Source organism: Thamnophis elegans, chromosome 6, assembly GCF_009769535.1.
Source record: "Thamnophis elegans isolate rThaEle1 chromosome 6, rThaEle1.pri, whole genome shotgun sequence".
Lineage (NCBI taxonomy): Eukaryota > Metazoa > Chordata > Lepidosauria > Squamata > Colubridae > Thamnophis > Thamnophis elegans.
In genome coordinates this window covers 52855420-52971840 of record NC_045546.1, presented here as the reverse complement: position 1 = coordinate 52971840, position 116421 = coordinate 52855420, and the positions used below count along the sequence as shown (strand labels likewise).

The window sequence follows — 116421 nt, the reverse complement described above, 5'->3', positions numbered from 1 at the left end:
CCAGGAAAGAGGCTATATATATATATATGGGTGATGGTGTTAACTTGGTTAGAACTGACTTGGATTTGATTACCTTTGTATCATTGTCATTTAGTACTGGTTATCACATAGTTTCTTAAATAGAGATAAAAGTTTTTCACCAAACAAACTGAATCTCTTTTTGTATGCAACATGAATGCCGGAACGTGATACAGGATCTGACCTTCTAAAGAACAGTCAGGGTTGAATTTTAGGACTGACAGGTTTGATCGCATTACAGTCCAAGGGACTCAAAGGAGTCTTCTCCAGCACTATAGTTCAAATGCCTCAATTCTTTGGCACTCAGACTTTCTTATGGTCCAACTTTCTCAGGCATACATTGCAACTTGGAAAACCATAGCCTTCACTATACACACTTTTGTTAGCAGGGTGATGTCTCTGCTTTTTAGTATGCCATTTTAAATTAACACTTTAATCACTTTCTTAAAGTAACTTTATCTAAGAAAACTTTCTTAGCAGAAAAAGAAAAGTAGTGTTGAAAGAAACATCCATCTGGTTCAGTTCCAAGTTGGGAGAAAGAGTTTTTACCTATAGAGTTGTGTGTGTGTGTGTGTGTGTGTATGTGTATGTGTGTGTATATATGTATGTATGTATACATACATACATACATACATACGTACGTACGTACGTAGTATTTGTGCTGATAAAGGGAGACTAGTATAGATCTATTTCAAGCTATTTAGCTCTCATCAGCTAGCCATACCCTTACTGGGATTTCCAGTAAGGGTATGGCTAGCTGATGAGAGCTAAATAGCTTGAAATAGATCTATACTAGTCTCCCTTTATTTATTTATCAGCACAAATACTACACAAATGTAACAAAGGCAACAGTAAAAATATTGGGTTTCTGTCGTGATGGTCTCTTGTGACAAGCCGATAGACAGAGAATGGAAGCAGTTAGCTTCCTCCCATAATTAGGGCATACCAGGGGTTGTGACACTAAATATATGCATGCATGCATACATACATACATATATACATACATGTTTTATTTTAAAATTATTTCCCCACTTCTAAAAAATTAACTTATTTTGTAATCCATACGATCATGAATCTAAATTTTTATTTCAATGCAATAAATGTATATGTTACCATAGAGGATGATTTATCCAAACTAATTTACCTTAAAAGTGGTTTAAATTAATAGACTTTTTATTAGTGTAGGGAAAACTAAGAGTTTCAAAGAAAGACTAAAGGTAAAGGTAAAGATTCCCATCGCACATATGTGCTAGTTGTTCCCAACTCTAGGGGGAACTCTAGACGTCTTTGGATAGCCAGTGCTATCCAAAGACGTCTCCGTGGTCATGTGACTGGCATGACTAAATGCCAAAGGTGCATGGAATGCTGTTACCTTCCCACCTAAATGGTCCCTATTTTTCTACTTGCATTTTATATGCTTTCGAACTGCTAGGTTGGCAGAAGCTGGGAGCTCACTCCGTTATGGGGCACTAGGGATTCGAATGGCCAAACTGCTGAGCTTTCGGATTGACAAGCTCAGCATCTTAGCCACTGAGTCACCGCGTCATGTTTTAAAAATATGAATCATAGCACAATTCAACAGCAAGTTCCCAGGAAGGAAGGAGCACATTCCAGGGAGGGGGCTGGACAAAAGGCAGCACAGTCCAGAGCTGGATAGTGGGAAGAGGAACAGATTTAGGATAGAAACTCCCTAGAAACTCTCAGTGTACTTCCAATTATCTTAGGGTAGTATGGGTTTATTCAGATAAAGAACTGAACTTTAGCTGGATTGCATATGTCATGACCCCGTTAGAGCCTGAGTTCGAGGAGGAGGATGAGAAAACTAGAGACGATGGAGGAACATCTGGAGGAGCAGGAGGAGGCAGTCCCAGGTTCCTCGGGCCTGGGAAGGGTCATCAGCCAGGGAGAGGTGGTACAGGAGGACCAGGCAATGGGGGAGGGCAGAGCAGGCAGCGGAACAGAGGAGCAATTACCTATCCCCCTGATCCCCAGAGAATGGAGAGGAGGCAGGAACAGTGCAGGGCAACCTGACAATTTGGGAGGAAGGTACACTGCCCCTCTTTACAAAGTTCACCTGGGGAATGAGATTTAAAGACATACTGCTAGAAGGTGCTTTTGTTAGAAACAAGCATTGCTTTTTCCAGTCATGTGCTTTTACCAACGTCTCGTTATTTTGCTGTGCTTGTCTTATTTGTTTGTTTGACGTGCTGGCCTGGCCTGGCTAGGTGTAAGGTCGCAGTGACACAGTTATATTCCTGGTGGTGCTGCAGTGCCAGTGAACTCTTCATGTGAGGAGGACTTCTTGGAACCAACTTCCCTGAACTGTGGCTGCTCTCAGAACTGTGCTTCTCCTCTAGACCAGGGGCAAAATCCTCCCGGTTTGGCCTGGTTCAGCCGAACTGGTGGGTATAATAGGCAGTAGTTTCTCGATCGAATGGTAAAAATCCCTGATGGCCTCATCTTCACCCAGTCATCTACTTGACCACTTCCGGCTCACTACTTGCGGCCGCTTCTGGCCACTCGGCACTTTGCTCCCGGCCGCTCGGCACTTTGCTCCCAGCCACACTGTGTTTCCCTTCTGGACACTTGGCGTTTCCAGCCCGCCCACCCCACCCTCCCTATATAAGTTCTCTTTGTCACGTGGCCTAGCTACTCATTTTGCAACATATGCTCACTGAGACAACTCATTCAGAAGCCTTGCCAATGGCCACTCACTCAAAGGGGTAAGCATTGCCAATTGCGGCCTAGTGTGCCCCCCCATCCCTGGGCTCATGTAGTTTGCCGGCCGCCAGGGATCGGCTACAGCCAAGCATGCTGCCCCCCCTCCCCCAGTCCCTGGGCTCACCTGCCTGGCCTGGCTAAGCTGCTAAGCTTGCTACCAACTTTCCCCCTAGCCTCCAGCTTGCTTACTTTCCCTCTTCAGACCGAATTCCGAGCCGCTGGTCGCAGAACGTCTACCTTGCTGTTCACTTGCTGCTGCTGAAATCCCTTGGCTGCAGCCTGCAATCCAACTCATCGGTTAGCAACTGAATCTGCCTGCTTTGTGCTTTCAATTGGGTAAAAGTATGAGTCGTTGTTTTTTTGACTTTTTTAAAAAAAGGTTACTTGGGGTTTTTTTAGGATTTTTTTTTTTTAGGAAATAGCCATTTAAAATTTATGAAGTTTTAACTGCTTTTATATTTTTAGATTTGTGCAGCTTTTTAAGATTTTGTGTGTTTCTGTTGTGTTTCACACTCACTACACAAACATACAAAATCACACCAAACTGTATGTGACATTTGGTGCTTGTGATAGTTGGTTCTGGAAGAAATCTTACTTCTTTCAACTACACTTCAAGCAAGCAATATGGACATCATAAAGGCTGAGAAACTGGTAAGAAGATCAATGAAAGCATTTGAACTGCTTACAAAGCGAAAGAATCCATACAAAAGAAAAGTTGACAAATTATTTCAGTAACCTTCAAAAACAAACTTTGCAGAAAATCATGGAAAATCATTTGTTGGAGAGAAAGGAGCTGATGTGACGACACGACGTGCTATCTCGGGGCTCCGAGAGCGCAGTTGATACTTTTGCCGCTGGACAGTCCATCTGGACCTAAACAATCCCGAAGAGATGGAGACAGGGAAGAGTATGTCTTGCTGATCTCAGGGACATAGCAAAGTCCCTGATTGATCCAAGAGAATCTCTTCTAGACGGCGACAAAAAGCACAGCCCAAGCTGCTGAAGTTGGGACAGCTCCAAAACAGGAGGAAAAGTGGAAAGAGAAAGTGTGTCCATCTGGTGAGGAAATTTTATTTTTATAAAAGAGTGCCCCAAAAAGATTGAAGTTAAATCAAATTGGTAAAGAAAAGGAAATAAGTGGCGGAATTAGCATAATTGGACAGTGTGTTATCTTTTTTATTTTATTTTTTTCTATAGATGGAATTTTGTTAATATTTTTTACTTTTTAAAGTGAAAGTTTTGGATTTTCTCCTTCTATTTTTTTTTTAATCTATGGATTAATTTTTTTCCTTTACTTCTACAATATTGGTTGGGATGGATTTTTTCTTTTTATTTGGTTTCATTTAAGAACTTTATTTTTTCTAAGCCTGAAACATAAAGAAGATTTAAAAGGTATATAAAGAGGGTAGTAACCTGAGAGGGAAAAGAAGTTACACTGCCACTTGGAGGTTGGAGGTTGAGACCTGGAAATATTGCTTTTTCTTTTTTCCCTTTGATCATTTTGACCTTGGTTTCAGCTTGTTTATAAAGAAGGGCATAGATAGTTTACGCAGGTGCCCTTTGAATGTTTGTTGCTATTTGGAAAGAAGTGAAAACAAAGATTTGTTTTTAAACCAGAGTGGCTGTGTTTATTAATTGGAAGGATGACATGAATTCAAAAAGAAACCATAACATTGCAACAGATTATGTCTGGAATTCAAAAATTATTAGAAACAACAGAGAGAATTGAGAAAAGATTGGAAAATATTGAAAATATAAACATTAATGTGGCAAAACCTGATGGAAAAATGGAAGATACTCAGCAAATAGAAGATATTCAGCAAATGGAAAAAGTGGAGGCTGGAGTCCAAAAACACAGGGGGAAAATGAACAAAAAGGCAAGATAACTGTGGATATTGACAGTGAACTATGTGTGATTGGAGATGGAAAGAGTGGAATAAGGAAAGGGAAGATAGATGGAAAGGTGTTTTACTACAGATTTCAAGTTATAGAAGAAGAAATCAACTTGGTGATTATGGATATGTCTATTGTGAGAAAAATAATAATATAGACCTTGGCTCTTTGATGAGGGCCTACTGACCTGTGCTTTCTGGTCAAGGCTTATAAAAATATTTGTAAGGGCTGAAGGGCCTGAAATGGATTTAATATTAATCTGTTTGTTTAAATTGTAAGCTGCAAATATGTTTCAATGTGTGATTTCTCTTCCCCGCACCTTTGGTACCTTGTTTTGTAGGATGCGGTGAACTGGGGTTGTGGGAAATAGGGAACTGAATGCATGCTGAATTAAAAATGTTGAAATGCTGAGGAAAAAAGGAAGGGGAACTGCCATAGGTGTTATGACAGGATTCAGCATCTTGTAAAACTCTAGAGTAAATTAACTGCCATTTGATGTTTGGTGTCTCCTTAATTAATTATAATATTACACTGTGATAGTACAGTATTGTACAAATGCTCAGAGTTGTTTGCTATGAGATCAGTGGCAAATAAATTAAACAAATAAACAGGACAATCCAATTGATGGGTACCCACCTGGGACAGAACTCATTGCTATTTACAAAAGTATAAAACAAGCCCGTATCCTTTCTCTATTAAGCAACCATTCAAACTTTCAAAGGTGCTGAACATGTGGTATTTAGAATTAGAGTTTGCAGCAATCCAACAAGCACACAAGTAAATAATTCAGCAGGATTCATTTACAGAAGAAACTTGTTTATATACAATAATATAAAACATGATGCATGTATACAATACCCATGCAGCTCTAGCAACCTGGTAACAAGTACAAGGACAAAATGAAGCCAGAACCAGAAATCACAGAAGCTAGAAGCACAAATGTATAAAGGAAGGACAAACCAACACACACACACACACACACACACACACACTCCGAGCCATCTCACATGGCTCGCAACAGATCCTGTTTCTTAGTCACCAAACAGTTCCCATTTGCTGACGTTGTTATGGCTATCCCAGCTCATAATTTCTTATACGCTGACTCTTAGGATTGGTTCTCAAAGTTCAGACCATTGCAGCATCCCAAGATCATATAACCATAATTTACAACCTTCTTTACAGCTTCTACAAGCAGTCAATAAGGAAGCCAGCACTTGGTCAGAAATGGCAACCACTTGATGGCCTTGCTTAATTATCCAGTGATTCACTTGATGCCAACTGGAAATGTAAGAATTTCTGTCACTAAGTAGTGTAGTCATATGACTTTGCAATTTACAATTATATCATTCAGTGATGGAAATTACAGTCCCAACTGCCATCATTAATTGGGGACTATCACTTTTACATTAACTTTTACATTCAACTTCCTAGGAGTGCTTTAGGTCTACCTTAAGAGGACAAATTAACAATGATGTGGCATATTTCAGCCTTTCTTTGCTGACGTATTCTGCTCATGTTCTTGATAAATTCTGACTTCAAACAGAGGATTTGGGACTTGTATATATGAATTGATAGAGCCAGTAAGTTTTTCATCATTTATGCAGTATTATTGCAACTCCCTCCCTACACATTTCTTCAATATTTTACAAGTTTTTCATAGACAACTTTTTACCCTGGCACAAACTCGGGTGTGACCCATTAGGATGATAATCAATACATATGTCATCCTTCCATATGGAAACTGTACAGGTGCTTAGATTCAGAGATTGAATCTGTATGTTATGTCCACTGTCTCAATGACATGCCCACGTACAGGGCTCTCCTGATTGGCAGAAGCGTTGTACAGCCAGAGCGGGAGAACACGGCTTGCTGATTGGCTGCCTGTTCGACAGCCGCTATATAAAGAGCTATCTAACGGGTTCTGTTCTCTTGTTGCCATTTTGCCATTGCTGCTTTGCCTTGAATTATTGTTAACTGTTATCCCAATAAAGGGATTGGTTGTTAGCAAATCTGTCTCGTCTCAGTCCTTGACCTGCCCGGTCTCCCTCCAGAACACTGGCGATGTGGGTGGGATCTTGGGCTGAAGTAATAGATCAGTGAAGTCACCGATAGAACTGAGGTACGTTCGAATGGAATGCAGCCTCCAGTCACTGATACCATAACTCATTGTGAGGCAATTTTTCCTTTAAAATCACTGTCCTTTTAAAGATGACTACGCTAACCACTTTTGCGGCTTTCAGTCCAGCAACGGAGACATGGGATGCCTACCTAAACAGTTTCAATTGTTTTTTAGAAGAGAACAATCTTACTGAGCTGTCCAGCAGCTGCAGGAGAGCCTGGTTTTTGAGCTCTTGCAGCCAGGAAATGTTCAGAATGGCTAGGGCTTTAAAAACTGCACCGCAGTCGGTCCACTCTGTTCAATGGGAGACTCTGTTAGGAAGATTGAATTCCATCTCGAATTGCTAGGTGCTATGCTTTCAGACAAAGAATCCAAAAAGAAGGGGTGTCAGTTAATGAATACATGGTTGCTTTAAGAGCAGCTGCTCTTTATTGCGAGTTTGGCAATTTAGAGGTCTCCCTTCTTGAGCAATTATTGCGGGATGAAGGATCTTTGGCTTCAGCGCCTACTGATAGCCTGAACTGAGCTGAATCTACAAATGGCACTAGACGAGGCTAGGGTATCAGAAATGTCTGATAAGTCTCAAGCCGAGATCCAGAGGTTCCTGGCGTCCTCCGCCCCTGCCAGCCAGTCGATCGCTGTGCACCACGACAATGAGGTGGACAGAGTTGACATGTACAAAGAGGAGACTGATGTGAGTTGGTTAAGAATGTCTGCAGACAGGAAGAAGTGGGGGGAACTTCCCTCAGAATTCCTGTGACGGCTGTGTCTGGCAGCCATACTAGGGCTTGCTGTAACTTTAGATCAGTTATCTGCCAATGATGTGGCAAAAAGGGACACCTGGCCAGGGTATGCAGGTCACATTTTCCCTCAAAAGAGCAATTTTTTGAGTGACCTAGGGTCAAGAGAACATCTATCTGTCCCTTTAAGCCGCACGAAGATTGTTTTGCAATCTCCTGAGAGCTACCGCAACCTGAAGTATCTATCAGTCAAGTGAACTCAGACAAGAAAATTTACCTCAGGGTACTCCTGAAAGGAGCACCCTGTAAGATGGAAGTGGACACCAGCTCCGTGCGTTCTATCATGTCCTGGAGCACCCTTAAATGTTTAATTCCAATCGTTTCAAAGAAACAACTATTTTCCTGTTCCATCAAACTTTGAGACTATCAAGGCAATTCCATTCCCTTTGTGGGAAGTGGTAATTTCAAGGTGCCCACCCCTCAATTTCAGGGTTGTTTGCCTCTCATCATTGTATAGGGCTGCCTGCCTACACTGCTTGTCCTGGACTGGTTCACCTCTCTGAGGCTTGCCATGGAAACTGTACATTTAGATTCAGAGATTGAATCTGTATAATACAATATATGCTATCAAAGTATCTGTTATATGCTCAGTGATAAATGAAATCCCCCAAAAGATTAACGGATTATCAAAATAATTGCAAGAGTTGAAACTTTGTTTTTCAAATTATTTATTTTTTAACTGTTTCTTTGTAGGTGTGTGGATGTTTCAAAAGGTTATGATTTAGAAATAATATATTCAGTATGAAAGACCAATCTAAATAAAGAATATAAGTGGTAGAAACAAACATTTAATGTTCAAGGTGTTTTGAAATAACATTGACTATGAAAATTACATTCAATATTAATTACAATTTTATACAGCACCTATTTACCATAATGCTCCACTCTCCTTTGCCAATCATTTTAAATATGTAATTACATCCCATTTCTTTTTGCCATAAATCATTGTCTAAGATACTCGGTTATCAGTCATTTTAAAACAATAGTATCAAATCAAAACTTAATCTATATCATGATTACTTGGAAAACATGCATTTCAATAATAGCAGTATTTCCAAAACCAGACAATATTGATTTCAATTTTTTGGGTGGAAAAAACCTCCTTTTAATTTTTACAAATAACTCAAAGCAGCAAATGTATCCAACACAACCTTTCTCATCCCATTTTCCCAACAACAACAACCCAGTGAGGTGGGCTGGGCTGAGTGTGAGTGACTGGCCCAAGGTCACCCAGGTGGCTTTCATGGCTAAGGCAGAATTATAATTCATGGTCTCCAGCTTTCTAGCCTGATGCTTTAATCACTAGACCAAACTGGTTCTCAATGTGCTATCAATCTCACATTGCTGTGCAGCTACAAGTTGTGCACAGTAAATCTACTGAAATATAATAGAGACCCAAGGATGCTAAATCCAACTGGTCAGGTATATTTTCAATTAATTGAAATACATTTTGTTAGACAGGATGTGGGAAAATGGGCCCTGAAGAAACAAAGGCAATATACTATTTGTGAGATTGAATGAAATTAAACAATGTAGCAGCAAATGACCTCCTGCAGTCATCAAGCATCATTATAGCAAAGGTGATCTACCTAAATAAACAATTAAGGGCAAATGAAATTGAAAGTTATAAAGTCATAAATATAGCCCCTGAGTTAAGTTCAAAGTGGGTGGAGGAGAAAACAGAAGAGAGGGGGGAAAAGTAGGTTTTGTGGTGGATATAATGGAAGAATAAGTTACAATGTATTTGGGATACTAAACTTCAAATTTAGAGAATTAAATTAGATTTGGGAATTATATGTATTGTAAAACAGCTAATATTAGCTGCGCTTCCTCAGAATAAACAAAGAGCAAGGGAACATGTGAGATTCTCCTGTGATACAACTGGCATTGGAAACAAAGACTTCTATTTTCCCTGAGAGCTAGCAACATTGTCAAAGATTTTGGAAAAGTTTAAATGTCCACGTGACAGGAAACACAAAGTATTATACAGCAGTATCTGTTATACAGTGGAATATATAACTTTGATCAAAAACATTTAGAAAGGCGTAAGTATACATTCATAATGATAAAGTAAGTTTAATTAAAGTATATTTGTTTAAGTTTACAAAATACATAAATAATTTTCAATATTAAAATAAGTACCTCTTTACATCATACATCAGGTGTTAAGTTCTAGACATTTAATGAAAAGCAAAACTAAATGAAAAAGGTGCTATTATCTGACATTTAACAAATTCAGCAAAGGTATTTAAATGTTTACCTAAATGGGAAACAGAAATATTCACATTATTTTTTGCCCAGCGTATATTATTTGAGAAATTCAAAGTGCTAATCATCACAGGTAGAGAAAGAACAGTAACATAAAAAAAAGTACAATTAAATACTAAAAGCATTTAAACAACAGAATAATAGTTTTTGAATATATACATTCTTTGCTTTGTTATCTATGTTTTTCTACTTGCGTGGCATCTTTGACCTTCTTCTTATCCTTGATTCAGCCTCATGTATTGCAAATCTTGTGCAAAAACCTACCTAGAACAAGAGCCATTCTTTTTCAAAAAGAATCTTTAACTACAAAATGATTTGCTTCCAGTCTTATATATGTAGTCCTCAACTTACAACAGCTTGCTTAGAGACTGTTCAAAGTTACGATACTGAAAAAAAGTGATTTATGACTGTTTTTCACACTTACAACCATTGCAACATCCCCATAGTCACGTGATCAAAATTCAGACACTTGGCAACCAACTCATATTTATGACGGTTGCAGTGTCGGGATCATGTTATTACCTTTTGCGATCCTGATGAGCAAAATCAATGGGGAAGCGAGATTCACTTAAGAACTATGTTACCCCCTTAACAACTTCATGATTCACTTAACAAGAGAGGCCAGAAAGGTCGCAAAATTAACTTAACAAATGTTTCAGCAACAGAAATTTTAGGCTTAATAGAGGTCACAAGTCAAGGACTGCCTCTATAATACTTTCAGCAAATGTACATTTTTTGCACAAGAATGTTTCAGCATAAAACTCTGAACAGGTTTGGAAATAGGTACTTAAAATGCAGCATAATAATCTATACATACTATACATATATACTTGTCTATAGGAACTGTACAGTTCTTAGATATACATTTTTTTATATTCTTATTGGCCTATTACAATTAAGTATCATTTTATCAAATGGTAAAAGGCAACAATGGCTTTAAATTAGTTAAAACTTCCAAGTAAAATTTCCCTCCAGTTTTAGAATGGTTATTCATAAAATTCATGGAAACATAAAGACAAATCTTAAAAATATTTACTGAAAAAGCATCTATCATTGAGTTTGGTGAAGCTTACTTGCAGAAAAATTGTTTTTGCTTACAGTCATAGGCCTAACACTGAATTGGAAAGGATTATGGCAATGTGGGGTTGAAATAGGATAGAGGGAATTTCATGGGATCCACAGGCTATGAGTCAACTACCTATAGAGAGTAAGGATGACCTTGCTGGAATTTACGCATAATCTGTTATCTAGCCAAAATGAGTTGAAGCATTATTAAGGCAAGAATAAGACAATGTTTTGAAGCACCTCAGGCAAACTAATTCACAAAACAATCTAACTGGCAAGATTCTGCCATTATAGCTAATCTCAATAAAAGTAGGAAGTTTTACTATTCTGTGGAATTGATTTTCTGGCAAGGTCCACTTAGGGCTGATCAATCTTGCAAATGTGTTTTCTGACTTTGGGGCCAGAAAAACATGAGTAATGTAACTGCAAATTTGTTTTAATAAGTTGCTATGCAGAACTTGGTTAGAGCAGAATTAAATTGACTTTAGAAGAATTTATCTTTTGAGAAATATAGACTGTTGTATTTCCTGATAGAAGGGGTTTTTTTACATTGAAAGTCAAATCTGCATTCATAAACAAGCATCTCAATTAAACTATTATTTTAATTGAAAAATAATGATTCTTCATTTTAACTTAAGCTAATTTGTTTTGGTAAAGCAAGGGAAAGTTGCATGTTACTTCAAGCATTTCACATTTTAGCAAAATGAAACCTGATGATTATAAGAACTGAACAGATATCTTACAATGATTCCATATTATCTATAAAATCATGCTCAACATATTCTTCCAACAGCTTCAAAATTCTTGTTCCACTGCTGGTGGGATAGGTGTTTTTAAAAGACTTGGAGTTGCATGTATTTAGTAATCTGCCACTTTGAGTTTTAAAAGCAGAGTTTAATGTATTAAAGAATGGAATTAATTGTGTGATATTTGATACAGAATGAATATCCAAAAGAGGAAAATCACAATTTTTTGTTGGCTCATCACTGATATTTTGTTCCTAAAAAAATAAATAAAAATGAATTGTTAATATGCATTTGCATGGAAGTATTTAATATCAATTAAATGTAAAGTATTTAATATACATACATACATATACACACTATTTCTGCTTGATCATAGACATTTTCAAGAGTCTATTTTATGTTATAGATAATATTTTTCCATATTTTGGAAATTCAAAACATTGTAGGATTACAAGAGAATTCACAAGAAGTATGTCTTTAGAAACATGTTCCACAATCACAGGAAAAACCAAGTAGTGGAATAAGAATGAAGTTGGATAAACCACAGTTTATGCTACACTCAATCTGAAATCACAAACAGATCTAATGTGTAAGCAATCTGTGTAGCCCACAACAACCTGAGATAGGTATGTAGAAATGTTAAATACATTTCCACAGTAATAGATATGCAAATTTTAGAAAACAACAGAATAAAATAAAAGTGTTTTCTTACTCTGTCTTGTTAAAATATTGTCCAAAGTAGCACAATCCATATTTTCTCCAATATAAACTGATGCTTCAAAATGCGCAAAATATATTTATTTTGCATTAAGTATGAATAACTTTGCTTATTTTATATGAATTGGACATGCACTATGTTAACTGTATCATGTACTAGTTAATTAACTTGAATTGGATCCCATAGAAGGATTACTAGACTTTGCCTTCCAATATATATACAAATGTTGCTGAGCAATGTTGCTGAATTGAAGAAGCTCTGTTCAATACATGAGAATATTGTTCAAACTGTCTTGGGTTCATTTGAGCAGCATAAATATTGATTTACAAATATTATTTGATAAGGAAACTATGGAGTTTCAGGATAAGAAAGACATTTAATAAAGATAGTACTTGCCCCATATTTTAGCTTCAATAAATCCATGATTCTAGCAACATGAGGCTTGCATTCCTGGTGACTTTCCATTACATCTGAAACCGTGCTGAAACTCTGCATGTCCACCTCTGGAACAAAGGCCCACCTATACCTAAAAACAGACATTATGTAAGATATGAAATCTAACACACTCTTTATTTTTTTATCATGTCCATTAACAGAAAAAATTATCCAATTCTAAAATGCTGGTTATCTCATTTGCTCCACAGCACAAAGTCTTTAAACCTAAATGCTGTTTAAATTTGCCTACATATGTTTGTTACTTTTGTCATTTTTGCCATTTTTGCCTTCATTTTCTTAAACCAGAAATTTTCTTCTAAAAACCTGAAGAGGAAAAAATACAACTTTATTGCTACATCTATTGCTACATTACATATTTGTTATTTTTAACCTTTTTATAACTATATTTGAGTTTAACTTATTTTTTTTTGCAATATAATCTGTATTTTTTATGCATTTAAATACATATTTAAGGTAACAGGTTTCACCAGATTCTGGAAGTGAGAGAAAATATTAGATTTAATAAACTAATGGAGTGGCATAGCTAGGCAGTAGAAAGAGAGATGCAATCAGATCATGTTGAGATCATCTCCAAATACTCTACTATTTTGCTAAGAATAAAAATATAACACTTACATTTGAAACAACTGCATCTTGTCAGATGGAAAAGAAAGTGCTGTGTCTAAGAATTTACAGGCAGATAAATACAAGGTTAATTCATTTTGGTGTATGTCTCCATGTAACCGAGCATTGCCATTTGATGATGCTTTCTGTCTGCTCATTTTTTTGTTGTTTCTGTGAGATTCATAAAAGGTAATATCAAAGACTGAAGAACAGACCTGGTGACTTTTTTAAAAAAATGTGAACACTTAACAATTAATTAAACCTTTTCATACAAGAGTACAAATACAAATGCACCTGGAATTTCAAAAAGAAGAAACTGCTGAGAGTTAATTTTATTGGAACTTAGCTAAAACAGCTAAGAAATTTCCATTTTAAAATTTACCATTTCTATTTTAAATGTAACAATCCTTTCTTTTCCAAACCAGCCACCAAAATGGGTATTATATTCCATGTAATTTCAAGAGGGCTAGAAACAGAATTGTTCTACTAGCCCTGACATTGCATGACAACAGCTTTTCAAAAATATTTCTTGCACTAATAAAGGAGAATATTTGTAGCTCAGGGTTGACATGAAGGATCCTTGATGCTCTCTGAGCTTGCTTGTTTTCTTGCAGATGTTTCATTATCCAACATCATCAGTGCTAGTAATGAGTGTGGTTTGCTGTCAGTTTCTGGGGTCTTGTCCTGTCAGTGTTGGTGGGGGTGATCTTAGAGATTCTTTGATTGGACTGTTTACTGTTGGCTGCTTGGCAGTTTCTTGATTGGGGTATTGTTACTTGATTGTTTTTGATGTTAACCTTGGAGTTAATCTATGATCAGAGGTGGATTGCTCCCGGTTTGGCCGAACTGGTAGTGGCAGTGGCGGAAGGCTCTGCCCACCCACCAGGATGCTTCTGCGCATGCGCATGAGCAAACCAGTAGTAAAACCTACCACTGCCTATGATGATCTGGGTGGTGATTTCTGGTGGAAAAGTGCTTGAATCTTTTTGTTCCTTTTTGGGCTGGGTGACTGTCTCTTTTGCATAGTCTATAGATATTGTTAATGAAGTCTAAAATCTTGATCCAGAAACTGAACATTAGACATTGTTTTTTTCTGTGGTATATTATTCCTCTGCATGGCCTGTATTTTACTACTGCTGAACTGTAGTTTAATACTAAAATAATAGAACTATTTCCAGTAACAATCCTCAACATACCATTAACTATCAGATTGCTCAACTTACTTATTTTTTGTTTTTCTTTGTTAAGTGTATTAGAAAAAAAAACTTACTTTGCTGGTTCATCTGTTAGATCTTCCTCTAACTGTATAAATGTTTGAATCTGTATAATCAGGGAAATGGAAGAGAAAAGAGAAAAATATATTAGTAAATATTTATTTCTTTAAAATATCACTCATTCTATTATTATTATTATTATTATTATTATTATTATTATTCTGCTATTAATTATTATTCTTACCAGTTCTGTCACCATGATTGGCCATAAAGAGGTTAGGTGTTGAGGGGAAATTCTCAATAAAAGTACCCTGAAAAAAAGGAACATCTGGGCACCTACTGAAGAAGTGTGTCCAACACGTAGGTTTTCAGTCAACCGCTCTTAGAAAAAAAATTACAACAGAGAAAGAAAGAAAGAGGGTAAATTAATAGTGTAATCTATTTTATATGCTGCTGACTTTCTTAACTCATTATGGCTTACTGAAATACAGAAAAAATATCCAGACTATTAAAAACTCAAGTATGAAAACTTAGTACTTATAAACAACAATACCAGTAAGTGTACTGAAATAGAAAAGTACTGAAATGTAAGTGGTTTGGTTACCATCATTCTGATTTATTAGTTAGTGTAGTGTTGGTGAACCTTTTCGGCTCTCTGTGACGAAACAGGAGCATGTGCACATGAGCGTATGCCAGAAACTGGAAGAGCATGCTGATGATCTTCCATTTTCTGGCATGTATGTGCACTGTGACCACCCGGTCTTCCAGTTTATGGTGGACATGCGTGCAGTTGACCAGTGTGCATATGTGCGCTGGAAATGAAAGATCATTTTCCCGATGTGCGCTGCTCTTCAGGTTTCCGGCGTTCCCAAGTGCGTGAAGACCAGCTGGCTGATGCGCTAAAACCCAGAGCAACAGGCGACAGCTCGTGTGCCTGGAGAGAAGGCTCTGTGTGCCACTTCCGGCACGCTTGCCATAGGTTCACCATCACAGATTTAGTGTATATATTTCCTTTCTCTTCAAACAAGCATTGAAACTTTTTAAAATCAAAACTCCCTCTGGCTAAGATAAAGACTGAATTGTCAACAAAACTGATGCTATAAGTGAGTTTAGAGACTCAAATTGATGCTGAGTTGTATAAGCAAAACTAGAGCACCAGGGGCATAGTAATCCAGAGGAAGCAAAGATTTCTTCAAAATGAGATGAGTATACAGAAGTTACACAGGTTTTGCCTTTACATGCCCATGTCTCCAAAAGTTGTGTGAGTTATGGTTTTGCTTCATGATGCCTGCTTTGTCATTCCCACCCACATTTTTGCCTACCTATACCTGTCAGACAAAGTTTATTTTTTGTATCTCAATGAAAGGCTCAGATGATGTCATGGGGTTGCCAAGTGATCCACAAACAAAAGTTCCAATATTTATTGAGTAATGGCCATGACTCTACAATTTAACTAATATAATGTTAAGTCATTAGTGAATTGAGTGTGGTTAGCCCATCCTACTGTAGAACTGCAAAGGTCAATCATCTCCCTTACTCTAATAGATAGAGTACTTACTCTCCTTTTTAATTATGGAGAATAATGAATATAGGTAGTCTTTGACTTACGACCACAATTGAGCCCAAAGTTTCTGTTGCTCAATGAAATATTTATTAAGTGAATTTTGGCCCATTTTACAATCTTTCTTGTCTCAGTTGTTAAGTGAATCACTGCAGTTGGTAAGTTAGTAACCCAGTTGTTAAGTGAATTGTGCTTCTCCATTGGCTTTGTGTTGGAATCCATAACCGTGTGCAGGGCAGTTACGGCTGCCTGAAAACACAGACACAGGGATGGATCGTACCAGGATATGCATAACATTCCTTTTAGCAATATGTATAGCATTCCTTTTAATTAACGTACAGAGCTGTACCAGACTACGAGCTAAGATACACTGGCGTCCACTGTTCCCTCTAAGGTGCGCGCTTGCACGGCCGCTCACATGGCTGCAATACCCCGCACAGTAGTTTCTAATTGCTGCGCAGAGGCACGTGAGGCACGTTAGGTATCTGGACACGAACTACAGAGCGATCGCAATCAAAACCTCCTCCAGCTAAACCTTTTCTACTGCAGTACATTGCCGCCCGACTTCAGGCTTCTCTAATCAGTGTAGGTTGAAAAGAAAAAAGGGAAAGGGGAGCTTAAAGATTTAAAACACTGGAGCAAATGCTTCAGAGGCAACAGTTTTCACGGGGAATTAGAACAGTCAGAGAGCCCTGCCTGGAGTTTTGCTTCCCCCCCCCCCCCTTCAGACCTGCTGCGAGATCGGCTAATTTACTATTGCCTAGGCTGGCTCTCCCCGGTTACATTTAGCAAAAATGTAGCTCTTTTGAGCTCTTTTTCTCCCTCCTCGCTTCTCGGGGCTCTACCAATGGGGGAGCAAAGCCCAGCGCCAGGCTTTGGGCTAACACAGGGGTCTGCAAAGTTGGCTGTTTTAAGACTGGTGGACTTCAACTCTCAAAATTCTGGAAGTTGAAGTCCACCAGTCTTAAAAGAGCCAGCTTTGCAGATCCCTTGGCTAACATGATTGATGCCCTTGGAGTTGGAAAGAGGCGAGAGAGCCTGGTCACATGAGTCATGACACGACATCAACTTTGTGACCACATTGCTGAGTAATAAAAATTCCAGTCCCACGTTGTAATGAAGGAGTACCTATATTTGATAACTCATTGGGATTTTCAAAGTCATTGAGAATATTTTTGCTTTTAATCTAATTAAACTTCCTATCTGTCAGTTTAAAATAGTGACTTCCATAGAGCAAACTAAAATCACTACTTTATAAACAAAAGGAAGGTGTTTTTTTCTCTTATTTGGTTATGGTAGAGCCATTTTAACAATCTATTTATATTTGCAAGTAGTATACAGTTTAGAAATTAGTTTTGCAGTAGTAGTAGGTTACTGAAACCCTCTGTACAGAGAGGAGCAAATTCCCACAAATTTTTAAACAATCAACAAGCATTGTTGAACATGCAGGCAATAAATCCTTGAGTTTACAAATTAATGATGGAAGAAAACTCTTAGATGTGAATCAGACTTTAATTATGGTGATTTTAATAATTTTACTCATTTAAAATAGCAAATTGCATATAATACATTCACAGAAGCATACAGTGTATAGACAACTTTTGCAATTGAATGTTAACTCATTAAAATGAAGTATATCAAGTGAAATTCATTAAAATGAAGTATATCAAACATTTACTATTTTAATATTAGTGGTATTAAGTGCCATTTATATATTCATTTCAAAGCCCTTTTTTATTTAATCCAAAATGAATTTGAAAAGATAATTGTAATAATTGATAAACCCTAACCCTATAGGTACATCATCAGTCAGTGCTGATGTCAAAACGTAAAGCTGGAGTAAATGTTGTTACGAAGAAAAAGTGCAGCTGGAAGTTTAAACTAGAATGGTTGGGACTCAGGCATGAAAATGTGCCGCTCAAACACTATACTTTTCCGCCCACACTGAAAAAAAATTAGAGGGAACATTGCTGGAGTCTGGAATGTATCAATTAGCAAGCACCTCAAACGGACACAGGAATGTGGGCCACGCGTGTATTCCTCATCTCTTCCCCCACCTTTCTCCCCACCACCTTTCCCCCCCCACCTTTCTCCTGAGGTTTCTGCCACACTGCAACATTATTATTGAACTTAGTTAATCATGTGTCTCTTGATGTAATTGTATACACCTTGTCTTTGTTTGCACCTAATAAAAGAGGACTGCGAGGTATTTTTGAAGCCCTCATCCCGAGAAAGCATTTGTCCGGTGTCTTTCTTCTCATTCGGCCAAGAGCATGAGCGGCCCATCGGAAGCCCAAAGCCGCAACTGGTGACCCCGATGTGATCGCTGATCGAGCTCGTCGCCTCATTCGTCTCATCTCTTGGCACCTCCGTGCTCACCGGCGAAGGAACGCCTCTTGCATACCAGGACCGGCCGTCGTGGACGGAGCATCCTCCCAGAATCGTGAGTATGGGGGCAGAATTCTCTAAGCCTCAGGTTGCGCACCTCCACGAATTTAGACAATTGACCAAGTCCTCAATATTAATTTTAAAAAACAATGGGAATATTCTCCCGATCCCTTCGAAAAAAGATCTTATTAACCTTCTCAAGTACATTTATCAAAATTATCCCACATATCCTGAGAAGGGCTCAATTTGAACAACCATTTGGGTAAAATTAGGGAAGTATTTTCATGAGCCCCCAAGGGCACCACCGAGAATACTTTCCACTTGGCGGATCGTCATGGAATGCTTACAAGTTCATGAAAAAGCCATGACGGGGGGACCGGACCCCCCCGCCATATTTGGAAACCTCTTCGCTAAATTCACCGCCTGAACCCAAGGCTTCCTCCTCTCTTGTGCGCATGTCCCTGTTGCCCACAGCCCCTGAAGCTCCTCAGCATTCAGAAATGCTACCGGCTTCTTCTGTGACGCCCTTTCGTGAGGGTGCCATAGCTGCAGCCTTAAGGGAAGGTTTTCAAGAAGGGGACATCCCTTTAGAAGACGCTTCTGCCTGTTTTCCGGTTGAGATGATCCCTGATCCGAACAATCCAGGGCAGATGATTCCAAATCATGTGCCGATTCCTTACAAGATTATCAAGGATCTTAAGTCTGCCGTCTCCTTGTATGGGATCACTTCTCCGTATGCACAAGGGATGTTTGCTACCACAGCTAATACTTTCACTATGACCTTAGAAGACTGGAAAATATTGTGTGGTATGATGTTGACCCCTTCCCAATATTCCATTTGGTTGTCTCAATATGCTCATGAAATTCAAAAAGCCATTCACAGGGGTTTACCTGCTCTTGTGACCGATGCCCATTTGTATGGCACAGGTGCCTTTCTCACAGCCCAACAGCAAGTTACTTCTCCGGTGGCTGCTTTTACTATAATTTCTCAAGCAGCCATGGTGGCCCTGAAAAAGGTGGATGATGTGTCGGCCGCCCCACTAAAATCTTTTTCTAAAATTATACAGGGCCCGAATCAGACATACTCTGACTTTGTCGACAACCTTCAAAAGGCATTGGTGCATCAAATTGAAAATGCTGATGCCCAAGATGAATTGCTCATGAAATTGGCTTATGAACATGCTAATTCAGATTGTCAACGGGTTCTGCCCTCTCTCGTGAGCAAACCCGGAGCCACCATTGCCGACTACCTGACGGCTTGCCGGGTGGTTGGCACCAACACCTATAACATGGAAACCTTGGCCATGGCCATTCAGGGAGCTTCCCGGAATAATCCTAAATCAGGCAACTGTTTTAACTGCGGGAAGCCTGGCCATTTTCGATCTCAGTGCCGAGCACCCGGGGGCGGGGCCACTGCCGCAAGCTCTCGCCCACCGTGGCCAAAAACAGTCTGTCCTCGTTGTAAAAGAGGATTTCATTGGGCAAATCAATGTCGCACAAACCCCATGCCCAAACCTGACTCAGTCGGGAAACTAATCCTGGGGCATTCAGCCAGCCCCACACAAAAGGCTGATGCTGCTATGTCTGCTTCTTATTTTCCTTCTTATTTCAATCTCTTGGCAAATGAATCTATTGATGCTCCAATGCCTGGCTCTTCTTATTTTCTTCCGGTGATCCCGGCTACTTCTATTTCATTACCCCCTACGATGCCTCTTTTAGTTTTTCCTCATCGTGATTTCATATCTCAAGGGGTTCTCGCTACTCCCTTTCTTACTAACTCTTCTGATTTCTCTTCTGTTGCTTTAATTTTTATTCCTAATGTTCCGATGCATGTTCCCAAGGGATCCCTGGTGGCCACGGCCATTCCGGTACCCCTTGAGATGGACCCAGATGATTACCATGGCGGCCATGAAGCCATGGCAATAGAACAAACAATGAAACATGCCTGCCCATCAGCTAAATATCAAATTAAGGGCCACTCCTTTCTTGGTATTTTAGATACTGGAGCGGACGTTTCGGTCATCCGTGAGGAGGAGTGGCCATCTGATTGGCCTACTGAAGCGTCTCCCGCAGTCCGCGGTGTAGGCGGCGTCCAAACGGCAAAAATCAGTAAGCATTGGCTACCAGTTGCTTCTTTTGATTCTTCTGTAGTAGCTCACATCAAACCTGTCATTTTGCCCCTCCATATGAATTTGTGGGACCGTGATCTCATGCACCAATTCAATGCCAAAACTAATCTTGCAGTAACTGCTTTCCACTTTGTTTGTCATGTTTTCTCCTATCTTGCTTTCTGATCCTTTGCGATTAACTTTGAAAACTGAAACCCCTGTCTGGGTCGATCATTGGCCATTGACCCAGGAGAAGCTTAAGGCTTTAACAGAACTAGTGCAGGAACAATTACAAAAAGGACACATTGAGCCGTCCCTGAGCCCGTATAACACCCTGGTGTTTGTTATAAAAAAGAAATCTGGTAAATGGCGTTTCTTGCATGATTTGCGGGTTGTTAATAAAATTCTCCAACCCATGGGGGCGCTGCAGTGTGGCCTCCCCAATCCAAACTTGATTCCCCAAGAGTGGGATCTCATGGTCATTGATTTAAAAGATGCCTTTTTTTCTATACCACTCCATGAGAATGATCGCCAATTGTTTGCATTTACCGTCCCAGAATTTAATAATTCCAAACCCGCTTCTCACTATCAATGGACGGTCCTGCCTCAGGGAATGCTCAATAGTCCCACCATGTGTCAATATTTTGTAGATAAAACCTTGCAGCCGTATCGGATGGCACACCCTCAATTTTAGTTTACCACTATATGGATGATATCTTGGTTGCAGCATGTGGACCCCCAGGTACAGTTTTAGCAACATTATCTTTTCTGACTAACCTTCTCCATAAAAATGGCCTGCATATAGCTCCAGAGAAGGTTCAAACAGTACAACCTTTTTTGTACCTGGGTCATAAGCTTTTGGCTTCTCATGCTGCGCCTGCACTGCCAAAATTGCACTTGCCACTCACTCCCACATTAGTTCAGTTGCAGCAATATTTGGGCTCTATTAACTGGGCACGCCCATATATGGGGCTCACAACCCCTCAACTGGCTCAGTTGTTTTCTGCATTAACAATGGAAAAAACCCTGCGGATATTATTAAATTAGATGAAACACATTAGCAAGTGTTAAAAGAAGTAAATGCGGCCCTCGCTCAAAATTGGGTGGATCGTCTTCAGGACAACACCCCCTTAGCTTTCATTATATGTAACACTCTTGGGCTCCCAACGGGGGCCGTGGTGCAAAAAACCTCAAAATTATTAATTATTGAATGGGTACACTTGTCTCACACCCCAAAATTCACTGTTTCTCAGAAACCTGCTCTTTTTGCAGCCCTAATTACAAAAGCCGGTGTCAGAACAAAGTTGTTGGCCGGAATTGAACCTTCCACGATTTTTGTCCCTTGTTCTTTATCGACTTGGGAGACTTTACTTGCTAGCTCAGAAAACCTTCAATTCGCACTCACCGACTGGCCAGGTGAGATTTCTTGCCATGCACCTCCTGACCCTAGATTGGCTCTTTTGAAAACTGTTCCTCTGCAATGGCACACTCCATATTCCCCTAGCCCGCTTCCTCAGGCTATGACTATTTTTGCCGACGGAAGCAAAACGTATGGAGCCTATGCCTGGTAGCAGGATGGCCGGTGGTATACCAAAATTACCCCCCCGCAGACTTCCGCTCAGCGTGCGGAGCTTGCTGCCCCCATTTTGGCTTTTTCTACCTTTCCAAATAAACCCTTCAACTTGATTTTGGATAGCCTCTATGTAACTCAGATTGTCAAATCAATCTATGAGGCCTATCTTTCTCCCTCATTGGAACCACAATTACTCTCGCTCTTTTTATCTTCTCAAAAGTTAATTTCTGCCCGCACCCATTTTTTTTCATGTTTCCCATATCTGAAGTCATCAGCCTTTCCCTGGGCCTCTCCAGGAAGGCAATGATGTGTCTGATGCCGCGGCAGCGGCTGCTACCAACTCTTCCCTTTTAACTTTGACAGCTCCCACCCCATGGGAGAGTCATTCCTATTTTCACCAAAACAAGAAAGCGCTCATGCAACAATTTGGCATTACTGCAAATGAGGCCTCTGCCATTGTTCAGCAGTGCCCTACCTGTAGCCAGCAGGCAAACTCTCTCCCTATGGGGGTAAACCCCGGGGGGACAGAGTGTTGCCAAATTTGGCAAATGGATGTTACCCAATATCCTCCATTTGCCCCTTGGAAATATTTACATGTTTCCATTGATACGTATTCGGGCTACATTATGGCATCCCCCCAAAGGGGCGAAGCCACCAAACACGTTATTAATCATTGTATTTGGACCTTTACATCGCTGGGATGCCCAAAAGAATTAAAAACAGACAATGGCCCCGCATACACTAGTATGGCATTTGCCACTTTTTGTAACCAATGGGGCATTGTACATAAATTTGGCATTCCTTATAACAGCCAGGCGTTGGCTGAGCGTGCCAACCAGACATTAAAACATGCCCTGGACAGATATATTGGCAATAGGGGAAAAACGCCCCCTGGTCTCCCAGCAGTGCAAAACACGATTGTCCGTCAGTCCCCAAACGAGGAAGAGCTTGTGGAGGTTGCTTCCTGGCCTGACCAGGAAAACAGGCCTGGACACCCTCCACCGTATGAGATTGCGGAAGCTGTTTCCTGCCCCAACCAGGAAAACGGGGTAGGACACCCTCCACCGTATTCGCCACCAGAAGGATGTCCCTTATTTCGAAGAAAGCCTCCAGGTTATCCCCTGTCGCTGTGGCAGGAGTTCATGAAACCCATAAGTTGTAGAACTTTCTCGTATCATTCTGTTATTTTTTCATTGTGTGGCATAGTTGTAGTATTGATTATATTTTTAGTACACTTTGAAGCTTCCCATCGTGCTTCTTACAAGATACAGGAACCATTACATGTACCTACTGGGTCTCTCACACATAGGATGAAAAGGTTAGCTCCTTCTCATGGTCTGCACACTCGGATGGCATACAACTTGTGGATGTGTTTGGCAGAACAGGCAAACGTATCAAACTTTTGCCTAAGCGAAGCTGTGGACATGAACATGTTATTGGGGAATTGTTTAATACCAGTTTGCACGCCTCCTTCCGTCATTTTAAATGACACCCAACTGGCCATGTTTAAGAAAGGAGAGGAAGTTAATTACGGCGACTCTCTGATGTGGGGCCCTATCACAAGGGTGCTCCCAGCTGATGCCATGTCTCTCACCACACCCTTTGAAGTCAGCGGACACAACGTTACATGTGCACACATTAAAAATTGTACTGCTTCTCTCACACAATCTTATATGCCTACGGGAATCTTTCCCGCCAACTGTTCCACTTACGAGAACATTTCCTATAATTGGGCTCACGTTCTGCTTCCTGCTGGATGGTTTTTCACATGTGGTCAAAAAACCTTTAATTATATACCTGCTAATCTGTCGGATACACGTTGCTGTCTGAGTCATCTTACTGCAGTTCTACCGACCAAGCAGGACCTCAGTCCACGGCCACGGAGGTCGTTGGTAGTCCTTGATGAATCATGTGACAGCTCGATTAATCTTTTTAATGAGGCTGAATATCTTTCCCTTGCTATATCTATAGTTGGCGTTCCGGCATTAGCAATGCACAACCACAGGACAGCCCACCGTATCGCCTGTTCCCTTGCAAAAACCATCAATTTCACATCTGCAGCCATAGCCGCCTTGAATCAGGAACAGGTAGAGATTAGACATGCTGTCTTAGACAATCGTGCTGCTATTGATTTTCTGTACCAGCCTACGAGCTAAGATGCACTGGCATCTGGAATATATCAATTAGCAAGCACCTCAAACGGACACAGGAATGTGGGCCGTGCGTGTATTCCTCATCTCTTCCCCCACCTTTCTCCCCACCACCTTTTCCCCCCACCTTTCTCCTGAGGTTTCTGCCACGCTGCAACATTATTATTGGACTTAATCATGTGTCTCTTGATGTAATTGTATACAACTTCTCTTTGTTTGCACCTAATAAAAGAGGACTGCGAGGTATTTTCAAAGCCCTCATCCCGAGAAAGCATTTGTCCGGTGTCTTTCTTCTCATTCGGCCAAGAGCATGAGTGGCCCATCGGAAGCGCAAAGCCACAGCTTTGCTTGTCAGAAGGTTGCAAAAGCTGATCACATGATCTTGGGACACAGCAACAGTCATAAGTATGAACCAGTTGCTTAGGATCTGAATTTTGATCACATGTTCATGGGAATGCTGGAAATGTCATCTGTGAAAAACGGTCATAAATCAATTTTTTTAGTGCCACTGTAACTTTGAACAGTTATTAAATGAACTGTTATTAAGTTGAGGACTACCTGTTTATCTGTCTATTTGTGTGAATAAAGTAGAATCTTTATTTGATACTTTCCTAATTAGTGGATTTTGAATCTGGGGATAATATCAGGACATCCAATGACATTTTTGGTAATTCCTATTTACAAGACATGTTGTACTTACCATAATGGCTAGGAGGATAATGTGAGTGAAAATGGCATTTATCAAAAAGCATCAAGTTGGAAAAAACTGTTTTACTCTAAAACACAGGTGTCAAACTGGATTTCATTGAGTTGTCTCTGCACAATTCCACACTTCTACTGCCACATATACAGAAACTGCCGCTCATAGCCTTTTTCAACTTCACTCTAAAAATTATTTTATCCTTTTTGGTTAATGTTATAAGTTATATCACATCCTTTATTTATAACATAAAAAAATTATTACTCACCTTGTATCAAAGGAAGATAAAGATGATACTGATCAATTTCACCACTGAAAATAGCAAAGGCTTGACGCTTTAACAGCATTGCCTTTTGTTCCAAACTTGGAAAAAGTTTTAAGGAACTACTCTGCATATCTATAATAAAGAAAATGAATGTTAACATCTATCCCAAGAGTTGTCTTAGCTGGTACAAGGAGCAAAATTATAATAGAAGCATATGAATCATATGGTATTATACTGCCCTTTAAATGCTACTTATCCTCTTGAAGTAAGTGTTCACACCTTATATTAAACTGTCAGACCAACTGCAGTCAGTGTTTAAAGATCAGCTATTATGATATCAATCTAGTGACATTTGTAGAACTTCATATATTTCTAACCGATGACCAGCAAAGTAGAATTATTTTTCTCTAAACTTAACAATATAACTGAAATATTTCTAGCTACTGCTACTGCAGCCACTCGTACACCCAACAATGAGTTGTGTTCCTACTAACCTTTATAGTTATGGTCCTAACTAAAAAGTTTAACCTTTTCAATGTCTTAAAAAGTATACTGTCCAAGCCAGTGACGTGCAGTCAGGGGAGGCAGGGCCTCACCACTGTCATCATGAAAAGAAAAAAAAAATTAAAAGGAAAAAGGCTGCCAGAGTCACAGTGGATGACTCTGCTTAGTGCTTAACTGTTTAAAAAAGCCTCTAAAGAAAGTGCCCTCTACAGGAGGAGGCGAGAGAACCACGTGCCTCATTTAGTCTATCTTTATGATCACTCGAGCAGAGTTAAGCAAGGGTTAAAAGCTGAAAAATTCCTTATGTAGATGAGGCACGTGGTTCTCTCGCCTCCTCCTGTAGAGGGCACTTTTTAGAGGCTTTTTTAAAACAGTTAAGCAGTCATCCATTGGAGACTCTGGCAGCAGCTAACCCAGCCTGACCTCTTGCCTTTTTCTTTTTACATTTTTACATTTTCACCATGGCAGACAAGAGCAGAGTTGAAATCCTCTGTGAAACAGCTGGAAAAGGTACGTGGGTCAGAGGGAGGGGGGACGAATTCAAAATTAATGTAATTTGTAAGTAATTGTATTATTGTAAGTAATGTGTGTATGTGTGTGTGTGTGTGTTTTACCCGCCTCTGCTGGCCCGTAGGCTGGCACTTTTTTTTTATGTCGGACATAGCGGCAGGGCTTTTGGACATAGCAGTAGAGCTTTTGGACACAGTAGCAGGCCAGGGCTTTTGGACATAGTGGCAGGAAGTTTTTCCTCTATGGCGGACACAGCGCCGGGTCATCCAAAAGCCTCTATGATGGACACAGCGCCAGGGATTTTGGACGTCAAAAAGCCCCGGCACTGTGTCCGCCATAGAGGCGGGACGCATCCTGCATCTATGGCAGACACAGCGCCGGGGCATCCAAAAGCCTCTATGGTGGACACGGGGGCAGGGCATCCAAAAGCCACTATGGCAGACACAGCAGCAGGGCGTCCAAAAGCCTCTATGGCGGACATAGCGGCAGGACATCCAAAAGCCTCTATGGCAGACATAGCGCCGGGGCTTTAAAGCCCCACCGCTTCTGTCTGACAGAGGCGCCCCGCGCCCCGCAGCTGGGTCGGACATAGCTGCGGGGCGCGGGACACCTCTATGTCAGACAGAAGCGGCGGAGTGCTTTCTTTCGGCTTTTGCACCGCGGGGCGGCCAAAAGCTGCCTTCTTTCTTTTTGCCTCACCTGCCATAAACCTCACCTCACGTCACTGGTCCAAGCTATTAACTTCATTTGTGCTTTATATTGTTAGTGGCATTTAGTTTTCATCTTTTTCTGAATGTAAATAGACAAAAACTTTGGTACTAGCATTATATAAAATCTAATAAATGAACAAATAAATAGGCTTTGTGGTTTTTCAATTCTCTATTTGTATTCTATATTTTCTAGCAGTTAGTAGGTAACAATTATGAGAAAGTTCTTACTCATCAAATCTTTAAACATAGTTTTTTCATGTGTTAGTAAGTGATCGATAATGGTTCGCCAGCTGAAAAAAAAAAAGTAAAGTTTGGTGTAACTGGAATGGAAACCATGTACCATGAAAAATCTGCAAATATTTTACATAGTGAGTCTATGAAAACTGGTTCATATGCTTTTCATTTATGACAAGTCATGAGAGCTTAGGTAATTTATAACTAATGTTCTATAAAGCTGACTTTTTTTTTAAATATCATTTTAATTACTATTCAGAGGAAGGTAATTATATTTCCTTTTTGCACCTTAAAGACTAATGTTTCTCTTAAAACACTCTTTTATGCATTATAATCCACAAACATAAAGTATAATAAATGTGTTCAATTTCAGGTGCCACAAGAATTGTATTTAAAGTTACATATCAAATCTTGCATTTCTTTAAAATCACACCAGAGAAAAAATAGAGGATGAAAATAGTATTAAGATTTTTTTCTTTGCACAGTAATGTCATTTCATTTAATTTCTTTAATGAAGGCCAATGAATTTAACTAACTTGATTCCAAGCACGACTAATTTGCCACTTAGTTCAATCAAAAACAAGTCACAAGATTGTTTTAAATGTATATCTTACTGAATGCATGAGGTATCCATCTGAAAAAAAGCCGGATCCATAAACAGATCTAAAACATCTTTCTTCCATGCTCGTTTAGTATAAGCGTAACCGCTTAAGGAACTTAACAACTGAGTGCTAGCATGGAAACTAGGAAGATTATAGGCACTGTAAAGACACAGGAATAAAATGAGCAGATCACATACGTATACACAATTCTTACACAGTATATCTCCACATACTAAATTCTGCAATGCTGATCAGATAGTATTCCCGCTACACCATTAAACTGTACTTGATTTTCAATTTTTAGTAATACACCATGCACACAAACTAGAAAATTAACTAAATTTCAATGACTTAAAATACTTTAGTAGCATATTAGATTAATACTACTGGAATGGTTTAAGTTGTATTGTGAGGAATAGGACTGATTATATAACTGGGCTGAAGTCAACTGTCCTATGAAGCAATATATACTTGATGTTATAAAAGAATGCCAATTTATTATCAAGTATATTTTCAGTGTTAGACAAAAGAATAGTCTTCTGCATGTCATAAGTGAAAGCCAGCTGACAACTGCTCAGATTGTGGTTACATGTTTGGGGAGTGGTGGGATGGCCAGAACTTTGGGGATCGAATGTAACAACTCCTTGTTTATTACCATTGTAACTTTGAATGGTCGTTGAATGGTCTGTGGTTGTTAACTGAGAACTGTCTAGAATTGGGCTGGTCTAAGAAAATGTACTTTATATAGTTACATATATATAATCCAAGGACAAATGGATTTACCTGTGATTGCGTAAGTAAGGAAACACATAGTAGAGCAAGCGTGAGATTAATGGGACTGCTTTCTCTTTTTCATCACTTTGATAAACCATATCCAGGAGAGAAGCAAGAACCTACGAAAACAAATAGAATATGTTTTTGGGTAGAAAACAAAGTACAGAAAATACTCTCAATTTCTTTTCTTTTTTTAATAATTTTTTTATTTTTGAATAAACACAAACAGACAAAACACAACAAACACCACAAAATATCTTCCATTACAAATTGTAGAGTGCGTCAATTGGTTACAAAGAGCTTTCGTTCATCCCTTCTTCCACAGTCATCACCTACAATTCATATCAAGTTAAATCAAATATGTGTGTGTGTGTGTGTGTGTTGCATTTGTGCTGATAAATAAATAAAGGGAGACTAGTATAGATCTATTTCAAGCTATTTAGCTCTCATCAGCTAGCTATACCCTTACTGGGATTTGAACCTGTGCTGTATTACATATTAGGCAATTGTGTTAGCCACCAAGCCACAGGCTCTCCTCCTTTATTAGCTAGGCCAGGGAAATAGGTATGTATTGTGTCACAACCCCTGGTATGCCCAAATATGGGAGGAAGCATACTGCTTCCTTTCTCTGTCTATTGGGTTATCCCAAGAGACCATCCAGACAGAAAGCCATTATTTTTACTGTTGCCTTTGTTACATTTGTGTTGCATTTGTGCTGATAAATAAATAAAGGGAGACTAGTATAGATCTATTTCAAGCTATTTAGCTCTCATCAGCTAGCCATACCCTTACTGGGATTTGAACCTGTGCTGTATTACATATTAGGCAGTTGTGTTAGCCATCAAGCCACAGGCTCTCCTCCTTTATCAGCTAGGCCAGGGAAATAGGTATATGTGACACAACATATATGTATTACTATCATCATACCTCAATCTTCATATGACTATGATTCTTTTTACGTCCTTTTATATAAAATATTCCAAAATTTAAAGCAAAACCACATGATGGCATTCCGTTATCTATTTTCAATATCATCCAGCAATATTACATCTTTATGACACTTTCTAAATAAAAATTATGTTTAATAACATAGTTTCTAGACCTCCTTTCTTAATCACTGTTTACAATTTATATCCAATTTCCCTTTTATCATGTCAATACAAATATTACATTATTATCATTATCAATCATTTATTTAACAATATCCGTCATCATTTCATTTTTTTTGGTCTTAGTTTAACTAAATTTGACTTACTCTTTTTTTAAATATTATAACCTTTTATACATAAGAGAGTTTCTAAACTTCCTTTCATGATCACCATTTAGAATTTATACCAAATTTCCTCTTATCAAACCAATACATATGTGTACATTGTTATCATTATCAATTATTTATCTAACTATATCCATTATCACTTCATTTTTAACATAATGCAATAATTTTAACTAAATTTGGCTAATATTTTGTTATTAGTTTTCTGTTGTGGCTTGGTAGGAGCCTTTGGAGCTGCTATCAGACTCTGACACAGAAACCTTCTGTGAGTGGTTTCAGGATGCTCACAGGAGAGGGATAACAAGCAGCTGTGGCTCGTTAAGGATCTCCTCCTGCGGATAAAATACTGATGGTGCCATGCCCTAGTTGCAGAAGTCAACGTTCTGTTCCATTCTGTTCTGGTTCTAGTCAAGTTCTCTGTTTGTTTGCAAGTATCAAGAAAAAGCACTTGGATAAGTGATTTATTTATGTAATTCTGTTTTGTATTAGTTTGAGTGAAGACTTTTGCCAGAGCCTTTTATCTGTGTTTATTTTGGGCTTGCAGCCAGCCCAAGCCAGGACTGATAAAAATATTTCCTTTGAAGTTCTGTCTGTCTGTCGTTTCTGAACGAACAAGGTGGGGGGTCAGAACAGTTTTCATATCTCAACCTATGTCTTTCCAGTAATAGTGCAGTCTTATGTCTTTTGCCATTTGTGGAATTAGTCTTCTGGTTATTTCCTTAATCTAATTTGTGTGGACTTCTCTTCGCAACTTGTTGCTTTTTACACATCTTGTAAAATCTCGAGACCCTCCATCAGCTTCTTTAATCAGCTTATCTTTGGTTATCAGTAGTGCTTTTGTCAAAGTTTCTCTCCTTGAATCCATCAATTCTTCTCTTTTTCTTCTTCTTCTATATCTTGAAATCTGTAGTAAAACACTTTCTATCTATCTTCCCTTTCCTTATTCCACTCTTTCCATCTCCAATCACACAGAGTTCATTGTCAATATCCATGGTTATCTTGCCTTTTTGTTCATTTTCTCCCTGGGTTTTTAGGACTCCAGCCTCCACTTTTTCCATTTGCTGAATATCTTCTATTTGCTGAGTCTTCCATTTTTCCATCAGGTTTTGCCACATTAAAGTTTATATTTTCAATATTTTCCAATCTCTTCTCAATTCTCTCTGTTGTTTCTAATAATTTTTGAATTCCGGACATAATCTTTTGCAATGTTATGGTTTCTTTTTGAATTTGTGTCATCCTTCCAATTAATAAACACAGCCACTCTGGTTTAAAAACAAATCTTTGTTTTCACTTCTTTCCAGCTAGCAACAAACATCCAAAGGGCACCTGCATAAGTAACCCATGCCCTTCTTTATAAACAAGCTGAACCCTTTGAAGTGCAAGGTCAAAATGATCAAAGGGAAAAAAGAGAAAGCAATATTTCCAGATCTCAACCTCCAACCTCCAAGTGGCAGCGTAACTTCTTTTCCCTCTGATGTTACTACCCTCTTTATATTTCTTTTATATCTTCTTTATATTCCAGGCTCCAAGCCTCCAAGTGGCAGTGTAACTTCTTTTCCCTCTGATGTTACTACCCTCTTTATATTCCTTTTATATCTTCTTTATATTCCAGGCTTAAAAGAAACAAAATTCTTAAATGGAGCAAAATAAAGAGAAAAACCCCATCCAAACAAATATTATAAAAATAAAGAAAAAGATTTAATCCATAGGTAAAAAAATAAATAGAAGAAGAAAAACCAATACTGTCACTTTAAAAAGTAGGAAATATTTGCAAAACTTCCATCCATAAAAAAGGATAACACACTGTCTAATATAGCTTAATTTCTCCACTTATTTTCTTTTCTTTGCAAGTTTAATTTAGCTTTGATGTTTTTTGGGGGGCAGTCTCTTTTATAACAATAAATTTTCCTCACCAGATGGACACACTTTCTCTTTCCGCTTTCTTCCTGTTGCGGAGCTGTCCCAACTTCAGCAGTTTTTGGATGCACTTCTTTCATCGGCAAGAAGAGATTCTCTTGGATCAATTAGGGATTTTGGCGATGTCCCTGAGATCAGCAAAACGGACTCTTCTCTGTCACCGTCTCTTCGGGACTGTTTAAGTCCAAAAGGACCGTCCAGCGGCAAAAGTATCAACTGTGATCTCAGAGCTCCGAGATCGCACTTCGTACCGTTGCAACGTCAGATCCTGACTTCCTGAAAATACCCTCAATTTCTATGGTGCGCAATAGTTAGGCATAATACAGCACCTTCATTTTGCTGTGTCATTGATTTGTACTGCAGGGTTCAGAAAAGTCAAGCACTTTATCCTTATCACTAGGAAGTTAGAGTCATGCAAAACCCACATCTGTGTTCACACAAACACATATATGAAAAGCAACAGTTATAAAAGTGCTAACTGCTCTGCTAACAACTACAATAACAAAAACCTGAGACTCACCTCTGCAAGGAGAGTTAGAGCTTGAACACTGTATACTGATGGAGCAGAGGCAGACACAACAGATGATACTGTGGAATGATCTGTGGGTGCAACAGCATTGGGTGTCCTGTTAATTTTTTTGTTTTAGAATATTTCTTTAAAAATTATAGTAGTTACAATGTTGAGACAGGTACATTTGTAAAGTATAATCTTCCATACATGTTGATAATTTCCACTGCAAATGAAATAAATCTTACACAAACTGAAAATCCTTTTGTTGTCTAAACTAAAGCATCTAGTCTAAATATATTACATTCAAAATTTAAATAAATTCTGACTTCCTTTGCCTTTGACTTCTTAATTTGCAGCATTTTGCTAATCTCAGACCTTGTTTAGCTAGGAGGTCTGCATCAAATGACTTAGCCAACACAATTGCCTCTCAGATGTATTCCTTTCAGCTCATTTTTAAGAGGCTGGCTAAGACTTGGATGAGACAAGTTTTTCAGCTTCTGAATCTGAATCATAACACTGATCCTAATAACTAAGAAAAAATTTATACTGAAATCAAGACTGTAGGTTTTACTTTATTGGTTATGTTCAAGTGAAGGTTGATAGTTATCGGTATGGACTGTTATAATTTCGAATGGCCTGCAAGCTACCTTTTAAATCTTGATCCAAAATGATCTTTTAAGGCATGACTAGTGGCAATTCAGGAATCTCATTAGAAGTTTTGCAGAAAGCAGATACCTTAAACCTGTATTTTATGACAGGGGCAAAAAAATTCAGAGTAAATGACTAGACACCCTGAAAAAACAGGGCCTGGAAAGTTATCAGGGATGTTTGAATTATGTGAAAAATATTTTAAGACTTTTAAATACTGGCTTGCTCAATTTCAGATAGTCTTGTGTCTGCTTCAATTCTCTTTCTCTCAGACACATTAGTGACAGATGGGTCTGGGATTTTAAATGTTAAATACATTTTAAATAAATAACCTTTAAACTAATTTTTTTTTCCATTTTATGATTTAAAAGGTATATTGTAGGCAGTACTCTGGTATATGCTACTATCAAAAACTACATTTTATCAAACATTTAGCTTAAGAGCTATATATGTTTAAAACTTGTGTTCCATACTTTGATTGTGCAATTTCTAGTTTATTTACCCTGCAGATTATTTTCCACATTGGGTTCTTCTAAAGAGATCTGAGACTGAGCTTTCACTTCCAGATTCCTGCTGAGCCAGCTAGTTTGTTCTAGAGAAGAAGCTGCAATGTTTCCCACCGCTTCCAATATTTTCTGAGTTACATCCTGAAAGGCAAACAGACTGTGAAAGAAAATCAATCCATACAAATAGATAATACACAATGGTGGAAAAAATCACAATTTTTCATTCCCTTGCATACAAGATTGCTGTTTTATTGTGAACTTCAATATTGACTGATTGAGACAATTGTCTTAGAAGTGTACACGGTAGAGTCCAAAGACAGTTTGCCAGGGCTTTGGAGACAAATCTATGTACAGATTTACTAAATTCTAAAAATTCCAGTTATTCATACAATTTAGATGTTGCCCAACTCTAAATGATTCTGGACAGCTTATGTTAAAAAAGTAAGAACAATGAAAAGAAAAAGTAATAAACATTCAGAAGACTCTGAATTACAAAAAACAACCCTCAACCACCATTTTGCTTGTAGGCCTGGAAAAACAGGCAAGTTTTCAATGACATTCTGAATATTGGAACAATTCAATGAAGACTTTTTTAAACAACTGTTTTAGCATTGTAGTTTAATCTCATCTATAGCAGGGAAGATTAATTACCGATCTTTCACACACTTTAAAGTTGCTTGCCAAATTTGCTGCATGGTTAGAAAATGATATACTATTTTACATCTACAGAGTTCCAAATCCAAATGCAGAGTCAAAATATGCTGCGGAGTACCTGTAAGTCTTTTTGATTCTTTTTATTCTCCTGGTTTGGCGTTCTCGTCACAAAGTCATTCAGAGTACTGCAGACAAATAAACAAAACTCAGCAAAAATGATCAATTGTGATTATTACCCTATGTACCAGGGATTGTTACTGTCATACCTGAGAAGCAAAAAATGACCAGGTGGTGCTAAATTCAATTGCACAGATTCCTTAAAAACTCCTAATAACGACTGGAAGTTCTCCTGCAGGGCTGAAACTGGAAGTCTAGAGTGGGAAGATTATATTTCAGTTAGAAAATATTGAAGGGGTATACAGATTTACAAAAAAGGCTATTAAAACCCCCCTATGTTTAACTATTATTGTTATGAGTTACAAATAATGCATATGTATGTATGCATGCATATATGTATATCTCCAAACCATTAAAGTACACAAGTTTTGTCAGTGTTTCTTTTTAATACAATTGTTATGTAAATGATAACTAGGACTGATGTGTTTTTTTTACGTTTATCTTTTCTAGAATAACAGTCTAAAATGCTGCACTACAAAGTAATAAATCATAATAAGAAATTTAATGGAGATTACATCATGTTTGCAGCTATTTTAACTGAAAAAATTTTCTGTCCTTGCAATATCAGAAATAAAAATTCTATAGGAGGGAATAGACATACTTTATGTATACAAAACCCCCAAATTATTTAACAGTTGGAAGCCTATTTACCTTTGAATGAAAGCATTGCAGAACTGGAGCACTGGTATATCCACTAGGGCAGATTTCTGGGAAAGAAAATATAGTGCATTATACTACAGGTAGTCCTCAACTTATGACCATTTGTATAGTGACTGTTCAAGTTACAATGACATTGAAAAAAGGGACTTATGACTATTTTTCAGAGTTATGACCGTTGCAGCATTTCCCTGGTCACATGATCAAGATTCGGTCACTTGGCAACTGATATGTAGTTATGACAGCTGCACTGTCCCAAGGTCATATGATCACTATCTGTAATCTTCTCAGGTGGCTTTCGACAAGATAAGTCAATAGGGGAAGCCAGATTCATTTAACCACGTGATTCAGTGAACAACTGATGTGATTCCCTTAACAACTGTGACAAAAGTGGTCATAAAATGGGACAAAATCACTTAATAATTGCCTTGCTTAGCAATAGATATGTTTGACTTGTGATTATAAGTCAAGACCTATCTGTATAAACTGTCTGTATAAACACTAGCAGTTAATACTTAAAACTTAAAAATTTAAAAAATGTAGTTTTTAATGAAAAAACTTTTCTCTGTCTGCATAAAAAACCCAAATAAATATTATTTCATCAATTTAGATTAGTTACACTATTCTATTAAATATACTTCTACCTCTTCGCCTTTAATTTGAGAAGGTTTCTTTACAACTTCTTTTATTAGCTGCAGTATAATGTCAGTCTTCAGTGTGCTGAGAGCACAAACAAGATCAACTAATATTAGCTGTGATGTATTAGCTTTAGGAGGCATCTGAAAGGAAAAAAAAAATCAAAGAAAGTATTACTCATATTTTTTAAAATAATTTACTAGAGGAATTAGAAACATTCAACACACAAGCAGCATTGAATCTTCCCAGAAGTCCCATGCATACAGTTCTTGTGTTTTTATCCATGAAGTCCTCTCCATACCCCACCTCAATCCCCAACACTGAAGGAGTATCAAGTTGCAAAAGAAATATAGGAAGGAAGGAAGAGTAAATAGGTTAAAAAGAATGGAAAAACCAAGAGATGTCTCACATAAAGTAGATCAGATTCTGAAAAAGAAGTGAGAAATTCAAAAAACAAAGATATTTTATAAAGCACTATGTAGCTATGGTTAGAAACAAGGATAAACTGTAAAGACAGAAAGAGAGAAATACTGTACATTTGGTGTAAACTACCTTAACTTTGCGTGCATTCAGTTTCTTCTCTAAGGGTAAGCAGTGTTATGTCATCCACATCTAAAGGGAATATGCATTTGTATGCATGGATGCAATGGGTCTAGAGTCTAGCTTAATCTTGGCAGTGGAATGATCCACTGGTATTTTGCATTTTTTACCTTTGTTTGATATTTACGAGGTTTTTTACTGCTCCAAACTGCTGCTGTTGCAGCTATTAGTTGCACACCAAGTTGTCCAGTGAGGGGATTCAAGAAGTCTAGGATTTTATTCTTTAATATCTGTTTAAGAAAACAAAAGAATACACTAATTATATTTTTGTTCCTTCATAGACAAATGCTTGTTTGTATATTGCCAGGATTCCAATCCTGAACTAGATGAAATTGCACTGAACAAAGCTATGGTTTAACTTTATGACTGTTGAAAAAAAGAAGTATCCGCTTATACTGCTATGTTTATGCAATTATCATTAGAAAAACAAAACTGGAAATATAATTGTTTTATTTAAGATTATTTTATACTAATATTTTAAGTTTCAAAATGAAAACTTTTAGAAAAGCTGTTAATTACTTCCATACTAACTGTAAAAAAAATCCACATTAGAAAATATTATCCCATTATGCTCCAATCCCACCTATAGATTAAAGCTTATAGAAACCTTCATACTTTTGTTGCTTTGAAATAAATCGATGAACAGCCTTTTACGCCTAGGAAATCAGATGGCCTTTTTTGAGACTCTTCCTTTTTAATGACATTCCAGAGGAGAGACATGGTGTTAATAATTTGAGGAAGCTCTTCCAAAATGGCATTCCTAGCATTTTTTAGACTTGTTGGATCAGCATTAAAACATGACTAGAAGAACAAAAAACAGTAATATAAAAGAATGAGCAAGGTTTTTATTAATTAATTACATGTCTCAATTTTTTTTGAGATATATCCTTAACATTTACGATGTGAGATCACTGATCATTTTGAGATGAATCAAATGAATCAATATTCAAAGAAACAAACATTCCTTAGATTTTCTTCACCATTCTTGCTCGCCCATAAGAATGACTTGGTTGCATACACATACCTTTTTGGTTTGGTTTGGATGATCCAGAAGACAAAAATGGCCAATGGTTGTAAGTCCTTCCAAAAGAGTTAAAGGATAATCTGGTGTAATGTTCTCCCTTTTATAATTTATGCTTTAGGAAAGAAAGTTTCAATAAGTAACTGTCCATTAGCCATACATTTTTATTCACTCTTTTCTCAGAGAAAATATATGTTATGCCTGTTTAGCCAATAATATTTTATCCATAAAAACAAAGATATACGTTTTCTCTACAAAGTTGAGGGGTGGGGAGCAAAAGCAGAATCTTCTATAGAGAAGAAATCTACCAAAGAAATACTTTTTCCTCATCTACAGGTTCCTTTTGATGCAACCATCTAATTCAGGAAAGGAAATTCCTGATACCTCAAGTTCAATCATTAGCAAAAACTCTAGGTGAGCATTAATTGCCACTAGTCACCCTAGATGACAATGTGTTAGAAACATAATATTCTGAGTGAGTATACATATTCCTACATCTTATATTATTCTTTTCCACAGAAAAAAAAATCAGACACACTGTAGACATTAACATTTAATTCGAAAACGTGGAGTATTTCATTCAAGCAAAAGCCTAAAGTAGCAAAACATAAAGATTACAAGTAGGTATTGCCTACCTTGCTGATATTTTAGTTGACATCTTCAGGACTTCATGCTCATATTGGTTGACAAGCTCATCCAGATTCTTGCATATCTGTACAATAAATGGGGCTACTGTCCATCCTAATGATTTTCCAAAGTATGGCAAAGAGTATGTAACCAAGCCGACCCAAGACGGATGCATGCCATAGCCGTATTCTGGCTGCCAGCCTCGAACTACTGCAGACACAAACAACCCCTGAGAAGTTATAGGGTGTGGATGCACGTATTGCACAGCACTGATGGCTTCCTGAAAACTAAGAGCCCTTTGCCATTCCTTAGACAGGGCTGGCTGATTTTCCTGTTCCTCTTGAGTCTGCCCAAGATGGTGCTCCAACACTATTAACACTTGCAAAAGTTTAAGTAATTCAATTTGTAAAGGCTGTTCACTCCAAATCTGATCATGACCAAAGTTGATAAGACTTTCCTCAAGGATATAGTGTTCACTTAAACCATTAGTCTTATTAGCTAACATACATTCATAGCATTTTTGACTAATATACATAGAAGCAGAGATAGAAAGAAGGACAAACTCTTGAATTTTGCATCTTCCAAGCAAGTTGCGTATGAATTCTATATTCCTGTTCTCTGTTGATTTGGCCATTGTTGTCAGTTGAGTCACCATTCTGATCAATACTTCAACACTTTTGACTTGGACATCTCTATTGCCAAGCACATCTTTGTGAGTCACCTTCAAATAACAGGGATAATAAGAACGTAGGAAACTTAAACACAGATACATTAACAATTCTATTAATAATGAATGGGGACACATTGTTGGCGACTGAATTTGAAGTTTTCCATAGAAGCTCTGTCCCACAAGTGATTCCTGGTGGCGAGCTAAAAGATTGTAGATTAAATTCAAATGAGCTGTGGAACTTGTATCCATGCTAGTGCTTACTACAGCTTCAATAAACTCTTTAGGATTTGTTTTAAGCACCCCTTCGAGCACAGAAAATGCATACAGAACCCTTTTTGAATCATATGGTTGTAGGTATAAGAGAACATGTTTAAAGAGAGCTTCAACCATCTCCTGTTTTTCTTTCTGTTGCTTTAGTAATCTAGATGTTATAAGTGCTTGAAGTTCCAAATCCATTTCATCATCACTTGAGAGAGATTCTGATGCCCGGGTTCTATCAGAATCAGTACGTACTAAGTTTATCACAGCACTTGATTTTGAACTATCAGCAGGATAAACATTAGAAGAACCAGTATGTTTCATACTGTTTTTGCCATCTGTTGAGGCACTATTATTCTCCTCACGGATCAGATCTTGCTGTTCAGGAGAATGTGAAAATGATGAAGTATTATCACTGTCCAAAGGCCCAGTAGTGGTATCAGCAGATTCAGTGTGTTCACTCTCATCTTTGCCCATTTCTAGTAGTGATTCAGCATACAGACAAGGTTTGTTTACAAAGAACTCATTTTTTAATAGAGATTTCTCTGGGTCTTTTTCAACTTCAGCCCATATAGCTTCTCTATCCACAACTGTGAATTGGCTCAGTGACAAAGTTTCTTCAGAACTGCTTTCACACAGAACTTGAGACTTCACTGATTCCTGAAAGAAGGTGTTCTTTGTATACCATAGAGACATGTCTTCTAAAAAGAACATAAGAGTTTAAAATAAGTATGTTTTATAAACACATGCACATACATACACAAACACTCATATAGCAGCAATGCAAAAGGAAAATACCATGCTAAGAGAGATACTGAAAACAGAATTACCACTATCATAATGCTTTTCATATATACTGTGTACACACACATACACAGACATTTACTTTGTCAAATCTGAAATGTTTAATTGTAACTTTTTGAATTATTTTATGGGGATCTTGTTATTAAGGACTTGCAACAATTTCATTTCAAGAAAATTAAAGCTTTTTTTTTTGCTCTCTTTAGGAATAAAATACTAATGGTGACACTGGCAATGCTTTTTAAAAATTATAAATAATAAGTTGATTTAAGTGAGGTCAATTATTCTTTTCCAATACAACTTGGTGATCCAATACGGTGAACTCTCAGTACATTTAGGAGACAAAATAAGCTATAACATTTTATACACCAAGGAATGCTGACAGCCAACAAACTAAAATAACTTGAAAAAGAATTAAATTAGTTATCATGAGGACAGATCTATAACTAATATTATCTGTGCTTGTTAAATAAAATTGTAGGAAATTCTAAGAAAACATGCCATTAAATATGTTATTGGCAGAGAGAAGCAAAAGGAGAACTGCTGTTTGTATTCTTCCCAGGTGTACCTGAACGATCATCTTGGGAAAGATACTTTCTAGGCTATATTGTATCTTGATCTGATCCAATAAGAGTTTTGCTAAATACAATCTTACCTTCTGAGTTTTTCTGCTTGATACATTGAAGGGAGACACGGTGTGTCTTGGGATGTAATAAAAGCAGAAGAGCAGGTTCAAGAATTCTTGTAACATCGTTAAGTGAGAGTGCTCGTATCAACCAACCCTGTGCTGCAGCACTAATTGCTCCATCTGAATAGTTTAGACTATCCAGGACAACAAACAGGGATCTACAGGGGGAAAAAAATAATAGAACTATTGAGGCAATGATAATGTAATGAGAAGACTACTACACAGTATACAAAAACCCAATACAGTAGAACCTCTGGTCGTGAATGCTTCGAACCATGACCATTTTTTTCCCATGGCTGATTCCCCCCCCCCTTTTTTTGTAAGTATCAAATTTCCAAAATTAGGTTCAGGCCACGACCAAATCAGTTTGAGACTAAAGTTATGGAACAAATTATGGCTGTGGCCAGAGGTTCTACTGTACTGTAATAATGAAATGAAAATAAACATAATTGTGCACGAGATTATGACATTAGTCTATTTCCCTTATACTGATTACATTAAAGTTTTTTAAAATATACCAATTCAAAATAGTTATACCTATCAAAAGATCGGTTGTGGGATGTAGTTCTATTGCCCTGAATTTCTCTAGTCAAATGCCACATGACGGAGAATCTGAACAGTGCTTCCAGCCGCATACACTTGCAGGAAAGAAATCCAAAATAAAAGAAAAATAATTAAATGTACTATATTTAAATACACATATTTCTCTCATTCAAACCTACAAACCTTTATGCGAATTAAGGAACATGGAAATAATTTGCTGATATGGGAAGCAGTACTTAGTATTTACTGTATATGTTTTTTTTCCTATATGTAGCTAAAGAAATCATAAACCATATGAAGAATGGCTGTAGGTTTTGGGTCTGGCTAGTTTAAAGAAAAGAATTAGGGGTGACATGGTAGCAGTATTCCAGTATTTGAGGAGCTGCCACAAAGAAGATGGGTCAAATTATTCCCCAAAGAACCAGAAGGTAGGACAAGAAATAATGGTTGGAAACTAATCAAAGAAAGAAGCAACCTGGAACCAAGGAGAAACTTCCTAACAGTGAGGACAATTAACCAATGGAACAACTTGCCTTCAGAAGTTATTGGTGCTTCATCACTGAACGTTTCAAAAAAGAGACTGGACAGTCATTTGTCTGAGATAGTATAGGTTCTCCTGCTTGAGCAGGGGGCTGGACTAGAAGACCTCCAAGGTCCCTTCCAGCTTTATTCTATTCTAGAAATCAATATTTACAATTCCATAAAAAATTAAAATGGAAATTAATATATTTTTAGACAATATCAAATTTAAAATGGCAGCAGCCAAACTAACAATTCTTCTTTAATATTTACCAATCATAGAAATAAGGTTTAGGAAGAAAACATCATTAGCCTCAGGAATTATTGATTGATTGAGTGTATTATTTCTTCATTTTTGAACAATTTTTATAAGTAAACAATTTTAAATGTTTAATTTTAATTTTTTGTGAACTATAGTTCACTTCATCAGATGCATGGAATGGTTAAACTGATACAGGATTTAAACTGGGATGATGAGGTGGAAAAGAGAGGGAGGAAAAGATAGACTGGTTATATAGATACAGGTTATATGTGAGACAGATTACACATACAGTACCTTATTAATTAACATTGTAATATGATAAAAAGACATCGTATTGAGAGTTTTTGAAATAGCCTGATATGTGACTTTAGCAATGTTTTACTTGACTGTGATGTTAAAACTTCTTTTTTCAAAAATGTTACTTTGAGATCTGTGTTATAATATCCTAAGGAGTTAAAATATTCTAGAATTCCGTTATCCTTGTTTTTACGATGTCAAACCTCTAATTATTTTCAATTTTTATGCTGTTTTCTTCATCACGTCTTCCACAACTATGCATACGATTACGATATTGGAATTTCCCTGATACACAATATATTAAAATATGTACCATCTTCTATAATAGTGGTAAGGACCTCGAAATACTGCTGAATTATAATTTTGCATAACAGAAATTATAATTATTCATATGTTATGGAGAATTTTAACTACTTTGAAGTTTGACCCTGGCATACTGTTCAAGAAGCCCAAATAAAACTGGGATGAGTTGATTTAGGTAGGGTTGCAAAACACAAAACCTTACTTTATCATGATTCAGTAATGCAAGGCAGATAATATCTTCACAGATATTAGCAGATGGAGCTAGACAATGCAGACGATAGAACAGTTCTACACAGGTATTGTGATGTTCTCGTGTCTCTTTGTTTAGCTGATTCCAAAGCACCTGAGCAACTCTCTGTTGTAATTTAAAAAAAAAATCAAATTATCCATTTTAGATATATTTAACACAGGATAAAGAAAGCTCTATATTAATGAAAAATATTGGTCTTAATTTTCATTTACTCTACATTAAATTGTATTACAATATTTAATACATATTTTCTCCTATGGATATATCGAGAAGTTTGAATGCTTTTAAGAATTAATATGGAAAGAAACAAGTTATTAACAACATTCTTTATGTTCTTATTTTTTATTGCGATTATTCACAGTTGCTTACAATCTTCAATCCTGGCCACTACAATGCTTAGCTACCTTAATAAAGAATACTGATTGTAGGTTATCTTGGATGGAATTGTCACATGCTATTGTAAATTATTCTTTTCTTTCCATTTTTCTTTCTGCTACTTCAACATCTCTAGTACAGTGCTTTTAGTTCAGTGATTCTCAAAGAGATATCCTTGGCACAATAGTGCCATGTTACAGAAAAGCCTCTTGTGTCCACTCAACCCCTGTTTCTCCATATTCATTGCCAATGGACTAATTCATTGAAGCCTACAATAATACAAGCAACAACATGAAAACTAAAATAGAGGCTGACTTCATTACCAAAGTTGCCCTAATTACTGACTATGGGTCAACATGTATTGTGCTAGCTTGAATTGCAACCTTACACCAGTTATCTAAAAAGAATAGGATAAATAATAACTATGTCAACAAAAATCTAAACTGGGATGGAGAGTCACTTGACTGTAGTTCCTTAGTACTCATATTTTCTACTGAATTGGTTGCTGATTAAGTTTGTGCTCAGAGTTGTTATTATGCCATTGGTTTTTGGATAGTAATTATGATTAAAATGTTCTACAAAATATCATTTCATAAGACCTTTAATAAAGGAAAGATGAGAAGGCCTGTTGTAATGCAACTATAAATGTGATTCTGTTTGCTAAACCTGTGAGCTCCCATGATGTTAAAAGCAAAAATGTAGGGAAAAAATATTTGTTTAACTGGTTTTCCCCACACCTGCTTAAGTGGCTCTATTATTTTGTTGGATTAGTTTAAGTAAGGAAAGTAATAACAAATGCTATTGGCTATCTTCAGGTAATAATAAGGTAATAATAATAATAATAATAATAATAATAATAATAATAATAATAATAATAATATAATATGCACAAATGTCTTAAGTGGGGGGGAAAAAAGCACAGCACCTGATAGAAATCAGTTTTTTCTGAAATTAGCTTTAGGATTCCAGGAGCAATAGGAGGAATTGTGACCATCTGCAGTCTTCCAAAGAAGGGGTTTTGCCCAGGAATTTTATATCGTTTAATTCTGTCTTCAATAACCAATGCCAGTGACTGGGAATGGTTGATTACTTCTAGCAGAACAGAAATGGCCAAATTCTGAATGTAGCAGTCATTAACACAGCAACATATTGTCATCAAGGATTTAAGCCACAAAGGAAAACTGGATTCACTGCCTCCTAATGAAAGTGATAAAGAGTTTGGTGCATTATTCAAACAATCATTAACTGGTGATTTGAAAAGTATAAAAATGATGTTCCCATATTGAATTGTATTTATTAAATTTATATTTAGTGTGTATTCAAATATTTTTAGCAAATATTCAACTATTAAATCTCAGTATTTGTATTTGGGAATGTATATAAATGACCTATTATTCCAACAGTTTTATGAATGAATTAATGAATACTTCTTTTCCTAGTGGCATTCAATATTCCAAAGCTACTAAGAATGCTTAGTCTCTTCGAACTATTTGCTTACACATATATGGTGGTTCTTAATATGAAACAGCTCTATTTATGCAATTATTGAAAAACATTCCAATAACTTGATTTTTCATAAACTTTACTTTGTTGCTAATCCAGCTGGTACACATTGTTTACTAGTGGCGACATTTTTCCTGATAAAATGCTGATTAAGTTATTCAACAAATTATTAAGTAATTCTTAATTGATTTTGCAAGGGAAATATGGAAACACCACCCACAGATGAGCATATACTTTAACTGAATAGTAGGATCCGATGTATTCAATGTGTATTCAACTCCTTAATTATATTTATAGATATGTAGATTTTAGGTTAGCATTTGTGAATATTTCCCTTGAAAGTCTCCTTATTTAGCATTCTTCTGTGATGTAAATTATCAGAATGCTAGAATGAGAATGTTCTTCTTACCAGGCACTTGAAAGAGTGACAAATACAACAGTTCAGATTCTTCTTCAGAAAGATAGACCGGAAACGTAGTGCAATCCAGTAAGAGATAGCACAGAGCTGAAAAGGTCTCTCTGCAATCCTCTCGTGTAGCTCCCAAATCAAATGTAACTCGATCAAGGTCCCAATCTTTCTCTTCTTTATCCCTTGGATTATCACATTCATCAGAAGGGGATGAAGGCTTCAAACCTTTCTGTTTAAAAGGTGATCCTCGTACGGTGAAGAAATCTGATAGCATTTGCTTCAACTGAGGCACCACTATCTGCCTGGAGTCATACAAGTGCCTTTTGTCCTCAGTATTTATGGCAACTTGGTAATTATTATCTTTGTTGTTTCCTTGACTGACATGGACTTTTGAAACATTGTCATTATTGGAATTCTGTAAATGAATCTCAAATATATGTTTACTGGCAAATTTGGCAACCAGTTCCTGGATATAGTGCAAAGTCATCTGCAAGCTTCCACCCTTTTTCCAGACATCATCTTTGTCAGGGATTATCCTAGGCATCCTCAAATGCTGTAACAGTTCAGGAGATGAAGCACTAAGAGCAATGCCGCTGTCTTCAGATTTTATTGAAGGTAAAGGAATGTCTTCTTCATCTTCTAGTACCTTGGATTCTGAACTTATTTCCTGGTTGTCTTCCTTTACAGGACTCTGCAATATTGCAATGAGTATGTCTAGTACATAAGTATGTATTTATTTTATACAACAGCAAAAGAAAACCTTATGTAAGAATAAACATATCCTTTAGAGTTAAGAAGACATATATTAAAAGTTAATATTTAAATTCTTGCTTAAGTATTCAATTGAACTTGCAGAGGCAACCTTCAGTTCCAAAGCCCCAGATGGCCTTGGATTCTTTTCTGCAGCCCTCAGTGCTTGTAGGGACCATAACTGCCAAAATATGGGAATAGAGGGTTTTTTGTCATTTTGAGGTAGAAAATAGATTAATCTATAGTATGAGCCCTAAAATTGGACTATTAATATTTAAAAAAGAAACGAAGAGGACCTCTCAAATTGTTCCCAATACACTCTCACCCAAGGACGTGCAGTCAGGGGAGGGAGGGCCTCACCACTGTCATCATGAAAAAGAAAAACAAATTTAAAAGGGTTAAAAGGCGAAAAATTCCTTATGCAAAGAAGGCACATGGTTCTCTCGCCTCCTCCTGCAGAGGGCACTTTGTTTAGAGGCTTTTTTTAAACAGTTAAGCAGAGTCATCCACATGGTGACTCTAGCAGCAACTATCCTAGCCTGGCTAGAGCAGCTCTTGCCTTTTTCTTTTTACATTTTCACATTTTCATCGTGGCAGACAAGAAGAGAGTTGAAATCCTCTGTGACACAGCTGGAAAAGGTATGTAGGTCGGAGGGAGGGGGGAGGAATTCAAAATTATTGTAATTTGTAAGTAATTTTTTATTGTAAGTAATTTGTGTGTGTGTGTGTGTGCGCGCGTGCACGTGTGTTTGTTTCTTCACTTCACTCAAACAAACTCTCTCTCAATTTGAGAGAGAGTTTGTTTGAGAAGAGAGGGAAGGGCGAGAGACAGGGAGGGGAGCCTTTTTGAGAAGAGAGGGGCAGCCTGTCAGCAGAGGCGGGTCTTTTGCCCGCCTCTGCTGGCGGGCTGGCGCTTTCTTTCTTTTGCCAGGCCCCTCGCACCCGCGTCCAGCCCGCTGCAGCTCGCCACGCCGGGGGAGGAATGGGCTGGGTGGGCTGGCAAAGAGAGGCGCAGGCTGTCAGGACAAGCGCCGCAGCAGCGCCCAGTCTGGAGCGGAGCGCTCGCCTCATGACGGCACATGGGAGAAGTTCTGGCAGATGGAACGGAGCGAGCCGGAGGGTGGGTGTGGGGCTTACAGGGCCGTCCGGAGAGGCGAGCTTCCTGGAGGCTGGTCTCCCGCACCCCACGCCCTCCCCTCCAGCTGGGTGATGCCGCCGAGCTCTTTGCCACCAGCGACTCTTGGCGCTGCTGGAAGAAAGAGGTGGGCATGGAGTTTAGCCACCTCCATGGCCTGATCCCTGCTGGCCCTGCAGCCCCAATCACTTCCCTTTTATCTGGATGAACCCTCCCTCCCGCCCCACCTCCCCTCTGGGAGAGACATGGTCACCAGGAGCACTGTCCCTCCCTTCGCCCTCCCCTCATACCTTTTTGGGCTCGGAAGAAGGGAGGGAGGGAGAGAGGGAGGGAAGGAAAGAAAGAAAAAGAAAGAAAAAGAGGGAGAGAGAGAGTGTGTGTGTCGACTTTCCCCTCACGTTTTCCCGCCACCTCCATGGCCCGATCCCCGCTGGCCCCACAGCCACCGCCGCTTCCCTTTTACCCACACCGCCTCCACCATGCCCCTGCCTGGGACAACCACGGCCGCTTGTGGCTCTGCCAACCTCTCGCCCTCCCCTCATCCTGGGCTCTCCTCATGGTCTCTCGTCCTGCGTCTGAATGCGAGGGGTCCCTGGCCACCCGCAGCCTGTCGCCCTTTCGCCCTCCATTCATCCCCTCCTGAGAAAGGAAGGAAGGAAGGAGGGAGGAGGAGACCGAGGGATGGAGGTAGGAAAGGAGGCAAGAAAAGAAGGAAAGTGTTAGGAATAAGAAGGAAAGAGGGAAGGAAAGGAAGGAACAAAATGAGAAGGAGAAGGAGACAGAGAAAGAAAGAAAGGAAGGAAAGAAGATCTTTACAGAGATCTACTGCACATGGGAGAAGTTCTGGCAGATGGGACGGAGCGAGCTGGAGGGGGTGTGTGGGGCTTACAGGGCCGTCCAGAGAGGCGAGCTTCCCGGAGGCTGGTCTCCCGCACCCCACGCCCTCCCCTACAGCTGGGTGACGCCACCAAGCTCTTTGCTGACTCTCAGCACTGCTGGAAGAAAGAGGTGGGCATGGAGTTTGTTTGCCCCCCTGACTATGCCTTGCCTGGTCACACCCCCTTGCCCGGAGGGTTGGTGCCAGCAGGCAGGCAAAAGGGGCGCAGAGGGAAGGAAGCGCCACTGCAGGTAGCTCGAGGCGGCGCGCCTTGTCACAAGTGGCTCTCCAGCCACCTGGAAGGAAACAGCGAGTCAAAGGGTTGGCACCCCATGAGCGAAGGGGCCGCTGGGGGCCACAAGACTGCTTCATTTCTGGCGGGTAGTTCTAAGCGAGGCAGCAAGAGCGCGCCAAAATCAGTGCCCTGTCAACCCCTCGGTTGCCCCCCCCCACCTCTCTCGAGCGCATGTCTGGTTTGTTTTTTTTACATAAAAGCATAAAGAAAAGCCGCCCCTGAAGCTCCGACACATCCCGCTCTATGGTGGATGCAGCGGCCATAGAGCGGGATGCACTGGCAGACATAGGGCAGCTTTTGCCCTCTTGCCTCACCGGCCATGAACCTCACCGCACGCCACTGTTTTCACCCATGTGTGATGTAACCCCACCACTCCAACTTTCACCTCAAAAGGTTAAGTGCAGTCCTTGGGTGCCAAATGCTTGCTTGATCCAACTTGGTCCTCTCCTACTGAGAGTGTCAATCGGTCCTGCCTCTTTTTCTACTTGACTTTCATTAATACAGCCACAAGCATTTTCCGCTGTGTAAGACTGGATGCCAAATATGTGTTATATTTCACACAATATAAGAATGTTCAATTGCATTTGCTTAAGTACAAGAACCTTAATAAAGCAGAGTCTGAGATTACATGAATAGCTGCACCTATGTTCATAAACATATAGACCGCCTGCTGCCAATTACCTCCACTAGACCGATTAGATCCCACAGATTAGGCCTCCTCCGAATTCCATCCGCTGGCCAGTGTCGACTGGCGACTACCCGGAGGAGAGCCTTCTCTGTGGCTGCTCCGACCCTCTGGAACGAACTCCCCGTGGAGATTCGAACCCTCACCACCCTCCAGGCCTTCCGCAAAGCCCTTAAAACCTGGCTGTTCCGACAGGCCTGGGGCTAAAGAGCTGTTGCCCCCATCTCGAATGGTATGACTGTTGTGTGTTTTAAATTATGCATTGCTATGCTTTGTTTTTTAAATTTTTTTGTCTGTATCCCCCTTCCCTGGTTCGAGTTGTGAGCCGCCCTGAGTCCCCTTCGGGGGAAAAGGGAGGCATATAAATATAATAAACTGAACTGAACTGAACTGAACACAATAATACAAACATAGAACAGGAAAAAATGAATATGTACATCTCTTAGTCTCAAAAGTTTAGAAACAAGAATCAACTATTATTTTAAAACAAAAAAAAATATGCTCCAAGAAATAAATAAAAATCTGTTCTTAAGCCATCTTTCCCTATGATGTATTTAAATAAGCACAATTTTAGTCCATACTGTATTATAATTTCCTATATAGATATTGGAATTGTAGAATTATTAGAAAATTAATGTTGTTTTAGAGAACTAATAGTTCTCACAGCTAATTGAACAATTTTATGCCAACTATTGGAATGCAGCCACCAGAATCACTCTGGTGATTCAAAATACAAATATATATGGTATGGCCTTAGTAAGTAAATAAACTCATGCCAAAATCGGTCAGAAAAACATATTAATACTTACAGAGTCTGAGCTTCCAGTTTCAGTACTCAGGTAGGCAGATGGCATTTGCACTTTACTAAGCACTTTAAAACATGTTCTTAACATGTATGTGAACTCTGATAAACTTAGTACTTCCATGTTTTCAAGAAGACTTTGTACCATACAGTTGAGCATTTGTGGCAGATACAGAGACTGTACTTCAGAATAAAGTTCCTACAAAAACAAGATGGTTCAAGGAAGCAAGCACTTTAAAAAGACTTGAAATTAAATCCAAATAAAATGAGAAAATATAATCAAGCCTTGACAGTGGGACTGCATCAGCTCAGTGGATCTGGCAGCACCTTAGCAGTTGCAAAAAAAGTAACACTTGTATAATTGTGTGTCAGTTGTGAGTGCTCTGAAGCCAGTCAGACTTTGCTGAGTCATAACATAATATGATGCTTTGGGACTGTTCTTCAATTGATTAATAGTTGGGAACTAACCTGGGCATAGTATTATGATCATATTATATAAATAATGCAAGAGTCATTACTAGGCATTCATTATTGTGGAATTAAATTCAATGTGTCGGCTTTATATTTTAAAGAAATACACAAGCCAATATACATAGGCCTTGGCTGTCTCCCCGTGAGTTCATTTGCATATTAAGATCTTGAAAAGTCCTTCTAGTTACCCTTGCTTGCAAAATTCCACTTGTTTGGCTAATGAAAATAAGGTTTTTTTCCTTTTTATATTTCCCCCCTTTTTATTGAATACATATAAACAAATAAGATGCAGTAGGAATAAATAAGAAAAATAATAAATAAATAAAGAGTTTACAGGTATCATGGAGGGTATATTCTGCCATTTTTCCTGTCATTAATTGTGAATAACTGAATTTATTGATTCAAAAAGCTAAAAAGTTGCTATTAATTTCTAAGAAAACAATGAATATTAGTAACTATGATCAAAACAGTATAAGTCAACAAATGAAATTATGAATTATAATAATTTATGTTCACATTCCTAAAGATTATTCAAATTAGAAATGCTATAAAATTGAAGCAGAATGTAAGCGTAGTGAAAACCAATTTTTGGTAATGGTACAAATATATGTCTTGAGAATAAGGTAAAATATTGGTTACAAACTGTAGAATAAATTTCAACTGCAAGTGGTCTTTCATATCTCACATTTTATTTGTTGATTTGCTGAATTGTTTTGTAGTTTTATTCCTTTCTGCTGATCGCTACTTGTTTTGTAGAAACATGAAATGTTTTTCATAATTTAACATAGCATGGAAATATATTATGTCAAAATATAACTCTAAATAACTCCAGTGGAACTATAGCAGTGGTGGGATATGACCGGTAGACCCCGGTACGGGCATACCGGTGCCTGCTGGGAGCACCAGGTACTGTTCTGCTATGGTGCTCCGGCTGGCCCACCCACCTGCTCGCTCTCTTTACCACTATTTGAGCCGATCAGGACATTTGCGCATGCACACGGAGCATACAGCGCCTGCGTGACGCTCAATTGAGCAGCTGGAGCGTCACAGGCAGTGGGTACGCATGCACGCATTGCGTGAGTGCACGTGGTGGGCACCTGGCCCTGTTCCAGCGTACCGGTTGCAACAGGGTCTGGAACCCATCACTGAACTATAGCCCTGCATAAAAACTTCCTTTGGCAAGTAGAACACATCTATACATATTGAAGAAATAATTTACATAAATGGCTTAAGAGACAAAATTAAACATTTTGACTTACCAGTGGTATCACATCTAGAAGAAACACTGTTAGTGTGCAGAGTTCTGAAATTGTTGCACCATTAGTTAGCAGTTGTGTCTGTGTGGATTTATTTTTGTCGCTGAAAAAAAAGGATAACTTTTTTTTTTTAAAAAGCCTTTTCATTCAGGTTTGATCATAGTGTAATTTTCAATAGAAATGCAATTAAAAACAGTAGCATATAAAACATACATTGAACTGGTTGTGTGCTTCTTCCAAAAACATTTTTAAAACCCAACTTCTCCAGATATTATTCTTTTGTTTCTCAAATCAAGCACTGCATTTTCTAAAACATAGTAGAAAGCATATTTTAGTAGATATTAGGTAACCTATGCTCTGTTGGATCATTATTTCATAGATATTTACTTAAATAAACAGAAAATAATGACCATGGGTGGGAAAAATACAGTGGATACTGGAGCAACTTCTGACTTACTGCTGGCTCCCCCATTGAGTTTCCTTGTGGGAATTTGGCCAGGAGCATCAAAAATCTTCTCCCTCCTCCATCTCAATCAACAAAATAAGAAACACCAACCAAAGGAAGAAAATTTTATCGAAACTGAACATAATAAGGAACACTTAACTAACACTTTTAGAGACAGACCAATGGCAAATTGTCATTCATAGAAGGAAAAAACCCCTCAAACTCAATCCAGTCTAGGTGCTGGAGCTAAACAATCAATTTCCTGTTGGAAAAAAGTGTGCAGACACCTGAAGAGGAGACATCATCAAGGGTACCAATTGTAGGGTGGAGAGAGCCAAAGAGATGGGGCCACAGGTGGTATTTTCTTCTACTCCCAATGAAAGGTAGGCATCCAATGAGGGAACACAGAACTTTTGAAGTAAACCATTACCTTAGAAGATAGTGCCATTAAGAGAACTTTGGAATCCTAGACCATGATCTATAATACCTACCTGAGGGGCTTCTGGACAGGGATGGGCTACATCTCACAATAACAGGGAAATTTTCACCAACTGTAACTGGCTGACCAACCACACTCAACATGAAGTCCTCAATGTAACTACTTCTACATGGAGGGAAGCATGCAGTTCTGTCTTAGCCAGTACTCTTCAACATCTTCATAAAAGATTTAGATTTTGGGAATTCATCAAATTTGCAGATGATACTAATCTGGAGGAAATAGCCAGCACTTTAGAACAGTGATTCCCAATGTTTTTGGCTCTGCAGAGCAGCAGCGACAGTGGAATAGAGGTGGAGGTGATAGTTTAACATGTAAACTCTTCGCTTGCGTTGCCTGATTCCCAATGGGCCGTGGTCTAGTACTTGTCTGCAGACCAGGGGATGGGGACACCTGCTTTAGAAGATAGGCTCAAGATCGAGAAGGATCTTGACCGGCTTGTACGCTGGGTCTTATTCATCAAAATGCAATTCAGTGGTGAGACCGCAGTAACTGTTAGAGAGAACTAGGAGTACCATTTAAATATGAGCCAGTAGTGTGGTGCGGTTCCCAAAGAAATCCAATGCAGTTCTAGGTTTCATCAACAGATAGTATCAAGGTAAGTACTACTTTATACTGCTCTGATAAGACTACACTTGGAATGCTGTGTCCAGTTTTGGCTACCATGATATAAAAAGATGTTGAAGGTTTAAAAAGGGTGCAGAGACAAGCAACAAAGATGAGAGAGGTAGTTTCCTGAGATGGTACTCATAAATTTATTGGAAGTCAATATGGCTTGCAGAGCAATGATATTGCATGGCATTTGTATTCTGAATTTAAGAAAAATTATTACTGTTCCCTTGTTATTCTCTTATCTCCAAAGCAAAAATACAAGATCTGTAACTACCTTAAGCAGTCCTCAATGCATCCGGTCATATAATCCCACAGAAAATCTGTGTTTAAGGATGTGATCAACATGTTAGCTGTTTTAACAATCTCAGATGCATTCTTGTTTTCTTTTATTGCACTAAAAAGAGAATAAACAATATTTAGTAAATATATGTAGAAGAATATATATATATTTAAAGTAAGACATATTATGTTAATAATAAATAAATGTATTTAAGGTGATGGTACAAAACTTGTAACTAGGTATTCAGAAATGAAACTGAAAACTTAAGTCCCTACCTGTCCTGAAATTTAAGTCTGAGTTATAGGATGAGCCAAGTTTAGCACCACTCTTTTCCAACATAACCATTTTTCTTTTACATTCAAGCAGTATTATGGGGTTTCTCTTTAACTGAGAGTCCCAAAGGTTTTTTTTTCAAGAGGCAATTGGACTTTGAAGAAAAACCAGACTGGTTCTAAATCACCTAGCTGACTTTATGACTGAGACACAATTAGAACTCACGGCCTTCCAGTTTCTAACCCAATGCCTTTAGCTACTGTAACAAACTGGCTTTGTGTTAACCCAGAAAGAGTCATATTTCTGATAGACTTTTGCAACTACTGATTTAGCACAGACCCCCCATAGCAAGTTTCCTGTAGCAGTAGAAACACGACATTCCCCTAGCTTGCAAAATGTTCAAATTACTTTCAAAGCATGTTTTGAAGAACTGGATACAAGAAAATATGTAATTGTGATCAGAAATATAGTAGCAGTATCCAACAACCGGGAAAAAAATAGATGTATAATTTATTTATTTAGCTACATAAGTAAACAGAAAACAAACTATACCTTGTAAGGACATTCCCAGTTTGACTATAGCTTAGTTTAAGATCAGAACCCAGTGTTTCTTTGCAATATCTATAGAATGCTCTGATCACTTCAAGAAATAAGTCCGCAATGACTAATGGGCCTACAATAAGGGAAATATAAAGGAATCCAATATTTAAACACTTATTTACACATGTGAATTATCTTACTATAAAGTTATATTGACACAACTTCATCTCTGCAGTTCAATGTATTATTACATACAGTAAATATTAAGAGCATTGTTAGGATTTCACACATGATTAGCAATATGACTAGAACAGAATCTCAATATTCCACATAGATCAATTTTATGTTAACTATATTTATTTTGCAGAAGCAGCAGTCTCAGTTGATACATCAATTGAATTGTGCAAGTGTACTTTTTATGCTTTCATAATGGAAATTAATTTAATATCAGACTTCTGGTTTCTATGTACTTTTTCATTTGTTATGTCTATTCTCAGACCAAGAAAATAGTCTATATTCTAATAATTAAACAACTGGAAAGATCTTAGGCCTAAACCTTCCTGGCTTAGTGGACCGGCAGCAGGAGGAAGAGGGATGATTCTGTGTGAGCGTCAGGCACATGTATGCAACACCATTTGTGTGTGAGTGCCTGACACTCATGCAAATGGAGTTTTGTGTGTGAGCACCCACTACTTGAGCAAGCGGAGCTGCACACACACAAACGCTTGCTTATTGCTTGCGCCGCCTGGTAGTGGGCCATGACCTAGGGGTTGGGAACCCCTGGCCTAGACCATTTTCTCAAACAGTGACAGATACCTAGCAGTAATTAAGTATGATACAATATGTTGTCTCTGAATGAAGATAGGAATATCAGAAAACAAGCCATGAAGAGATGTATAAGTACTCTTTTCATAATGTATTCAAATTAATAATGAATTTAAGAAATATTGAAGAACATCGAAGTTGTATTTAGATAACGTTAATTTAAAATGATTGACCAGCATCTATGTCAGAAGAAACCTGTGTTTGTCAATAGTGTGACTTAGCACATTTAGTTCTTGAAGAAAAGTCTCTCTTTTCCTTACCTATTTCAGGCTTGTCAAGTAGGCTTATGAGAATGCGAAATGGCTTCAAATATGCATGGTGCTGTTCTTCTAAGTCAGATTCTGAAAATTTCTGATGTAGTATTTCAATTAAACCCTATTAATCAATAAAAAAATTGACAACCATGCAAATTAGTTGTTATCAGCTTTTTAAATAATTTTAGCTAATTTTTTTATTAGTAATTATTTCTTATTAAAAATCCCATAAATTGGTTTGAAAAATTCAATGCTATTCTTGAAATGACACATGACTAAATGAATAGTGTAACACTCCTGTAGGCAAGGGAAAAACACTGCATTTGAACTGAATTGAAATAGGAAGAAGAAAGGACAATTGCAGTTAATTCAGCCCATATCAGAAAATCAATTGAAGATACTTTTACTTCTCCTTTCCAGATTTCTCATTGCTTTCTTTTTGGTCTTGCTTTTTCAAAGACTGTTCCACTGTACAGGTATCTTCAACTTACAATCACAATTAAGCTCAACCTTTCAATTGCTAAGTGAGACATTTGTTAAGTTATTTTTGTCCCATTTTACAACCTTTCGTGCCATAGTTGTTAAGTGAATCACTGTAGTTGTTAAGTTAGTAACATGACTGTTAAGTGGTTTCCCCATTGATTTTCTTGTCAGGTCACAAAAGGTAATCACATGATCCAGGGATGCTTCAACTATCATAAATATGAGTCAGTTGCCAAGTGTTTGAATTTTCACTTTTCCATGTAAGATTCTGAAAGCTGGTATTATAAAATAGTATCCAGAACCAGTAGCAACAACAATTTATTAATCTAACATTTGACTGTCACCACTTAATGAAGTCATCCTTTAAAGAGTATAATATGGACCTACCTCAACTAAAAGTTCTTTGGAGTATTTTTCAAAAAAACTGTGGGCATAATCTTCTAAGGATGCATTAATGGATAACGCTGGTACAGAAGCTTTCCCTTTGATATCAGAGCCTTAAAAAAGATAATTGTAACAAGACAAAAAGTACAATATAGCATTATAGTTTTAATTAATAAAACAAGAAATCACAGCAAAAGATGAACATTTCTTTTCCTATTACTCCACTGCTATTTCTTGCTATTAGGACTGCATCAGTTATCTTCAGCATAGCTCTGTTGCATTTGATATGCACATGATACTTCCCTTCCACTGAAGTATTTTGAGGACAAAGAATAACAGATATTTCTTTGTAAGCATATAAATTAGATTAGTGTACCACTCTTTGATATTTAATATCTCAACCCCTACCTTATTCTTAAAAATAATTCAGAATAATTAAAGAATGCAAAAACAATGACAACTATATGTGATACCATACCTAGCAACCATGAATATAGCCTTCTGTTTAGTGACATATCTCTTCTTAAGAGAGTCTGTGCAGCTGCTGACAGAAGATGAACCAAATCAGACCTATGCAGTGGAATAGCACTCTCATTTGGGTCCTAAACAAAGAATCAACAAGTCAGCTGAAAGTACATGTCTTTTAATGAAAACTAAAGTACAGCAGAAAATGGAGAAGGAAACCACACAATATGGTAATAAAACATCAGCAACATTAAGAATATTATCATTCACACAATTCATACTCCTATACTGTACATCATTCACAATTTGTAAAGAAATGTCTGAGCGTTGTATTAGACAGTGGTAGGTTGCTATTGTTTTGTACCTGCCCCTATTAAGCTATTGATTTCCCCCCAAATATATTAATATTGATTTTTTCCAATATATTGCCATATTGCTTCCCATGAAACTACACCTTGAAATAGTTTAGAAATACAAAATAAAAGTTGTTAAATAAATGCATTAAAACAATAAGATATGTATTAAAAAGAATGTTTTTTAAAATTCATTTTTCATTTTCTGTGGGGATGGTGGGTTGGGAAATGAGAACCAAACAAAACAATTCATTAGAATAAAAGCTACCTTGTTAGATTGGGCCAAGGTTCATTTTAATCCATCGTTTTTCACAATAGTTAGCCAGTCAGTAGGTTCTTCTCCCCCACTATTATTTCTCTCAATTGGGCTTTGGAGAAATGCTATCCTCATTGTTGATTTGGAAATAACAATGAATCAAGACTATCTCAAGTAGATACTCCCAGAACCTGATGATTTGATACAGTGAAGTCTCTACAAACATATGTTCTTGATACCTTGATTTGTCTTAAATAGTAAAAAACTAGTTATTGAATACAAATACACATAGGAGTAACCTTACCAGGAATCTTCCATAACATTTTGTAAACAAAGGCAAATATGTATGGAGATAAATATTCAATCATCTAGGTCATGGATGTCCCAAATGTGCTTTTCAAAAGGCAACTGCTTTCTAGTTTTTTTTTTCCTTGAAAACATTTCATTTCTCATCCAAGAAGCTTCTTCAGTTCTGACTGAATGGTGAGGAATAGAAGAATTTATATTCTTTGCAGTCATCTGCTCATTAACACTCCGAAGGTCATCACTGGCATTCTGAGTCATTGATGCCACTTGGAGATTTATCTGTATCCTCAAGGTCACCTGAATCAGAGTGCATATTTACAGAAGCAAAACATTTTCAAAGAAAAAACTCAAGAAAGTCCAGTTGCCTTTTGAAAAGCACCTCAAGGCCAAAAATAATTGAATTAAAAATAATTTGCTTACCAAAGAAGAATATAATGGGAAAAAGAAGAGAACTACTTCCAAAGTGTTTCTTTGTACAAGAACATTTGAATCCAGCATTGACACACAAATAGCTTGTATCTAGAAAAAAAAGTGAAATAACATTTGATATAATAACCCCCAATAGACTGATCATTTTCTTTTGCTCTATAGATTGAACTTCATACAACAAAAGTGTGGTAGAAATTTATTTTTTAAATCCAGAAGTTCTCAATTTTCAATCTCTTTCCACATCGTAATCATATTCTAATTCAAGAATATGATGATGCAGGGATTTTTTTTGTGGATCCCCTTCCCCAAATTATTTGAGGAATATGTCCATTGAAAAGGAATAATGCAACAATACCTTAGAATCATATTAAATTATTTAACAATAAGGACAAAATGATATGTTAGCAACTTTTTTTTAAAGAGCTGGCTCACAATAAGAGGGGAAGTCAAATTTGTTAACAATCAAAACTTAACACACTTAACGTATTTGCTCACAATGATGTATTTGTTTATCTTATTTGCTTGCTGCCAATTCCAATCTGGCTCATGATAGTTTATAACAACATATAAAGCTTACAATACAATTAAACATCCTAGCAGGTAAAACTATGAAAACGATGCTATTAACATTCTACATCCACAACTATCAAAATTAGTAACATCTAAATAAATTATCTCATACAATAATTACATTAATAAATCATTTTGAACAATTTTATAAACAATACTTTCAAAAGTCAAACAATCTCCTAATCATAAAAAGGATAAGACTGCATCATTTTCTATATCGGACTATTTCCATTTCCTAATAACCCAGAACTCTGAAGAGGGGTTATCAATTATCACTTTGGGATAATTGTACTGAGAGATTGATTAAAAGTAGAGGTTGCGGTCCTGACGATACAATATTGATGCAAACCATATCTGATTTTATAGGTCAAAACCTGTAGCAATTTGATTTACACTTGATAGAAATCTATTAGCAATCAGTGAAGAGTTTTTTGCAGGCAATATCTGTAAATTACTGGACTGAAGCATTTTGTACCAATTGCAGCCCAAAGGATATGTGGAAGGCCCTGTACTAGAAAAGGCCATGATTAAATGCTTCAATCAAAGTTTCTAAATTTATGTTTGACACATTTCTAAGAGACATTAGTTAGGACATAAACTGAAGCAACGACCACAATTCAAGGTAAAGTCAATTGCAAGAAATACCATATTTTTTGGAGTATAAGACACACCAAAGTTTTGAAGAGGCAAATTAAAAAAAAGTAGGTAGGTAGATAGAGGGATAGAGAGGGAGAGAAAGAGAGAGGTAGGTAGGGAACGAGAGAATAGTTAGGTAGGTAGGTAGATAAAGGGATAGAGAGAGAGTGTGTAGGTAGGTAGGTAGAGGGATAGAGAGAGAGAGAAATAGAAAGATAGAGAAATACAGTAGATAGGTAGGGAGAGAGAGTAGTTAGGTAGGTAGGTAGGTAGATAAAGGGATAGAGAGAGAGAAATAGAGAGAGGGGGAAGAGAAATACAGTAGCTAGGTAGGGAGAGAAAGTGTATGTATAGGTAGGTAGGTAGAGGGGTAGAGAGAGAGAAATAGAGCGAGAGAGAAATACAGTAGATAGGTGTTTCTGCTGGCATAGCACTTGATTAATGTAATTCTCATCAATCAGTTAAAGAGCTTTCCAAAAGGAAAAAAAGTTTTTGCACTCTGCAAACCTCCCCAAAATGGCCCATTTTTCACAAAAACGGGCCCATTTCCCCCCCGAAAAGGGCATGAATAGCCTTGGGGGGGGGCTTGCAGAGTGCTCCTGGAGGGGTGGGCCCCCCAAAATGAGCAAAAAATGGCCCGTTTTTTGCAAAAATGGGCTCATTTTTTGTCAAAAATTTTGCATGCATAGCCTTATGGAGGCTTAGAGTGCTGTTGGGGGTTGGGGGGGGGGGGCAAAAAAGTCCGTTTTTTGCTCACTTCTGCCCTACCCAGCCCCCAGGAGCTCTCTGAAAGCCTCCATATGGGTACGCACAGCCATTTTGGTGAAAGGGTGGGCTTCGGGAGGCAAAAATGCTGTATTTGGTGTATAAGATGCACCCAGATCTTCAGCCTCTTTTTGAGGAAAAAAGGTGCATCTTATACTCCGAAAAATATGGTAGTTGAAAAATATGTGAATATGAGAAAGACATGTAGCTATGTGTTTGTTGATGTTGAAGAAAGTATATTATGAAGTGAATAAACTTGAATTATGGGAAGTTTCCATGAATATGGAATGAAGGTTGATTGCCAAATGTATAAGAAAGACTGGATTATAATGGAAGCAAAACACTCATACTGGCAAATGATTTAACACTGGTCAGGGAGTAAGGTAAGAATGCATTATGGTCCTTGCTTGTTTAATGCACTTATTGGCAAATGTATAAAGAATGTATCTGGTGGCATTAAGGTGAAATTATCAGAATATATCAATGTATGAATGCTTCTATATGCAATATTATCAAGTTCCTTGCTGAGAACCTGATTTACTTAAATGTTATACAAACTGTATGATGCAACAAAGTATATGAAATGTATAATTAACATGTCAAAACTAATGTTTGTCACACAAAATGAACTGAATAATTGCAAATGGCACTTAAATGGTGAAAATCAAGACCAACCAGATAAATTTGTGTTCTTTGTTAACATTTACTAAATATGTCAAAACAGATGGAGGAATTTTAAGGTTTCAAAAGCTGGCAGAAATATGACAGCAGTATGTCATTTATTGCATGTAATGAATAATTAAAATAGAATGAGTGAACTTAAAATCGTTGTGTATACATCCTCCATTCTATTACATGGAAATAATACATCAATATGGTAGAAGAAATATAGTGTGTTGTAATAGGAATGGCTATTTCTTCTTGTTTTTAACCACATGGGCATCTTATTTAGAGTCAGAAAGGAAGGGATGCTGAAATAATATGGATTGAATATAGAATTGTGCTCATTATCAAAGAATGCTGCACTGATTTGGTTATATGAAGAAAACTATGAGAATCAAATCACAAGACAAATAAATGAAGTGACAGACAAAGAAAGTTGTCCTTGTGTGGAAATGAGAAGTGAGAAATCAATAAAAATATCTTATATGGATGTGGTAGCCACAAGGATACAAGGATATTCAGAAATGTAGTGAATGAGGCCGATGTAAACTAAATACAATTAATTTTTCTCTTTTTCCTCTTCTGCACTTCTTTGGCTTATTATCTACTATTCCTTTTCTGTGCTGCCCATAAAGTTGCTTACAGAAAGGGAATATTATGGTGGGCACATAAATGTATTCTCCATCTCCATGTTGCATAAATAATTACACAAAGGCTTACACATCCTTGAACACTGAATTAACATTTAAATTTTACACAAACCTCCATAGAATGCAGAACTAATTAGCATGATGATTATAGACAGAACATAAAAATTTTAACTTGAGTAATAAACTTTAATTTTAATGAATATGTATTTACCATGCAATGACAGAAAATGGAAAATTTGCCTCCACTTGCATTAGTTTTCAAAGCAGTTAAAGGAGGAAGCATTTTTACCAGAACATATTATCCTAATTCACATTTCATAGGGATTCAATTATTTATTTATATGACTTATAGAGTCATCTATCTCATAACAGCGACCTTGGTATGTTACACAGGTACTGCCAATTAACAGTTAGCTAAGAAAATGATGATTTTATCTGCAATTTTCCATTTTTCGTCATTATTTATCTTATAAAAACAAAGATTATTTATTATTTAACCTACTGTGAGATTAGGATCAGTCCCCATTATATAATTCTGCTGCTTTCCAGGTATTGCTCTGTTGATATGATTGACAACAAAAAGGGAAGCAGGTAGTCTTACAGAAGGGCTAACCAAGACACTGGCCCACAAGGCAGAATAAAACACTTCTTTTCCAATTACAAGGGACAACTTCACAAGCAAAGCATCAGTCCTGTAAAGCAAGAAAAGACATTATGCAGCTACAAAATTTAAATAAATAAATTTGGTACAAGCTGATGTTGAAATGTATACTATACATATTAAATAATGTATTTTTCCAATGTTTAGACAATACAAAAATTCCTAAGAAAAAAGGAAAAGGAAAGGAAAGGAAAGAGACCTGTAAACTACAGTAACTCCACACTGAAGATATAGGCTTTTACTTCAAATCTAAGATTGATTAGTAAGATCTTTACATAGAAAAGTAAAAGCTAATATAAGAATTTTCTGAGAACTCTGAGAGACTTCTGGGGAGGGGCTTGCTGATGGGAGCTGTTCATTACAGCTGCTCCTGAATTCCTGGTCACGTTATCTGTCGGATGATCAATCCATCAGACGTCTGGCAGTTTGTTTACCTTATTCTTCAGGCAAAGAAGATGAGCCGTTTTGCTGAGCAAAGTGCCATCCGACCCTCACAGTTTGTGTCTGGGAGTGGGGGAAGTCCAGCTGAGGACAGAATTGTCTCCATGCCGGGAATTCCAGCTGTGATTGCAGTGCGAAGCAAACTCTCTCTTCCTCAGAACAAAACCTGATTTATTGAGTCCAAGGTGAGCAGGACTGGTACACGTGAGCCCTTAATTTGTTTGTTTAAATCTTAGCTTCATTTTTACAAGAACTTCTTCCGATAACTTAACTATTAAAGAGACAGTTAAAATGGCGCTGAGCTCGCTGAGCTGCTTCGTAACACTGTTTATGTTTTGAATTTCTACGGAGTTTTAAAACTTCAAAGGAAAGGAATGATTTATCACTTCACTTCACAGCTGTATAATTGGCCAGCAGAGTTTTATTAATTGGTTGAAGAACAAACTTGGAATGGCCTCTAAGCCAAATCTTACTCTAAAGATGCCCCCCCGGCTCCTAAAGGCTATGGCACATCGCCCGCACCTGGCACAAAACTGCAGTCTCTGCCTCCTACTCCCCCTATAGGCGAGCCACTAACGAAGGAATTCTTCCTGAAGGAGCTGGCCGAGGCTTTTAATACTCAGGCAATTACGGTGGAATCAAAATTCAAAGAACTCAAAGAAGGGCTCAAAGAAGAGATATCCGTGGCGCATAAGGATCTGTCTGATAAACTTGAGACCCGGGTTCAAAAAATCAGAGACGATATACTGGGGATTGTAAGTTTATTGACAGAACATGTTTCCGGAATTGAAGACAGACTAGATGATCTTAATGACGCCAATATTAATTTGGTATCGAAAACAGAGGCAATGCAACAAAAAGTTGAAAATGCTGAAAAAGAAATTATGATGATACAGTACAGACAAATGGAACTGGCACTAAGAATAAGAGGTTTGCGTGAAAACAAGCAGGAAAACTTGAAACAGATTCTTTCAGAAGTGTTTGATAGCCTGATGGGAAGAACAGGGGGTAACTTTGATTGGCAAATTGATAAAGTTTATCGCGCTAATTCTTGGCTGGCGAAGCAGAAGCAGCTTCCACAGGACATTGTGATATATTTTACTACAAGAGACATGAGGAATATGATATTACAAGAGTCCTATAAAACTAAGCTTCAAATTGGGGGTCAGGAATTGACCGTTTTGAAAGAGATACCACCTCAAATGCTAAGATCCAGGAAAGACTATGCTTTTTTAGTTGAAGAACTTAGAAATCGCCAGCTACAGTTCAGATGGGACGCACCATTTGGCCTAGCACTCACATTTGAGGGACAAAGATATCGTCTTAAATTAGTATGGAAAGCTCGAGATTTTTACCATAATATTTTGAAGGCTGGACATCCCGCACTATCTGGACCTAGAGAAAGAGCACAAGAAGGACAAGATAGACAGCAAACTACACAATTACCAAATAAGATGGATCATCTTTCTCGCTTAGAAGCACAAGGAGCCATGGAACAAAGACCAAACCGTATGATTACCAGACGAATGGATCAACAATCCAAAATGCAACAATCCCAACAATCACCTGCCATCGGTCAAGAAGCTACAGTAACCAGTTTAGAAGCAGTGGGAGGGGCCAGGCCAAAGGTTAAACTTCAGGATATCCAGGAGGCTCTAAAAAAAAGCTTCAGGAAACCAAAGATGACAACTAAGCTTCTAACATGGAACGTCAATGGATTGAACTCTCCACAGAAGAGAAAGAAAATATTCCACTATCTTAAACAGTTCAAGAATGATATAATTTGCTTGCAAGAAACTCATATTAGATCAACTGATCAAAAATATTTGATTAACACAAGATGTGGCCAACACTTTATAGCTTCTGCTACGGAAAAGAAAAATGGTATAGTTATATACTTAAGAAAAGACATGAAAGCTGAACTAATCGAAACAGATCCCCACAGAAGATACATCACATTAGATTTGGTATTAGAAGGGAAAAGGACATTGCTACTGGGAATATATGCTCCTAATCAACAACAAGATGGATTTTATAGAAAACCTCATGCTACATGGGGCTGCCCTTGAAGAGCATCCGGCGACTTCAGCTAGTACAGAACGCGGCCGCGCGAGTGATCGTGGGTGCACCTCGGTTCACCCACATAACACCTATCCTCCGCGAGCTGCGCTGGCTACCTGTCGATCTCCGGATGCGCTTCAAGGTGTTATTAGTCACCCATAAAGCCCTGCATGGTAGTGGATCTGGATACTTGAGAGACCGCCTTCTGCCAATTACCTCCCTGCGACCAATAAGATCTTATAGATTAGGCCTCCTCCGTATTCCATCGGCCAGCCAGTGCCGGCTGGCAACTACAAGGAGGAGGGCCTTCTCAGTAGTAGCCCCGACCCTTTGGAACGAGCTCCCCGTGGAGATTCGTACCCTCTCCACCGTCCAGGCCTTCCGCATAGCCCTTAAGAACTGGCTAGCCCGTCAGGCCTGGGGACAAGGATAGGCGCCCCTCCCGAATGATGAATGTATGTTGCTTGCTATTTTATTATATGTCTCTATGTCAATGTTTGTATTCCCCCTCCCTGATTTTATGTGAGCCGCCCTGAGTCCCCTCAGGGAAATGGGCGGCCTACAAATATTAATAAAATCTATAAATCTATAAATCTAAATTAGTAGAGTGGGATTATAGGTCTTGCATACTACTGGGCGACTGGAACGGTGTTATGGATACTAAGAAAGATAAGAAGGTTTCCCTCCCAAATACGAGCAAAACTACCTAAGTCCTTTTTCGATATGATGGATGACTTCGAATTGAGAGATATTTGGCAAGAAAGAAATGCAGAACATGACTTTACCTTCTTCTCTGATAGACATCAATCCTTTTCTAGGATCAATTTTATATTAATTACTAATGATTTGCTTTTCAGGGTAAAGAAGACAAAGATCTCAGCTAGAGTTTTATCAGATCACAATCCAGTTTGGATGGAGTTGGGAGGGGTGACACAAGCAAGAAGGTCTTGGAGATTGAATGAAAATTTATTCAGATATGAAAAGTACATTAATGAATGTAAAAAATTGCTAACAGAATATTTTGTTTTTAATGTGAATAAGGGCACACCTATGGAAATTGTATGGGATGCAAGTAAAGCGTATATAAGCGTATGATAAATATAAATAGATTACATAAACATAAACAAGGGGCAAAACGAACAGAACTGGAAGATGAAATCAGGAAGAAAGAGCAAGAGTTGACTTTAAAACCAGGAGATATAAAGATTAAAGAAGCAATTACTATATTAAAGGACCAATTTAACATGTTGATCTCAGACCAGGTAGCCACTAGTCTGTTATACACAAAACATAATACCTTTTGTAATGCAAATAAATCTGGCAGATGGTTAGCATATCAGATGAGGAAAAAACAAAATTCTCGAAACATAACTAAACTACTTTATAGAGGGAAGGAAGTGTTCCAACAGGATGAGATTCAAAAGGCCTTCCGGGAATTTTTTGCAGAGCTGTATAAGGGTGAAAAAATTAATGGCCTAGATATAGAGAGATACTTGGATAAAGAAAAAATACCCATAGTTAAAGAAGAGCAGAGGCAAAAATTGAATCAACCAATAACTTCGGGGGAAGTTCTGCAGGTAATTAAGCAGTTAAAGGCAGGGAAGGCACCCGGCACCGATGACTTGACAGCGGCTTACTATAAAAATCTACAGTTAGAAATGGTAGAACCTCTTAAGGAATTATTTAATAAGATTCAAACGGAAGGTAAGGTACCCCCATCTTGGAAGACAGCTTTTATATCCCTGATACCTAAAGAAGACCAAGATATTACTCAACCCAAAAATTATAGACCTATTTCATTACTTAATGTAGATTATAAAATCTTTACTAAAATACTAGCAAATAGGTTAATGTTGGTTATTCAACAATTGATTCACAGTGATCAAACAGGCTTTATTCAAGGGAGACAAATGAGAAGTAACGTAAGATTAATTATTAATGCACTAGAATACTTGGGAAAGAACAATCAAATTCCTGCCGCGTTCATATTTCTGGACGCTGAGAAAGTCTTTGATCGAGTTAATTGGCAATTCCTGTTGAAAACATTGCAAAAAATGCAAATAGGAGAAAGTTTCTTACAATCAATCAAAGCAATATATCAACAGCAAACGGCTCAAATTATAGTCAATGGAAGTTTAACAGACTTTTTTCAAATTGGAAAAGGTACAAGACAGGGTTGTCCCTTGTCTCCACTATTGTTTATTATAACTTTGGAAATACTGCTGAACAAAATACGGGGCTTGGAGGGTCTAAAGGGAATTAAGATTAGGCAGCAAGAGTACAGAGTGCGTGCTTTTGCGGATGACCTGGTTATAATATTAGATCAACCGCAGGAATCCAGTATGATCTTAATGAATACGATTAACCAATATGGTCAAGTGTCTGGCTTTAAAATAAATCTAGGGAAAACAAAAATACCAGCTATAAGTATGAATACTAAACAAAAGGAAGAACTAGGAGGAATGATAGGATGTGAAACAGTTAAGAAGGTCAAACACTTGGGAGTTAATATCTCAATCTCAAATGGGAAATTATATAAGTATAATTATGAACCATTTTGGCATAGTATACAGACAGAGATGAAAAAATGGGACAAGTTGCAGTTATCTTTGTTGGGAAGAATAGCAGCAGTGAAAATGAATACCTGTTATACAACAAAAAAGTGAACAAAAACTTTAAAAGTCATATTTTAAGGAATGCTTTGCTGTGGGTTTGGAAAAAATATCAATACAAATTAAATGACAAGATACCCATGTGGGCAATTCCTAGACATGCAATAGAAAATATGAACATAGCACGAAAACAGGATATAATCACTTACAGACAGCTTCTTACCCTAGAAAGGGGTGTATTACAAGTAAAATCCTTAGATGTATTAAAAGAGGAAAAGGTAATTCAAACTTGGTTCCAGTATGGACAGCTACAGGCCAGGTGGAAAACGGATCAAAAAATTGGTTTCATGCAAGTCGAGGATAATTTATTTAAACAAATAAGAGACCAAAGTTTAATGCATATAAAGAGGATATACAATGTATTAGTACAGATGGATTCTGAAACAGAACTAGTTAAAGATTGTATGATTAAGTGGGCTCAAAATATTGAAGAACCAATAATGTTGGATACATGGGAAAGAATTTGGGTAAGAAATGTAAAATTTACACAAGCCCAAAACTTGAGAGAAAATTTTTACAAGATGTTCTATAGATGGCATTTAGATCCTAAAAAGTTGGCTTCTATGTATCCGAATTTACAACCCAAATGTTGGAGATGTGGTTCTCTCGATGCTACATATTTCCACATATGGTGGACTTGCCAAAAGGTTAAGGCATTTTGGATAAAAATATGGTAGATTATGCAAAATGTTCTTTAAAAAAGGATAGTTTACTCCTCAGTTATTTTTGTTAGGTATAATTACTGACTGTACAGCGGTAGAGATTAACTTGATTTTGCACTTAATAACGGCAGCAAGACTGTTGGTGGCGCAATACTGGAAGAAGGAAGACTTGCCTACAATTCAAGAATGGACATTGAAAGTCACAAATTTAGCCGAGATGGCTAAAATATCTGCATATCTTAAGGACCATTCAAATGAGAGATATAAATGAGACTGGAAAAAATGGATTGATTATATACAAAATAAGTACGGGATTAAGAAATTCCAGATAGCTTATGCTTAAGATCAGGAATGATTTAAATTGTTTAAAGTTAGCTTAGCAAGGAGGAGCTAAGTTCAATGTAAATATGTTATTAATTTCTTATTCTTTTTTCCAATATATTTCAGACTGTGTTTGTTAAAAATCTATACCGTGTATGGGTTCTGGGAAGTCGAGGGGGGTAGGTTGTGGGGGGTTGGAGGGGAGGGTGGAGGGGAGGGATATATATTAGGTTTGATGAGACGTGTTAGATTTTAATGTAATTTGATCCCACATGTATACTGTTTCTTTTTTTTTTCTTATATTTTCATTACTATTATTATTACTATTTTTTCTTTAAAACTAGGATATGTTAAGCATATTGACATGTAGCGGAAATACACCAAGGAGAGGAGGAGTGGGAAATAGAAGGGAGAAGAAAGATGGGAAGAGAAGGATAGGAGAGAGGGTAAGGGGGGAAGATGAGAAGGATAAGGAGGAGTGAATTGTAGAGAGAAGAGTAGTAGAAAGGGAGGAGAAGTAGAGTAGAAAAGGATGATGGAGGGAAGATAGAAAGTTGGAGGGTGGTAGAAGAAAGAGGTGTATGGAGAGCAGAAGAGCTATAATGGGCAGTGACGTGCGGTGAGGTTGATACCTGGTGAGGCTCAGCAGGGCAGCTGTCGGCCTCGGCGGGGGGGGGGGGGAATTTGCATCGCGGGAGCAACCAAGCGCCCGGGTCTGCAGCAAAGGCGCTTGGTGGCTCCCGCGATGCAAAGTGCCCCGCTGCCCCCCCCCGCTGTCCCGGCCTGTGTCCGCTGCTTCTCCAAGCTCCGCCGCTGGAAGTCCCGGATCGCCTCTGGGGGAAGGCTGAGTGAAAAACGGAGCGAAGCTTCTCCGCGGCCTCCCAGCACTATGCAGAGGCTCTCACAGGAGCACGTGTCAGCGGCTGGTGGCCCAGAGCGGCCCCGGCTGTGAGACAAGGGAGCGCTTAAAGTAGCCGCTGCCGCTACCACCGCTCTGCCGGGCGAAGGAGGGGGGGTGGCGGCGGCGGCAGCGGCTGCTTTAAGTGCTCCCTTGTCTCACAGCCGGGGCCGCTCCAGGCCGCCGGCCGCTGACACATGCTCCTGCAAGAGCCTCTGCACAGTGCCGGGAGGCTGCAGAGAAGCTTCGCTCCGCTTCTCACCCAGCCTTCCCCCAGAGGCGATCCGGGACTTCCAGAGGCAGAGCCTGGAGAAGCAGGCCGGGGCAGCGGGTGGCAGCATCGAGGATGGTGGGGCACTTTGCATCACGGGAGCCGCCAAGCGCCCAGGGCTGCAGCAAAGAGGCAGCCTCCTCCTTCTCGCCCACTCCTCTCTCCTCTGAAGCACGCCCCGCCCAACGTAAGCGTGCTCAAGAAGACACGATTGGCTGCTTCCAAATCAGGAGGCGGGAGAATTAGTGCCTCTTTTCCATCTGAACTTCTTTGCGTTTTAACTCTTTATTAACTTTTAGAAGGCGAAAAATTCCTTATGGAAAAGAGGCCCCGAGTTCTCTCGCCTCCTGCTTTGGTTAACACTAAGCAGACACCAAGCCACTGTGACCTGTAATCTGGTAGCAACTATCTTGGCTTTAATTATTTAAAAAAATATATTTAAATTTCTTTCTTTTTCCTGAGGCTCCACCTCCCTTGCCTCTAGTGACTGCACGTCCCTGATAATAATAATGAGCCAAGGTGGCGCAGTGGTTAAATGCAGCACTGCAGGCTACTGCTAGATCAGCAGGTCAGCGGTTCAAATCTCACTGGCTCAGGGTTGACTCAGCCTTCCATCCTTCCGAGGTGGGTAAAATGAGGACCCAGATTGTTGGGGGCAATATGCTGACTCTCTGTAAACCGCTTAGAGAGGCCTGAAAGGCCTATGAAGCGGTATATAAGTCTACTGCTATAATGGGTTTCTATTTTTCTGGGCATTGTTGACAAGAGGAACTGATGTAATTATTATTTAATACTATATGATACGGGCTATGTATAGTATACATGTGAGTGTGCATTATGAAAATGAAAATGGAAATAAAATATTCATTACAAAAAAAGAATTTTCTGAGAACTCTGAAAACAGATAATTCATCTAAATGAAGTAGATCTTTATTAAGTCTTGTTTTCAGCCTAATGTTATGATGGAAGTAGCCAGAGTGGTTATGGATTTGCAGGATGAGGCCTGGTCAGGTGGGGGATAACAACTGTTTTAGTTTTTCTGGATCTCTTAAAAGTTCTTTGGTATTGTTGACCATATTATTATGCGATAGAAATAGTGTAATTATTCTTGTTCCAAGGAAGGGAGATAATTGATACTCTCTTTGCTTTATACTTATATCCACAGGCTTCCATTTGTTCTCTAAACTATTCAACAACTTCATGAACCTTGTAGATGAAGCAATCTTAGATTTAGGTTGAAGAATCATCAATATTTGGATCCACTGGTCTCAGTTTCTACTATTAGGTAAAAAGCTACATGGAACAGAAATGAATCTTAATTTACTGACTTTTTGTTGAGTAAAGCTTTTAATTGAGTAGTCATAGCTTGCTTCATGTTGAGTTAGCATACTGAATGAATCTAGCCACTGTGGATTATAAAACATGGTGTGAATACAGATTTCTGGTTCATTTAATAAACTATATATATGTTTAAAATGTTCCATTTTCAATTTTTCTTCATCATGACTGCAATTTATGGCCTGTTGCGTATGTTACTTAGCATATCTTTAACTTTTTTGCTTTTCTTCAAAAAGGCAGAGTATAAGTTGGGGATGATAATAAATGATGAGCTGAAAAGGTTTTCTGATTTGGACCAGAACTTTTCTAGTGGAAAGACATCTCCCAAGAATTTTCTTCCAGCATGTACCAGGAAAAACCTGATTGTCTGAACAGAAGCTTCTGCTTAATACATGGCCCTGACTAAATAAAATAAGAGTATGCAGTACTGCATTCCTGGCTTTATTTTTGGTAGCTCATCTTCCCCTGGACTGATTCCCACTGTAGATATAGAATGAAAAGAGAGTTAAAATGTATTTATTATTTTTAATTTTTATGTGAAAGAAATACTTTACCTGTCATAGAATTCTGATCCTTCCTCCAAACCAGGCAAAAGGCCAATTAAGAAGGCCTGAAGACTTGGCAGGAGAGATTTCTGAAGTGGGAGAAAATAATTTTCATACAAATCGAGCAAGACGGGTTTCACTGACAATGCTGCAACACCAAGCAATGGAAAAAGGCCTGAACTGGAGAGAGACACAGAAAGGGATAGGGAAAATTCAATCTCTGCCAGTGTTATCTTGGATATTGAATTATAAACATATTATGACGACAAGCTGCAATGAATCTGTCTTCCCCTTTTTGAGAATACTGGAAGTTTTGTAATTAAAATAGATACGATAGATAGATAAGAGATAAAGATTTTAATTACAAAATGTTCTGATCCACAAAACCAGGGAATTTATGATTGTTCATTAGTGCTATTTCCCTAGTCTACTATAGTTGATTAAGTTGGCCTTTTCATCAAGCTCATAGTTATATTAACCATAATTAAAATTCAAGCAAAGCTATTATTAAAAGAGATGTGGCCTTTTCTAAGTAGCCAAAGCTGAAGGAAGGGAGGCAATTGGTGTTTGTATTTCTAAAGCTATAGTATTTTCCTCCATACTAAGCATGGTTTAATCTTACACACTAATTAATTAAGATTCCTAAACGTAATTAACACTAGCTGGACCTTACTTAGAAGATAGGTAGAAAGAGGACTGTCAATAAAATTAGGCTTTAAAAATCCCCAAAGTTTACCTGTAGAGAAATAAGTCCTTTGCAAGACATTTTGTTCCAATAATTTTAAATATTACTTCATAGGATTCCAGTGCTTTTATATGCACTCCAGTAGGTAATGCTGGGTGTAAACACTGGGACAATCTTTTACTGATAATCAAGCGTCTTGGTAAAAGGGAATACTTCAAATTACTTTGAAGAGCCTATAAAATAATTAAGAATCACATATTAAATTTAAATTGGTATGAATTAGGAACCATATTGTAGTTATATTTTTATTTTTATTTAAGAGAATTAAAATGCAGATATTTTCTTTAACAGAGTTTCAGAGATCTTTATAAAAACTGATCACAAAACCCATGGATATTTATTATTTAATATATCACTTCACCAGATTAAATCCCTAAACTAATTATGAGATTTTAGAAATAATAACTTGTCAAATAAATCAGCAAGAACAAATACTGCAACTTTCAGGAATGTTTACTATCTGGTGAACATTTTTCAAGTATCATAATGATCTGCAGAAAATAGCTACTCTCACATATTTGAAAAGGGTGGGATGGGAGAAGTTGAGAATTTTTTTTTAAAAAAACACAGACACAACAGGTTAGCTACAACATAAAAATATGTTGTTTTCTTTCTCTGCAGGGGTACAAAACACTGCATTGAAACTATTATAAAAATAAATAGCCATTTTACAGAGCTCTCTTTTAATAATTACTAAAATAATGATTCCGTTATCCAGTGAAGTAAGTATTAAAATATTTATGACTGATTCTGATAGAAAGAGAACATATATTTTTGAACCTAACTTGTCTTTATACCTGGGCACTGCATTCACCTAAAGATGTGACAGAACAGAATTTATTACAATCCCATACAAAGTATCTTCCCAAATAATTTCTTTTACCAGCAATACTAACAAAAATAAATATATGTTGAAAAAGAAAACAGTCATACCAGTGGTGAAAATTTAAAAACAATTACTACTGGTTTTGTGGGTGTGGCTTGATGGGCATGGCAGGGGAAGGATATTGTAAAATCTCCATTCCCACCCCACTCTGGGGCCAGCCAGAGATGATATTTGCCGGTTCTCTGAACTACTCCAAATTTCTGTTACCAATTCTCCAGAATATGTCAGAACCTGCTGAATTTCACCCGAGTCATATAGTATATAAGAAAGCTTCAATTTTAGAATTGCAGTTGCATCAGAAGAAAATAAACATATATGGAAAATATACAATGAATCGTTCTTTGATAATGAAACAACAAAATCTGAAATAAAATATATTTATGATGTCTATGTGTAGCCTAAAAATATTGAAGAAACCAAAAGACCTTTAAATGAGCATAGCCAATATATTCATTCAAGAGGTAGAGGAGCTCTCACTTTAATCTCACTGTACTTAGTAATGGAAAGGATAATTCAAATACCATATTTTTCGGAGTATAAGACACACCTTTTTCCCTCAAAAAAGAGGCTGAAAATCTGGGTGTTTCTTATACACTGAATACAGCATTTTTGGCTTCTCAAAACCCTGCCCTCTTCACCAAAATGGCCATGCATAGCCTATAGGAACCTTGGAGAGTGCTCCTTGGGGCTGGGAAAGGCAGAAATGAGCGAAAAACAGCCTGTTTTTAGCTCATTTCAACAATTCAAAAAGGCTATGCATGCCCTTTTTTTGACAATTTTTTTGCTCATTTTTTGGGGGGGGGCATCCCCCAGGAGCACTCTACAATGCTCCTAAAGGCTATTCATGCTTTTTGGGGGGGGGAGCCCCGAGCCCGGATTTGTGAAAAACGGGCCGTTTTGGGGAGGTCTGCAGAGTGCAAAAACTTTTTTTTAAAAAAATTGCCTCTTCAAAACCTTGGTGCGTCTTATGCTATGGTGCATCTTATACTCCGAAAAATACGGTATATACAGTAAAAAACAATAATTTCCCAATATCCCAGTAATAACATTTATGAATGGTAAACTTCATTCTTTTTTTAGACTTCATTCTCTTATGCACACATGACTTCCTAGAGACAAAAAGTTTTCACTTATTTGAAAAATATTCCTTCATTGTACTTCAAATAATCTAATACAGAGAAAGCTGGGATCTGATTTTTGTGAACGTTCTCTGTTTTAAATTAGTTGAAGAGCTTGTAGTCTCTTTATTATTATTCATTGTAAGAGATATTTTATCGTAGATTTTTAGTATTGTACTTGTTGTTCAGTTACTAAGTCATGTCTGACTCGGTGTGGCCCTAAAGACCATAGCATGCAAGCCCTCCCCGGTCCTCGACTATCCTCGGAGTTTGCCCAAATTCATGTTCTTCAGTTGATGAAACTATCTAACCATCTTCTTCTCTGTCACCCCCTTCTCCTTTTGCCTTCAATCTTTCCCAACATCAGCGTCTTTTCAATGAATTCTCTCATTAAATGGCCAAAGTATGAGCTTCAGCTTTAGAATCTATCTTTCCAAAGAACAGTCAGAGTTGATTTCCTTTAGGATTGATTGATTTGATCTCCTTGAAGTCCAACACCACAGTTCAAAAAGTGTGATTTTTTTTACTTTTAGCCTTGCTTATAATCCAACGCTCATAGCTATTCATCACTATTGGAATATATTGCACTAAAATTCCTTAGATATTGCTACTTTAACATCTTATTTAAAAACTTATAAATTATTAAAAAAGACAGATACTACACCTTGTTGAGTTTCCCAAGAGAAGATATGAGATCTGCCCATTCACTTGAAGATTCAAAGTTCCTCAAAGCTTTATCAATTGCTGAAGAATAATTTCTGTACCTATAATCGCCAAGCAACTCCTGCTCTTCCATATCCATTTTAAATGACCATATCAAAATGCACTGAGGAACTAAAAGCAAAGCTTTGATAAGTTTATTTCTTATAGATATATGTCTGTAAATATTTTAAATAAAAACAGAAAAATCAAAATTGAAAGAATTAACTTACGTTCAGCATAAAATGCTAAACTTTACAAAAAACAAACAAACACCCAAGGACTATAGCTTTGGTACACTGTAGTTCATTATTCACTCAATATATGTAAATATTGTTCATTTTACTTTCAGATGAAACTGTAGAATTGAGTTGAATTGAGACCAACTCACACTCAATATTAAATTGATATTTATTAATAGAAGCACACATTTATTTAATAAATGCATATTTTATTTTCTAGCTATGCTTTATTTTTGTAAATATCCAGAAGGAAGAGATTATTTTAATAAACTAATTTTCACTATATTGAATGTATTTATTTCATGCATTACCGTAAGCATTAACATTTTCTTCCTGCATTAAGTTGATGATTAACTTAAAGAAAATCACATGAAATGTCAATACCAAAAGTTGATATCTTAAAGTAAGAGAGTACAGCATATATTTGCTTAAGAAAGTATCAGTTACATCTTTCTCATGTGAATTTTATGAAAATACATTTTAAACCAATACAATGAATCAGCGAGAATCTCTTATTTCTTTTCATAGCATTAATGAATTATAGTCACCTTTTAGTAGGCCTGGCACTGAGCCTTGATTGGATGAGGGAATGCAACTGAAGTGGTTGACTGGATTAACAAACTGAAAATGCATTTATAGTTTGCCTGTGCTTTTGTAAAAAATAAATAAATTGGAATACGTAGATTTGGTGATAGCAACTGATTGTAACAATATGTTAAATATTTGGATAACTTCAAAAACTTCTATGAATTCAGACAATTACAGGCAAATTATTTACTACATACTGCTCCCTTGTTATAACAATTTCATTGATTGACAGTTGATTTCCAGACCAAATTCTGGAATTAAATTTGTTGAAGGGGTAGCTTTTCCAATATATTCTTCAGGAAAGGCTGTTCTGTCTCTGACAGAAAAATGATAAAGAATATTCATCAAAATACTGAATGACCTACTAATAAACCAGGATATTAGAGAAACTGGCCAAGTTTGTCCTTTTTTATTGGCAATCCTGCTTGGTCAGGCTCTTTGTCTTTGAGATGACATTCATGAGTTGTGGGTTTTTAATATATGTTTTTGATATAATTGATTGTTCTTTTGATAACAATTGTTTTTATTAGTGGTTCTTACATTGCAATTGTACAATATTATTATTAAACATTCTATTATGAAACAATGAGGTAAATTTTTACATAGCAACTGCTATCACTATCATCACTATGCCTCAAAACATAGCAGAGTTAGAAATGTTATAACTAATAAAATAGTTAAGATTTCAAAGATTTCAGAGCCTTTTGAAGTGGGATGGCTATAATAAATTAGTACATAATTATGTGATCTATATTCTTCATCTATTCCTCTAAAATACCCTGTCTGAATGTTTTACATATAAAATATCTATTTTCCTAGCAATATGAAAAATAGATTAGCAATAATATCAAGGTATTCGTTTCTATCAATTGTGTTATTACTTGCATACTCTTAAACCATTTTCTCATTTCAGCATTGCTAGAAGCCAGGCAATATCCTGATTTGGATCTTTTGCTCAATCTGCAGCATTACCACAGTAATAGGGATTACATAGTAGGGATTGCAACATTACACACATTTGCAGTTCATGACTAAAAGAAAGCATCACATACTTAGCTCAATACACCTCACATTTAAGTCTAGCATTCTGTCACTCTGACCTAATTTATTTTTCGCCACATGAAATGTAATGTATGGAATAAGCAATATTCATATTTTAATTGCTCAGCTGTAATCCTTGTATAGCTTTTCAAAAGTTTTACTTTTGAAACTGTAGATATATCTCTATAAAAAGATTTTTGTTTCTGAACACATTTACATAAGTATCCAGCTACTATAAATAAGAACATCTGGACATGGCAATTGGAAAGGCAATTATCTAAGACCCTGTTCCTCAATCTGGGCAACTTTAAGTTGTGCAGACTTCAACTCCCAGGATTCCCCAAACAGCAGAGAGTACATGCATATGCTGTATTGGGTTTTAGAAGCTGCTGGGAATCCTGAATGACTACTCCAAATTATTTTGAAGTCTTATAATTGAGAATGGATTCCAGCTATCCTACACAGATTCAATAGAGAATTGTCAGATCTAATGGTGTATATCTAAGTAGATGCTATGAATGGCACACCTACCTTTCTTATTTGTTTCTACTTTCTACTCTGATTGTTGTAAGTGTTAACTTGTCTGAGTGCAATAGATTTATAAGTGCAATAGAATGCTTAGATGGATTTAGGTCAGTAATTATTATTTTAAAGTAGAAAACACAAAATTATTTCCCAGGTACATTGATAATAATGGAATTTTTTTTAATGGAAAGACAGCAAACTCAATTAAGAACCTAGAATTAAGAATGTTTCAAATTTTTGTTCAATTAAACTAAATATGGTATATATTTAGTGAATAATTAGGCCTACCTTTTGATGCTCTTGAGAAGACAACAGACAGAACATAAGCACTGCTGTATTCTCAAATACCAATAATTGGAACTGAGAGCCATATAGGCTCCAATTTTGAAAGTAATATATAACCATTGAAAGGGCTAGCCAATTTTCTTCATGAATCTGTCTAATCCAAACGTATGTTTCTTAAACTACATGCTTCAGTGAGAGATTACATAATACTGATAAAAAATGAAGTGGATCGGTCAAGCTTGTAAAACAACTATTCCAGTCCTAAATTGGCTAGCCCTTGGAGGTTCCAACATTGTTTCTCAAACTTTTCTGCTTTTAGGGATTGTTCATCAGGTGGGCTCTATAGCCCTTTACTAGAGTACATGATCCTGCTTCCAGGAAAGCGATAAACCTGAGTGATCAACTATAGGCTTATCACTGTCCTGGAAACAGGATCACATAGTCTAGTAAAGAACTGTATAGTCCACCTGATGAACAACCCCTAAAACCATAATTTTTGAGAAACAATGTTGGAACTTGCCTTTAATTTAGATTAGCATTATGCTATTATAAAAATATGATAGGCTTGCTTTATTATATTGATAGTTTCTTGTATTCTAAAAAATGAAGCTCTACATACATGGTCAACACAGGTAGTCCTCAAGTTATTTATTAAATTTTTATGCTGCCCACCTCCCTAATACAGTTACTCTGGATAGCTTACGATATTAGAAAAAGTTAAAAGGTGCTAAACACAATTAAGAATAAAAAAATTAAAATTAAGAGTAAGATTGACACCTTGGGGGATTGAGAATCTTCTGTACCCTATCAGTCATCCCCAATGTAGCAGCCCAAGCAGCAGACCCAACTTTTAAGACTTGCCTGGAAGTCCAGGAGTGTAGGAATGGATCTCACATGAGGGTAGGGCCCACAGCAGAAAACTTATGACAACAATTGGACTGGCACTTCTGTCGCTAAATGATCTGGTAAGTAAGTCATTATATGGCTGCCTGAATTTTCACCTTTTTTTGCCATGGTTGTTAAGCAAATTACATGACCACTAAGCAAATTTGCTTTACCCCATTGACTTTGTTAGAAACCAATTGGGAGGGTCACAAATGGTGATCGTGAGACCCTAAGATGCCACAACCCTCAGAAATACATTCTGGTTGTCAAGTACCCAAATCAAGTGGCCGCAGGGATGCTGTATAAATAAGTGTGAAGACAGGTCAAAAGTTTCTTTTTCAGCAGCATTGTAACTTTGAACAGTTGAAGATGATCTTATCCTATTTATTTGCAACTTAACTTACCTACTTTTATATTAAATTTTAAAAAGACGCCCCAAAATCAACATTCATTCTCTTTTAGCAGATGAAGACTATAACATGGAAAATCACAACTGGAATTCTTTGATTTTCATGACAATTAAAACGCTTAATTGGAAAATTGATGCACACTATCCAGGGCAACTTATTTTGTGTGACTGATGGAAGAACAAATTAATTCCATTTTGGCAATCCCACTACATATGCAGTAATCTTGGATTTAGCTATCTAACGATGGCAAAAACTAAAAAGAAATGGAAGACTATTCTGATCTATTTTTTAAAAATAGAGATATAGAATGCTGCTTTAAAATAGGGGTTTTGGTTGAAGGCCAGAAGTGCTATTTCATGAATAATAGCAGACCAATAATTTAACATCTAGATAGTATTGTAATATATTTTCTTTGCCCGCTTTAGTCCATTTTGCTTACACCCAGGAAACAGTGATGCATTGCCCTGCAGAAACCATATCTCTGAAGAGCTGGCTTAATGGAATTGAGCAGGGTTTTTTTTCCCTTTAAATGACTCTAAACATTTTTAAAGGCAGCAGTAATAAATTATGCAGCTAACAATGGTGTGTACATAAGGTAAAGAATATTAAAAAAACCCCAATCCTCCCATGATGCAATAAGCTTTTTTCTCCTTGCTGTTGACAGGCTGCTGCTGCCTACAAAGCAAACAAAACCCAACAGCTGTTAACATAGACAAACCGATCACAAACAGCTGGTACCAGAGCAGCGTCAGGAGGCATTCTGTACAATCTCGGAAATCACCGGACGCACCAACCCGTGTATCCAAAGAACAAAGGGATAGATATGGAAGGGTATATTACACATATTGGTTGCAATAACCTGGACGATTTTCTCAGTTCAGATTTAGTAAAGGGGCGCCACAGACCTCCTTCCTCGCCCATTTGTTTTGTCCCCTGGAGCAACTGGCAAGGATTGAGATAACATCTGCTCCCTTAAGAGGAAGTACCGAGGGCAACGTATTTTCCCGAAACGAGGGGGGGGGGAGATTTGCTCAGTGGGGGAAAAGGGCTTTCTGTGTGTGAAAGGAGAGCGAGAGGGGAGAGTCCAGCCTCTCACCTCGCTACTAAACCTCGCAGCCGCCTTTGTAGAAAAAGGAAGAGGAGCAAATGGCACCTTCTGCATCTCCCCAAGTCAGCACCTTCGACGACTGCCCAGCTTTCTTTCCGACTCACCGTCCGAAAAGGGTCGCCGCCGCTGTTGCTCTTTCCACAGCTGCTCCTCTTGCAGGGGCGACGTGTCCCACGGCTGGGCGGGACTGAGGCAACACCAGACGGAAAATACTGTAAGTGGGAGGGAGCAGGAGGAGGAAAAACCGGAGTACAGTACGGAACGGCGCGTCTCAAGGGTGGCTGGATTTGGGAACGTCACGCTTCCCTTTCTCTCTTCCGCGGCCAGGTTGGGGAAATACCATTTTCCAGGAGGGGCGGAAAACGCGATGGTGATTACCGATGGATCGGTATCTTTGAAAGGTCGTAAGGGAGTTTCTTACACGTGTATCGTTCCGATTCCTAATTTAATGATGCGAAGACCGACTCGCTTGCAGTCGGTCACAAAGGCGCCCCGACCCTCCCCGGAAAGATGGTACATTCGTAGATGGTGTCTCTGGGCTTTTTTTTTTTTTTGCTTAGGTTCCATCTACTGTCGGAATTGGAGACTGCAACAGATTTGTGAAAAGTTGTTTTGATAGAACTGCGGTAGTGTTTGAGGTTAGATCTGGATAGGTGCGGCTGAAAGTATCGATCTGTATGATTCTAAATAGGCTTCCCTAAACCCAGCTGATCTACTTCCGATCTTGTGGCACATTGAAATGTGCCACAAGCGACAGAAACGTTACACTTTGTGTTCTGTCTTTTATTTGTATATATTTTTCCTACTTTTTTTAAAAAAAGTAAGCTGCCCAAAGTTGTTTTAAGTCTGGTGACTTCTAAGGTAGGTAGGGTGTGTATAATTTTATATGTATTATATGCTGATTTCCCTGCCTCCTAACAATTTATAACAGTTCGTTTAGTGACCGTTCAAAGTTACAATGGCAAGAAAGGTCGTAAAATGGGATAAAATTCACGTAACAACATAAATACTGCGATCAATTGTGGTCACAACTTGAGTAAGACATGTAGAAAAGAACTTGTATTAGATACTTGTGGTGGCAGGGTATTTGAGATAATTCTGAGTACAATAGATGATTTTCTAAAAATATAGGAATATATGGTTTGATGATATAACCCAGTGAGGACTAACCTTTTTTGGATCGCGTTCAAAAAGTGGGGGGAGCACAGGGGGGTTGTGCACGGGTGCCACACCCATCATGCTATGCACATGACCCCAGTGTGCATATGTGCACTTCTCCCCTATGCACATGCGCACATAACCATCACTCCCCCTTCACTTTTGGCACACTTTTTTTTCACCCTCGCCAGGCTCCAGAGGCTTTCTAGGAGCCTGGGGAGGGGGGAAACAGCCCGCACACCCGACGGAGGCCTTCTGGAGCGCTTCAAGGTGCTACTTGTGCACTTCAAGGTGCTACTTGTCACTCATAAAGCCCTCCATGGTAGTGGATCTGCGTACTTGAGAGACCGCCTCCTGCCAATTACCTCCTGCGACCAATTAGATCGCATAGATTAGGCCGCCTCCGAGTTCCATCTGCCAGTCAGTGCCGACTGGCAACTACACGGAGGAGAGCCTTTTCAGTAGTAGCTCCGACCCTTTGGAACGATCTCCCCGTGGAGATTCGTACCCTCACCACCGTCCAGACCTTCCGCACAGCCTTAAGACCTGGCTAGCCCGTCAGGCCTGGGGATAAAGCTAATTTGTCCCCACCCGAATGATGAATGAATGTTGCTTACTATTTTACTTCGATGTATTGTTGTGTCTATTGTCTGTACCCTCCCTTCCTTATTTTATGTAAGCCGCCCTGAGTCCCCTCAGGGAAAAGGGCGGCCTATAAATACTAATAAAAATCAAAATCAAATCAAATTCCTTGAAGCCTCTGGAGTGCAAAAAAACGGCCCTACGGGCAAACCGGAAGTTTTGGCCATGGAAACGTTTTTTGGCCTCCGAAGCCTTCAGGAGGCTTTCCTGAAGGCTTTGGAGGGCAAAAAATGGCCCTATGAGCAAACCGGAAGTTCGGGAATAGATTTCCGGTTTGCTCATAGGGCCTTTCAAAAGAAGGCTGAAGTCAGCTGGCCAGTGCGTGCATGTGTGCTGGAGCTGACAGGGCAATGCCTCGCGTGCCCTAACAAATGGCTCCGTGTGCCACCTGTGGCACGCATGCCATAGGTTTGCCATCACGGATAGAACCTATTATTGTACTTATAATGTGCCTATGTTTTTATAATCTTTTACATAAATTGATTCTAAAAAAATAAAAGAAACACTAAATTTTGTTCCGCCGGTGTCTAATAGGAATTAAAATATAAAAATACAAAATATGTAGCCTATTATAAATCACCATCTTTGTCTACCTCTATATCAATGTACTAACCCAGTATCTGGAAGCTGTGCCATTTTCACAGTTGGTTTAAGATGGTGTTTCTCCAAGGCAGGAGTGCAACCTGGGGATCCTCTACTGCTCAATCAGCAAGTGGCAGCTGTGGTCAGGAGGTTCATATCGTATACCAGTTGTGCCCTTCCCTCAAGTGGGACACCCTTCAGATGCTCACTAACACCTTGATTACCTTCTGCCTGGAATATTGCAATAAAATTATACTCTACATGGTGCTGCCCTTGAAGATCATCAAAAGCTACAGTTGATGCAAAGTGAATAATTTTATTATGCCCATGTGTCATTGTTGCTCCATGAACTATACTGGTTGCTATAGTAAGCTTCTGGATAAAATGAAAGGTGCTGGTTGTCAACTATAAAGCTCTTTATGGCACAGGTACTGGTCATCTGCAGGATTTCCTATTCCCAATTATTTCTATTCACCCAGTACAATGCTGTGTTTGTCCATGTACAATTTATTTATATGGTCTGTTTAAATAAAGCTTTATTGTTTGACTTTACACTCAAGAGTTGTTGATAAGTGATTTAATAGCATTTGGGGATTTCATTTCTGATATAAAAATAGTTATTAAAGCTGGATTATAAACTGAAGTCTACAAATACAATAAATTATAAGATATTTTATAAGTAAATATCAAAAATGCTCATATGCATCCATATACTACATCCCAAAGGGGGAAAACATGACTGAATACTGCATGTGAACGTATCATTGCTTATAGATGTGGGTTTGTAAATTCAGCATGGCACCTTCCCATCTAGGAGCCTTAATATTTTTCAGTTTAAACTTTAGAACTATGTATTTAAATATAATACATAGAATGGCTGGACAGGAATGTTTTTATCTTTGTTAAACCACAATGAACTTTGCTGTAGGCTGCAAGTAAACAACGATCTCAATATTATTAAAGTGGCCTGGTTCTGGTCTAATGTTCCATTATCTGTAGTGGCGCAATGGTTAGAATGCAGTACTTCAGGATAACTCACTGCTTACTCCAGAGGTTTGATTCTCACCAGCTCAAGGTTGACTCAGTCTTCCGCCTTTCTGAGGTCAGTAAAATGAGAATCCAGATTGTTGGGGCAATATGCTGACTCTGTAAACCGCATAGAGAGGGATGTAAAGCACCGTGAAGCTTTATATGTGCCTAAATGCTATTGCTATCCTGGATCATGTTATACTCTTGTGAATTCCCCTTAACATTTTTGATGAATTACCTACACAAAGAATGCATTGGTAACTGAAGATTGTTGTTTTTTCTTTTTAAAAGAATAAGAAAAGAAATCAGGAATAATTGCTTATTCTTGCAATAAAATAAGTATACTTCTATCACAGAACATAGGCTGGTAATATGTAACTTAATAAGCTCCCTGCCTCTCATGGGATTCCTAAGTCCATACTCATAGTAGTAAGTAAACCATATTATAATCATTAACAAATTCCAAAGCAAAAAGAAAGCAAATTCTAAGACAACCAAGAAGAATAATAAAATTTAATGATGATAAAACCTGTGTGGTCAGTCTGGTATTTTTTTATCAATACCAACACAAATCATATCCATGTTCAGAGAATAAACTCACAACCAGTCAGTAACAATTAAATAAATAGATCTAGATAGCTTGGGGTTATTAAGTGGAATCAGGCATTTTTATAATAAGGGCAATGTAACAAATGTGGGTTAATGTTTTAAGAACTCCTTTACAACAGGGCAAAGTCTTGAGAAGTTTCATAATTTTTCTTTAAAATGACTATTGGACAGTCATCTTGCCAGAATTACAGTACTTCTGGATTTGGAATGGTAATTTGGTTTAAATATCTATCTGGTTAAGAATGATATGTATTTCCATGTTCAACTCTTCAGATTTTGCTGGATCAGATTCTCATAGTTCCTCACTATTTGTCACACTTGCACTGCTGTTAGAAGCTTTCATTCGTCTATACTGGAAAATCAGAGATCCTTATCTCTGCTTAAAAAAACAAATATACACTGCCCATGATGGAGTTTAGAAAAGAACACTGCCAGTAGTTGTTTGTGATTAATGGGGTGAAAATGTATTTATATGAAAATTATAAATAGCTGTCAAATTATTTAATCATAAACTTTATTTATTGTGTTATATAGTCAAGGTTTGTTTTCAAATGATCTTAACAAAAAGAAAAGATTATGCACGCTTTATAAATCTTTAGAGTAAATTATCTTAAAAGCCAATATTGAAAAGCTACCCAAATCTAGAGAAAAGTGAGAATCCCTAAGGTTGTTACTATGGTACAGCACTAATTGCCACCCCCAGCAGAAGATTAAACAGTGATCTTACTAAGCAACTGGATGCTTTTTTATTTCAATCTGCTATAGGTTGGTTCTCAACTCCATGGCATAGGAGCTTGGCACAATAGCTAGAAAATATACCCGCAGCAAATATATTTGTAGCATCTAAAACTTCCAGTGCTTACATACAGAAACATAATGCAGTAGCATAGTTACCATTTCTGAACTTTCTTTTCACTAACAAATTGGCCATGGGGCTCAGAAGCACCAGGAGGTAAAAGTGCTAAATAAACTGGAGTCTCAGCTCCCTCATCAGGGCTTTTTGTGGCTCTGGGACCTGCCATATCTGTTCTGACCCACCCAGGACAACAAGCGTTCAGGAGAATACCATCGTTTTTTCTTGTCTCATTCAACAGCCTGGCCTGAATTCTTGATAAAACTGTCACTCCAATTTTGGATACTCCATAAGCAGTACTTGGCCAGCCTTCCTTCTCATGCACTCCCTTCTTGGTATCTTCCACAAATTTTTCCATGAGTTTCACTAGCTCCTCTTCGGTGATTGTGTCACTCCGAAATTTCTGCTGCAGATCCTGGTTGCATTTGGACAATGCTGAAATGGAAACCATGCTAGATACATTGACTACTCTCCCTATTCCAAGACAAAAACAACAACAAACCACAGGATAAGAATTTACTTTTTTCCCCAATTTTATTCATTTTGTAACAATATAATATTTACCCACAAAGAAAAGGAGGCTTTATTCTCTCAACAATTATCAGTGAATCAGCTAGTTCTGCCATCCCATTTTGTATTCTTCAGATAGATAGTGTGGGGCAAACTTTTTTTACTTGTGGGTGCTCTTTATGGATCTGAGAGTCCTGAAATATGGAATGTTCAATTGATGAAGAGCTGCCATAGACAGAATCTTCCTTCAATAAATGCTGGAAAAGGAATAATGCTGAATAAACAGGCTTACATAAATGTAAGCATATATTTATGGTTAATGAATTCAGATTTAAGTGCATATGTGACTGAGAATGGTTGTCATCTATATGCAAATGAAACTCAAAGAACTCAACTCAACTCAACTTTCCAAATGGTTTATTTTGTAGACAATTTAAAGAGCAGTAATTCAATCAATCAATCAATCTCAATTGTTTTCCCTGTAACTGTTATTCCTACCAAGCTATGAAAGCTGAGTAACCATGTATTACCTGGAAATGATTACTGGAGGAAAAAAAAATCCCCAGGATTCATTTCAATAGAAATTGACAACCCGGGTTTAGGATAAACTGGAGTTTTCGATTTCTACTGAAATGAATCCTAGATATTTTTCTGTAGGGCAGATGCATGTATCTAACCTAGATATCATATTATATAAAATAATTTAAATGGTTAGTAATACTTCAGTATTATAAAGCAGAAAAAAATTCAGCATAAATCTGATTAAAAACTGTTGGAGTCCATTCAAAAAAAGGTACTGGGTGGCAACATACCATACCTGAAGGACATCCCTTAAGAAATGATTTCAAGAAGATCTACAAATATTATGATTTACAGTTTGATGCAGAATATATTTCTTCAATGATTTTATTTCATAGGAATAAACATGGCAGATTTGAATAGTTTTTGTTTTTGCTTAGCCTTCACCTCAGGTTCTTTTCTGTTCACGTGTCTTCATTACCAACTAGCTAAACATATTTACTTGGAAATAATCCCCATTCATTTTAATTAGATTAGTATCAAAAGATATAAAAAAGCATAAAATTCCTAGAAGCACCATAACTTAAACATGGACATTTACTGAATTTAAAAGCTGAGCTTAAGGAAGAGTTGATAGTATGTGTTTTTCTGTTAGTGTTTCTTTTTTAGCATTTTACTTGTGAAAAACCTTGATTAATCTTTAATAGACTCCACTCCCAGTGTGTGCTTACCATTGGGTTTCAATAGTGGCAGCAGTTCTATGCAAGCATTCCTGGTTGCAATAAAGTTTGTTCTCAATGTGACTTCTGCTTGTTCAGCAAATGGGGTTGTATCTGCAACTTTTCCAAAATGGAAGAAAATAGAAGTTAAGATTCTTAATATATAGGAAAATAGGAAAACATTGTATAACAAGAGATGTAAAAGTTTAAATACTACATGAGTGGAATGATGCTGGCAAAAATTGGATTCTTAGCAGTGCCTAACCAGCTATTTTATCTGCATGCAAGACAAAAATGCATATTTTACAGTAATGAAATATGACTCTTAAATATAATTAGGAGAAAGAAGATGTACTTATATTTTAAATCAACAGTCTTGAATATTCTTAGAAATATTTAAAATTGAACAGATCTTAATTTAAGGTGTATTGCCCTAGTATTAAGCCAGGATTCAGAATTACAATATAAACCTCTATGACTTGGAAAAAACCACACCTTGGTTAAACACATCTTCTTTTCTTCACACAAATGGAAAAAGAAAGAATCATGAAGCATTTTACCTTCCATCATTTGTAACTTATAATGGAGTATAAAACTATAGTTTAAAATAATCTCTAATAAATTGCTAAACCACTGTTTCAAATGATGGTGTACAGATTTTCTTATTTATTATATGAAGGTACAATTTTAAATATTTTCTGTTTTGTGTACAATAACAACCCCTGGACAAGGAAAAATGCAGACATAGGACTAATTGCAAGAAGTGCTAGAAAATGAAGTGTCAATTATCTATGGAAATCACAAGCTGTTATATGCATGTGACCCTATAAACTAATACAGGCTATATATTCCAACATTAAAATGGGATGATACTAGAATAGAGATCTATTGAAAGACAACTGATACTGCATATACTGTATGTTAGACATGAACAATCAGACCTACATCTACAGAATTCAAACTAGCTACTTTATTGTTCTGTGCCTATAATATAGTCCTTGACTTACGACAATTAAGCCCCAAATTTTTGTTGCTAAGTGAAACATTTGTTAAGTGAACTTTGCCTCATTTTATGACCTTTCCCCCACAATTGTTAAATGAATCACTGCAGCTAATAAGATAGTAAGTAGTAAGATAAGTTAGGTGAATCTGGCTTCCCCATTGACTTTGCTTGTCAGAAGGTTGCAAAAAGGATCAATGACCTTGGGACATAGCATCGTTCATAAATATGAACGAGTTGCCAAGCATTTCAATTTTGATCACAGCCATGGAAATGCTGCAACGGTTGTTAAGTGTGAAAAATGTCATAAGTAACTTTTTTCAGTGTGGTTGTAACTGAATGGTCACTAAATGATCTGTTGTAAGTTGAGGACTAACTGTACAGGAATTTCCCCAGACTGGCAGCTTTTGCCTGGGAAAGAATAGATAAGGCTCTAAGGCATTTAAGGGGGGATGAGACCTGGCCCTCTTATGTTTATATAGCGAGTCTAGGCTGATTTGTCACTTGATTCCTTCTCCCATCTGGGATGGTTGCTCTCCAACAATATTACAGGACAGAAACATTTTAAGCAGAAATGACAGATTTAACGTTTTAATTTATAACTTATATCACTAAAATAGGGAATGCCAGAAAATCTAGTTGATTTTCACTTCTTCTGTTGAAGAGATCTATTTCATCTTTTCAGTCTTTCTTGTCCTATCGCATGGTTTAGTATTACTTATAATGCATAAACTCCAATAATAAATTTGTAGCATATTTTCGCTACACATTCACTTTCCCAACAGAAAAAAACTGGAAGACCTGAAAAAAACATTAGCTACAATTTAACTCTCTACAGAGCTGTAGCCAAACTCTTTGTTCTATTCACCCAATTTCAACATTCAGTGATTTACATGTATGTTACCTTTGAAAGCAATCCCAGCATTGTTGACTAGCACATCCAATCCTCCATATTTTTCCTTGAGGAAATCACGGAGGATTTGAATACTCTTGAGATCAGTAATATCCAGTTGGTGAAAAAGTGGTTTTAATCCTTCTCCTGACAGTTGTGTCACTGCTGCTTTGCCTCGTTCAGGGTCCCGGGCTGTCAAATACACATCCCCAGAGAACTGGTTGCACAGGGCTCTCACAATAGCCAGACCAATGCCTTTGTTGCCTCCAGTTACCACAGCTACTCGTGTACTGGACATTTTGCCTATAATCAAATGCCAAAATGTATCAATAGAAAACACTTAACACTTAACAAACTGAAGGCTTTCTAAAAAACCTTAAATGATTTAATTTGTTATTTTTTTACTGACTATAGTTTTTAAACATTACTATTCAATGCCACACTTCTAATTCAAACTCAGCCTGATAGTGCTGGGGTGTGGGGTAGGACAACTGTAGAAATAATCAGCACTATACTTTCATGTAATATGTTTTAAATATATTCTAGGACAGTCTAGGTGCACAAGATTTGAATATTATTAAAACTGAGCAAATTTGTTTCAATTACAAAGCTAGTTTGGTCTAGTGATTAAGATACCAGGTGTGAAACCAGGAGAGAGTGAGTTCTAGTTTGCTTACATATGAAAGCTAGCTAAGTAACTTTGAGCCAGTCACACACTTTCAACCCAACTCACCTCACAGGGTTGCTGTTGTGGGGAGGAGGAAGGCTCAAGTAGTATTTTGAATTATTTATAAAATAATAAAGGTGGGATTAAAGAAAATCAAAGTAAAAACTATTCTTCAGTAAAAATATTAAAAGGCAGACTAGATAGAGTAGAACTTCCAACCAGTGGGGACTGGATTGTCGAGAATTAAAATTAAAATCTAGTAATAGTTTTTAGGATTACTTAACATTTTGATCATCGTATGTGCTAACAAGTCATTTTCGACTCCTATCGACCAAAAGATTTCTTCCATGATGATCGTGCAGTTCAATTAAATGAACTCATTTAATGTGTTCAGCATTAAAACACATTTTTTATAAACATTACCGAGCCAAATTGAAGTCACACAAGACAATGAAAAATTCTGAATAATAATAACAATAACAATAACAACAATAATAAAGTCCTGAAGATCGGAAATTTATAAGAACTTGCAACATTCGATACACCCACCAATCACCAAGGAAGGCTCTCGACTCTCCTGGGCTGCAAGGTTATATAATTATACACAGCACTCTTCCCGTTTCATCCATTTCTTAAATTAACAAGACTGCATAAAGAATAAAACAGACGGAATCTTCGAGCAGATTGCTAGCAGTAATAGTTAGTAGTAGTAAAAAACAAACCACATACCAGAATAATGGTATATCAGATTTTTAAACCTTTTCCCTACTACAATTATAAGTATACCACGTTCTCCATCTACTGCCCTCTGCAAAACGATTCTCAAACAGTTTGTATAGGCTCTGGATTCTTTAAAAGTAAGGATCTACTCAGCTAGAAATGCACGTTGGAGAATAAAATCCGGCAGCGGGTTGAAACAGAGAAGAAAAGGGAGTGAAAAGAAAACATCTTAGAAGAATTTTAGCCACGATTCTTTCCTACCTCTTCAGTCGCTTCAAAAGCGGCAGCAGTTGTGGCCAGAACAGTAGGAGAAGAGGAGAGAGCTCTTCAGCCAATGGGAAACCTATCTGCCGACGAACTTGCTTTCTCTCAATAGGCAATTGGCTGAAGACCGCCTTTTCCGCTTTCTCGTCCCCTCAATAAAGCTTGGTGACTTCTGGGTTTGGAAGTGCGACGCAGTTGAAGCCGGAAAGGGAAAACGTATCTGCAGGTTAAGGATATTAAAGCGCGAATTGGCTGCGGGAGGCTTGAAGATAGCGGGGAAGTAGTATCTTGCAGCCCATTCCTACTTCTTATACTCAAGAATTCTTCCTATTAAATTTTGGCTGGTTTATTCCTGGAGAGATTATAATGCTCCATAGATTTGCTGAGTGAAAAGCCTCTCTGAGCCCATTTGGAATTGTGGTTAGTCAAACGTGAATCTTAATATATTTTGATTTAAGCAAAATTTTTATATATTCGGTAATTCCTGCTGTTTAAGCTCATTCCACAAATAACATTAATAGTATAAAAAGAGCTATGAAGGTTTTGTAAGATGTGATTAAAGAATTCCAGGAATTGTTTAGAAGATACTTGAAGTATCATAGGTTTTACCCTATTTTACAGCAAACTAAGCCAAAGCTGGCAAAATGCTTCCTTCAGTGGTCAAACAGATTGAGGATACACAGACATATTGAAGTCTTAGAGCACTTCTGATGTTGTTCCCTAGAAACATATCATCACCAGCAACCATATATATGTCTGGCTGACATTTTGTGGCTGTCTGAAATATTAGGTTGGATATATTTTATTTTTCAAATGTTAAATACGGTATGTGCATATGAATATACCATATGCAAGTTTTTTACTGACATATTTGTAAAAATGAGGCATGGCATATTTCTGCAATTGAAATAGTTGAAATAATTGATTGAACTCAGTTTGCTTTTCTGTTTTCAGCTTCTGTACAACTTTCCAAATAATTTTAAAATGAAAAAGGCAGAGGTCGAACTTACCGAAAGAGACACAGAAAACAATCTACAGCTTTTTCTTCAAGTGGTGGTAATATGATTAACCATTTTATTTACTTATGTATGTATACATGTGTGTATGTATTTGGTTTTTATCCTGCCTTTAATATAAGGCAGTGAACATAATGCTCCTTTGTCTTCCCATTTTCCTACAACAAACCTGTGAGCTGGGCTGGGCTAAGAGAGCACAACTAGTCACCCAGCTGGTTTCATGTCTAAGGCATGACTAGATTTCAAAGTCTCTTAGTTTCTAAGCTAGCACCTTAACCATTGTCCAAACTGGCTCTTATTAACATACAAACATACACATTTTGGTTTTTATTAATGATTTCTACAGGATTGCTCCTATAAAATTTAAATTATTTTAATTTTATTTATCCTTAATCATATCCCATTTCTGTTAGATATTTGTTTTGTTGAAGTGACACTGGATTACCTTTAGCACAATTAATTTTATAGTTTATAACTTTATATGGTACTCTTTAGATTAATATATTTAAAAATACATATTTTTTAACACAAACCCCTCAGTCTTGGGCTTGTTTTCATCATTTCTGTTTTGTAGTGTGATTTGTATGAAGCAGTATATTGTTGTGAAATAATATTGTGAATTAACATGGATACCTTATATCTGTGATGGCGAACCTATGGCATGCGTGCCAGAGGTGGCACGCAAAGCCCGCTGTGGGTATGCATGCTATTGCCAGCTCCTCTTTGTGGGTGTCAGAGTGCCAGAAAATGGCCTGAAAAATGGCCAAAACCCAGGTAATTTTCCAGACTATTTTCAGGCCAAAACAGCCTGAAAACAGCCTCTAAATGCCCCGAAAAACAGCCTGAAATTGGCTCGAAAGCAGCCCCAAAAATGCCCCCCCAAATGGCAAAAAAAAAAGCATGTGCACACCGGCCAGCTAGTCTTTGGGTTTCCCATGTTCTGGCTCATGCACACATGTTCTGCTTTGTGCACTTGATGCCAAAAGGTTTGCCATCACTGCCTTATATGATATGTGATTATTTTCTTTCCTATTTAGTAATTTAAGTTGTAAAAAGGAATATATACTTCTCAAGAAGTGGTTGAAGAAAGGGCTACAAGAACAATAATTTAAATCCAGCAGTGTTTTCAGGTAATGTTCTAATAACTTTCTAGAAGTTTTGACTAGTGAAAGTTTGCAAAAAAATGTGATAACTTTTATCCAATGTGAACAGCCATAAAGAAGCTACATACACTTATTAACAAGTGATGTTAATAAGTAATGGTTTCTTTAGTTTCAAATGATTACTTTTTTCTTCCACTTTAGGATTCCTGAGTTATACGGAATAGAGTTAATATAGTTATTTCAGTAGAAAATATTTATCACAAGAAATGCAACTAAATTAGTTGGTTTAGAGCTATTACTAGTTGGGTACTTTAAAGATGGACACATTTTCAATGTGCAATAATGGGATATTAATAGCCCCTAAAAACCCATTTTTCTTCTGACTTGGATGGGATGTTAATGTATGTTTGTTTTGCAAAGTTTTACATCATCTTGTTGGGGGACAGAGGTATTAGGTTGAAAGTTCTTGATTGTGCACTTGGTTCCACATAATCTACATTAGGAAACTTAAAAGAGTATTGTTCAATAAGGGTGGAGAGACTCATTGAGTGGGATGTGCACTCCAGGCAGATAGGCTGGTAAAGGAGTGAGATTGATCAGTGGAGATATGTGAGCAGGTACGTGAACAGGAATTCATATCATCATTTGGATTGCCAGCTAATTTAGAAAGTACTTCACATTCATTAGGGATCTTAACAGAAACAGCAGTATCATTTCCAGTGCTGAATAAAGTAGCAAGATCTTGTTTTAACTCCTGCAGTTTCTGAAGAACAGTGACTTTTAGACAAAAAAATAAAAATCCCCGAGTTTAGTTTGTTTTTTTCCTATTAAATCAAGGAAGGTGAAAAGGCTTAATCATTCACAAAATCACTCTGCTCTTGGCTGTGTAAGGATGTTGCTTTAATGCAGACTGGCCACTTCTTATCTCTGTTTCCTTTTGCTAGAAAATTTCTCGGGAGCAATTTTGTCCAGCAATAGGTAGCCTAAAAGCCAAAGTTCTTAGCTTGTAGCTGTAAAGATCTTATTTGTAAATTTACATAATCTTCTCAATCCTTGAATCTACAAAAAATGCTTAAGATCAGGTCCCATACTTGATTGCTGCCCTGGGATTTGTATTCATGCTGAATTTTATTGAATTAGATTACACACACACACACTCACTCACTCACTCACACACTGCATTGGTGCTGATAATAAATAAATAATAATCAGCACAAATGCAACACAAATGTAACAAAGGCAACATAAAAAATGGCTTTCTGCCTGGATGGCTCCTAGGGTGATCTGAAAGACAGAAAAGGAAAGCAGTATGCTCCCTCCCATATTGGGCATACCAGGGGTTGTGACACAATACACACGCACACACACAAACACACACACATTTATGAAGATTTGTCTGAAACGGTATAGGGTTTCCTGCCTAGGCAGGGGGTTGGACTAGAAGACTCCCTCTGCTATTGTATTGCATGTATTGTAAGATAGTAAATTGATAACATAATTGTATTGCTGGTGGGACTGCAATAGTACTTTCTCTCAAGCTTCCGAAAGGGGTTGCAAAATTTTTAAAAAGTTTTCATTTAAATAATTTCTATATTCGTCACTCTGTATTTATTATGTTAAGTAGTCTATTATAACTGTCTATGAAATCAATAGTAGTATACCTAATTGCATCTTCCTCTCCCTTCTATGTCTTCTAGAACAGGAAGGGGATTGATGACAACAAAAATGCTTCAGGTTTGTGAGTATTCCTATGAATAAACAAATGAAACTATCTGAACCATAATGAGAATATGAGAAATTATATCATCCTGTCTTTCATGTAATGTATATTATTTAGATTTTCCTTTTGACTTTATGCTGGATTTATAAATATATTTAACCAATACTAGTGGATTAGGCTAGCATCTAGGTTATGAACAGGGACTCCAGAGCCTTTGGGTGGACTGGATTTAGTGATTGTAGTTATGTTTCCAAGGCCTGGTTGGTTTGAGATTTAAATTCCTGTGATAGGATGAAGATTCTTTAATACATATTTGGGACAATGCTAGGTTAGAGATAGCTTTTGTTTTGATATTATAGAATTTTGGTTTAGTGTTTTAAGTAGGCCCAGCAATTTTTTAAATATCCCCAGTGCTGTTGTAAACTGATCTTCCTTGCTGCGCCCATCGACTTATTTACAACAACAGGAGGTGTGCTTTATTCTCATTGCAAAGTTCATGTTTCTGAATGTTTTTCTTTATTCTCTCCATTTATAGTTGATGCTGTGGTAAATGTGTGCAAGGCTAATGCTAGATTAGCAGTACAATCTGGGTACATTGAGGGCTTGGGATATTTTGAATCCATAGCTATTTTCTTCACTTTCTTTGGCAAAATTCACTTTTGAGAGTTATAGTAATAAATGCATACTTGTAGAGTTTCTCACACGATTACCAGGGTTATTATACTGTTAGAGCTTCTGTCAAGGAATGGCACTCTTCTGTCTTAACTCTCCTTAGCCTGTCTTTGGTTGGGATCAGGATTGCTTCCAAAGTGAGTTTCCAAGGGATCATCAAAGATAAGATGACTGGATCCTTATTTATGCTTCATCTGCAACCTTTTGAAAATCTGCTTATTTTAAAAGTGGCAATTAATTGCAGAGGGCCTTGGTTGGGTATAGCCAGGGTGTTCTTTTTTTTTTTTTTACTTTAGTGCATAATAAAGTATGAATTTAAGTACTTTTCCAATATATTCATTCTGTTTTTTTTTTAACATTTCATAGGCTGAAGAGCTGATTATTCTTTGCCTGAAAAGTGCTTGCTTACTTCCAATACTGTGCTTAACAGTTACCTCAGAGAATACATTTTAAAGTAAGTTGGTCACCACTTAATAAAATTCTCAAATTCGCACATGGCATTTCAATAGCTCTTTAAACTTATACTTTCTAATCTGAACAGTTCAATTACTTTGAACAAAGTTGTGCAATTGGGGAATTATGTCTAGTGTGCATTTTTGTTAGAATTGATGCCATTAATTAAGCTTCATGATTTTTAAAAGTAGAGAATATTGGGAAATTAGAGTTAGTTTAGTTTAGTTTAGTTATTGATTTAGAAGGATAAAATAAGAGATCTTCCAGATAAGTTGCAAATTACCCATGTGTTTCTTCAAAACAAATAAAATCCTTGTCATATTTATTGTGATTATAATAAAGCATTATCTGATTTAGTAATCTCTTTGCATCAATATCATGCACCCATGAATTCCATCCTCATGCAAGTGAGGAATTGTAAACTCTGAAATCAGAAAAAACAAATTATAGACAATCCAAACTGTCTTTATTAAAAATGGACATATGCATAGTAATTGCTGGATGATATGAGACATGTTTGCATTTTTTAAGTGATCAGCATATATTTTGCTATGAAAAGTCTTGGCGCATGTGATTAAAAAAACCTTCCAGTTCTCAAATGATAGAATTGTGTCTTTCGAAGAATGATGACATAGATATTTTACATCAGAAGCTGTTTATGTATTTCTTTGTTTAAGAATGATCTTTAAAGTCAGAGGCAGAATGTTCTGGGAGGCTGAGATCTCTCTGTTCCCATCTGTGAATATTGTTGTATGTAAGCTTTGTGTCCATTTTTCCTTTTATACAGAAACTGATCTGTTTTGTACTATATGATGTACTTTGTACTAATAAACCCTGCACAGAATTCTATTCCCATATTCCTCAAGATTGGGGTTTAACAGTTTGTATTCAACATCAGGGAATATCTTTCCCATGCTTCAGGCATTCATCGTGATAAGGTTATCAATAGTGAGCAGTGTCTCATGGCACTAAAATGGTATTTATGTAGAAAGTCAAATGATGTACATAGAATGAAAATGGTCACTAAGAAAATTGAAGTACTCTATCTTCTAATTGGTATACTTAAAAAAGATTCAAGAAAAGATACTGAAAGGATTAAACATTTATGGCAGAGAAGGGTACAGTGTTTGTTGCTTTCTAGATTAGAAGAATGATGAATAAGCAGAATGCGATAGAAGTGGGTAAACTGATACAAGGTATGACAGCAATGGATATGGACCGTTTTTCTGTCAAATAGACAGTGCAGTCATCCAATGAAGGCAAATAGTATGAAATTCAAGACGGGGGAAAAAATTTAAACAGTGAGGTTGGTGTAGTGGTTAGAGCATCAGGTTATAAACCAGGAGTGTCTAGTCCCACCTTAGGCATGAAACTGGTTGTGCGACTAGTCACTCTCTCTTAGCCCCAGAAAGCAGGCAGTGGCAAACCTCTGAACATTATGACAATAAAACTGCAGGGACTAGCCTAGGCAGTTGCCAGGAGTCAAGAGTGACTTGAAGATACAATATTTAATTAACTTACCATCTAAATACTATAGCATTTGCTCAAGTAAAAGTAAGATTGGTACTTGATCTGCTTTGAAATAGGGGTAGCTGGGATGCTAACAATATCCATGCTATTGCTCAAAACATTCTGCAGTTATGTCCATTAGATCACCAGGAATGGAGTTCAACCTGAAAGAAATCTTTACTAAGACTGTTAAGTGTCTAAAAGAGTATGCATTACTTTCACTATCAGAGACAATCTACTTAGTTATTGAAGAACTTCAGTTGCCCAGGTGGGGGGGAGGGGGTGGGGGTGATCTGTTAAGCTCATGCCTTATGGCACCCCATGTATTTCTAGTTGGATGCTGTAGGATTAAACCCAATGTTCCCTCTAATTTTTTTCAGTGTGTGCGGAAAAGTATAGTATTTGAGCAGCACATTTTCATGCCTGAGCACCTGAATTTTTTTCACAGATGTTTCACAGAGCAATTGATTTATAGGATCCGAATGGAGTGGAGAAAAATGGTTTTGTGCTTGTGTGTGTGTGTGTGTGTGTGTGTGTGTGTTTGAGTGAGCGAGGGATCCAGTAAGGGAACTGCGCCTATTTAGGAAAGAAGGTAAATTATTGCAAACATGATCAATTGAAGATAAGTATGGGGACAGGTTGGGCAGTAGAGAGAAAGTGATAAAAGAGTGGGAGAGAGGAAGAAAAAAGAGGGAAGAGAGACAAAGAGACAGAGAAGGACAGAGAAAGTGACAGAAGAGTGGGAAAGAAGGAGAGAGAAAGAGAGACAAAGAGAAAGAGGATGAGAGAGACAGAGAGAGAAGAGAGGAAGAGGAAAGAGGAAGATAGAACATCTCATTTCAACCCTGAGGTGCAAATATTCTTTTTGATTGGTAATTTTATTTGTCCATTTACTATCCAATACTCTCATTTCTCCTTAAGTTCATCAAGAATTCCCGTCTTTTTATTGAATTTATCACAATACCATGAGAACAACTTTTTCAGCATAGCTTTACAGCTATTTAAAATATATAGTAATTTAGGCCAGGTTTTCAGAACATTAGTCTATTTATAAGTCGCTAAGTGCAAAGAAACAGATTCAGAAGTGGCTTCCCTTTTTGTAATTGCCTATTGCCTGCTTAATTTTCTACCTACATTTTTGATAACTGATATTCACGTTGACCGAAAAAGCCCATCATAGAAAGAAACCCTCCCTATGAACTTTGATGGGTTTCCATGGAATGAAGTTTGATCTTTTTCTCAACCATACAGTAGCATATTCTTTCTAAGGAGGATATAATCAAGATAGTCCATAATTGCCTACCATTCTAACAGTATGGCAATTGACAATCTCTTTATATTCAACTCTAACTCTTTCAGTCTTAAAGGTTTGGTGAGGAGAAATCCAAAAATTCTTTTAAAGAGGAAAAAAATGCTTGCACAATTGCACCCATTGAGGCTGCCTCTGTTTTCGCTCTCCCTCCCTCAGCTGTGCAGCAGCATCAGCGGCAGCTCTCAGCCTACTAGGCAGCAGCGCACGCAGGCTATGGAAGGAGGGGGAGGAGGAGGGAACAAAGAGAGGCTTTTACCGGGCCTGCGCCCCACAGCCAGGACCGTCCTTGCACCTCAAGCCGCGTTTCTTCCTGCAAAGCCCTTTGGGCAACGCAAGAGTTCCGCCTGACGCCCGAAGGGCTTTGCAGGAAGAAACAGGGCTTGAGGCGCAAGGACAGTCCTTGCTGTGGGGTGCAGGCCCGGTAAAAGCCTCTCTTTGGTTGGATGGATTTGCCTGGCTGGCTTTTTTCTTGAGACCGAGGACGGGAATCACCCGAAGGGGGCTCTTCCGCCCACCTGCCCTCCCCTCCCCCCTCCTCCAAGTCCCCCCGTTCTTCTGCCCCATAAGGTGGGGCTCCTTCAGCCAGGGGCGCGAGAGGTGCTGGGGACACCATATGAAAAAGAATTTGTATATTCAAGTAGGTTGACCACCAATCCCTGACAAATAAGCTGAAATACAATATTAAAACATTCTTACTAAACAGCAGTCTGCCTTCGCTGGACGGCTTGGATCTCTCGCTGACTCTCCATGAAAGCACTGAGATAGAAACAGCCCTCCTGTGCGACATTGACAGTAGGGAGATGGGGGAGGGGTGCCTCGCCCTCTCCTGGGGAGCCTCGTTGGGTAAGAACCCCCCCTCGTCCGGCTTCGGGGACCGTCGGGTCAGGAGGTTCCTCCGACGGGTCTCCCCCCCTCCTCCGCCCCCGACGACTTCCTTTTCTGGGCTTTTTGCAAATAAGCGCCGGACGCAGCCGAATCTCTCTCTTTGTGTATGTGTGTGTATGAGCGCGGGTTGCCCAATCCAGTTCCTCCCTCCGTAGTTTTGAACCTGGGAGGAACTGGTTTGGGCAACCCGAGAGCTCCGCCGGATGCCGAAGGGCTTTGCAGGAAGAAAAACAGGCTTGAGGCGCAAGGACGGTCCTGGCTGTGGGGCGCAGGCCCGTAAAAGCCTCTCTTTGGTTCCCTCATCCTCCCCCTCCTTCCACAGCCTGCGTGACGCTGCCGCCGTAGGCTGAGAGCTGCCGCTGCTGCACAGCTGAGGGAGGGAGAGTGAAAGCAGAGGCGGGGCACCAAGCTTTGGTTAAGGCAGGCAAGGGAAACCGCAAGCCGAAAGGAAGTCTTGCTGGGAAGACGCGGCAGCAGGGCTTTAAAGGGCTCCCTCCTCCCCAGCCAGCCAGCCCACCCAGCCCATTCTTCCCCCGCCACCACTGTATCCAACAGGCCAAGTTGCTGGGAGGAGAAAGTTTGGGCTGCAGGACATGAGATTCCTCTGGGGAGGTCCTTTGCGGGCGGCCAGTTCTAGCCACCTGCAAAGGACTTCCCCACGTTTGCTTTGAAAGAAATCTCTGCGTGGCAGTTAGAAACTGGTGCGCGGGGTTTTCTTACCATGTGCGCGGCCGCGCAGCTGCGCACCTTAGAGGGAACAGTGATTAAACCATTGGCCCCGTGTTATGTTCATTTAATCTATCAAGCTGTTCTTCCTTCTTTCAATTCCACACTGTGTGGATGAGAGCTTTCTGATTTTACTTCATGTATGATGATAAAATTCTGAAATTTGGTTAAAAACTGTGATCAGCAAAATGTAGTTACTATGTTTTTCTTTGCCTTTTCAATAGATGGAGGCCTCCGATTTCTCCTTTGATAGCATTATGTTCATTTTTAATAGCAGAGAAGTGGTTCCATAGGAAATCTGTGTGGAAACCATACCTGGATCTCTTACCTGAAACATACACCTGTCCTGTTTATTTGGAGCAAGAAACATTGAACCTTTTTCCTGAGCCCTTGAGAAGAAAGGCTCTCGAGCAACGATCATTGATCCAGGATCTTTTTGCTTCTTCAAAGCAATTCTTCTCTTCTTTGCAGACTTTATTTCCTGAAGATGTGGAGATTATTTTTAACTTCAGTGCCTTCCAGTGGGCTTGGTGCACTATAAATACAAGAACAGTGTTTATGAAACATTCACAGAAAGACTGTTTTTCTAGAGAGCCAGATATTTATGCTCTAGCTCCATTTCTGGATCTGCTAAATCACAACCCAAAGGCCCAGGTAAGATGATAATAATGGTGATATTAATTTTATTAATTATAGAAAGAAAGAAGAAAAAGGAATCCATATACATACATATATACATGCTCATTTTAATCTTACAACTTAAAAAAACCCCACATCAAACATATACTGTAGATCAGAATATACAGATAGTTTCTTAATTGGTACTCCAGTTAAAACTCCCATTACAGGTAGTTCTTGACTTACAATCATACTGAGCTCAAAATTTTCATTGTTGAGCAAGTTATTTTTCAAATGAGTTGCTCCCATTTTACAACCTTTGTTGCCACATTGTTAAGCAAATCATAGCCGTTGTTAAGCGAATCTGGTTTCCTGCAATGACTGTGCTTCTCAGAAGCTGGCTGGCATGGTTACAAATGGTGATCACATGACCCTAGAACAATGCAACTTTCATAAATACATGCCAGTTGCCAAGCGCCTGAATTTTTATCAGATGCTGCTTCAGTGTGAAAAACGGTCATAAGTCATTTTTTTCAGTGCCGTTGTAACTTCAGTCACTAAACAAAGGGTTGTAAGTCAAGGACTATCTATATAGCATTCTTGTTCAAGTATAAAAAGAGAAAGAAAACTTCAAGCAATTGTGTAATTGATATAATTAACATAGAATGGATCTCTTCCAGTCTTATCAGTAAATACATTTAATCCCCCCCCCAATGTTTATTTTGTGGGCCTAACGGGCCTAATTCCTTTAGAAGTATAGGGTTTGATCAAGGATCATGTGTTCAGTAATGAGAATGTATTTCTCTTGAACTTACATTTTTCTCATATTCAGGTGAAAGCTTCGTTTAATGAAAATACAAAATGTTATGAAATAAAAACACACCTGGGCTATCAGAAATACAAAGAAGTATGTATTTCTTATGGCCCTCATGACAACCAGCGACTACTTCTAGAATATGGTTTTGTTGCTTCTGATAATCCTCACAGCTGTGTGCACGTTAGTACAGGTAAGGCTATGGCTAGTTCTATACAAAATAGTGAAAAGCTTAGAACAATGAAAGCCCATCACTTTCACTTAGACCTTTGGATGTTATCAGTTCCCTACAATTGAGACCTACAAGTAGTCTGATGCATTAGGATAAAATACTGGGGAATAAAAAAAGTGGTAGCCCACAGTCCTTTTGGTGATACTGCTTTTGTTCAAACCTTTCCTGGGATATCCTTATGTACCTTCGCAAATTTCTTAAATGGGTACTCAGACTGTGGGTTATGACTTATAGCCACAAGAATATAGGTACAGGATATTTTCATTTCTTTAATGTTTAAAGTAAATTTATATTTACTATGAGTACAGAATGCTTAAAATGTCAGCATTGCAAAATTTTCTCGGCTTTTATTTGCTTTAAACCATTTATTTTAACTTTCTTTAGATACATTGCTTAAATATGTTTATTCAGAAGACAAACAGAAATCTATGAAACTTTCCATTTTACAAGAGCACAAGTTATTAGAGTAAGACATCTTTAAATCTTTACAGTATAAGTTTTGAAGATTTCGCATTAAACTTTCTCAGTATTGTTTGTGGATTTGAAGTATGAAAATTTGTGCAATGTTTGTTGCTTCTGCATGGTTTCCTGCTAAATACAGGAATCTTGCTTAACACTGGAACTCATCCTGCAATGTATCCTAGTTGAAGGTTGTACTAATATGCATGATTTGGGTCTTAAGAAATTTTATAATCCTGTTCCTGACACAGTTTTTGCCTGTAGTTAGTCAATATTTTATATACTTGTTTCTATACACACAATAATAAAATATTGACTGCTACTTTTTGTTATAGGAATGGGACATATGGAAATTTTATAGGAAGGTGTACATTAAAAGTTCATGTAGTTCACAATTAATTTCCAGCAATAGCTTTCTAACTGTGTGTGTTTAGTATATTCTGTTTCTTATTTTAAAAAAGAAAGTACTATGGAGTATTGCAATTGACAATTGGTGAAGTGAGAAGGACAGTATTTTCTCTCTCAGCATATGAAATAAATTGAATTTAGATTTTTTAAAAATACTTTTTTTTCTAGTGATCTGACATTTGGCTGGGATGGACCATCTTGGACACTTCTTACAGCCCTTAAATTGTTATGTCTTGAAGCAGATGAATCGTAAGTTGCAAACATTTGCTAAAAATGATTGTTTTGAGAAAATGTCTCTTGCAATGCCATTTTCTTGCTTTGTATGAATATCTGATACATATGAATATATTCAAAATTTATAATTCTAGAACTTTGTGGAAAAAGGTAGTGCTTGGAGATGTTGTTTCAAGGAAGAATGAACAAAAGAGTGTGGCTTTTGCAACAAAAATATGTACGTCATTGATGGAAGAAACTCAGCATGTACTTCAGAAGGTACTATGAATACTCAGCTGCTCCAGTGTAAAATTTGAGAGTGGAATGTTTTAAATTATTAAGATTTTTTTAAAAAATGAGATTCCTCTTAAAGCTGAAAGTGTCCTGCCATATGATATAGCAGCTTATCTCCAGCCAGTAAAGGTCAGGAATTTATAGAGAAGATGTTTGGCTTTGATAAATATTCAAGAAGGACACTTTAACTGTGCAGCAGTTTAAAATATCGGTTTATGCACTCCTAATAAAAATGGAGTAGATGAATTACTTGATACATTATTAGAGATAGCAGATTAACAAAGTTAGATTTTGTAGCAATTTTCCTAGCGGTATAAAATAAATTGAAATAGATGAGAGTCACCCAAAACTAGAGGTCTAAAGTTTTTTCATCATCCCAGCCATCTTTTCATTATCCCAGCCATCTTTAAAGTTGGAATTGATTATTTAAAGCCATTGAGTCCAACCTTTTTCTATTAGATAATCCAAATAAAAGTGTTTATGATAAAGAACTTTCAGCCCTCACTTGAATCTAGAGAAAGTAATATCAGTACTTCTTTAGGAAATTAGTTCTACTATATCAAACAGCATATACTATTGGACAATTTTCTCTAACATCAAATAGAATCTGCCATCCTACACTTACTATTATTGTATGTTCTGAACAATTACTGTATTATATAAATATTTTTAAAATATTAAATGGATATTTGATCTTATGAGTAAATGTATTTTAACAACAAAAGAGTTTTAAAGTATAATTTTATTTTTCCTTTTCAGGTTTCAAATTTAAAAAACCATTATGAACATCTTGTGAATCAACTGACTTTGGTGGAAGCATTACATACAGAAAATCTAAGAATCCTGCAGCTTTCATATGAAATTCTTCAGCATTTATCCTCCACAACCATTTAATTTTCCAAAACAAAATTGTACAAGTTTCTGCAACAATAAAACAATTTAATATTCAATGTCAACACTTTGCATAATATAAACAGAAAAAATAAACAAACTAAGAATGCATAGATATTTAAAACCCTTTAATTAGGACTGCATTAATCAGAAAGAAAACGGACTAAAATATTTTAAAAGGGGCAACCATGAGGCAATCTGTAGCCTAAGTGATAATTTAGAGCATGGCTGTCACACTCCTGGCCCGCGGGCGGGATGTGTCACACGTAGGCCACACCCACACCAAGTGTAGTGAAGGAAAAATATGTCATGTAATGCCGTCCCTTATTTAGAGCAATGTTTCTTATCCTTCCCACTTTTAAAACATATAGAGGTCATCAAAAAAGTTTGTTTGCATTGACTATATTTACCATTGTTTAGCATATTAAAAATTAAAATTGATGCATTTGCTGATGCTACCTATTCTCATAATTATTCAATGGGATTTTAATATTCTTTTTCAGAAAAGGCTGGCAAATAGATTTTGTGGGCCTCAGAGGGTCTTGGGGTATTCCCAGAAGTCCTAGGATCACAGTTTTAAAAACCCTTCTTTAGAGAAATTAATTTAGTTTTCATGAGCTAGAATTTCTTCAGCAATGATAGAATATGAAAGGCTGAAGGAAAATGATGGAGGTTTCTTCCCCTCTGAAACACCATCTTTTTATCTCTGCTTGTTTACTTATTATTGAAAGTCATTTGAATTTTAACTTCCTTTAGGCTGCTGATGGATTTAGATTCTGGCTGTCCCTTTGGCACATATGTTGACCTGGAGTAGTAGATAAACTGGACTTCTTGAGAGAGATGTACTAAAGAAATAATTGTGTGAACTTTCTGAGGTTTGTTAGGAGTCTTCATTTGCTTTTTGAAAAACATTAGTAAATGTAACTGCATCAAAATAGCTTATGTCTGCAGACACAATAGAACTGGCTAATCACATACCTGTTTTGCAGTTTGTGGCATAGCTGAGGCTAGAGTGCTACCCATTACTTCATGTATTTCTGGTTTCCTTGAATTCTAAGACTGATTCATCTCCACTCCTTGTATATTTGAACATTACTTGTTTTCTTCTCACCTAACCTGCGCATTTTATAAATTCTGAATTCATTAATGGCATCATTAAGTTCAGATGTACATTTTGCATTTTAACTACTGGAAAAGTTCATTCACAACTGTGTTTAATGCTGCTGTAAAAAATAGCAGCCTGATTTTACCTCCTTTCTGAAGCCTAACAAATAGCTGTTTTAAGTTTTCTACAGAAATTAATGTCAGTTGTTTTAGTATATACATCTGAGAGAGATTAGAGGTCAGTGTTTTGTATATGGCAAAGCGAAACATTTTAATGTGATTTAGTATTGGCTTACAACTTTTTTTAAAAATGCAAAGAATATTATCTTTTGGAGTGATTCTAGTTTTAAATAATGTATTAAACAAATTGTAAAAAATATATTTATGTAACAGTATAGAAAAGTGAATATATGTGTTGAACTTGTTATGACAGTAGAAACTATTTTGTGTGTCTTTGTGGTTTAGCTCTTATGGCTACAGTGCTCATGAAAAGAGAATAAGGGTGAACTCAGAAGTTCCTTGATATCATTTTACATCTATCATTAGAATGGTTTTTAGTTTCCCTGTTTCAGCTATAAAATAGGGTATCATTCATCATGGGTTAGTGCTTTTAGACCTGTCCATTCAGGAAAAGATAAGATAGTATCAACTTTCAAACTTAGTTAATTAAAGCTTTTAAGTGCATTATGAATGAAATATCAAAAGATGACACTCACTAGGGGGAAAGATCTGTAAGTGATGTGATCGGTGATTTGGTGTTTTTGGAAGGGAATTTTCCCTTAGAAATAAGAAGCTGTGTAGAAGAAATGGGCATTTCATAGAATAGAGTATATGAAATAATTCCCACTATGCAATATTTGTAAATATAGATGAAGATAATGAAGGAGGATATAAGAAAAAGTTAACATTATGGCAAAGTAAAACTTGTCTAGCTTGTTAAACTGCAAACTAACTAAGTTAAAGTTATCACAAGGATTATAAACAGGTTACAGGCTACTTCTCCTAAAGCACTTTCACTTTTGCATAAAGCACACCAAAATTTGTAATTTTGCTCTGGTACTATAGTCAAGAGAATCACAGATAGTTTGAAAAATATAAAAGCAGTTTAACTGTAGATACTGACTTAAATGTTCTTATACACTGAAAAGAAACCCTGAGCTTATGGTGGTTGTGGGGAGTGGGGAGGGCAGAGGAAATGAATGTAAGGTTCAGCCTAAACAACAAAAGTTGTATGTGTGATGGCAAATCATTCCAGGCATCATATGGGTGTGCACAAAAGTATTTATGCTTTCGAGTAAGCTTTGATTCTGGTGACTATATGAATAAGAGTAGGGGTTTTTAAATAAGATTTTTAGACATGCTTTGGCATTGCTGCCTTCATAGGGCTAAGAGAGGCACCTAGCTGACTAAGGAAGGATAGAATTCATGGTTTCCAGTTTCTACTGGTCATGGGATTATTATTTTCCTGTTGACAGAAATCTACCCTTTACTGGTTGAACCTAAGTTATGGGGTGATTGTTTTCAACTGCTGAATATATTGTAGTAGATATTGTAGTATTTATTGGGGGTATAACTGGGGACTGGAATAGAGAATTTAAGGATTCTTCCAACTCTAGACAGCTGAGGTATTGGCATATTTGGAGTTACATCTGGTATGGAGTGGGATACAAATTACATGATATCCTTCTGCGATGGCTGGAGGAGGTGGGAGTGGGAGGCACCGTCTTGCGGTGGTTCTCCTCTTACCTCTCTGACAGGTCGCAGTCGGTGTTGGTTGGGGGACAAAGGTCGACCCCTAGGCCCCTTAAATATGGGGTGCTGCAGGGCTCGGTTTTCTCCCCCCTCCTATTTAACATCTACATGAAGCCACTGGGTGAGATCATTTGCCGGCATGGGATCAAATACCACCATATGCAGACGATACCCAGTTGTATCTGTCCGCCCCGTGCCAACTCAGTGTAGCGGTGGAAGTGATGTGCCAGTGCCTGGAAGCTGTCAGGGTCTGGATGGGGGTGAACAAACTCACACTCAATCCTGACAAGACCGAGTGGCTATGGATGTTGCCTCCCAAGGACAGATCGATTAGTCCATCCTTATGCCTGGGGGATGAAAACCTACTCCCCTCAGAGAGGGCCCGCAACTTAGGAGTCGTCCTGGATCCACAGCTGACATTAGAACATCACCTGTCGGCTGTGACCAGGGGGGCCTTTGCCCAGGTTCGCCTGGTGCACCAGTTGTGGTCCTATCTGGATCGGGAGGCACTTCACAGGTCACTCACGCCCTTGTTACCTCGAGGCTTGACCACTGTAACACGCTCTACATGGGGCTGCCCCTGAAAAGTGTTCGAAGACTACAACTAGTCCAGAATGCAGCCGCGCAAGCGATATTGGGTATACCAAGGTACACCCACATCACACCTATCCTCCGCGAGCTGCACTGGCTTCCCATTGGTCTCTGGGTGCAATTCAAGGTGCTGGTTATCACCTTTAAAGCCCTACATGGCTTAGGACCCGGATATCAGCGAGACTGTCTTCTGCCGCATACTTCCTGTTGAAGCCTCGTAAGTCCTCGGACTTACGAATGACAGCTCGGCAGCAGCCAGGCGCGTCTTAGCCAATCAGACACGCCTGCAAGTTGCCGCGCTGTCATACGCAAGCTATTGGCTTGTCCGTCTGACAGCTCAGTATAAAAGGCTGTCAGATGGAGGAGAGGTGCCGGTCTACTCACAGTTTCTGTTCGTTCTGTTCTTGCTTGCAATAAACCGTTGAAGGTTACCTCAGATCCCATCCTCGTCGCCAGTGTTAGATCGGCGGCAGTAAAGACGAGGCTCCTCCCGCTCCCTCCTTTCTTGGGCCACATTCAAAAAACTCTGCCCCCACGTGGCCAAGTCCCAGCTGTCTCCACCGGATGCTATCTTAAGGGACTATCAGGGGTCAAATATTACCACCCCGGGGTGCTATGGGGTGCGGGTTGCCTATGGGAGTCAGTGTGCGGTTGTTCCAGCCCTCATTGTTTCAAAACTGCTTCCCTCAATTCTGGGTCTTGGTTGGTTTTCCTCCTTTAGGGCTATCCCTGACAGGAGTGCACAGTGTGGTGGACACGCCCCCTGATGTAGCAGCAGTCCTTAAGGACTATGCTGACATCTTCAATGGACAGCTTGGCCAATACAAGGGCACCCCTATCTCCCTTAACTTGGACCCCAGGTTGCTCCTATCAGGCTGAAGGCCCGCAGGGTGCCTTTTGCCTTGAGGCCAAAGGTTGACGCCGAGCTTGATAAGCTCTTGGCTCAGGGAGTGCTGGAGCCTATTGACCATTCACGCTGGGAGACCCCCATAGTGATTCCCGTGAAGGCCGACGGGTCCATCAGGATCTGCGCCGACTACAAGTCGACGATCAACCTTGGCCTCCAGGCAAACCCCTATCCAGTCCCTGTCATGCAGCATCTGCTCCATTCATTGGGGCAGGGCTGCATTTTCTCCAAACTGGATATGGTGCAGGCCTACCAGCAGCTCCCTGTGGATGACGATGCGGCGGCTGCTCAGACCATCGTCACCCACCGGGGGGCTTTCCGATGTCACCCGCCTCCAATTCGGCGTCTCCGTTGCCCCGGGGATCTTCCAGAGCCTCATGGAGCGGTTGCTTCATGGGCTCCCTGGCGTTGTTCCCTACTTTGATGACGTCCTGATCGCTGCAAGCAGCTGCTCAGACCTCATCAAAGTTTTAAGGAAGGTCCTCGACCATTTTAGGGGCGTGGGATTAAAATTAAAGCGCAACAAATGTTCCTTTGCTGTGCCCCAAGTGGAATTCCTGGGCTTCTTGATAGACGCCCAGGGAATCCACCCCACCCCTTCCAAGATTGCTGCCATAAGGAACGCACCCCCCCAACCTCCAAGGCGCAGCTTCAAGCGTTCCTCGGCCTTTTAAATTCTACGTGCCATTCATTCCTCACAAGGCGTCACTAGCCGAGCTGCTGCATCGGTTGCTCGACCGATCCGCGGCCTGGCACTGGGGCAGCCGTGAAGCGCATGCGTTCGCGGCTGTCAAATCCCTGCTGACGTCAGAGGCAGTCTTAGTACAATACAGCGACAAGCTGCCCCTGACTTTGGCCTGTGACGCCTCTCCCGTGGGTTTGGGGGCAGTTCTGAGCCACGTCCTTCCCAACGGCTCAGAAGCCCCCATAGTTTTTTACTCCCGGACACTTTCCTCCGCCGAGAGGAACTACAGCCAGATTGACAAGGAGGCTCTGGCTGTGGTGTCCGGGGTTAAAAAGTTCCACGACTATCTCTATGGTCAGCACTTTACACTCTACACCGACCACAAGCCTCTCCTTGGGCTTCTGGCTGGTGATAGGCCGACCCCCCCATCCTATCCCCTAGGATGACCCATTGGGCGGAGTTCCTGGCTGCATACTCCTACGCGCTATGCTACCGTCCGGGCAAGCACCTAGGGCATGCTGATGCCCTTAGTCGCTGCCCCCTCCCTTGCGAGGACCCCATGCCGGTCCCTTGCCTCTCGGTCCTCTCCATCGCCGAGCTGGACCTGCCCCTAACCTCCACCGATGTGGCCTCCCACTCTCGAGCTGACCCTGTCCTTTCTCAAGTCATGGCCTGGGTCCTGAGAGGTTGGCCTACAGACCCTATCCACCCAGACTGCCGGGACTTCAAGTCCCGCCAGCTAGAACTATCCCTCCACTCCGGCTGCCTCCTATAGGGAGACCGCGTGGTCATCCCATCGGTCCTTCGTAACCAGGTCTTACAGCGGCTTCATGCCGATCACCCCGGGGTCGCGCGCATGAAGGCGCTGGCCCGCAGTTACGTTTGGTGGCCCGGCCTGGACTCCGAGATCGAAGCCTGGGTCGGCCGCTGCGTCCCATGTCAACAATCCCGGCCATCTCCGCCCTCCTCCCCCTTCCAGGAGTGGGAGATGCCACGCGGGCCCTGGTCCCGCATTCACATAGACTTTGCGGGCCCCTTCCACGGCCAGGTATTCCTGGTAGCTGTAGATACCTACTCTCGCTGGGTGGAGCTGATATTAATGCACTCCACCACAGCCGAGAGCACGGTGCGGGCCCTGCGACGGTTGTTTGCTACCCATGGGTTGCTGGACACAGTTGTGTCCGACAACGGCCCGCAGTTTACATCTACCTTCCAGGCATTCCTGGCCGCCCAAGGAATCCGCCATGCGCCAGTCGCCCCTTACCATCCGGCCAGCAATGGCCGGGCAGAAAGGGCGGTCCGATCGGCCAAGGAGGCTTTGGGCTGCATGGACCGAGGTGACTGGCAGGCAAGGGTGGATGCGTACTTAATGGCACAGCATTCCACACCTTGCCCCTTAACACGGCAAAGCCCCGCGGAGCTGCTGATGGGTCGTCGCCTGCAGACCACCCTGGATAGACTACACCCTCTCTATTCAGGAATTCGGCCTGGCAACCTGGGGTCTCCTTCCCGTTCTTCCCTTCCCGGGGACACGGGCTCGAAACTATTCTGGGGATCCTCGATGGGTGCCTGCCACCATCATCGAAGTAACAGGACCCGTCTCCTACAGGGCCAGAATTCCCGATGGCACCATATGGCGGCGGCACCTGGATCAATTGAGGAGCCGCCACAACGAAGAAGATCCAGCTCAAACCGTCCCGCAGAGGCCGGCCACTGACGCCTCGCAACCGGCCCCAGTTCCGCAACAAGGAACGCAAATAGCCAATTCTAAGGCCTTCTCATATTCAGGCCAGCCTGCCACGGCCTCCGGGTCACATCAACCCTTCGTTGGCCTTTCTTCCCCCTCTCCATCCGAGCCCGCAATCTACAATCCCAACTTGTTAGGCCTCCTTAGGCCCAGTCCTCCCCGGCCCCAAGCCGCATACATAAAATCTACCGCCTGTTCAAAATCCACCGCCATCCTCGGCCGTGCCCCATTCACCCAGCCTACCTACTCCTTGGGTTCCGCCTCCACACCCAGGCCGCTCTTCTGATGTCACCTGGAGCTCCACTCCCCCGCAGGGAGGAGCTCTTACAGGGACATCCTCGCCAGTCGACGCCTGCAATCCAACTGAGGCGTTCAGGGCGTGTCCGCCATCCCCCCGCCTACTTACGCGACTACGCCTGCGCCATTCTGACGCATGCGCATCGCCGGGGGGGAAGGAGTGTTGTAGTCTCGTAAGTCCTCGGACTTACGAATGATAGCTCAGCAGCAGCCAGGCGCGTCTTAGCCAATCAGACGCGCCTGCAAGTTGCCGGGCTGTCATACGCAAGGCTATTGGCTCGTCCGTCTGACAGCTCAGTATAAAAGGCTGTCAGACGGAGGAGAGGTGCCGGTCTACTCACAGTTTCTGTTCGTTCTGTTCTTGCTTGCAATAAACCGTTGAAGGTTACCTCAGACGCCTCCTCGTCTTTACTGCCGCCGATCTAACACTTCCAATGACCGATAAGATTGCACAGGTAGGGCCTTCTCCGGGTGCTATCAGCCAGACATTGTCGGCTGGCAACTACCCGGGGGAGGGCCTTCTCTGTAGCCGCTCTGACCCTCTGGAATAAACTGCCCCCAGAGATCCGGATTCTACCCACGCTCATGGCCTTCCGTAAGGCTCTTAAGACCTGGCTATTCTGGCAGGCCCCGGGCTGTTGAACTCATGATTGAGTTCCAGCCCCGATCAGACTGGATGTATGTTGTGGTCTTTTTAATCAATGTTTTGTGTTTTTAACTTCTATTTTTAAATGTATTGTAAGCCGCCCGGAGTCCTTCGGGATTGGGCAGCCTATAAATTTATTTTAAAAAAAAGACATCCATAATAGAGCAGACTATAAATATGAAATATTTTGATTCATATATTTTATATTTTTTAAGGCTCGTATTGACATATAGGCTAAGACATGGTTTAAACATAGTTTGCTAAAGTAGGCCAGTTTACAATACTATCACAGCCTATGGCCGTGATAACGAACTCATGGCACGCAGAGCCCTCTCTGTGGGCACGTGTGCCATCGCCAACTACTCTTCTGGTTTCTGGTGCACGCATGTGTGCTGGCCAGCTGGTCTTCATACATGCTGGAGCACCGGAAACCTGAAGACCAGGCGGCTGGCACGCGCATGCCACTTGGTCTTTGGGTCTTTGGCATGTCAGCTGGTCTTCACATGTGTCAGAGCGCCGGAAACTTGAAGACCAGCTGGCCGGCGTGAATGCACGCAACGGGAACCAAAGACCAAATGGCCCGTGCTCTGGCGCGCACGCACACATTCCAGTTTGGGCACTGGGTGGTGAAAATGTTTGCCATCACTGGCCTATGGCTTTTAAAACACAATAATTGACTTTACACAGAAGCAAAGAAATCACATTTTGAATATAACATATCAGGCACTTGCTTATATTGAGCAAAATATTCTTTCAGCTGTGGCATCTGTTGTGATATTTTGCATACGCAACTGTATTAATAACATCAATTAATATGAAAACAAAACTAAAGCTTCTCCAAATTAAGGAGGCAAAGGAAGTAACATGGAATCCAGGCTCCAAACTACAGGTTATATTAATATATCTACATAAACCTACATATAAACAAAAGGGCTTTCTGTTATAAATAAAATGAGATTTGTTTCTCAGATCAGGAAAATTCATTTTTTTAAAAAATGTAAAGGTATTTGATTTTAGTTTGTTTATGCTGTGAGCTAACCTTAGTGCAAACATGCAAATTAGTAAAAAATATTTTCAACCTCATAAATGTTGTTTTTAAAATGTACACTAGGGGGCGTGTGTACTGCAATTTTTCTACATTATTAAAATTAATGCCTATATATTTATTTGTTTGCTATCTTTAAATGACTTTTTCCCATCCTTTTCTGCAACTCAAGGCAGAATAGTTATGAATTCTGCAGTGTTCAAAAATCACTTTTAAAGAGAGTTTCATTCCAGATAATATTTAATTTGTTTAGAAGTCATGTAACTGTAGATGGTACGGAAGTATTCTAATTTTATACAGCTAGGGCTTTGTAAATTAAGGAAAATGTTCAAATTCAAGCAGTAACTACATTTTCAGGAAAATGAAGCTGATATGCAAGCTAATTCAAATGTTCAAAGCTCGTTTATCATACTGATTATCTAGTTTCTATATTTTGAAGAATATTGGGTTTCCCAGGATCACAATTTGAAAACCAATATTTCACCAATCATCTTGTGGCATCTAACTGGATACCACTTTCCTATGAAAACCCACCATATAGTTTACAAGCTATCTGCATTTACCCCCCATTGAATTGTGGGTGCTGGGAAAATGCCATCTGCTTTTGGAATCAGTCATGTGGCTGCTGGACAAAGTGATCTGTTCCAGCTCTGGATATCTTTAAAAGGTAATGAGTGTGTGGGGCCTCATGTAGTAGGAAGGGGACTTGCAGGGGCGGGGGGAGGCCTGTGGGGACCCATTTAGAGGAGAAATACCTGTGGGGACCTGAGTGGGAGAGAAAGGCATGCAGGAACCCAAGTGTGGAAAAGCAGAGTAAGGGATGTCCCAGAGAGATGAGGGAGGCAGATCAGGACCTACCCTGTGCCTTATGCGTTTATGTGTTTATATTGGAGGTGGTGACCCTTTGAGAGTGGTATGCATGAATTTCATTTTAATGTATGCCGATTAGTGTACATTCAAAGTTACAATAAAGTTATTCTAAGTCTAGCGTAAGTCTCCTGGGGCCTCTCCCATCTCTGAGTCACCCCATGCGCCACTTAACTTGTATAAAGGAGAATGAGGTAGGGTCCTTAAGCTAGGCCATCTCACTTTCCAAGATGGTTGTATCTTGTGATTAGCTATCTCCTCCCACCTCATGAATATAACCATGTTGCTTGTATTTTAAGATTTATATTGTTCTGTTTATTTCCTAGTATGATTTGATTGCTTATTAGTAATTAGACTATCATTAATTGTGGTATCTTATGATTCTTGATGAATTCCCCCACTTTCCCCCTTTTATGTACACTGAAAGCTATGCACCAAACACAAATTTCTTGTGTGTCCAATCACACCTGGCCAATAAAGAATTCAATTCAATTCAATTCAATTCACTCTACTCTACTCTACTCTACTCTACTCTAATCTAATCTAATCTAATCTACTCTAATCTACTCTATGCCATTGTGATATGTAACCGTAATCCATTATAGTTGTATGTTAAGGCCTACTTGTATTGCTCCACATTCTGTGAAGGAAAAAAAAAGGGTATATAAAATTGTTTTTCTTAGTCTAGCCGACTCTTCCACTCCTGCCTATTTTTCCCCCGAACATGATTTCGAACAAGATTATCAGGTTGGTAACTTGATGCCCTGCAGAAGTTTTGAACATCGGTGTCAATCAATTGCTAGGCAGTGTGGTTAAATGACAAGGTATTGTGGGAAATGTAGTCCACAATTTTGAAGTTGCTCTGACATTTATCTGGACATAATAGCCATTGGTAGGACAATTAGAGTTTAATTCTTTGTTTTAATTAAGAAAGAAATGAATTATTGTTGACAAAATACAGTGTACACTTCGTTCAGTAATACTTATATGATTATACATACATACACACGCATGTGTGTGTGTGTGTGTGTGTGTGTGTGTGTATCTTCATTAAGATAATCACAAAATGAATTTTCTTTAATGCTAACCAGCCTATTGTACTAAAATCATTTTGTAATGCTGAACAGTCCATTTTGGGCTAGAGTGTCAAGGGTTGAATGGATCTTGTATGCGCACAGGGGAAGGAATCATTTTTCTCCATTAGCTTACTGATACTGTGAAGAATGATGCTGAGCAGGGCCCTATAGTATCTTCTTTTTCTTTGTTTAACATTAAAAATGCTTTAGAAGTCATGAAATGAGTTTGTCTTCCCTTCCTCTTGCTGTCAAACAAAGTTTGCTTCGGCTCTCCACTTCACATGGAATTGTCATGGACAGGAAGCATATACCTTACCTTGTGAATATATAACTTGTAGTCGCCTCGTAGGAAGAAAAAATGGAAGAGAAAGAAGAACTCCTTTCATCATGTTCAGTTTCCTCACTGTTTTATTTCACTTAAAACATCACTCAGGACCAAGTGGTATTTGGTCAGTAGTAATTGGCAAAGGCTGCAGGCAGTTTTCAAGGCTGTCTGGGTAGAAAATCTCAAAGCATTTGTCTGTGCTGAAAGAAAATATTACATTTGATCTCTTCCTCCTCCATTACCCCCCCCCCCCCATCTTTTAGACATGATGTATGTCTGCATTCCACAGCTTGAAGAGTCCTCATTTTTAAACGTCAGGAAGTAGTTTTCTTCAGAAATGTACAGTATCGTCTGGAAGTACCACAACGTACATGCAGTTATTTTCTGAGGGTCCCCCCCCCCTCACAAGATTCTGTTTTATTATGGTTTTCAGTAGCTGGCAAAATATATTTTATGTGATGACTGTGTCAACCCCCCTCCCTTTATTATTATTCAAGCATAAATTTCTTCCTGGGTGTTTTCTATTTGAGTAATGAGCCGCACACTAAGACCTCTATGCAATTAATCACCTCACCTTTAATTCACTTGTACAAATTGAATCCAACTTAATCATCTCTGTCTTTGCACTTGTGTACTCCAGCGACAAAAGACAAATGGCCAGTATAAGACTTTCAACACATCAAGCATATGGACTATTGGTTTTTGTTTTAGGTGATGACCAGGTGCAGGAAGCTTTTTTGAACTATTCCCAGACTCTTTGCAGTTTTAGAAAACATCAAAAGTTGAATCTGAACATCATGTGTGGCCAAGAACTGAGACTCTATACAGGTAGTCCTTGACTTACAACAACAATTGAGGTCAAATTTCTGTTGCTAAGGGACACAGTTGTTAAGTTAGTATCATGGTTGTTAAGTGAATCTCCCCATTGACTTTGCTTGTCAGAAGATTGCAGAAGATGATCACTTGACCATAGGACACTGAAGCTGTCACAAATATGAGTCAATTGCCAAGCATCTGAATTTTTACCACATGATCATAGAGATGCTGCAAGAATTAGAAATATATGGGTATGCTTCCATGCATGTTCTAATGGAACCTGGAAAAAATCGTATATAAGCAGAGCTGATACCATAGGACCAGAACAAATTACAGATTTATTGAGAAGAGACATATAGATGCAGAATCTATCTATCCATCCATCTATCTATCATCTACCTACCCAGTTTTTTTTTAATTTTAAATCATTTTTCTTTAGAGTCTTATATCATTCATCTGTAGCATCTCTAGTTCTCTGAAGGTCTTTTTCTATTAAGAGAGATACTTCCTGTGCAAGAGAAAGATAAATTGCTTTTATTTTTTAAATGCTATTTTCTCTGTCCCCCCCTTATTTCCACAGAATTACAGTAGCAATTGCTTCCATTTCAGCCATACAAAAGTAAAACAACAAACATTCCATCATCATAAAGACTTACTTTTAGATTATATGATACTGTTCAATTTTTTTCCTTCTGTTTCCTGATGTTTAGCAAGTTACTGTACCCATCTGGGACAAGAGCTGTTCTCAACCCAAAAGCTTTTAAGCTTATTAAAAATCTTTGGTGAAGACCTTAGTCAATGTTGAGTATTTTTAACTTTGGAAATATATACTGTCCAGAGGATCATCCCTGTTACTTGCCTTTCCACACTTTCAGATAAGCCTCTGCTATCAGGGGTGTCAAACTGGCGGCCCGCAGACCAGATGTGTCACACATAGGCCATGCCCACTCCAGCTCTGTGAAGGGAAAAAAGTCACGACAGCAACATGACTCGGTGAGTTTGAAACCCGTGCTCTACTTCCTTCTACTTCTGTCTCCATCTCGATGCAGCCAAATGAGATGGAATGCAGGGGAGGCCTGAATGCAGCTAGGGCTACTGGGCTCATAATAGCAGCCTCCCTGAGACTGGGACTCAGGCATCCCACTTCCTAGCTCCCTCTGATAATTCTTCTCATTCATATTGGGAAAAGACATGCTGTTCTTGGCAGTGGCGACATGGTAGACATTGACCTGACATTGGACAGTTGTCACCACATAGCTTTAGGTGCAATAGATCCTAGACCTGTAAGCCAAACATATAGTCAACAGGCAGATTGGTTTGTCCTCTTGTACCTTCCTTGGTGATGGTTATCAGAGGAGAGTGATTTTTTTCCTCTTGCTTTTCTTAGTTTCTTCAAATATTGCTCTTCTCCTGTGTTACTTGCCTGATCTCATACCAGGCAGCAAATAAGCTAGGAGCTTGCCAGAAGGTGGCTCTGCTAGAAGGTGGATAAGCAAGGTGGAGGTAGAAAAAAATGGGACTGTTGATTGAAAAGGGTTTTGCTTGACAGACATCACTGCTCTGATATCCAGTTACATAGGTTCAAAACTTTCTTAAAGCAGCCCTTTCCATCAGGCCAAATGTGAATGTTCTTCACCTCCCAGATAATCTAAGAATGATATAGCAGTAAGGCAGAAACTAAATTTTCGACCTATGCTCCTCAATTTTTCTACTTTTCTGGAAGTCAGCTGTGTCTCTCTTCCATCTATTTCAGTCTAGAGATAGGTTTGGAAACTCTTGTGCACTTTAGTAATTACTTGCATGTATTAATAATGGGCAATATTGTATTTGTGATTAAGAATTTTAAAGTGTAAGAGTTGTTTTGAAGTCAGTCCCTATTGTTAAGCATTCTAACTTAATTTAGTTTCAGAG

The 116421-nt window shown here is 38.5% G+C and overlaps 3 protein-coding genes and 1 long non-coding RNA gene across 8 annotated transcripts; 2 read left to right on the top strand and 2 right to left on the bottom strand.

Moving 5' to 3' along the window:
• Positions 1-10712: 10712 nt before the first annotated feature.
• DOP1B (DOP1 leucine zipper like protein B) lies at positions 10713-80634 on the bottom strand. Of its 3 annotated transcripts, none has more exons than XM_032219139.1 (37): positions 79209-80634; positions 74045-74214; positions 71368-71549; positions 70641-70811; positions 61264-61453; positions 57469-57567; positions 56147-56270; positions 55672-55781; positions 54808-54922; positions 53735-53855; positions 52904-53023; positions 51080-51179; positions 49357-49548; positions 44806-45496; positions 43819-44090; positions 42471-42623; positions 40882-40982; positions 40312-40502; positions 37936-39556; positions 37304-37415; positions 36895-37080; positions 36390-36509; positions 35688-35822; positions 35038-35093; positions 34476-34580; positions 34328-34394; positions 33552-33696; positions 32411-32490; positions 28710-28819; positions 27939-28085; positions 27319-27380; positions 25370-25498; positions 14866-15002; positions 14678-14727; positions 13420-13578; positions 12745-12874; positions 10713-11884 (listed from the first exon to the last, which is right to left on the bottom strand). In XM_032219139.1, exons 2-37 carry the CDS (start codon positions 74180-74182, stop codon positions 11624-11626), a joined length of 6882 nt encoding a protein of 2293 aa, XP_032075030.1. In that variant the 5' UTR covers positions 74183-74214; positions 79209-80634; the 3' UTR covers positions 10713-11623. The 3 variants fall into 3 exon arrangements, with proteins under 3 accessions (XP_032075030.1, XP_032075028.1, XP_032075029.1); XM_032219137.1 differs by having other exon boundaries at positions 79268-80634; XM_032219138.1 differs by having other exon boundaries at positions 79152-79261.
• On the top strand, positions 79295-82227 carry LOC116509858. The gene is made up of 2 exons (XR_004255561.1): positions 79295-79377; positions 81638-82227. It is a non-coding gene; the product is annotated as an uncharacterized LOC116509858 (long non-coding RNA).
• A 1224-nt stretch (positions 82228-83451) lies between these two features.
• Positions 83452-89431, bottom strand: LOC116510069 (carbonyl reductase [NADPH] 1-like). 3 transcript variants are annotated; one of them, XM_032219445.1, is made up of 4 exons: positions 89325-89431; positions 87689-87979; positions 85797-85904; positions 83452-84510 (listed from the first exon to the last, which is right to left on the bottom strand). In XM_032219445.1, exons 2-4 carry the CDS (start codon positions 87972-87974, stop codon positions 84074-84076), a joined length of 831 nt encoding a protein of 276 aa, XP_032075336.1. In that variant the 5' UTR covers positions 87975-87979; positions 89325-89431; the 3' UTR covers positions 83452-84073. The 3 variants fall into 3 exon arrangements, with proteins under 3 accessions (XP_032075336.1, XP_032075338.1, XP_032075337.1); XM_032219447.1 differs by having other exon boundaries at positions 85797-85898; XM_032219446.1 differs by lacking the exon at positions 89325-89431 and adding an exon at positions 89073-89298.
• Positions 89432-89861: 430 nt separating this feature from the next.
• SETD4 (SET domain containing 4) lies at positions 89862-103105 on the top strand. The gene is given in 12 exon segments (XM_032220363.1): positions 89862-89872; positions 91381-91428; positions 91430-91465; positions 91648-91656; positions 93144-93188; positions 94212-94292; positions 98948-99377; positions 100174-100348; positions 100772-100853; positions 101423-101503; positions 101623-101746; positions 102521-103105. Coding segments are annotated over 12 exon segments (1257 nt in total). The 3' UTR covers positions 102656-103105.
• The last annotated feature ends 13316 nt before the right edge of the window (positions 103106-116421 follow it).

Coding starts and splice junctions, on each gene's coding strand:
- LOC116510069 (XM_032219445.1), bottom strand. CDS start 87,974: ATGTCCAGTACACGAGTAGCTGTGGTAACTGGAGGCAACAAAGGCATT. Junction 85,905..87,688: donor TGCTGGGATTGCTTTCAAAG/GTAACATACATG, acceptor ATTTTGGAAAAG/TTGCAGATACAACCCCATTT. Junction 84,511..85,796: donor GCCACTATTGAAACCCAATG/GTAAGCACACAC, acceptor GTCTTGGAATAG/GGAGAGTAGTCAATGTATCT.
- DOP1B (XM_032219139.1), bottom strand. CDS start 74,182: ATGGATATGGAAGAGCAGGAGTTGCTTGGCGATTATAGGTACAGAAAT. Junction 70,812..71,367: donor AAGGACTTATTTCTCTACAG/GTAAACTTTGGG, acceptor GTCTCTCTCCAG/TTCAGGCCTTTTTCCATTGC. Junction 39,557..40,311: donor CAAGCAGAAAAACTCAGAAG/GTAAGATTGTAT, acceptor TGTTCTTTTTAG/AAGACATGTCTCTATGGTAT.